The sequence below is a fragment of the Calypte anna genome, chromosome 6 (genome assembly GCF_003957555.1).
Source record: "Calypte anna isolate BGI_N300 chromosome 6, bCalAnn1_v1.p, whole genome shotgun sequence".
Taxonomy (NCBI): Eukaryota; Metazoa; Chordata; class Aves; order Apodiformes; family Trochilidae; genus Calypte; species Calypte anna.
Window position 1 is genome coordinate 27,215,590 of NC_044252.1, and position 121,896 is coordinate 27,337,485.

Genomic DNA, 121,896 nt, shown 5'->3' on the forward strand with positions numbered 1-121,896 from the left:
GCTGGATGTGGCTCTTGAGCCAGGTTTTAAAACTACATCCAGCATTTTTTAATTGATGAAGAGTCATATTTTTGAGCTTTGCAGGGAAGACATATAAACCAAAAAAGAATGATGAAGGCCAGCCTGCCATATTTAATTAATTGTGTGGATCAGCCTGTCCATGGGTCTTCTGTTTTTACAAAAATAAATCTCTAATTAGTCTCCTCTAGTCTCAGTGTTGTCTCTCTCTCTCAAAGCAGACAGCCCTTGCTATGCTGTATGCCAGAATCAGGTATAGTCCATCCCTTTCTGTCTGAGCATGACTGATCACCTTTGTGTTCTGCTTTGTAATGCTGGGGATGCTGCTGCTTCCCTAAAACTTCTCCTTAACCTGCTAGATCTCACTAGCAGGAAGCTTTTGCTTGATGTTCCTCCTTCTTTGGCTGGACCAGATGTGGTCACACATCTTGTTCAAAGCCACTCTTCAGGACATCTCCCATGACATTGCTGACCCCACTCCTTTTCACACAAGTTCTTCTCCATCTCTGTGTTCACAGCAAAGCTCTTCAGCAGCACAGCAGGGTTGGTGTCTATCACGTGGGGTTTATTTTCTTTCCCTCACAGCTCACCTGAGCTCCTTTCCTTCCTGCACTCATCTTCCTGTTAAATTAATAACACATGCAGTCAATCAAATTTTCAAAATTAGGTCCTGTTTGGAAGGCACACCTGCTTTCCAGCCCAGCAGGACACACCATAGCTCACCTGCTGGGGCTGTTGAGAGTGGCTCCTGCTGAGCAACTCTGGGGTCCTCCCTCTAAATTTGGCCACAGAAGCCCTATCAATATTTTGACTCCTTTCTTTGAAATTCCCTTTTGTTTCCCAGTTCCCATTAAGAAATGTACCATTCTGCTGACCGTGCAGGATCTCAGGAATGTGAAGGTCCAAGGTAGCTGGAAGAATTTTCCTCCCCGGCCACTTTTCTTCTCACAGTTATTCAAAATGAGTCACATGCCAGACACGTGGACCCTGTGAGCACCCCCTAAAAGCAGCAAGAATAAATAATCCTTACTTACCTGGCACCTTAAGTTACAAAGGGGCATGGTGTTCGCCCAGGGAGAAAGTCAGTCTGATGTGTTGTGGGCAGGACCCACAGCCAGACCATCTCCATTTCAATCACCAAAAGGACAAATATGGGAACTTCTCAGCTAGGAAACTATTGACTTATTTGTGTTGCATCTTGAGAAGAGTCACACATGCATTTTTTTAATAATGGAACTATGCTGTCCCATAAGCAGCTCATGGACTAACAATGTCCCACTTACTACCTTGCCACTCATACTGGAGAGACAAATCTCTCACAATGAAAAAATGTTATTTCTTCCAGTTTTGTCAGACATACAAGGAAGCCAGGGGGAAGATTTTTACTTTTCCTTCCCAAGTGGAAATGAAAGCATGTTTTCCATTTGCCTGGCTGCTTTGGACAAATATTTTATTTAAAGGTATTAAAGTTCACCACCTCCAGACAGCAGGCCACTGTTTTTACACTGAATTTTACTTCTCTGAGAAGAAGTCACACAAGGGTTAAATGACTTGTCCGAGGCTGAGACCACAACTGGGGATTGTAAGTAAGGGGCAACCAGGCTCCTTTCCTGCTCAGTCCCACTGCTGTCTGCACTGCGATGATTTCATTCACCAAAACATGGTCATGGACAAAGAACGGACTCTGAAAAAAACAGCCCCTTATCTGCTCCTGCCTGCCTCTTGTCCAAGTCATGTGTGATTAGTTTACTGACACAAACACCCCTCTGGAGCCAAGGCAGCTGCAGAAGCAGGCTGTGCTCTAGTACAGTTCATGCCTTTACAGCAGTGTCAGAGCAGTAGCTGTGGTCTAGCTGAGTCCAGGAGCTTTGCTGTTTATAGAGCTGGAAGGAAAATACAGCTCTGTTGTAAGATATCAATCTATTAGACTTGGTTGGGCTGGCAATCAAAAAAAAAAAGTTAATCCTGATTTGTAATAATAACTGCTGTGAATATGAAATAAAGATTACCTGTAAGGAAAAATGTCATTCCCATGAGATGTTTTAACTTCATTTTAGATGTTTTAACTTCTTTTTTTTTTTTTTTTTAATTTGTGGATAGGAAGCAAAGGGGGTCAAAGTACTTGGAAAAAATTGGAGTAGGTGGCAGCAGAGCCAACCAAAACCAAAATATCCAACCAAATAATCTTTTAAGCAAGTACTTCTGTGAAAAGTAAAACTGTAGGAAGCTTCATATCAAATAGGTCTCTGCTGTGTGAGTTGTTTCGTATCTTCTGGGAAAGGAGTTCTGCAGCTGCCTTTTGCCTAAGTGAGGCACTAGTAAGCTCTCTTCACTCTGCCCAACTACTATTTCCATTAACATTTCTAGGAACTTATTTTAGTGGAGATATTTTGTCCTCTGTCAACCTTGGTAAGGTTGCTAACAGGGACCATGGAAGCACGGGTCTAGCTCATGCCATGTTACAGACCTCATGTCATATAATTATAGCAGTTTTTCCAGTGCAAAGGTTTTAATTCCAGATTTAACTCTCAAGTCCATGCTTTTCCCAGTTTCAGTCTCCCCTGGAGACCTTCATTTTAGACTTCCTTACAGACATACATGTGAAAAACAAAGCAAGCATGCAAGACTCAGGGGAAAAAAAACCAACAAACCAACAAAACCCACTAAAAACCAGAGAGTAATTAAGATAGACATCAGTTTTTCTAAATGTACAGATTTGGGTTTGTATGATTAAGTCTGGGAAGGGGATCTTTGCAGTACTACAAACAATGTTCTAGTGTTAATTTAATGTAAGACAATTCCCCAGAACTAACTTAGTCCTCAGTAATGTAGTTAGGGATAGACTGTTTCTAATGCAACATCTTCTGGCCTGATAGGACAGTCAGATTATTGAGATGTTGCCATGGTATTTTTTTTTCTAGTTTTTTTATTTTACTTACTTATAAAGCTATATAAATCTTAAAGTTTATATATATACATATATATATAAAGTTATAAAGATCATAATTATTACATAAACTTTTGAAAACTTAGCCTTTTTCCTTTATCTTTTTAGTCTTTTTCCTTTATCTGGCATTTTAGCACTTACAGTGGAATACCACACACAAGCTGAAATGCTACTACTTATCAATTATTTTTGGAAGATAAATGGTTTAGATGATAGAGCCTTCAGAATCATGTTTATATATTCAAAGGACAATTCATTAAGTAGTTTGGCATAGTTAAACAAATTTTAACCTTCCTGAAGAACAGGAAATACCATATTATGCTAAGGCTGTTCAGACTTCTGTAAAGTGAAGTTTTGCTGCCAAACACCACAAGGAAACTGAAAAGCAATGATGAAAGCAAAAACTGGAGACCATGACAGTGTCTGATGATGAGTCAGAGAGTAAAGACAAGTCACCAAGGCCCAGATTTGTCCCATTTAACTATGGGCACTTAAATGAATTGTCTAATGTAGGAAACTGGGCTCCCCCATTAGTCAACATAGAGATAAAAGCTTTGTCAAAGAGAGTCGAAGCACAGCCAGAATTAACATCTCTCCTTAATACATGTAGAAGTCTTAACTCTAAAAGTTCAGTGATGCTTCTAACCTGGAGACCTGACTTCACAAAGTTGCTTCCATCCCAGGCAACCCAGACTACAGTCCCACCATCTCACTGTGCCTAAATGGCTCTTGCTGCAAAGTATGTACATTCCTTCTTGTCCTGTATACAGCAGAGAAGAGTTTATTCCTCTCCTCTTTGCAGGAACATTTTATACTTGTGTCCCCTTAGTGATGTCTCTGGAGTAAACAAACCCAGTTCTTTCAGTCTTTCCACTCCAGACACACTGTCAAAGCCTCTGGTTGTTCTCACTGCTTGCTTTTGGGATCACACCACACAGGCTTACATATTTCTAAGAGCTGGCACCCAAATCTGGACACAGGTGTTGCCAATAACCAAATGCCAGGGCATTGATTTGCTGATTATTTTCAATAGAGTGAAGGGATTATTTTAATGTCTTGGATGCAACGCCTGCTTGAGATGTCTGTGTAAGAGCGGTCACCACTCCCAGAGACCTACAACATGTCAGGATTACCAGACCTTTCCTCTGAGACAGAAACAAGGGCCCTACCCCCTTATATCTACTCCCACAAGAATGTCTTTTCATGGTACAGTAACCAGTGCCAAGAGTAATAAGAGCAGGAAATGGGCATAAAAAGAAAGAGAACAAGTTTGGTGGAATCAGTAGGCAGTAATCCCACAGACCCTGAGCACTGATGGAGATGCTGAAGCTCTGAGCTGCAGTCAGCCCCTGTGGACAGTTCCTTCTGGGTGCCATTTAGAAGTCATTAACTTTTCTGTCCCTTGATTCCCCTCCTGATTTTGCTCTAGCTAGCCTGGTGTAGGTCTGTAGGAGGGCACCTGTGTTGCCACATTCAGTTCATTTTCCTGTCTCCCTCAAATCACTGACCTCCACCATACTACAACTGCCAGCAGCAGCTGAAGTAAAACAATGAAAGCAATTCCAGCTGCTCAGCCTCTCCCCAAAAACATGTGAGAGTGAATCTGCGTTTTCCAGGAAACAGTTGCGAATGAAGGTCTGCAGAGGACTCAGGCAACAGCAATGTTCATAGTCCAGAAGCCTCCTGATAATGCCTATCCGTGGGTTTGAGATTTCATTCCATACAGAGAAACAGAAGCAATGCCCCCATGAGCTTGGTTTTGGCAGCGATGCCAATGAGTTCTGGAGACAACACAGGAATGGAACAAACAAATGCAAAACAATCTGACAAAAAAAAATAAATTAGGAAGGCCAAAGAGTTCGTAGAGAGCCTGTGGTCTGAAATATGTTTGCATAAAACAGACTCTTTGAATCATTACAAATAATTAAATGTGCTAAAAGCCCCCTTTCTCATTCCTGGATAGGCTGCAGAATAAGGGGATAAATACACCCTAAAGGATCAAGGTGTTTGCTGAGTGCAAATAGCTAAGCTAACTAACAAGCTTAGCAGTTTCACATTTCGAGGCTGCCAGTGAGCAGCCTGTGGTTACTGTCAAGAACAGCTTGAACACAGAGGTGTCTCAAGTAACAAGCTCTGCTATTTAAAACAGTAATATTATGCTGTCCATAGGAGAAGCTTTCAGATGAGGACTGGCAAAGTGGTTCACAGCTATTCAGCTTCAACAAAAGCCCAGTGAGGGCAGAGAGAGTATTTATTAGATGCAGTTATGATATTGTTACTAATAGCATTACAAAATGCGTTGGCACTTGTAAGCTTTTCCTCCTCAGATAGGAGGGAAGTTGTATGGCATCAACTTAACAGCTAACAAACTTAAAAACTTATTAATTTCCCTCTTTATCCAAAGGCATTGCTATAAGCAGCAGGTATATGAAGAATTCCTTGCAGGTCTAATTTATGTCATTGGTCATGAATTAATGGACTTGAAGCCACAGTGAGGTATTTCTATAATTATTCAATGTCCTTGCTGATTGAACGAGGAGGGGGGCAAGGGAGGTCTAAGTTAAACTGTATTCAGAATACGGCTCTACAATGAAAAATGAGCAAAAAATTCAAGAATCTCTTTGTTTCGTTAGATTCCTGAACCACACTAGAGAAGTACAGGGATTGGCAGAACCTGTGTTAAATGCCTCCAGTAAAGCTTCAGTGAAGTCAACTACAGCCCTGGTGACTTACCCACACTGACTCCATCTTTTTAAGGAAAAAAAATATAATTTATAGAATTTGTGAGATTTTTCTTAGCATAGAAATGGGTAGAATTGTTAAGAGGGGGCAAATACAGGGAACTGTTGCCAAAAGGCAATGTTCATTTCAAGAGAAAAACCTTTTGTTTAAATGGGACAATCCCCATGAAAGAGGCATCATCTTGAGGTTACTACCAGTAATGTTACATGTTGTTTTCTCCTAAAGTCATTCCAGGTTGAAAGACTCTAACAAAAAAGCTTTGTTAAGTTTTCAGAGTTGTGCTTTACTGGTGGCCTATTCCTGCAATGGGGCCTGAGTACCTTCCAAGTCTGCTCTCTAATCCCTGGGAATTTGATCCGCCACTATCAGGCTGATCAGAACCTCCCCTTTGCTATTTCATTCATTTTAAGATGTTAAAAATTAACCTACTTACTTCACCAGTCTACTCTGCACCAGTGTTGAAGGCACCACTGCAGGAAGACAGGTCTGGGTTGGCACATGGGGCTCTGGGAAGGCTTTGGTACAGCTTGCCAGGAAAGATGTAGGAATGGACTGGAGCTGCCAAGGCTGGGCTGACATGAAGAGCATGCTCTGTTGCTTGGGAGTTTGTGGAGTTCAGAACAGAGAGAGAAAATCAGCTACAAATTTTGGAGGCAGACCACTACAGTCAGCCAAGCTTACTGCCAGACCCAATGTCTGGCACACAACACAGGGTTTTAACAGGAGGAATAATTAAGCTCAAAAAAAAATATTGGGGCAAAGAAAAAGGAAGAAAAGGAAAACATTGGGACTGAAGTCAGACCGCGGAGTCGCTTCAGCTCTGCTTCTGGTTCTATCTGTGATGTAAGACCAACCAATCATTTATTGAAATTTGTAGTTACGTGGCTTTAAATTCTGGCCAAATTTTGACAAGTCAGTGCACACATTTATCCTATATACTTCTGGGAAACTGGGAAATGCTGAGCACTTCACCTTATCATACCAGGTGTCTGGTGTTAAATGCAGATTGCAAAGATACATCCCAGTGGGTGGTACCTAAACAGAGGATTGCCATTAGAAATATGCTGTTGCCTGCAGAGCCAGAATATCATGAATTTAATTTGTTATTATAAATAGATAAGCAAACTTATGAACAGTAGGTAATTTATCACTACCTCAGCAGGGTTTTATGATAGAAAACCCAAGTGCATGTCCTGGTCCACAAGTATTGAAGAACATGACAGGCAGAGGTGACAAATAGCTTAATTCAACCCAGCAATACCAAGGCCACCAAGAAATGGTCAGCAGAGGTCCTCACAGGCCAGCAAGGTCAGCAGAAGGTATTTTACTTTAATCACTGACTTAAACACAGTGAATGAGATGAGAAGCCTCTGCCTGAGCATGTGTGAGTGTTGTGTAGCTGACAGGTTGCTGAAAGAACACACAGGACTACAGCTGGATGTTAACAGACAGCAATCACTGCTTTTGAGACCTAAGGCAAGGCTTGTTCTTTCCCTTGAAAAAGAAAAAAAAAAAAATATATATATATAAAATGGCTGAAATTGTTTTAAAAGACACTAAGGCAACTTTGAGGACCAATACCCAGGAAATGTCTATCACTGAAGATTATAAACTACATGAAAAACAGGTTCAAAAAATAAAATTTGCAAGTCAGCATCCCCAAGAGCTTCAAAAGGCACTCTCAATGCCAACGAAAGGGAATAACCATTCAGCTTATTCACATGTTGTGACACGATCTCAGCTATTCAGAGCTCTTTCCCAGGGTGCTGTCCTAAGTTAGCATGAACTGCAATTGACTTCTCTTGCTTAAAAAAATCCAGAATCTATTTTCTCCCAGTGGGAGCTCCAGCCCATTTCTTTACAAAATCCAAAGCCTCGGTCCTACATCTGGAGACACCAAGCCAAAAACATTGGGCTGCCCAGGTGCCAAAGTCAGTCTCAGTTAGGCACCCACCACCACAACCAGCCAGAACTGGACCCCAGCCAAGCAGCTCCAGGCAGTGTTTTGCCATCCAGAACATAAATACAGATTTGCAAAACATCTGATAATCCTGGTTCCACCCAAACCATCTGAATTAGTCTTTTGGCACACTCCAGCCACTAACCTACATGCTGTGGTCATCCATGATGTGAAGGGGAAAGAAGCATTTATTTTTTATTTTTTTACTTCGTACAAGTCCCTAACCAGTGTGCTTCTGAACATCAAAACCCTCTCACTGTGCCTTTTTCCTGCACCTCACACCCACACCTCAGGAGGGGCTTGTAAAAGATTAGATTTTTTCTTCCAATAAAAATGTGAAATGATATTTCCAGAGCATCATGAAACTTTCATCCTACAGATGGGTGATCTTTGGGATGGAGAAATAAAGTAACTTCCCGCAGCCAGTATGTGGTGAAGCAGGAATAGAGTGAAATCTCAGAGGATTCCAATCATCACTCCTCTGCTCTGGTCTCCAACCACAATCATTCTGTATAAACACAGGCTCTGACCACCGCAGGGTTTTCTGGCTTGCTGTAAAATGTTTTGCCAGCCCTCTCAAAGGAATCACTGATGCTTAAAAAAGAGGCAGTCTTGGTCAGGGTTTTCTCACAGTGCCAGTGTCTCCTGGAGGAGTCTGGGTGTTGAGAAAGTACAGGGAGATGCAGACAGTGAGCCTTGGCAAAGTGAACCATAAAAGGCAACTTTTAGTTATAATCTGGATTAATGAGTGCATTAATACTGCTCCAGATTACTATTAGTTCAGATTGCAAATATAATGATTCTGTCAAATAGTTACAGGGATTTACTTTACAAAAATTGTGTTAATAGCAAAAGAAACACTCTGCTTCCAGGAATCTCGAACATGGCTTGTTCTTAGCAAAGTCTGATCATTTCTTTTGCCCAAGAAGAATCCATTACTGCAGGGCAAATGGTAACACAATGGTAAAGGCATTCCATGAGCCTTCAATCCAGGGTGCAGTCCACAACCACAAGTCTGGATCATGTAGATAGAAAATGTACCGAGAAAGGCAAAATAAGAATTTGTCCTGAATGAGATACTTAAAGGTCCAAGCAAAAACCTCCTCTGAGAGGTACAAAGTGAGGCTGGGGGAGGGAATGTTGGACACTATCACTACTTCAGACCCCCGCAAGTCAAACTCAGAAAGTGCTCCCTAACACAGCACACACTACTACTCGTGTACCTGTGCAACTCTGGGTCAGATGCAGAGTACAGGGCTGGGAAAATGTGGCCACTCTGTTATTGAATGCATTTGTTTGATGTTTCCTTGGCATTGTTTAACTAAAAGCAAGCACATACGGTATTCAGCACACTGACACACACAATCAAGAGATAATGTCAATGGAATTGCCTGTTGTCACAGGATAACAGCCTCCTGCTGTTGCTGAAATGCCAAATTGAAGCTGAGGCATTTATGGAAAATAAACGTCAAGTCAAAGCCAAGATGTTTATTTTAAAAACAAGAGACATGGATCTTGTGGCAGTGTTCCATCATGTCTCTATTTCTCTAATAACAAATGTCGAGTGTGAATAGATCCAAGTGACAGTTTCCTTCTGGACAACTCGGAGCGGTGAAGGCTGATCACCTCCCATGAGGTCTGGCAGAGTTGTTCTTATCTGCTCTCCTTCAGTTCAGGTTTTAGTCAATCTGTCCAGGTAACCAACACAAAATGGGTTCTCAGATGTCTGCTAAGATTACAGACACTTAAAGGAGAGACCTTCCAGGCATTTCAGTGGGCTTTGACAAATGCCTTAAGAGTACAAGCAGTTAATACTTTTAGAGAATATTATGTCAATAAGAGTGGTGCCTGAATTTGATTGCAATGAGGGCATGACTAGACCAAGGCTGGACAAGGAAGACAAGATCCTTCTGGGTCATATGCTGCAGCACACCCTTTACTCCTGGCAGGCAATGGCTCATCCTGGGTGCTGGCCCACAGGAGGTTTCTACTGTGTCCATGCCAGCCCCATAGCCACAGAGAAACTGTTCCTACAGTTTACATTTTTACAGTTTGAAGCTTCCTTAAATCCAGGTGGTTACCCAGTAACAAAGATAGTTTCTTTTGCTATGCAAGAGGAAAACTGAAGGTTGATTGATGAGTTGCTGGGATATGGTAAGAAACCTTGTTAAAGCTAAAAGTAAGAGCTGAAAAGTCCAGATCTTAGACATGATGCAATCTGATTTCAAGTTGAGAATTTGAGTTTTGTCAAACCTAACTATAAAGGTCTGAGTGCTAAGATATCCAGTGGTACTCATGGCAACCTAGTGGGTTTGACATCTTAAAAGCTCTTTCAGATATTCATACCAAATTTTCCCTTTTATCACATTACCACTCATTAAATTTCCCAGTGTTCATCTAAATTATTCCTCTCCCTCCTTGACAGTATTTTCTTCATTCAACTACATTAAGAGATTATGTCTTCCACAAGGTAAAATTGTCTCTTCACTATCTTCATCTCCTAAGACCACAATCCTTCTTGAAATGTTCATCATCTCTTTGTCAACATCCTTTCTCTCCAGCCAACCTAAGAGTGCCAAGACATGGTACACACAGCTCAGAACACCCCTGGAGATCCACTATCAGCAAGTCATCTCCCTCTCCCCAGGATACAGATCTGGCAAGAGCAGATCCACTGCCCACAGTGCTGCCTCAGCAATTGCAACACCAAAGGAAGGGGTGAGCCCCAGCACCAGCCCCAGTCTGGTCTCCTGCCCCATGCCTGGTGCTGCTGAGATTCCCCAGGGCAGGGCTCTGGATGTCAGTGCAGACCCATGCAATAGGACCCTCAGCTTGCAATCCATTTTTGCATGAATAGAGAAGCAAAAAGACAAGCTGGAACTCTGCAAAGCATCTCAAAGGATTTGGTTTAAAAATACATTTAGATAACCCACTTCAGTTCCTCAAATGCTGAAGTTTCACAGCCCATGCCAACAGGGTTCCTCAAATGCAATACGTCTTGATTTTCATTGGATTTTGTCATTTTAATTCCATTTTCATTTTCATTATCCTCTGTGCAACATAAGACAGATCTGTCCTAATAACTGCTCAGAGTTTGGGCTTTTTTTTTTTTTTTTTTTTTTTAAAACTTCCAAGAGAAAAATAATTAGCTGATCATTAAAAACTGTAATAGGAAGAGGAAGTAGAAACAATCAATTTCTGCTCTGGAAGTTCTTCTCTTGAGCTGACACCTTTAAATAATATGCAAACAGAGAGCTATGTTAAAATCATGTTAAGAAGATGTCTGAAATTTAAAAACAAAACAAGGAAAGTTTGATTTAAAGGAGATTTGCAAAAGGTAATGCTCTGAAAGGGGTTAAGCCTACAGTAATTATTTGGCTGCTCTGTGCTGCAAGGGCCAGAGGGATGTTCTGTACAGAAATCGTAAATTTGCTTTTTTTTTTTTCCTTTGGAGATGCATTGTTTCCCAAAGACATTCTGGCTCCAGCTCTGATCTGGCATTCCAGATTGATGCTTGTTGAACCAACAAAGATGCTGGGAAGCAATGCTTGATTATGTGTCTTTTGGTTTATTGCTTACTTGCTAGCAATTCCCTTTACTTATTCAATCTTTACAGTGGGATGAGGATCTCCAATTGGAGATCTGATAGGACAGCTTGATAGGCAAAGAGTTGGCATTTGATTAGGTTATATATTTTATTAACTAAATATAGATACTTTAGCAATAGTGGATATGAACAGACAACAGATGGATGACACTCCAGGAATAGCAGGAAAAACAGCTATGTGGTACCCCCAACACTGCTTCCTACTGTCAGTGCCATCTTTGGAAAAGCATTTAAAATTTCATCACATTTTAATCTGGCTGATGTTGCACTAAAATGGACTATGCACAAAATTCACCCAAGAGCCTCAGCTGTGAGGGCTCTGGTGCAGTGATGCACTGCAGGGCTCATATCTACTTCAGGTGTTTCAGCTAGATGTAGAAAATAAAAAATTATCTCTCTTCCAAAGTTCCACTGTCTTGTCTTGGTTTCAGATATTACAGATCCCAGTCCTGGAGAACTATTCCTAGCCACAGTCCTTCAGCTTTACATTCAACATAAGGTCTTCCTCTCTTCTTAAAAGTGCCATGCCCCTCACCCCTCCCACCAAAGAGGGTCACACTTTGGTCCAGCAGATGACGAGCAGCAAAGCAAAGTCCATGGGAAAACTGGGGAATGGGTTAGTCGAGCAGCAGGTCCTTGCTGGTGTGTGGCTTTTAGTCAGGGTTAAATAAACAGCATGTAAAAAAATAAATAAATAAATAAATTGCTACTAGGTGGCGACCTTGTAAATCAAGTCTAAACCTGGAAGGGATTTTTATCATCCAGCTGGAACAGTGGAGCAGCATTACCAGAATAAATATATATGGGGGGAGAAAAATAACTGTGCCTTCCAATTGCTCCCAGACTCCTGGAGAAAACGTTTGGTGCTGCTGTAAGACATGGTGATGACTGAAAAAGAGAAAAAGAGGAGATAGGAGAACTTGCTCTCATTTGCCTGACAGCTGCTTCACATTATTTTAAGAGGTTTAAAAGAGGAGTAAAACAGTTAAATGCACCCAAGAGTAGTCTTCCAGCTTTGGAGGCAAACAGAGAGCTGAGCAAGTAGATGAAAAGGCAGCCCAGCTATTTCCTAGCAGCAGGTTTCGTGGAAGTGGGTGGGAGCTGGGCAGGGATTTGCTTATAATCTGTTTTTTGGGCATTACAGCCTGGGGATGCTTCATGTACTTTATTGCTCATGACCAAATAACAGTACTAATACTTAGAGTGGTCCTTAGATTTAGTGTGGTTTCACCAGACTGGGTAAAAGCTACTGGCTGCATTTAAAACATCCAGAGATACCTGTCAGAGGAAAGCTGGGATTTCTGTGTCCCAGCCCTGAAGTGGCTTCCAGGGAAAATGGAGCAAACAGGACATGCAACAGTCAGAAGCTGTAGCCACAGAGACAGCATGGAGCTGGTGGCACCACCTCGTAATCCACAAAGTTTTACATGGTGTCCCCAACAGCGAGGCCCTGGGGGTGTCCAGGCTGGGGCAGGAGGCACTGTTGACACAGGACACCCATGGGAGGCTGTCCATTGCTTTTCCATGGAGGGTGATACAGACAATATTCTGTATTCTGGGCATTCCAAGTGTAAAGAGGGGAAGCACCTGCTCCAGCAGCTTTCACAGGTGGCAATGGATGACAGTGGAGACACGAGAGGAATCTCTGGCATAAGATATATCCCCCAACACTTAGGCCACCTTGTGCAGACCAGAAACCCAGCATTGTCCTGGGCTGCATCAAAAGAAGCATTGCCAGAAAAGTCAAGGGAGGCAATTCTCCCCCTCCATTCTGCTTGTGTGAGACCCCACCTGAAGCACTGTGTCCAGTTCTGGAGCCCTCAGCATAAGAAGGACATAGAGCTGCTGGAGGGAAACCAGAGGAGAGGCATGAAGATGATCTGAGAGACAGAGCAATTCTGCTACAAAGACAGGATGAGAAAGTTGGGGTGTTCAGCCTGGAGAAGAGGGGGCTCCAGGGAGACTTTGTAGCAGCCTTTCAGTATCCAAAGGGGCTAGAGGAAAGCTGGGGAGGTACTTTTTTGCATGGACATGTGGTGATAGGACAAAGGGGAATGTTCTTAAACTGAAAGAGGGTAGATTCCTGAAAGAGGAAGAAACTATTTCCTCTGAAACACTGGCGTGGATTGTCCAGGGAAGCTGTGGATGCCTTATCCCTAAAGGTGTTGTAGACCATGTTGGATGGGGCTTGGAGTAACCTGGTCAAGAAGGAGGTGTCCCAGCCCATGTCCAGGTATCCATCCTTGTCCATCCTTGGAGCTAGCTTATCTCTAAGATCCCTCCCAGCCTCTGACTTTCCCAGCGATTCAGCACCCACCTCCCTCGGGGTCTCAGGGCAGGTGCCCAGACCTGAGATACACTGGACCAGGATGGCAGCCAAAATTTGGACCTTTTTCCCCAAACCCCCAAAGACTGCTGAAGCTACCTCCTGACCCCCCTTTCGCTCCCCACAGGGGGGCTCCGAGGGGGACCCACTCTGCCTGCCCTACACACACACACCCCGCACACACCCGTACGGCAGGGTGGGTGGGTGGCCCTGGGGAGGGGAGAGGGGGTGTTGGGTGGGGGTGTCCGGGCTCAGGCACCGTCGGGACGGTCAACCCGGAGCCAGAGCGGGCTGAGCGGTACCGGCAGCGCGCGGGCAACGCCCCTCCTCCCGTGTCCGGCGATTGGTGGGTGTTGGGTGACGCGAGGCGGGGCGGGGCGGTCCGGGCGGGCAGCGCGGGGGCCATGAGGCAGCTCGGGGCGGTGGCGGCGGTGGTGGCGGCGGTGGCGGAGCCGCCTTCCTGCCCGCGGCGTGGTGGCCATGGGCGATGGGTGGCTGCCGCCGGACTGCGGCCCCCCAAACCGCTCCTTCCCCCTCGGGGGCGGGGGGGGAACGACGGCGGCATCCCCCGGGAGCCGGCAGCTGTCCACCGAGGTGCTGTCGCAGCAGTGGGCGGTGGGGATGAGCCTGCTGATGGCTCTGGTGGTGTTGCTGATCGTGGCCGGCAACGTGCTGGTGATCGCGGCCATCGGGCGAACGCAGCGGCTGCAGACTCTCACCAACCTCTTCATCACCTCGTTGGCCTGCGCCGACCTGGTGATGGGGTTGCTGGTGGTGCCTTTCGGGGCCACGCTGGTGGTGAAGGGCACCTGGCTCTGGGGATCCTTCCTCTGCGAGTGCTGGACCTCCTTGGATGTGCTCTGTGTGACAGCCAGCATCGAGACCTTGTGCGTCATCGCCATTGACCGCTACCTGGCCATCACCTCACCTTTCCGCTACCAGAGCCTCATGACCAAGGGCCGGGCCAAGGGCATCATCTGCACCGTCTGGGCCATCTCTGGTCTGGTCTCCTTCTTGCCCATCATGATGCATTGGTGGCGGGACGAGGACCCTCAGGCACTGGAGTGCTACCAAGACCCAGGCTGCTGTGACTTTGTCACCAACAGGGCTTACGCCATCGCCTCATCCATCATTTCTTTCTACATCCCCCTCCTCATCATGATCTTTGTGTACCTCCGGGTGTACAGAGAGGCCAAGGAGCAGATCAGGAAGATCGATAAGTGCGAGGGACGGTTCTACGGCAGCCAGGAGCAGCCGCAGCCGCCCCTGCCCCCTCACCCTCAGCACCAGCCCATACTCGGCAATGGCCGAGCCAGCAAGCGGAAGACCTCCCGTATTATGGCCATGAAGGAGCAGAAAGCCCTCAAGACTTTGGGCATCATCATGGGGGTGTTCACGCTCTGCTGGCTCCCTTTCTTCCTGGTGAACATCGTCAACGTCTTCAACAGGGACCTGGTGCCGGACTGGCTCTTCGTTTTCTTCAACTGGCTGGGTTACGCCAACTCTGCTTTCAACCCCATCATTTACTGCCGCAGCCCCGACTTTCGCAAGGCCTTCAAGAGGCTTCTCTGCTGCCCCCGGAAAGCCGACCGGCGGCTGCACGCCAGCGGCGGGGAGCTGAGCCACCTGCCCGGGGGCTTCATCAGCACCGTGGGGTCCCCCGAGCGCAGCCTGGGCGGGACCTGGTCCGACTGCAACGGGGGCACCGGGGGCGGCAGCGAGTCCAGCCTGGAGGACAGAAATAGCAAAACGTCCGATTCGGAGTCCAAGGTATAGGAAGGGATGGGGGGGGGGGGTGCGGGGGGCGGCGGAGGAGCCGGGGCAGTGGGGAGAGGCAGGCAGGGAGGCAGAGAAACAGAGGCATCCCCGGCAGCTGCCGGGCGGGAAGGCTGAAACCGAGCGAACCGGATCCCTGTCTTAGCGGAGAGAGAGCGGGTGTTTACTTAGGAATAAAAGCAGGTGAAGTCGCGTACGACATACCTCATCCCAAACTGCAGCAAACAGGAAAGCCGCTGACCGGAGAACAAAGCAAATAAACAGCCCGACCCAAAGAGAACCGGCTTGCGGGTCGGAGCAGCTCTGCCGGGGCTGGAGGAGGGAGGGGGGGGCTCGGGCCGCTGCTTTCGGAGCACTTGGCCCAGCACCCTGCCTGTCGGTGCTTGAACCCCAGCGTGGAAGTGCCCGAATTGGGCTGCAGCCGGGGGGTCCCAGCCCTCCCCCGCCTCGCCCGGGGCTGTGGGACACGCGGGGGTTCGTTCCCGCATCCCAGAGCCGGGCGGGTTTCGGGGGAGTGCGGGGTCCGTGCTGCAGGTGCTGCATGCAGGGAGTAGGGAGCGACGGGCAAGGGTGAGCTGTAAGCTGGGAGTAGCTGCGCTCCCCTGTTCCGCAGAGTAGCGATGGAGAAAAATAAAGGGGAGCACAGGTATATTTTGAAAAGGGGTAAAAACAAAACAAAACGAAACAAAATCCTGCCCCAAAACTCTTGTGCTTTGTCCCCTCTGGCTCAGCAAGCAGTGAGTTGCTGTGCTTATCTCCTTCGGCCAGACAATAGCAGTCAGGCTCTAGGAAACTTCTACCTCAAACTGTGCATATTGTACAGGGGAATAAACGGACCATGTTTATATTAAACAGCATATTTACATACCACTAATAGTATTTTATGAAAAGGGGAGGGGTGGGCGAGGAGCCTTCTGCAGCTTGTTCATTGTAATTACAGATGAACGGGGTTGGGGGGGGGAGGAATCCTGAGAGCAACAAAAATTTACTGCACATTTTTTTAAAAATGGCGACAAAGCTGGTTTTTTGCACAGTGTTAAGAGTTGTAAAGTTATTTGAAGATGTTACTTGCACACATGTACACCCATGAAAATTAATGAAATGGAAGTTTGAATAACACTGAAACCCTGAAACTGATTTCTGGTTTTGTCTGATCTGTTATAGTTTTATCGAGAGAGTGACTTTTTAATATTATTTTATGAAGGTACTGTAAATATATCCACTATAAATTAAAATATCTTAAGGGAGTTATATTATTTTTATTTTTATTTTTATTTTTATTTCCAAGTGCCCACATGAATCTGCTGTTATTTTAGCACTTGTGTGTCATTTTCATTTTCCTCTCTGTGTGTTTTATAACGTATTTATACTCTGGTGCAATTTACTACTGTGTAAGTAATTGGTTTATGTGCAATAAATACCATTGCAGCACAAGCAAGTGTGTCTCTATAGGTTTTGAAACAATACCTACCTGTAATGGGAAGAACAGCAATTGTTTTTCTCTGAAGATGGCTCAGATTACCAATACGACTAACTCTATCTAATGGTTTTTCCTGACACAGTGCTGTAAAAAATGTGTTTGAAACCCAATAAGGTTGTGTTCCTGTTGCACTGAGGTCTGCTGACTTCCCTTAAAATTAATGGCTGAAGACAAGGTGTTTCCACTCTGATAATGAATATACTCATTTTTTGAAACTAGTTGTTTCTGGAATATATTCTACTTAAAATTGTTTTTTGGTTCTTTTGGGTTTTTTGTTTTGTTTTTGTTTTTTTTTGTTATGAGTATATGTCTGGGAGTCAGGAGACCACAATATTTAAAATCACAGAGATTGTTGAATTTGAAAGCTAAAAATGGTCTTGAGTAGAAAGAAATCTCTGTATGCAGTACATGCCACCCCACCAGTCAGTCCACCCTGTGCTGGCAATGGGCCTGATCCTGCCCAAGCAAGGTAAGGGGTGTGCTGAGCATGGAGGTCATGGGAGGCCCCTGCCCAAAAGCAGCCAGAGGAGGCTCATGTCCTGTATGAGGAGATGGCAGCCAGGGAACCCATCTCCTCATCATGAGGAGATGGCAGCCAGGGAGTCCAGGCTTCAATTCCCTCTTACTGTAAAAAAGGAGTCAACCTCTGAGGGAATGGCTGAGGCATAACTGGAGCAAGATGGGACTCTGGGGCAGACTTAAACACTGCTTAAACCTCTCCTGTGTCACTGGGTGAAATAGAACCACCTAGTTTGTAGCTCATAAAACTACTGGTTATGTGCAGTGTGGTTTCAGGGTGCTGCATACAGCCATAGACTCTTTGGGGACCAGAGCATGGTAACTGCCTGTTATAGTGTAATGAGGTCCTGTGAGCAGAAGAGCTGCAGATTTGGACCCTTGGTGCAAAAGATGGTCTTGCCTTATTACTTTATTAAGGTATGCTCTATCCTTGTGCTTCTATAAAATTTTTCATTACTGCAATGAATTCACGGCAGACAGCAACAAAAAGGCAGTGCAGAATACAGGTGAAGCCAATTTTCCCTTTATAGTTAAATTAGAAGTCAGCTCCCAGGGAGAGCACTTCCCAAAGCCAGTTCTTTAGAGTGTTGGCTAATGGTTTGTTTTGGAAACTATTTTATTAGTTTTTAAAATTAAGGAATTTGTCATTTGCAATTTCTAATGGTGTATTTTCAGGAAAAAAAAACCAACCAAACAACAAAAATTATGTTTTTAATGCAAGGACAAAGTAAAAGGACCAGGAAAGTAAATAATATATTTCCATTGATGTTACTGTGGCTTGATGTGAGCTACAGATTATGGTGTGTCCCTTGATGACAGTGAAATGGGCTGGGGTGATGTCATAGCAGGTGCTAAGTGAAGCACCTGCCACCACATTTTTTCATTTTTTATTTTTCTAAATCTGTTTGGGTTTTTTTGGTTTTTTTTCTGTGATTCCAGCAAAGAAAACAGCACCAAAGGGGGGTGTGGGATGGTGATGTCTGATGCCAGCAGTGGCAGCAAGGTGTTGGCTGCACATTTGGTGTCGGGACAGGATTTGTTGCCTGCCTCCTGTGTGTTAGGGATTGCAGCAATCCAGGGCAAGACCACGTTCCTGCCTGCTGGATAGAGCAGGGCAGGATCCACAGTGCCTGGCTGGGAGCTGAAGTGGTTGTTGAGGCCCCTCCTGGGCGATGGATCCTGGGGTGGGACACTAATGGACTTGGCTCATTAAACAGTTCTCATGCTTAATTTTAGCCATCTGAATACTCTTGTCCTTAAAGTTTAAAAAGTGATAAAAGTTTTAGCTCAATGGGGTAATTTATGGCCAGAACTTGCTTGGCTTCTCCTGCCAAATAGCTGTGCTGGGTCATGCTTCCCCTGGATGACTGTAATGGCATTGCCAAGGGGAGAGGTAGAGTGAGTTTTGCCCGTTGGCCTCAGTGGGGTCAGTGGTGTGAGCAAAATGGTCAGGATTTGTCTGCTGTGGAGTTTTGGCTCATTGAGGACCTACTGGAAGAGCCTGGCACGTTGAGTCCCTTCACAGACAGCTGAGATAATCCACCTGGCAGCATGGATATCAGATGCTGTTCTGTCTTGCATGGTGTGAAAGGGTGGCACAGTCGGGACATATGGCACGCACGTGTGCGAGGATCAGGAGGCTGCTGGCGAGCAGTCTGCCATGGATCACACTCAGAACAGGATGTTCTCCTCTGAGAAGAAGGATACCCTGAGAAGTGTTACGGTGCAGCTGAAATACTCTGGAGGCAATGAGTCAAACACTCCTGATGAGTATTTTTTTTTCTGACAAAAACCAGACGTGGATTAGCAATCAGAGCTGCAAGTCAGAAAGTATAGGTGGTGGGCATGCGGCTGCACACGTACGTGGGCAGGAAATTAACAGCAAAGGGCTGTGGGTCTGCAGGAAAGGGAGGCACAGGTAAACCAGAAATCCACTCAGAGAAATTGTCCTGCATCTGCCAGGACCAAAATTATTTGGCGAGGGTGCCTGAGACCTCCACATGCAAGATGCCCGTTCTCTAAGGCGCCAGCTGCACTCTAAGCTGTGTTTGCTCAGCACTTCTGAAAAGGAGGCTGCATCTCTCCACATGCTTAAATGGGAATATCTCAGGTAGAAAGCCTGGCTTCAGTTTTCCATGTGTTCAGCAAAGCTAAGGATGTTTCAGGCAGAGGGCAGGCTATCAAGGTGTCTGTAGAAGGATCTTCCTGACAGTGAGAGCTGTACAAAAACACTCCTGCAAATTCACTGGGCTTTGAGACTGCGACCCTCAGGGTCAGCCAACCATAGCAGTAACTGATGACCATATGAAACTATTTGCAAAGAAATATGGATTATCGTTGTGATCTGAACTGTGCCCACAGCACACACAGGATTTGGCAGCATCCGCTGGGTGTTTGTGATACAGCACTCACTGGTTCTTCTGCTTTCCCTTCTGGGTATGCACACGTTTTCAAGCATAAGGACAACTTCTTTATCAACTTTTTTTTTTTCTCTATCAGCTGAGACTTTATTAATAATTTTTAAGTGGCTATTTTGCAAACCTTCCTTGTGCTGCACACTTTCCTAATTTATTGTAATTTCCTATTTGCTGGAGTGCACTTACTTCCTTTATGTAATATATCAGCTGAAGGGCTGGAAATGGTGCAGCCATGAACTGAAAGAGCAGACTTTCTTGAGGCCAAATGCGGTCAGGCATCATTGCCACTGGGAGCAGAATTTGACCTGATAATCTAATCTTATACGAGAGACTATCACCAGAAAAGTATTGTTACCAGTAGTAAATGACCTCTGCTAATGAAGCTGGAGCAATTAGTCTTATTGGAACCTGTCAAGAAAATGTTAACTGCTAAACAGTTAACATTGGATAGCTCAAATAATGAGTGTTTTGTTTGCTGATGTGTGTTAGGTGATGTGTTGGGAAATAATTATCCTTTGACTAGCAGCCAGCTCTGTACTAATCAGAAAGGAGAAGTCATGTTCTGTTTGAAGGATTATACCTAAAAATAGTCCTGTTGCCGCCAAATCAACGAGTGAAATGAGGCAAATTCAGGGAGACGTACACACCTTCTTCACATTTCACTTCTCATCCTAAAAACTCACTGCTCAGCTGGAACTTTCTGTTTGATTGGGTCAAAAGCACCGATGTGATCTGCAAGGGCAACGAGCACACTCTCCCCCCGGAGCATTACCCTATGCACCAATGACTTGCTTTCAGAGGCTGCCAAATTCCCGAAAGCTCCAGGAGGAAGTAAGGAGTCTTTCTCTTCATGTAAACAATCTGATATGGTGTAAGATCAACAATATTTGTGATAGTTGTCTCGCAGAAGGAATCAATAGGCTTTCTACAGGAGATGTTTTTATGCCTGCCCATCCGTGAGGAGCAGTCGGGGTAACAGCAGGTGATTTTATTTGTGCACTTCAGTAACTTCAGGCTGTCAAACTGTGCTTGGAAAGGTGACTGAGGTGGGGAAAGGATATAAAAAGGGATGCTGGTGAGCAAACATGGGCCTGGCATTGCAGACAGCAAAAATTGAGGCATCTTCCACTACACTATGTGTTGCCTTTTACTGGTAAAGTCTAATCGGTGTGGGGAGGGGTGCACAAAGCTGAGGCACCACAGAAACACAGGTCAAGAAGTGTGAAAGGTAAGGTGTTCCCATACAGGACCATGGTGACAAGGTGAATCATGTCCCAACCATCCCTAAAAGTTATTCTTTTTTGATAAACAGCAGTAGATGAAAGCACACCTGAGCAACTTTTCTTCTTCCCCCTCCCCTCTGAAGGGGCTCCAGCTATGCTGAGTTTCATTGGATCTTGGAGCCTTCCTCCAGCCTGGAGCTGTGGTCCTCTTTCTTGGTGCCACTCAGGAAGTGCCCCATGGCACCCACATGCCAGGAGGGTGCAGGGTGTGCCCCAGATGCCTCGGCTGAGCCGGGCGTGCTGGTGCAGGCTGCCAGCCACACCATTCCCCTGAGTCATCAGCCATCCAGCAAGCAGCAGCCACAGACTCAGGCCCGCCGTGCTGGGGATGGAAGAGTGTTGGGGTTTGTTATGTAAACTGGGGAACAGCTTCCTGCTTCACAAAAACTGGCAGTTTGGTACTCACATTTGCTTCACAAGCTGCCGTTTTGCCTTCCCTCCCTCTTAGCTTCTGGGTTTTTTATGGTGCTCTTTGCTTGCACAGCCTCAGCACCCAGCAGCACCAGTTTTTCAGCTGTGCCCCAGCAGCAGTCTGCATCCAGACATGAACAGTATCAGATGCCAGGAAGCGTCTGGGTTTGGTTGTACCCATTCCTTCCAGGATAGATGCTCAGACTTATTAATAGCAGCTGAATCAAACTGCAAAAGAAGCAGACAAATAGGAAATGAGTCCTGAACTCCAGGTCTTAAACCTACAGGAGGAAACAGAATCTTACCCAGACTTTTGCCATCGCTGTACTTAGCAGCACATCTCAGATGTAATGGTGTGAAATTGGTCTTAAGCTCATTGGCAGAATGGTTTAAAAGGGCAGATTTGAGTGTATACACCGAAGTGGCAATCAGAGCCACTAAAGAGCTCAAAAATCTCGGCAGCTGCTAGATGTATAAATATTTCAGCTACCAAGAAGTCATTTTGCTGGGCCAGGCGAGTGCTGCATCCCCTCAGAGTCTGTCAGCAGCTCTCCCACACAGTACTGCAGAACACCCTGCCAGAGTGAGGAGAAGTTGCAGGGACAACACAAGAGCTCATGACAAAAGATTTGCCATGTGGTAAAATTTGAATGGTGCTTTGTGGCCAGAATTTAAAGAGTGCTTGTTAAGAAGAAGGAATTAAGACAAGCCCCTGGCAGGATTTCCTTATGGGGAAAGGAGAACAACGTTCTAGGAGGAAGTTGCCACACACAGGTGGTAAAGAACCATTTGTTCACCAGTCCAGCAAGAGTTACAGATGCCACCAGCCTCCTGTACAAGCCACGGGGGTGGACAAGTGCTGGCCATCCCTGTGGGCAGCTCCTGGTGCCCTTCCCTTTGTTCCCATTTGGGTGTCTGACGTGCTACCTGCTCACCTGCCCAAGCATCGGAGGGACCCCAGAGGTGTCCTGTGACACAAAGGGGGATGCCAGCCTGTGTCCCCCCTCAGGGCTCTCCGACTCAGCATTGTCCTACGGAGGGAGGAGCACTTCCTCTTGGACTGGAGCAGGTAAACTGGGAGATGTCCCATAATACTCCCATTGTTTCACAGCTCGCCCGCTCACGGAGCCCGCCTTCAGCCAGGGGTGTTTTGTTTGTTTGATTTTCCCCTAAATACTCGCTTGGGAGCCGTCAAGTAGAATCTCAATTAGGTCGCTTAGGACACAAAGCACGGGGTGGGACGCGTTCCCTGGCAGGCAGCTCCCCTGCCAGGCAGCGGAGGCAGGAGGGGCGAGGGAGGGACCTGATGCTCACCTCCCTCCTCTGACTGAAGCATCACTGGGACCCTGGCAGGTTCCTGTGTCCGGACCAGGACGGCCCCCGGCTGCACCTGAAATCCCAGCTCTGACGCAGGAGCATCCGATCTGCTCAATAATCAGCTTGTGTCAAATACTCAGGCTTTTTGGAGCTTTTGTGTGATATTTGGTGCAGGGGGCTCCTCTGGCTGAAGACAAATCCTGTCAGAAAAGGTTTGTTTCAGCTGACCCACATGGGTTGCATGAACACAGGGCATGGAAATACGTGGAATGATGGGGCTGAGATCACCTGTTTTGGTACCAGCCCTGATTTGGATCAGTTGCTGCAAACCTCGTGTCCAGTGATGATGATGCAGAAGCTAAGACCCAGACCAGTACCTGTCATTTTGCCTGATCTGTGCGGGAAAAGTAGGACTCAACATGCAAACTTTCCCTCTCTTCAGGATCCACTCTGAATATTCGATCCAGAAGCATATGTGATCATATTCACATGCTTGTATAGTAGGTAATATTATATTCATTGCATGTGAAAATAACTTTCCTTTTGTACAGCTATAAATGCAACAGAAGAAAAATATTATTTAAGTCTGATTATCTGCTAGGTAATGTGTAGCTAGACCACAGTGAAGAGCATGAGACAGACTCCTCAACCTTTGGCAGAGATCAGGACCAGAAGGGCTGAAAGAGCAACTCAGGTACCGGGTGACGGCACTGAGCTGTCCCTGACTGCTAGAGGGTGACATGGCAACAAGCCATAGGCAGTGGAAAAATATTTCCCTAGGAAGAGCAGCTCTATTTACCCAGTGTCTTTGTGCAGATCCCAACACGACGGGAACCACCGAGCTGTTAGTGACTTGTTAGTAATGCCCATCGTGCATGTCTTCTGGTGGATGATGCTTAACTGCTTTTATTCTCGTGCACTCTGCTCATGTAGGAGCAAGGAATGTGGTGATAAAAAAGCTGGAATGGTTTCAGTGCTGAATAGTTTCCATTAATATATTTCTCATTATATAACACTGCCATCACCATACAAAATCTGCAAAGGTGCCTTTTAGGAAGGATGTGGAACATTTCTACGTAGCCAGAAATAAGAAAGTGGTGCTGTAAAGCAGGCTGGGCTTTGCTCAGATACACTTTCATTTGCAGTGGGTTCTTGGGCTGTTGCATGGTATGGATTTCTTTGCCTTTACCTTAGGAGGCACCTCATAAATTAAATGGCTGATGTTGTCAAATCCATGCCATTAGCACTCTGAGCAGATAATCCCTTTGGTGGCCTCATCGGAGTCTATCGCAGGGCCTGTCTCCAGATAACAGCCTGGAAAAAGAACAATGGTGCTCCAAGCTCCCAGGGGCCTCTGCTCTTCAGTTCTGTGCTTCAGAAGAGAAAAAATATCATTATCTCCATGGCTCAAGCTCTCTTTGAAATGTGGTTATTTTTTACTCATATACTCCAAGTATTTTTTAAATGATATCAGTGAGAAACTTGAAACCTTCTTTGAGAAGAGAAAGATTTCCTGCAGTCCTACTACTGAAGAAAATGGATAGATCAAGTAGTAAAGTTCAATGACTTACTTAGAATTAAATAAGAAAGAGAATAATGAATTGGATTTTGTGTGCCTGTTTTTCCTCTTCAGGGAACAGTCAGGCTAATGGATTTTCATTGCCTTCTGCTTCTGTTCATCAGTTTAGGTGAGTTCAAAACACTGCTGCCTTTTTGTACTCTCCTTTCCTTGCTCACTTCTCACTTCAAGTATTTGGAGCTTAACAAACACATTGGTTTACCATCATCAAACCATCCTGACCAATGAGGAAAACATGTGAGGTTAACCCCTGACATCCAACTATGATTTGTGGCTTGCTATATGGACATCTGTAGGTAGCTGCAAGCAGACAATTTCTTATTAGGGTGGACTCTAGTTTCCTACTATTATGTGCTCAGGCTTTAACATCCTTCAAAAGAGACATTATTTCCCCACTGAGTTCACCAAAATGTGGTTGGGTCTCCAAACCCCTCCTTTGTTTACAGGCTTTGCCAAGTCGACTGTAGGTTTTTTTATTGGGGAAGGAAGGGAGGTGGTGTAGGAGGAAGCTATTACAAAGCAATATAACATAAACAACTTTCTCTTGTAGACTCCAAATGCTGCTTGGCAAGGAAGAGGTTAAAGCTCAGGAGCAGATGGAGGGACTCATTAGGGCAAGGATATAAATAGAAAGTTGGAAAGAGGGACACAGGGGAGTCAAGGAGTTAATGAGGTGGGCTCCCTCAGCTTGTTGAAAGCCTTCTGCTGCTCTGCCCTCAGGGTTTGGGCCTGGCTCTTCCCTAAGGCATCCCAAAGTAGGGGGATATTAGGACAGAAACCAAGAATTACTGACCAAGAGTGGATTTGTCCAAGGTGAGCCCCAAAGGTGTTTGACTCACCAGGAGACTTTCTGTAGAGCTAGAAGCTGTTGCTGGTCCTGCCTGCCCCTTCCTTCCCTAAACCTTCTCTGGCTCCACCAGTACCAGCTCCGGGCCAGGGAGCTGCTCTCTGCTGATGGTTGATGGTCAGAGCAGGATTTCCCTTTTTCTACAAGCCCTGGTGCCTTAGGCTTTCAGGCCTGGGTTTGTTTTTTTGTTTTGTGCCTGAATGGGAAACGCACAATGAAAAACTCTTTAAACAACTTCAGGTAAGAGGAAACTCATCTGGAGTAAAGCACGTTATCACTTATTTCCAAGGAAATGATGCACTCTCCAAAAGCACTCCACACACAAGCGCTGCCATTTAAAATTGCAGAATCATTGCTGTCCCACTTTGGTGCTTCCTGCAGCCCTCATCCTGCTCTGACCCTGGTGCATGAGAATGCCAGGACTCTGCCAAGATCATCTGTGCCACTGTCTGGTCTTTAACCAGTAACCATTCACCAGCAGGTTACTGCAGATCCTTACACACCGTGAGATGCTCGGTGAGGCGGTAAATGTGCTGGGGAGGAGGTGCCAGGAAAAGTTATGTAAATTCTGTGCCAGTGGATATGTTCAGATATACAGGAATATTAGCAAGGGCGTTTCCTTAACATTCTTTCAAACAACCCACAGCAGCTCTGTGGATCGAGATGACAAAGTGTAACCAAGCAAAGGGTCATCTTCCCCCTCCCTCGAGCTGGGAATAAGGTTGGTACACAGGCACAGTTGAACGTCTGAGGCTCAGGGAGGGTCTGGCTGTTGGTTTGCCTGCATGGGTAGGTCTGGACAGCCTGGTGCCAGTTAAGGAAAGCCCAGGAGCCTCTGAAGCCTGGGAGGAATTCTCTTGTTCTATTTCCAGCCCTGCTTTTTAAGATAAAAAGGGCTTCAGATCAGATGCATTTCTGAAGCTTATCTGTGTGAATATTTGACTGCTTATCCAAACAGAACAAAAACCTTCAAACTTTCTGAGGTCCATCCATCAAGAGCCTTATCTCCCCATGTCACCATTTGGCTCCCAACTGCTGCCTCTTGGAGTCTCCCATCACCCAGACCTCGGCTTTGCCCACCACCTTCCCATCCTCCCTCTCCAGGCACCTTTGTGCCATTATCCATGGTCACCTCCTTGGCTCCCTGACACTTCACTGATGGCCTCTGCATCAGGCCTGGGCTTCTGTGTGGGCTACAGCCAGTCAGCAACTTGATGTGCTGCATTTGTGCTGCTGTCTGACAGCCCATCATCTCCAGAACCCACATAAGTAGCCATCTGGGCTACGGCCATCACAACAACCAGAGAAGAGCAAAATGACTCTGCGTGGTCCTGAGAAAGGAAAATACTTGTCTTTTTTTTTTACGGGATATTAATGAAGCCTAGATAAAGGAATACGCTCTTGGAATGCAGTCTTCTATATCTGGGGTTTAAAGACTGAAATATCCTAGGAGAATATTTCTGATCCCCTCTCTGGTGAAAAGGAGGTTTTGTAAGGGGTACCCTAAGTCCCAGCTATTGGGAAAGTGAGGAGGGGTGTCAGCCCTCATCACCTGTCAGCCTCTGGTCTTTGGTAGAGACATCCTCACCACTGCAGAGGGGCTTCTCAAGATCTCAGAGAGCTCCTCTTAAGGTGGTCACTACCCTTTGGTAGCTGAATGCAGCACGTGAGCCACCAAGATGCACCAAGAACATGGCAAGTGCACAGGGAGGGGTGGCATCAGCATGCTTGTTAGAGGAGCCTTTGCAGTGTCTGGTGTCAGGACCACAGAACATGTCTTGTTTTGAAGCTGAGCTGGCACAAGAAGTTGTCTGGAGTCCTCCTGTCCTGTCAAAGCCATGGCCAAAACCAACATGGTGAAGGCATTGGAAAGAGCAACCCATCCACAGCAAAAATGAGTTTAAATAGGGAGCTGGCTGGCTCAGGGCTTAAGATCAGCTCTCAAGCATAACAGAGGTTGAAATCCTGTGCACAACAGCAGAGATAAGAGGCCTCTGCTGTTTCATACCATCTAGTCTTGGGCTGGGTCTACACAAGCATCATCACTGTGGTAGCCTTTTCCTGTGGGGACCATTTTCCTATTGTCTTTTTCACAGGAGACTCTGACCAAAGGGCTGTTTTGGTCTCCTCCCTGTGGTTTTAATTTTTTGTCTCTGTTTTGGTAGTCAGGAGGGTAAAATATCTCAGATATAAAAATTAATTTAGCACAAGAGCAAGAGGATAAGTTTTGTGCTGTGGTGTCTGATAAGCTATTTATAAATACCATATCACTGTTGGGTCATCTCCAGAGTTTAAAATAAAGTTTTAATTTAAATATAATTGGCGGATACGATACGGTGTTGGCAGATACAATAAATACAATTTTGTTCCAATAAACCAGAATTTTAACAATGTTTTGCAAAAATCAAGCGAAGGATTATTGCCCTGATTTTTTTGCTTTGTCTCCATGTTCCAGTGTTTAGTTTAATGTTACATTTAGTTATAGGAAAAAAAACCCCAAGCATCTGTGACTGAAATAATCCATTCACCACGGCCTCTGCTTGAGGGATAGGAGGATGCTCTTGAGAAGAATGATGGAGAGAAGAGTAAGCTGGAACCATGGAGGTCTTGGCACAGTTGCAGTAACCCTCTGGACCAATAAGGAACTTAATGTCTTCCTTGCAGCTCCATGGGGCACCAGAAGTTACCATCACTGAGAGATACCTTGCCTTGAAGTGTCCTGGGACACTTGATGTGGTGCTGGCACAATTGGGAGCAAATGTGCTTGGTCACAGCCTGAGCTGCCAGGGCAGTGTGAAGTGATGTGGCTGCTGAGTGATGACAGCAGCACATGAGCTTTGCTTCAGGGATTTATATGTTGGTGCAATGTTCCAGGACCAGGGAAGCCTCTCCCTGGACTCCAGTGGTGCACAGGACTCCTTTCACACTCAGATTCCACCACTTAAATCATTCTCCTGGCTGTGGAGATGGTGGCCACCTCCTCCCTTCTGGAGCATCCCTCCTCTCTTCCCTCTCTCAGGCTTTGAGACCTTGGCAGGAGTACCCTTGGGCTGCTGCTACAAAGCCCATTGGCATCTTTTAAGGAATGGAGCTAACATTGATGTTCAAAGTGATCCCAAAAGAATGACAAACAGGAGGGCACAATGAGACAGCTTTCCCATCTAGCGGGTGAGCTTAAACCAAAGTCATCCATCTATGGAAGAGCTGCATTCACGTTCCCTGAGCTACCAATCCCCTGCTGCTGAGTCCTTCCAAAATTTTTCTGGGCCTTCTGTCTTTCCTGTTGTCTCATGTAAACAGCTCTGGGGAAGCTCTCTTTTTATGCAATCAAACATTTTCATTTTTGCAGTGAAATAGCTCTCACATCAGCTATCATTGCACTGAGGATGCAAATGCCACACAACAGAGCTCCCGTGTGTTGTGAGGGAAGTGGCTCAGTGTACAGCAAAAGCACAAGAGAGAATGAGCAGGAAAAACAACTTGGTTTGTAGCTACTGAAAGCTGCTGTCTATCTTCTGAGCCCTACAGCTTGCAGCCCATGCTTCTCACTCTGCCTCCCTGTTAGGCAGCCAAGGAAGAGATGATGCTATTTGGAGAGCACATCTGTGTGCTGGAGGTGTGCAAGCACTGGTGTGGGTATCCTCATGGAACTGCCCTCCATCCACAAGGAGCCTTCAGCTGCTATGCTGGAAATACCTGGAAAAGGGGCATCCAGGGAGCTGAGAGGTCTTCTTGGGGTGGCAGTTGCTATGTCTCTCATGGCAATATCTAGAGGTTGTCATCCAGTGTGGCCAGCTATGATAATCCTTTCAGTGGGAACAGGTGCTGGAGGATAATCCGGCTGTTTTTCTTGGTTATGGTTCGCTTCAGTCACTAAGACTGAGCAAACAGGATTATCATAGCAGCAATTCAGGAGCTGAAGTTACTGGTGCTGTGTGTCTGTGGCTTGTGGACATGTTTCCAAGGCAGAGGACAGCTTTGTTGGGCAGCTTGTCCCAGTGAGGGCATCAGAGGAGCCCTCAGCACCTGTGGGCTTTGCTGGTCAGCTCCCTCCTCACTCAGGTGGACACCATCCATGCCTCAGGGATGAGGTTTGGATCTCAGATGCAAAGCCCCCACTCTCTACAACTCTCCTGGGAAGATGCTTTCCCAGCCCCCCAGCTGCCAGTGGGGTGGAGACTGCCCAGATGTGCTGCAGCTGGTGGCATCACCCCAAAACCTGGGCTAGCCCAAGGTGCTGGTGGAGAGAGGAGGAGGAGGAGGCAGCAGCTCCAGCTGGGCTGCCAGGTCTGCTCTGGAGGATAGTTTTGGGGCACTGCAGAGCCCCAGGGAGTTTCCAGTGAATGAGCCCCTCCCTGTGACACTGCAGAGCAATTCTGTCCCTCTGCAAATGATGTCTCAGCTTCCAGCAGATTTCAGTGCATCCTCTGGTGGTATTTTAATTCCTTGAGTGCTGCCCTCCTCCATCCTCATCCATTCCTTCTCAGTCCTCTTCCATCTCTCTTGGGAACCTGCATGACCCCTGGTGACACTCCATGGGCATACAAATTCAGTGCCTCCCTGTTTCTGTCAGAGTGCCTCCTGTTTCAGACAGTGCCTCCTGTCTGTTTCTGACACCTTCCTCACACCCCCAGGAATTCCCTTGCCCACCAGGGAATGAGGACAACGTGTAAGGATTGTGGCACCAAGTTTTTACACAGGTTTATGGCAGCCTAGGCCCAAAGCTGTTTTAAGTACTCACTGCAAAGCAAGCACACATGTACAGAGATAAATGCCAAACTGCAGGAATAGGAACTGCAGGCGTGCAGCTCAGGACGGGTTTGCTGAAGCTCCAGCTTGTAGCTGTGCTGATAAGGCAGTTTCCAAGAAGTTGCCCAGCCCTTAAATTCTAGAAACTCTCTCTTCCTAGGTCAATAACCTTTTATGGACTGAATCCTGGTGTCATCCTGCAAGCCAACAGTTCAGGCAGGACCTTCTGCAAGTGATATGAGAGAAAGGAGAACCTGTGCTGCCTAGAAGGGGTCCAGAAACTTTCTGCTGTAGAAAACCAAAGCACACAGTTGGTAATTATGGTAGTTTGGCAAAATACAAGAAAATGTATTTCAAGTTCATTGTTCTTTGGCAGAGTTTCTTCCTTGCCTGAGAAGGGATGAAGGTGGTGGCAGCTTGGTTGGCCCCTGAGGTCTCCCACCTTCCCTGGGTGCAGTCAGTACACCCAGGAGCAGGGCCTCCAGCACCAGCTCCCCCCAGCTCCACTCCCTGCTTGTGACCGACCTTAATATAAACAGAGGCTTTTCAGGGAGATATTCCATATTATCCTGAGAAAAAATATTCCGTGTGGTCCTAGTAAGAGCACCAAGGCAGGGCTGATTAGACTCAGTTAATAAAGTAAATGCTCAGTAAACCCTCCCTCGTTTCATGAGGATTTTTTTAAGTCTCTTAGGCAGGTGCAGGAGTTGACACAACAGAGATTGCACCGTGTTAGAGTCCATCCAGCTTGTGTGTAAACACCACTAGTCCCTTTCAAAACCCTTAGGAACTGTTTCATAAACACAAAATATTTTTCTCAGTTTCCAAATTGTGTGCCACTTCTTTAGCAAGCCTGCTTGGCTGGGGGGGGAGCTGCCCGTGCAGACACAGGCTTCAGTCCTGCAACCTGCAGAACAGCCCCAGGTCCCTGCTAGAGCTGGCAGCAGAGCCAGGCAGAGGCTACCACCTGCTGGACCTTTCTCATGGAATCCCTGCTCTGAATCTTTCAACATTGCCATTTACTGATGGCACCAACTGCTTTCCTGGCAATCACAGAAGTGCTGTTTGCTGAGCATCATGGCACAACCACCTCCCATCACTAACAGAGCTACTGAGATGTGAGTAAGCCATGCCAGCAGTGAGGATGTTCCATGAGCAGCTTTGTGGGCCTGACTTTTTTGTTTCTCGTTTGGAGTCTGGTGTGTTTGGCAGAGCCTGGCTGTGCCCTCTTCCTTGCTGGCCCTACAGAACAGGGGCACCTTTCTGAGCAGAAGCCAATTGCCAGAATTTTGCTGAACTGGGGCACCTGACATCTCCCCATCGAAACTTGCTCTCACCAGAAAAAGAAAGTACTCTTCCAACAGTCCTTAAGAAAGGGGAATAAAATTCATGCAGTTTGGGTAGGCACATGTGGGATTCCAAACTTGCATGGGAGCTTGACCAGATGGGTCCTGTAGGTCACCCTGACTCCTGCAGCCTTGACATTCAGACTTGTTACCTACTTTGGATGGACAAAATTTGGTGATCTTGCAGGGCTTAACTCCCTCTGCAGCCAATGTGCCCGGGGGGGCTCAGGGTGCTGCAGCACATGCATTTCTAGGGCAGGGACTTTGTTTTTTCACCAAGCATGCTGGATGCTGTCAATGTAATTTCCTGATCGAGGCTCTTTTTCATTGACTTGCTCTTCTGAGCTACTCCTGAGCCTTGGCAGGTCATGCTAGCTCACACCTACAAAATGTCAGGCCTCAGCTGCCCAGTTTTCCAGGCTCTTGGAAGGTCGCTGGAAGGGCTCCAATGGCCTCAAATAGGAGTTGACTCATGCCCCATGAGATCTAAACAAAAATGTCTCTGCACATGAAAAAAAATATTATGGAATATGTATCATTTGTGCACAAAAGCCTCTACTTCAAACTTTATCCTACAACATACATAGTATTGTAAATGGAAAGGAAAATTGCATGAGTGCTGCTGAGCACTGAGATTGTTGGCAGGCAAACGTGTCCTGTCCCATAAACACAGCTATTGCCTGGGATCTGGCACACAAATAGGCATCTGAAGCTGGAAAACTCAGACCCTTTCTTCACCCCTTCAAAACACTCGTTTTCTTGTGGCAGTAATTAATTTCTAGGCTCAGCCCCTTGTCTTGTCAAGAATGACCCAGAGCAAATGTTGATGCTGGAGTTACCCACAGGAGGGAATGTGGTGGTGTAGAAGGTGTGTTTCTGGACCTCAGGGATACAGCAGCACCAGAGACGGCTGCCAGGGCAGAGGTAGGTGCTGAGAGCATCCCATGGGCAGGATGCAGTGCTTGGTCTTTTATGGGAGGTCTGAGCCTGCGGTCAAATCCATCCCCAGGGATGCTGGGCAGGACACAGGCATGGTGCTCAGCAATGCAGAGTGCCTGCAGTTCCCACAGCTGCCATCTGCAGCTTGATTGTGTTCCAGCAATAGATGAGTGCCATGGTCCAGGAAATCAGGAGTTAGCACATCACCTTGAGGAAAGGAGCAAAGGGTAGCTCAGCATGCACAGCAAATACAATTGATGTTGGGGGGGGGGAAATGTATTAATTCAGGTATTACCCAGCGATTTGTCACACAGCCTCCAAAGCCAGCTTCTGATGCTGTGAGGTGAAAAGTGATGGATATTTCTGCATCTCCTCTGGCTCCTCCGAAGTTCTTTGGTGCTGGGAGCAGGGGAACACCACCCCCAGGGTTGTTTGCTGCCCAGGAGAAGCCACGACGAATGAATGCTACAGAATGAATGGGCAGCAAGCCATGGGGCAAACCATAACTCAGCTTTTCCCTCTGTGCCATGCTTCCCTCCTCAGGCAGGAGCACCAGGAGCTGCAGGCACTGCAGAAGCTCATCTGTCTCCTGGACCTGAAGCACTTTCCATTTATCACTCTGTTTCCTCTCACTGCCACCACCCCGCAACACCTCTGTGGCAGAGGAGTCCCCCTGTGCTCCTTCCAGCAGCTGGGCTTTGGTTCAAACACATTCAAGCTTCAAGCAACATAGAGAACCAAGTGAAATAACCTCCCTGCACCATCTGTGCACTGTTGCAATTAAATTGCCCTCTTTTCCCCCCAAAACACACACAGTTCAGTCCAACTGGTCACCCTGCACAAGCCCATCACTGTCCTGCATGCCTACAGATGACCAGAGGTGGGTGATGGGCTCTCAGACCCTCGTGCTCTCCTGCCCCAGTGTTGTGGGTTGGCTGTGGAATGTGGCTAATTGGGCTATACTGGTTCCCTGCTTTATTCTTCCCCTAACTGATGTTAGGAGACATCCAGCTGCGATGACTAAATTCTTCTTACATTCCAGAAACCCAACAAATAAATGTTTCTTGAAAGTAAGCTAGTGTTTTGTTTTGGGAAAGGAGTGAACTATCAGCCTGGTTGCTTTTGTGCTTCACAAGGACCTGCAGGGTCCAAGCAGTAACAGGAGCATCTTGCTTGCCCACCCTCCCAACTCTCCTCTCCTCCTTTGATGGGTTTGGAATGAGCTCTGACAGTCTAACTGTGGAGAGTAATGATGTGTGAAAGCTCACTTTCATTTTTCACTCTACTTTTTTGGAAGGTGGAACATTTTACAGTTGACAGGACCATGCTGAAACCATATGAGGAAAGCAACTATTTTTAACCAGACGTCTGCTGCTGAATCATTTTAAACAAGGAAGAAATCATGGTGTCCAAAAGTGATGCTGGGGGAGATGGGGATGGGAAGGCTTTTATCATGCACTTGGTCCAACAACTGTTCATCTACTTCAAGACTACAATGATGAATATCTGAAAGTACCTGTGGGGTCATTTCAGGTGGTGACTGCAGTTTACAAAATGCTTCTGCTTTGAGAGACAGGCAGGGCTCCTGTCAGAGCAGCTTTAGAGGCTGTCTGTGCTCCATTACCCCCTTCACACTCTGCACCATGCTCAGAACCATGCCAAAGGCAAGAAGGGTCTGGAGCATCTCAGCACTGCCCTTCTCCAAGCCTCCACCATCCCCTATTAGTTGGGCACAATATGCTGAACATGTGTGGGAACACAGCCTGGGGTGAGAGGAGAAAGGTTTGGCCTCAGCCCTGCTCTGGATGTCCTTCCACCTGACAGTGTCTCATCCCTCACATTTCTCCCTCCTCTGTCCACATCTTTGCAAAGGTGGCACTTCAAATAACATGAGTTTGCTCAGGGAAAGTTCTGAGCCCTGTGGATGAACTGAGGAGTTTCCTTCCCATTTCCTTTGCCTAACATATCTTAGAGTCCCCTTCTCTCTGGAGGACTGGCAGCCCTGGATGAAGGCAGCTCCTTGCACAAGGAAAAGGAGAGGAAGGAACCGGGACTGGGTCACGGCTGCCCCACGGGCCAGGACCCAAACATCAGGAGCTTGTGAATTGATGCCCAGTATAGGGGTGGTAAACATGTGGGTTGTGTTTACTTTTGTTCTGAAGTTTGTGACTCCATTGCACGTGCAAAGGAGTAGTTGGTCTTGGAGCTGAGCTGAGAGACCATATAGAAACTCTGTATTGCTGGAGAAGACTCTGATGCCACACCAAGGGCTCTGAGGAATGCTTCTGCATTTGTCACTGCCATGACCTTTGATGCCTTTTGGTCTTCATTGTTTTCTCCTTTTGCACAGGGAAATCAAACCTCATCCCCTGACCTTGTTTGGTACTTGGGCACTGGCCTGTCATCTTAGTACCACTGAAACAATGGTGGGACACAGGTCCTCATCCCCCTTGAGACAAGCCTCTTGGCTCTGAGTTCCCAAAAGCTTTTGCTCCTGAGTTCCTCTACATTGAGAACAAAAGTCACACCCTGACCTGGGTTTGCACTCAAGCGTGGCTGGGATGAAGTGTGTGGAGATGACACCAAGGCACCATGGAAAGTCCCTGTATCTGCTCACCACACAAAAAAGCACAGTGTCTGGCTTTTGGGTAGATGGAAAAGTTCAAAAAAAAGTTCAAAAGAAAGGGCTAACTTCTCAAGAGGAATTTAGGAATATAGTCAGATCATGTAGAAAGAAAATCAGAGAGACAAAAGCACAACATGAACTGAATCTTGCTACTTCTGTGAAGGACAATAAGAAATGCTTCTACAGATATATCAGTAGCAAAAGAAGAGGCAAGGAAAACATTCATTCTGTACTGGACATGGGTGGGAATATAGTTATCAAAGATGAGGAAAAGGCTGAGGTATTTAACACCTTCTTTACCTCAGTTTTCAACAGAAAGACAGGTTATCCTGTTGACAGCAGGCTTCTGGAGCCTATAGAAGGTGATAAAAATCTAAACAGCCCCCCTGTAATATTGAAGGACACAGTCAGGGACCTCTTGAGCTGCTTGGACCCCCACAAGTCTATGGGACCGGATGGGATCCACCCAAGAGTGATGAGGGAGCTGGCAGAAGAGCTCGCCAAGCCTCTCTCTATCATCTACCAACAGTCCTGGCTCATGGGGGACATCCCAGACGATTGGAAGTTGGCGAATGTCACGCCAATCCACAAAAAGGGCCGGAAGGAGGACCCGGGAAACTACAGGCCCGTCAGCCTGACCTCAGTGCCTGGCAGGGTTATGGAGCAGATCATCCTCAGTGCAATCACACAGCACCTGCAGGATGGGCAAGGGATCAGACCCAGCCAGCACGGGTTTAGGAAGGGCAGGTCCTGTCTGACCAACCTGATCTCCTTTTATGATCAGGTGACCCGTCTGGTGGATGAGGGGAAGGCGGTGGATGTGGTTTACCTGGATTTCAGCAAAGCCTTTGACACTGTCCCCCATAGCATTCTCCTGAAAAAGCTGTCAGCCCACAGCTTGGACAGGCTGGTGAAGGGACTCGAGCACAGGCCCTATGAGGAGAGGCTGAGAGAGCTGGGGCTGTTCAGCCTGAAGAAGAGGAGGCTCAGGGGAGACCTCATTGCTGCCTACAACTACCTGAAAGGAGGCTGTAGCGAGGTGGGAACTGGACTCTTTTCACAGACGACCTTCAACAAGACAAGAGGACACAGTCTTAAGTTGTGCCAGGGGAGGTTTAGGTTAGATATTAGAAAGAATTTCTTCACGGAGAGGGTGATTAGGCTATGGAATGGACTGCCCGGTGAGGTGGTAGATTCTCCGTCCCTGGAGACATTTAAAAAAAGACTGGATGTGGCACTCAGTGCCATGGTCTAGCAACTGCTCCGGTGGGTCAAGGGTTGGACTAGATGATCTCTGAGGTCCCTTCCAACCCGGCTAATTCTATGATTCTATGATTCTATGATTCTTTCTCTACCAAACCATCAATATCATCTACAGAATGAGTGAGTGCAGATCAAGAGTAACTTTAACTGCCAACTTGGCAGCCTCAAATGAAGAGCCTATTTGCCATGGTAGGTGAGTTGCAGCTCCCTCCAGTGTCTCTGCTGCTCTTTATTTCCCTTAGCAAACATCCTAAATATGAGCTATAACACCAGGTGGACTTTCTGTCTACAGGGATCCACAAGTTAATTAAGCTAAAGGGACTGGATACTTCCCCTTTAAAAAGTTACCAAGGGTCAGTGTCTGCAGCATGTAGCTCACAATACACAATCCTTGAACTCAATGCTTTTAGGAGCAATTGCAAAGTGAGGAGAACACAGCACAACCTGCTGTGACCTCCACCAAGCTCTGCACATCCCCCAGAGCACTGCATAGCCCCAGCTCCATGTCAAGGAGTTATATCTGTCACCATAGTTGTCACTTTGTGGGTATTGCTCCTATTGTGTGATGGAAAGAAGTGAGAAGCAGGGATTGCCTTGCTCCCCGTGATGCTAAACATAGCATGAGAGCTCACACATGTGGTCTGGGGGACCTTGGGAAGAGGGGATTTGCATCTCCTGCAGGACTTGGCTCCTACACTGGATCTCCATCCTAAAACTGCCCTTCCAGACCCTCCGTGTCTCCCTTTCCCCCTGGTAATTTCTGATCTCACCTGTCCTCTAAGAGCACAGTGGCTGGGAAAAGACTGCTCCTTGCCTACCACCAGCCCACCCACCAGGCTCACTGCAGCCCCATGCAAAGCTGACACAGGCTTTTCACTCAAGGAAATGTGTGGTTCAGCTGATGCCACAGATCAGTATCCAGGCTGCTCATGCTTGCATGCTACACATGGCTTATCCTCTCCCTGAGCCTGCAGTCTTGAGTAACGGGGTCTGACATATGTGTTTTTCCAAAACACAATCTCTTCAGATCAAATTAATTCTGTGATTTCCATCTGCTTCCTCCTCTACATAAACGATGAAGACTTCCTGAAGCTAACAGCCAAGCTTGTTCGAAGCTGGGACATCAGAATGAATCTTTTGTTCTTGGGTACTTTCTGTAGCCTTTTCTGAAGCCTGCTGCTTCTCCCTTCTCACCAACAGACCTGCAGATTCCCAGGCTGCCAGCAAAAGAGCATTTTAAGGAGGGGAGGCAGAAGAGCACAGGGTGTGAAGTGACTTCTCTGTGGGTTTAAGCTCATCTAGAGGCTCACACTGAAAGGTCTTTGCCAAGAGCCTCACTACTGAGTTGCTGCTGGTGGGTGGGGTGAGGGCAGAGCCAGCCTGGGGTTCACCACAAATGCCCTCAGACAAATCCACATCTGCACCTCTCTTCCCCAGTCCAAGGGGAGGCCAGCAGTCACCCAGGCATTTCCTGAGGACCTCGTAACTGAGGGCTGTGCTTAAAAACACCAGCTGATCTCTCCTTCCCACTTTGAGGGGATGCCCACGGAATGGGATGATTGTGTTTGAGCAGGAGCAACACTGTGTCCTGTAGATCCTCTTTGGATTAAAAGGAACTCAGATTTTGATGGGAACATCTTGTACTGAGCATGCATGTCCTCCCCTGCTTATCAGGGGTTTCATCGTGTTGCTTATATTAAAGTCTAAAATACAGATGAAACTGTGAAGCATGGATAACAAATGCTGCTCATCAGTAGGTACCCCAGGAACACATCCTGTTAATAAAGGGTATTGAGTGAATAAAATGCCTTTTACTCCTGATCAAGGCATTTTTGTTCCCTGCTTTTAGCAAAATACATTGCTGGCTCTGAGCCAGGATATGGCTCAGAATTTTTGTGTGGATCTACATTTGCATTTTCTCCTGCTAGCTCTGTAACCTGCATTGCTAGTATGAAGTAGTTCTGGCACCACAAAATTTTCATAACCTCTCAAAGGCATGGACCAGAACTCCAGAGTACATACCCTGCCTCTGGCTCCCACTTGCAGAGCAACCACCAGTACTTTTCTTACAGGTAGGACCCTCCTCGATCAGAGATCAAAAAGCTGCTGGTGAAGTGTGTTGCTTTAAAAAAAAAAAAAAAAAACGCTAATCACATCCTTACCAATTTTTTTGTTTGAGGAAGGTGCAGTTTCCTGGTGCTGAGCTGCAGTTTTCTGGGTTTGCTCTGCTCACCAGGTGGGTCTGTTCTTGCGGGATTTGTAGGAGTGGTGGGTTTTGAATTAATTACTTAAAATGTTACAAACTTGAGAATGCAGCCTTCCAGCTTGCTTCAGTATCATCCTCAGGGACTGGCCTTGTTGATGCTTTCAGTCAAGTTCCCCTTCCTAACAAGGGTTTTATTTGTGTCTGCTTGCCTGTCCTTCTCTTGCTTGCCAGTTGTGAGGTCTGCATCCCTGTTACACAAGCGGGTGCTGTCAGTGTTTTCCTCCTTGATTGTTCTGCATGTAATTTAGATTCCACCAGCAGCATTTAGGTTATGTCATTGCATCATTTCATCAATGTTTTTCTTGGCTGCAAGTCTGATTTTCTTGGCATTGCAGTCAGGGCATCTTTGTGGACATGTACACTTGCTAGCTGCACACTCCGTTTCCCCTTTTGTGCACCTTGTGCTCGCCCCTGCAAATCCAAACTCCTAAGTACTTATTTTGCAATTCTTTCCTTGCTTGTTCACAAGGGCTAACGCAGTTTCTCTTCCCTTTTAATTTTTGTACGTCAGTACTTATCTCAGATTAAAGTTGTCCTTACACTACACGAAACCTTTAGAGTTTTCTTTTGGATAAGAGTGCCTAGAATATCCAGGCACAGATCAGGAACAATTTGTGCTGGTTCTGCCCAGGCAAAACCCAGTGCTCATGGTCCCCAGGTGCTGCTGCTCTCACCCTAACATGGGATGGCAGAGGGTTATGGACAGGAAAACAGAAGCAGAGGAAGAGGAGATGATGATGATGCAGCATTACCCATGTGAGAGACCCCACGTGCTTGGCACTAACCATCCTCAGACCTTTGTCAACAATGGTTCAAAGGGATTTCAAAGGAATGTGAAGGATAACTAGGTACTTCTGAGGGGTTTTCCTTACTCATCTACAGCTCTACTGCTGCATTTGGTTGTCCTTCTCTGGATGCACACCTTCCCAACAGTGGATTTAGGATTGTGTTTTGCCCTGGGCTGTTCTGCAAAGCCTATTCCTTCATTCTGGCAGTTCTGCTTTCAAGGTGTCTCTAGCTCCCTATAATGTTAGTGCAGGGCTTTTGATGGATTCATTCAACATCCATCTTATTCATCCTTAATATTATTGTAGCATAATCTTCCTTTTCTTCTAAGCACCAACACTCAAATCAGACATTTTGCCAATACGGAGGTGTCTGTTTTCCTACGATATTCCTTGCCAGTACTTTCTGTTAAATGACACGAAAGGAATTGCTCCCCAACAACAATCTTTTTCTCATTTAAATCCATCAGAAATCCTATAAAGGATCTGAGCAGAAATCCTGTAAAGGTATTGAGCTAGAATCTGCATCTCCCTTTCCACTCCCCTTGCCCATAAACTGCTGTTTCTGTTCTCTGCCCTGATGCTCCTAGCTCCCAGCTGCCATGAATGCTAGCCCAGTGCTAGCTCACAGAATCCCAGACTGGTTTGAATTGGAATGAACCTTCAAGATTGTCCAATCTCATGCCTCTGCCATGGGCAGGGACACCTCCCACCAGACCAGGTTGCTCCGAGCCCCACCTAACCTGGCCTTGAACACTTCCAGGGATGGGGCAGCCACAGCTTTTCTTTTCTGTGCCTGCCACACTTCCCCACACACACAGCAACTTCACCAGACTCTCAGCTTTCAGGAACCTAGCAGCAAACTAAACATGCAAGCAACTTAACCCTCATGACCTCCAGGCTTAATATCTGGGAAGGAACAATATGAAACATCTGAAAAGCTATTGCTCTGCAGTGCTGGGAGAGCAAGATTTGACTCAGGGGAAGGTCCCTGCCCAGCTGCCACCTCCTGCTCCTTGGTGGGAATGCTGTGTGAGTAACCATGGAGTGAGGTCTGGCAGGTGCTGGGGTCCCTGGCTCCTATGCAGGCAGCAAACTCCCAGGAGCTTAGATAAGAAAGAGGGGAAAGGAAAACTGATGGGGCTGGAAGCCGACATGCAGCCCAGCACAGGCAGACACTCCCCAAAAGGAACCTCCAAAGTAAACACGATTGTGCAAGCCATTACTGTGCCACAGCAGAGGAAGCCAGATTTTTCTGTTTCCTTTCCATATATATCTGCTCGAAACCATGTGCTATGGATGCCCCAGGGTTGAACAAGGAGAAACTAAGATCATGGTATCAGCTCTGCTCCAGACCTGGGCTTGGCGTGCACGGGGATCATTCTGCAGAGAAGAGGCCATAGCGTTCCAGAAGCAAGTTGGGGTTGAATCTGTGCCAGGATGGACTTTCTAAAAAAAAATACTACTTTTTTTAAAAATCCCATCTCTTATCCTTTCACCACCTAGCCAGTTCCCAGCCCCATCTGTGCTCCTGTATATATATTTCAAGCCCTATCTGTCTGTCTGGAGGGGCAGTGCTGGGCAGGGAGACTGTGCACAGGGCTGCTCACATTATTTTTTCACACTTGTTTCACACTCCTGAGTGGCCTGTTTTTCAAAACCACAATTAATGGTGAACAGTCCCAGCTTCTGAAAACCATCAAGGACACAAAACCAAATGGAACTGGGAAGGTTTGTTTTTTTTGCAAACGCGACGTTCTCAGGAAAAAACTCTTTGTTCAGGCCTAGCCTCAATGTGTCACAGACCAGCCCAATTCCTCAATTCAAGGACAAACTATAGGTAGGAAAGTCACACAAACAACAGGCTTGTTTCTGGGTCTGTCCTGCCTTGGTGTCAGCACAAGCTGAATTTTCTGGTTGCCTTCATGGCCTCAGGTGGCAAAGCCAGATCTGGTCACTCTCTGGGGAAGACTGGCTCCTTTTCCAGCCCTACCTTGACTGCTCTGACTTTGTCCCCACTAAAAGGTTTGTGTTAGCTGATGAGCTGGCAGGTTGGTAAGGGAACAAGAGGTCCTTTGACATCCCTGTTCTGTTGCATGTATTAGGGTCCCTGAGGGCCAGAAGACTGAAAAACCAAAAGAACTGCCTTATGTTGGAAAACATGAATTTCCTGTCTTCACTATGTGTCAGACATCATGACCCCAGATGACCTCCCCAGTGGCTGTGTCTGAGTTAGGTCTCCTTGCTGGTCAGAAGGTGCCTGCACAAAGAATGGTGTCCAGCCAGGAGCTGCTCCTCCATGCCCCAGTCCAGCACAATGGAGATGGAGATCCAGCCCAGGAGGCTCTGAGGCTGCTCTGAGTCACCCTTTGGAAGGGCCTGGCTTCCTTGCTCTCTGATCCAAAGCTGCTGTCTTGGCAATGTCTCCCCCAGCAGTCAGTGGTAAACTCACTGCTTTGGGTTGGGAGGGCTGCTTGTGTTGGGTTGGGTTTTTTCCAGTGTTTGCTCTGATACACAATTAATTAAACGTAAGTGCTTCCATTTAATGCTCTCTGGAGAAACCCTGCTGGCTTGTGTGCCTTGGCCTTCGGGGACATTTCTATTGTTTCAGCTACTGCCAAAGCCAAGGGAAGCCAAAGCACGTTCTCCTTCAGCACGATGGGAAGCAGCTCCCCTGCCACCATGTCATGGCATAGCCTGTGGTGGCCTCAACATTGTCTTCAAGGAGAGGCAGTCTGCAGTGGATTTGGCATTACAAGCTGACCATTATACATACAAGGTCTTGGCTCCACCACCAACCCAGGCAAGGTCAAATCAGCTTGAAATATTTGACTGGGTTTCCAGTGTCACCAAGTAGCCTTGGAGGATTACAAGGAAATTCGGAGGCAGGGAAATGATTTGACGTAATTTGAGTAAGAAGAAAACATAATCTGTGAACCTTGTGCTACAGGGTTACTCCCAAACCTGTCATATCACTTTTCCAAGGACTTCACTTGCCTTTGACTGAAGGCAACCTGATCCAAGCTGTGCTCTGTCAGGTCCTGGTTTAGAGGTGCACCTCCACTTCTAGCATGTAGTCAGTCCCTGCCAGCAGCCTGCCATGGTGCATTCAGTGTTGTATCATAGTTCCATGGCCAAGATAACCACAAGGGCTTCAAAATATAGTGTCCAGAGCCACAGGTACTTCTATCAATGGCTTCTCACTTCACTAGATTGGTTTACAAAGCAGAGGCTTTCTTCTGCCAGTCCTTCCCGATGGAAACCATTTGCTTGGTTCCAGCTGGATCCTTCTAGAGCCTAAAAATTTCCGACAAAAGCCAAGCAAAACAAGGGGCTGTGGATGCTGAGGGAGGGTTTACCTGGAGCCATGAAGGAGTTTTGCTGCCAGCTGTCCTGCCTTGCTTGAGGAGCTCTGTCTCCTCAGCATGGAGGAGGTGGGAGCTATGCAACCACCTCCAACATGCTGCAGGTAAGAGCATGGCACTGTGCTGCCTGGGAAAACTCGTTTACTGTGCCACAGAAGGCTGATCAGTGATGGGCAGTGTGTCAGGAGCTGCTTCAACAGCTGAGTAACTACACCCCCTGGGAGCAGGTGGAATAACCAGGGACAGTGCTGTCTCCATCCCCACTAGTGTGGAGCCCTCTCCCTAGCACAAGCTGTACCCACGAGCACAGATCAGACACAGGGCATGGGGAAGGTACTAGGAAAAGGACACCACAAACCTGGCTGCCAACAGCCTGTGTCACTCTTGACTTTAAGCCCATGGGAAACTGGCAGCAGTTTGTTCTGATTTCTCACATCAGCTTAATGGCTGAAGATACCTTCCTTGTGCTCCTCTAGAAGGGTGAAGCCCTGAAACATTTTCTGTAGTCCATCTAATCAATATTTCTCCAATAATGTCGTTACCAAGGTGAAGCCAGACAAGCTTGCAAGCAGTGCAGCATTAAAAGCTACTTATAGCATTAACCAGTTACAGCTCAAAGGTCAGTGGTTTTCAGCCTCTTTCACTTGCCAAAGTTTCCCAGGAATTTGAAAACCCACAAAACTTCTGTGGGATGACTAGCCCTAAGCTTGTCTTCTCAGCCTGTAACTTGGCCATATGCTGCTTTCACCTGCAGTGTTGATGTAAGGGACTCTTTTTTTCTGCTGCTTCCCTGTGCCAGGCACAAGAGTTAAAATTAATTTCAGATCTAATAATTTTCCCAGTATTTTTAACCAGCTGTTTTCAGAGCAGCCTCACAAACCCTTCTTCCAGGGTTGGAAAAACATTGCCCTGCATTCAAACCTTGCTTCTGTGATTCACACCATCTCCACCTTCAAAGGCAGCATCAGTTCCTGAATAACCACAGGTTGGAGGGTCCAGGGATGCATTTAAGGACCCCCCAGCCACCCACCCCCAAGTGTAGAGTTGTGGCTGTTGGGCTGTGCTCACCCACCTCCTTTTAACACCAGAATATCCCTCAGAGCTTGCAGGCTTCTTTCATCTGCTGCTTCTCCTGAATTCCACATGCATGGGATTATTTTTTAAATAGCATCTTCCTAGGGAGCCCATGGCATTCAGACCAGGATGGATCCAGCATTTTTGTTGGTGAGCAGCTTCACTGGAGGCATTAGAGCAGCCCTGCTGAGCCTGTGGTAAAGCACCCTGCAAATCCTGAAGGCCTGAGGACTTCCTGACTGCAGGGGATCCACTGGCACAGAAGCAACAAACACAACCAACAGCACATTTATACTCATTAGATGAGAACAACTTACATTTACACACGCAAAAATCTTGCGAAATCCACCACAGAGCCACTGTGGTTGAACACAAAATAGCCTAAAAACAAACGGAACAACAAAACCCCACCCAGAGCTATTAAAAACCCCTTAAAATAGAGCAGGGATTTCCACTTTCACAGTCAGCTAGACGAGTCAACTTGAACTGTTAGTTTTGGGTTATCTATTTATCACCCAGCAGCTCCAGCACAGCCTTGCTTCTGGGCTTAACACTGATGTGCTGTGAGAAGCTTTGCTCTGACACGAAGCTGTGCTGCAGCACTCTGACATACAGACCTTGGGGTAAAACAGGGGGGGGAAGTTGTCCACCAAACTGCTACTTGCAAACACCACGGAAGCCAAGGTCAGTATTTGAGGAAGGTCAGGTTCAGGCTGCTGTTGGGAAACTGCAGCACTAAGGACTCACAGATCTCCAATAAATCTTGATTTTTAGGCTCATCTGTCAGTAAGAGCTGGATCTGCTGTCAGGGGAGAAGCTGGAATGAAAGTGATGAACTGGGAAGCAATTCCAGCAGTCATGCAGCAGCCAGAAAAATTACTGGGAACCCCCATCCTAATCCTGGAAAGCTATTGGTAGTTTGCCACTAAATTTCAACAGAAAATAGGATACTTTTCTCACTTAAGGTACTCTTTGAGATACTGCAATAATCTCTACAAATCATCCCCTTCATGGTCTTTTCCCCCCCTTTTCCTGTCTCCCTACAATCTGGCTGCAAGTACAGGACCACCCATACCAATCTGATTCCCAGATTTTCAATATAAGCACAGCCACAACGATCAGCAGTGATCTGACAGCACCACTTTTAATTTTTTTTTTTTTTAAGGCAACAATATAGTGGCTAAACCCCAAATTAGACTAGGTCTTTGCAAGGGAATAGACCAGAGCTGCTGGGACTACAGGTTTCTCAAATTCCAGAGACAGGGAGCAGTGAACCTGCAGCAGTACAAACCACAGACCCAAATCAGGCTTTCACACATCTGCATGTTTATTATTTCAAAGTACAATATATACATAGTGTATAGTGATATCTTCAAAAACTTTATACAGCAACAGGTATCTACAAAATTAAATCAACAGACATTCAGACAACATACAAACACATATTGGAAGATTCAACATAGTCTCAGTTAGAACACGAAAATGGGAAGGGACATCCCCAACCACCTCGGAAAAGCTCTAAATACCACCCAGCTCTCCCTGCAGCGCAGCCCTCAGCCCTTCCTCAGCTTTCAGGTCGTTGTGGAGACAGTAAATCTGATTTCGAGTGCCACCTACTGCTGACATTCACCATCACAGCTGCTTCCAGGGGAAGGGTGAAGGCCCATCCTGACAACCCTTGTTCTCTGAACCCCCTTTTCCTAGATTCGAGTCTCTGCAGCCTCAGGGCACTCAGCTTTACACTTGATTCAGTGGAAGCCAAAGATCTGTTTATTTTTTTTTTAGTTGCAAAGTAAAATATTTCAAGACTGTAATTTCAATTGTATTAGTTGGAGATCCTGCAGGTGTTGCAGTGAAGATAACATACCTGAGGAACAAGTTGATCTTCACTGTTTTCTGGAGACTAAAATTAAAAATATTGCACAAGTCTATGTGGCAGAGAGCCAGCAATTTCTGTGGCATAAAATAGTATTCTTCAGTTCAGAGCTTTAGACAACAGTGATGGATTTTACAGAGGGTGGAAAAGCATAAGCAGCTTTCCTGTAGGGCCTCTAATGACCTCGGGATGTGCAATGTTTGTATGAAAAGAGCACCCTGAGTATTTAAGAAACAGATGTTTAAGTCTGTAGGACACAACTAGATACAAGCTTGGAACTTTCAAAAGTAGCCTGTGGCAATTACATGTCTAAAGGACACTGAATTTCAGTGACAGGTACGTAGCTAACTGCTCCAGGCTGCTTTCAAATTAGTTTATGTCTAAAATTCAGCTTATCTGAGGACAGTTCTCAATCTCAGGATCATCATAAAAAGTTTCCAAAACAAAAGCACATGAAATGCAATTGCTACACATGCCTTGCACCCACTGTGCACCAGCTGGTGCTCACCTCTGTCAACCAACCCCCAGAAACACCTTTTCACAGAAGTGTCCTTACATGCACCAGTAGTACCACGTTCCTGACAATCCACCCTGTGGAACCAACAGGCACAGGGCTTGCCAGTAAAATTTTTACAGGTAACACACTACTGCCTCTCAGGAAAAAGCAACAGATTTAAGCGAAGTTGCTGGTTGATCCCATCATGCACTCATCGCAATCTGGGCTTAATGGATAGAGAGTCATTTGCCAATGTGTCAGCTAGAATGAAATTTCCATCCCTAGGTATATTTAAAATAATGCTTGTAGAAGACTTTGTGACTTCAGTTCATGAAAACACCGTGCACAACAAATGAGGTGGTATTTTGGCTTCTTTGTGTGTCTCCATAACCAAGAAAAAAGAAAAAAAAAAAAAGTTACTAGTGCTACAGAGAGGAAGCAGCATTTCCAGCAGGGCAGGAGGACAACTAACTAGTTTTCTCAAATAACTTAAAAGGAGAAACAAGCATGCCAAAAAGAAATAAGAATTTCCACAATGTCATTGCACTTATTCCATCTGCTCCCCACCTCTCCTTCATTCACATTGTACACCTGGAGAACATACCGGATTACAATATTAACATAGTATCTAAAATACTGGAGTCATTCAGCTGAATGCCTGAAAATATCCAGAGATCTGGTACATTAAAGCATGAAAACACAAACATACAAGAGCTAAGCTATGTTTTGACATGCAAAATGTTCTAAATACTTTTTTCTAAGCAGAAGGTCTTGTTCAGTCAAGAACAACTGCCTGTTCACTTCCTGGAAGCTGGTGACAAATCTGTTTCAGCAGAGCCAGGTATTTTCCTCTTCACATCACTTAAACAGCAGTAAAGCAGAGGTAGTCCCATGGCTGGACTGGTCCAAATTCCCCTAACACTTCATATAACCATTGCTCTTAGGAATTAGAAAAATATATGTATAAAACCCCACCCCAACTAAAGGCTCACAGTTTCTACAATTCTCGGTCAGGTTCTAAATCATTTCCTTCCACTCAGACTTTGTACAGAAATCCTTAAACCTTTGACACTGCAGGGACCTGCCATCCAAGACTCCTGAAGCTCTCAGGACCACAAATCAGGTCTTGACCCCACAAGGACTTGCCTGTTTTTAAAGTAACAACAAAGTCTCACTGTCTTGATTCAACTCAATCAAACCAAATCAGACCCTTCTGTTCCATTTGGTTCATTACAAAACTCAGTGGCATCTGAAAATGGAGTCAACACCCCTAACTCACTTAGAATTTTGGATAAATTACCCTCCTGTGTGCTGACAGATTCAGGCCCCTTGTTTTGTGTATGATGCAGCAAATCAGATTACTCCTCCCCCCACCCTACCCCACCCCCCCAGTATCCTCTCTAATTAAAATAGCTAAAGCATTGCTATTTTAAATGTACATTAAATCTTTTTTCATGAGAATATGAAGTTCAAGTATTTAATAAAAAAACAAAGTCTATATTTACACTGTGAACTGTTCAATTAATTTTGGTCAAAATGCAATAAATACAGAAATCTATGCACTTACTGCTGGAATATAGATATTTCAGTACCTGTAAATTCTGGGAATCGGGGAATTAAAATGTGAATATGATGTTGTAATTAACCAGAATCTTGTCACCTTGATATTCTTCTTCCATCACTCCCTCAGCCACTGCAGGGCTAAGTAGAAGTTCTCAGTTGATGCCATTTTGGCCAACTAATTCTTCACAACAGTAAAATTAAGGAGTCACACAGACTTCTGTGCCACTTTCACAGTCCAACCAATAGATTACAATCCTATCTAGATATATTCCCCATTTCTTACTTCACTATTTTCACTAGCTCATCTATCCACAGTTAGTGAGAAAATTTAGTTAGCTTCCATTTGTCTAAGAAAACAGATTCAAACACAATGTCCACCCTGTACACACACAAGAATGTCTAGTTAAAACTCCTACCTTCTTAATGCTGTTCATTATGAAGAAGGCCAGAGAACTTTATTGACCAATTATCTAATATCAAACTTTTTTAAATCCATGTTGAAAAATCAAGGGTTTACAAGACTTGTTGAACTGACATTTGTTTCTGTTGTACATACTCAACAACTGAATCAGAAAGCTCCTTTATCCCTTAGTCTTACCACTGTTTGACTTCTTTTCAGCAAAGAAACTGACCAGTTAAATGTTAGTCTGAAGTAGAAAATATGCATTATTATGGCCACTACTTAAAAATCAGAATTCTGTGACAAAGCATTTTTCCATGTGTAGGTAAAAATGCTTAATCAACCTAAATATCTGAAATAATATGCAAAAGGGAAATAATGTCCAGAAGCCCTTGAAGCTCAGTAACACTTGGGATATGTTCAACAGCAACTAAGACATAATTGGTTTAATTTTTTTTCAAGCTCCATCATTAAGAGACTGATTAATTACACAGTGCAGAAATTTAAATCTCACTGCAACTCAAAACATAGTATGCACTACAAAGCATCTATACATCATTTCAAATAAAAGCTTTAGATAAATGTAGTGTGTGGTAAAATTCAGAAACACCTCAGGCTGGTATTGAGCAGACAGAACCATGTTGACGCCAAACCCTCACACGAGTAAGCCTTTATGGTTAAAAAAGGCTATATATGCAAAATGTCAGATCCTTGTGCTGGCAGGCAACCCAATTTCAGAAAAAATGTGAAAAACAGTGGTCTGTTGCACCTGCCTTCTCCACATCTTCATATTGGTTATTCTATGGAAGTTTTACTTATGTCTGCTTTATTCGCTGCTCCAGTTCATGCTTGTGTTTAATAAGTCGTTCTATTTCTGTTCCTAGAGTTTGAAGGTTTTCCTTTGGGAGAAAGAAAACAAAACAAAACACAACAGGGTATGTTATATATAAGGAAAATGAGTCAATCAGCACAAAACACACTAAACTGAAGTTACTGTTTAAGTCAGCAAATTAATACTTTCAAATATCCAGAACAAGCACAAATTATTAAAGAGAGTTGGAGAAAACCAAGCGTATTTCAATACAGGATGTGAAGCTCTCAACAAGTCTTTTTTTGCAGTAACTGATGCTCTACAGGCTGTCTAGAAAGTATAGCATTCAAGGGGAATGATAACTGTAGGAAGAGATCTGCAACTTCTCCAGACCACTGCAATCCAGCTAGCTGCCTGTGCAACGTTTTCCAGCCTGCCACCCTTCCCATGCAGCAGGCACACTGCCCCAGGAGCTCAGTGGGGAATGCAGGTTCTGCAACAGGGACAGGCACATAAAACCCATGCCCCTGGCTCCACATGGCTGGGGCAGAGCCCAGAGCCACCCTTCTCCACCCACAGGCAACCCAGAGCTTATTTCAGGCAGCAGCTCATTAGTACAAGATACTGCTAGGGTCTCAAAACAGAGGTTCAGTCATGTTTCAGAACTCTTTTGACTAATCCAGTGCTATCAGCAGCACCATTTCACAATGACCTGACTTCTGAAGAGCCTCCTCCTTTCACCAGTATGCATCTCTTTGAAGGCTGTACCTCAGAACCACAAGAACTAAGTGGAAGGACTGGCATAGCTACTCACTTTCAGTGTAATATTTTTCAGTAATGTATCTTCTAACACAGCCTGCAGCTTCCTGTTTATTTCTAAGGAGAGTTCCAACGTGAGCCCACTATCTGCAGGATGAGATGTATACAGAGATGCCATAATCCCACCCCGTCTACTCAAGTGTACTTTGTTGAAGTCAGAGGCCTCTGATGAGAGTGTTCCAGCTTCTTCCCGCAAAATGTAACTCTGAATAATTCTGGAGGAGAAAAAAAAATTTAAAAAATCATCATAGCACTACCAGGCAATGCAGTCAGACATTGAAGTAACTTTCAATCAGTACTGCACTACTTAAAAGGCATCAGACAACTTCTGCAATTTCTAGGTCACAGGGAAGCCTAGGATAGCACAAATACTGCTGGAGATGCTGGTATTTAACTATTTAAAGGTTTAACTAAACTATTTAACTAAAAAAGGTTTAACTATTTAGAAGCATTCTGAGAAAGTAATATTGCTACCAGAGCAAAAGTTCTTAAAAATGCCTCTCTCTATTTTTCCTTGCTGAGAGACTCTAAACAGAGAACCTGAAGCTTTTTACAGATAAGACAAAAATTACAAAGTCTCTGCTCAAGAGTCTTCACAAGCTGTGATCATGTTCTATGAAATGGTACCATATGAGCACAAACAAGGGCTGTACTTAACAGATCACTGTACTTCCCAGAGGAAGGTATAAGCCACAATTTCTTCCCCTCCCAACTGCAGTTCCAGACAGCATCCTGTAAGATGAGTTTTCCATCTAAGTGGAATATTGTCCCACATGTTAAATATAGACCACCTTTGCCTCAGATATATTGTTTGGTACACATGCCAGGCTGCCATCTGGAATTATGCAGATTCTCCTTTCAAAACAAACATTCTTTAGGTATGTGAAGAAAATGGACTCTCGTTAGCCAGTGGCAGCAGTCCACCTCACGTCAGCCACCTGGTGACCATTTTGCTACCAAAAAAACATTGCTGCTGAAATTTCCTGCTGAAAAAAATTAGTAAACAATTCAGCAATTGCTGTAATTGCAGGAGAAAGACAAGGCTGAAAAAAACCCTAAGACTAAACCTACCTTTGAGATCTACCATCGCTGCAATATTCTTATTGTTTTAAAGATTTTCATTTAGACAGTGACTTGATTTACATAAAATCCAGAATACTTGTCTGCTGTACCAGCTCAACACTGAAAAACCAAACAGAACTCAGAACATACTTTGTTTTTTTCCTGATTTCTTCCACCAGCTGTTTAATGTGATCCTCCATAAACTCCATCTTTTCATTTTTTCGTGCATGTGCCTTCTGTAGCCTTAGTATTCTTTCAACCAAGACAGCCTTGTCCACCTCTGGGAAGCTATCCACAGCCACTGAAGACCCTGTGTTCTCAGGCGACCGATCCTCGTTGCTGCTGCGTGCATTCAGGGACCCTGCCAAAACACCTCCAGTTGTAAAAGCTCTTTTTGCTTTCATACCAGGTAAAATGCCTCCAGTAGTGCAGTGCAGGCATCCATTACATTCCAGTAGCTTAGGATATTTTCTTCAGAATGTCACTTTCCCTTATAAGCTATTGAGGTTTTCTATAAACCATCCCTATACCATTGAAATGATGCTAAAACAGCCCAGGTGTTGTTCCTTCAGCACAAGCATGCTTGCTGCAGTAATGCTTATTCCTGCACCCTGCACAGTAAATTTATATTAATTTATATTAGTTTGTACAAGACTGAGCTGATATTAAATGCATGTGTTTTGGAGTCCACTAAAATTACACAACCATGAAAACTGTGTACAGAACGACAACAGCCCTGTGTACTGATCACTTAAAGCTTGAAATATTTTCTTTTCTTTCTGGTCCTTTCTCTAAGTATTTACCTCTCTTATACAGTGAGATTACAGGACACTGAAAGAACTAAGCAAACTTAAAACCCAAGGATACTGAAGCAGTAACAGACGTTGCTTTCAGTGCTAAAGATGACCACTTGACTCCCAAACAGACAGAAAGCAATAAGTTTTACAAGCATGCTGGTGCCTCTAAATGTATTCATTGATTTATCATTTACACAGTTGCAACTGTCAATAGTGTAATTAAAAGATGTTGGAAGCCACTGATCATTTTTGTGTTGCCTCTGGCAGCACTTAAGAAGGTCCTCTTTAAACTGGAATCCCCTAATATTCTCAAAATATTAAAAGGCACTAAGAATAAGCTCTCATACTAAGAATAAGCAGCTACAAACTGCATTCAGTCAAGTGCATTTTGGTGGTTAAAGGTTATTTTATCAGCTTTAATGGGAGGTTGCCCACACACTGCATATGCACAAACCCCAGAAAGAGCAAGGCTCACAGCAGCACACCATGGCAACCTTATTAGATCCACAGATTGTTTTGGAAGCCCTGCTAGATGCTGCATTACCTGATGAACTGGAACGGCTCCCCATGCTGCTGACTTCTTTGTCATAATTGCCATTTTCCATCTGATCCAATTTCCTCCGTGCTGAAAGTGTAATAAAACTATGGTTACCAACAGGAGATTAAAAACCCCCAAAAAATCACAGTGTTATACAATATACAAGAACTCTAATTCTCCCTGACTTGCACTAATTTAATGTGGCTTGACAACTGAAAGATAATGATAGCAAATAAAAATTTTAAGGGGAAAAAAAACCCAAACCAAAAAGAGCTCCCTTCCTCTCCCTGCCCCCAACCACTAAGCACATGGGTACAACATCCACCAAGATCCCTACAGTGCATCAGCTGCCAGTTGGAGGATGTAATGCCATACACAGGGTTAATTGGGAACAATAAAACTTATTTGATTTTACTTTTGATTAGGACTGCCAAGTAAAAAACTACTGATTGACAGAATAGTAACTGTTCTGGGATCTCATAGCTGTACCACCATTGGGAGCTGACTGGCATCCTTGTGCCAGAAGCACCACTCATTCAGGAGGGATCAAGAGGGAAAGTGCACAGCTGTTCATATACAGACAAAGAGAAACACAGAACGTGCCTTGCACAATGCCAATAGGATCTCTTCTTTCAAATGCATTGCAAACAGATGTGATTATATTCAACTCTATTTGTGTTCAGAGTATATGCATTATTGGGTATTTAATGATTTCTATTTGTTGACAAAATGAGTCATCAGTGTCTCCATATACATCTTTAGAAATTCAAATGATCTATTTAATATACTAAAAAAATAACAGTCACCAGCATTTCCTGATAGAGTCATCAACTAGGAAACTTCTAGCAACATATTCATACACTCCTACACAAACCAGGATCCATATATACCCACAGTGACATTTCGGTAGTCACATACATTGCAACAAAGACCACCATATCTGGAAATAAGTCTTTCACTTTATATCCAAACCTATTTCAGAAGTTATATTTAAGACTGAAAATTGACATTAAGGTCTGCTCTCTGCAAACGTGGTTTCCAAGACCTAACTTGCTCACTCTCATTGTCTTCAGGGACAGGGAGAGGTTGAAGGGCTACACTCAAACAGTGCACAGAGGCAGACAAGACCCAGTCTCTACCAGACACTGTGAAGGGGCTTACAGATGGGGCTGACTCATTGTATCTGAAAATAATTTCAACCTAGCTGAAGTTGTTTTGAGAGATCTTTCAGGTTTGCTGCATGCTTGCGTTTCTGGGTAGCCAGTTCATCTTTCAGTTCATCCACATGGGTCTTCAGTGCTGCCAGCTCTGTCTGCTCTGAAGTTAGCTGAGCCTGGAGGGTCTCAACCTCCAGCTTTCGCTGATCCTCCTCCTTCTGCAACTTGGTGGCCTGAAATTGCAGTTTTATTTTCAGCCATATAAAAACCCAAACCAACACAGCTTAACCATACCGCATGCTCAACAGCCTTAACTCTACTCTTTTCACCTGCAAATCACTCACATTTTATATTTACCACTCAGGCTAAACATGACCACTGTAAATGAATATGCAGCACAGTGTAATGCTGCAGTGAGACCTCTGAGCTACTTCCAACAGATCTACATGACACAGTAGAGAACAATGTCATAGTCACCATGAGGGTGGTAAGACCCTGGCACAGGTTGCCCAGAGAGGTGGTGGAACAACCCAGTAACACCCTCTCATTCCAGTGCAGTCTGGCTCAGGATTTGTTTCCCCTAGAATAATGTGTTCATACCCACTGATATTATTCCATCAAATTAGCAAACTTCAAATGAGAAACTGTGGTCACGTAAGTAAAGACACAAGGTGGATTTCATGTGCCATGAATTTAGCAGCATCAGACATCTAACAAGTGTAAAACCCAAGCTGTACACACCCAAGCTGTACTCACCAGATCATCTTTAGTTTGCTGAACACATTCCAGCTGAGTGCGCAGCTCTCTTTCGCTGTAAGAAAGCTTATCCAACTGGCTCTGTAAGGAATTGTTTTCAGACTGAAGCTGTGCATTCTTACTGGTTAATTTTTCAGTGAATATCAATAGCTCAGATTCTCTTTTCCGACTACCTTCAATGTCCTTCTGGAGATCAGCAATGAGAGAATTGAAACCATCTACTTCTTCCTTTAAAGCACTGATTTCTTGTTCGTCTCTGTCAAAACAATTGTATCTAATATTATTAGGGATAAGCTGAGCTTAAAGATGTGACATCTTACTAAAATAAAAGCATTCAGGTCAAGATCAAATAAGGCAGAGGAAACAAATTAACCACCCTGAGGCATCTGTTATGTCACTTGATAGTTTTAAATACCAAGAGAGCTTGCAGATTCCATTTCATGACATGTTGCAGTGCTGAAATGACAGGTTATCTATATCCACAGAAGGATTTACTGTCATTAGCTCCCCCAAGGAAGACAATCCCTCTGCATTCAACTTCATGAGCTGCAGAACCAGGTATAAACAAAAAAATCCCAAAACCAGATCCTGCAAATTCAACATCAGGGTTGTTCTCTAAGAGGACTTGCCTTAAAGAGATGGGGAAATAGCCCAGTTTTGAACTTTTCCAAGACAGCAATACAATAACTTTTGAAACATCCTTACCCAAGTGGTGCAGCTCCAATTCACAGGACCCATCTTACTCCACTATCCCCCCTGCCAGTCCTTTACAAAGAATGTTCTTGTTTCTACTGAAGCACTCCTATTAGGAGACTTTTGATCTACCACCTATAAACCATTTGAGTGAGAAATGCCATATCTTCAGTTATGATCAACATTTTAGAGGAAGTGACAGAAACGCCAAAATTAAATAGCTGTTAAAATGTTACAGATTAAGAATGTCCTCTTCTCACTTGTTCTTGCCATATTATTTCATTAGTTTTCAATCACTGAATTTTCTACATCTTTCTAAAACCTTACCTGCCAACATCAGCAGGAAAACTCTCACCCCTCTTTCTCGCAAGGAGTATTTTTATTCAAATTATAAAATAAAACTAAAATTATACAAAGCAATGGCACACATCTCATTGAACTCTCTGTCAGACAAGTGTAACCACCAGGAGGCTCAATTCACTTTAAACCAACAACCCCATATCTATGTTTTTTGAGCAGAAGTGAGACTTGGGATTAATGATTCAAATCATTCATCATAGTGAAAAATACCTGTAATTTTGTAAAACTAAGTAACTGAATTCTACTACAACTCCATTGCTACAAATTACATGCTTCCAACATGAGGTTCCTGTGGTCAATGACAACAGAAGTTACCTAGCATTACACTGCCAAAGGATAACACCTCCTACAGAGTAGGAAAGCAATCACTACTTATTCCAATAATGGAAGAGGTAAGAATTAGATTTAGCAGTCTTGTCAGAGATCACCTAGGTTGTCTACAGTACTAGTAATACTGACTTAGATTAGTAAAACTCTTAAATTAGGACAGGGATTCTTCAAATTACAATACAATTTAAAGTGCTGAGGATTTCATTTAAAAAAACATCTTTCCACATCCCAGACATCTTTTGAATCATTTCTCCAAGTGCACAGCTGTACCTCTGATGTTGATCCTGCAGACGATCTACAGCTTTGACTCTGTCCAGCAAATTCTGAATTTCAGCTTTCTGTCTATTAATGATTTCTTTATATTTGGATAACTCATCTTCTGTTCTTAAACGCTCATCTTCTAGACACTTTACCTAAATAGAAAAAAAAACCAAAACAGAAACTATTTATTCTCCCTAATTTCAGATGTGAATGATTCTGATCAAATGTTTAGACTACTGTACAAAGCTCCTGTTATTTTTTGGTGATTCCAAACAACATTCCAAATATCTGAGATGAAATACAGTCAAAATAATGGAAAAACAGAGGCAAAATAATGGAAACCACCCCTCCCCCCCCAAAAAAAATTTTAAAAATTGACCAACCTAAACTAGTATTGGTTTTTTCCAAAGTTTCAGACTTACCCATCTAATGGAGCAGGATTCAAAGACATTCTTTGCCAGTTATCAATCTTCCTCCCTTTTTCTAAGCTCCTATTGAGCTAAAACACCACTCTAATCTGTGGCCAGATCAGAAGATATGGCTACCATATACTTCTTAACAAAGATAATGTGTATGACCTCTACAAAACTAGCTTCACAGGCAGGAGAAGTTTACAAGTATCATTTTATAAAGTTACTAAATTTACAAGATGTTTACTAAAATCTCTCTCACAAGTTTTCAATCCAGTGAGGTGCATATCATGAAACAAAACCTTGTTGTACTATGGATCAGTGCATACTCTTTAAGAAAGGCAGCCCAGAGTCACAGTTACATATCCCTTCTAGACTCATGCCAGCCAGTTTCTAATCACACTGACTACTCTGAAAGGAGTAAAAATACAATTAACAGACGGAATAAAATCTCGTTCCAGTACCCAACACTATGCCTTCAGCCTCAATGCAACCCAACATAGCACACTTTACCTTTGTTCTCAGTGTTCGAAGTTCATCCATTCCTTCTTTGAATGTTCTCTTCAAGTCTTCCAGTTCTTTTATTTTTGCATGATGCACCTTTTAAAGAGTGAAAAGCTCCTTGAGAAATGTAAATAGACAGTGGCATCTTCTGGGATATCAAAAAAATTTAGGCCAATGCAGGCCACTACAACAGCTGAGAGGGCTTGAGGCAGAACAGGTACCCAAAAACATTTGTTTGACTTATTCAAAAAGAAAAGCAAAGCTTAAAAGCTTCTTTATTCTCAGCAGAACTGAGAACAAAAGTGAGATTACACACTCCAGTTTCAGGTGTACAGATCTAAACCACAACAGCCCCTGGGGAAAGTTCCAGGCACACTGGAGATGGCACATACACATATAAGCTGGGAACAGGTCCTGAGTCATGAATTAGCTCTGGGGGTTGCAAATATTCACCCAGAACAGAGGCTGTACCCTGCCTCTTCTTGCCATATAGAATAGCATAATGCCTGCCTACAAGCTAATGTGTTCTCCAATTATAGCAACACTCATGTTTATAAATGAAAGAGCAGTTACTTCCTCCTGGTTATATTATCCACTTCACATAACTTTAATTTTAAAAGTGCATCCATAGTAATAGCTAAAAACCATCCTCCAAAAAGCAGGGCTAAATGCAGACACTTGGGCTGTGGTATCAGGTAAAAAAGAAAAATGTCTGGCAAAACTTGTAAGCAGCTTAAACTAAGACTCTCAAAATTAAAAAACTCATGGCATTTTTAACTCCTAAGCTGCCAACTGTACTGTCTCCACACATCCCATATTTACCTCCAGATGATCAGACTTCTCCTGAATTTGTTTCTCTAGTTCTCCTTTAGTTACTCTGAGTTTTGCATCCAATTCATTCGATTTAATTTCTTCTGACTCCTAAAACGATTGAAGACAAGAACAGTTAAAGAGTTTTATGTTCCCCTTTCCAGTTTTATAAACATACAGACAGCTTTCCACATGGTTGAGTTCCTTTTCTGAACATGCCATGAATGATCCCCATACCACGTGCCAATCAAGACAAGGATTTTCCCTTTTATTTAACATCTTTCCCAATACAGAAATCAGTGACTGTTCATCTCAGCTTTGTAGCTTGCACAGGATAATTCTTTCCTGCTACAAATAAAGATAGAAAGGGAGGAAAAACAAGATGCTAAATGCTAATTTTTCCTCCTGAGAAAGTGTGCCTACTTGATAGGTTTTTATCATTTCTTGACAGTTTTTCCTTATCTGGTCTGCTTCTTCTTTTGCTTCAGTTAATTTTGTTGTTGCATCTTTGAGTCGTTCTTTGGTTTCCTATAAAAAAACATTAATAAAATACGGGTTAAACCTATTTATCTAACTTATTCTGGGAAAAGCATTTCTCATAATAAAGTTTCCTATTTCAGCCTTGAAAGAATTAACAACAATGAAAAGGGTCCAGCATTATTTTTCTTCTTGTTTCTATTCAGCTATAACTTCATGCAATTTTCTTTGTTCCAACATTGAAAGTGCAACAAAAGGATCTCCTGGTCATATGCCATGTGCATTTTCAGATGATAGATTTAACTCCATAAACAAGAAGAGACAGATAATTCATTAAAAAAAAAAAAGTCATATTTGGCAGAATCCCCTCCATACTCCCTCCCCTCATATCCTTTCAACATTTGCACTTTTATATCATTAAGAGCCCTGTTCTGACTTTTGCTGCAGGTATCCAAATTAAACAAAGACAGTTTAGAATTAGATTTAAGTATGATATAAAAAGTCAACAGTATGGCAATTACATTCCTCTGACTGCATTTTCATGTCATGGTATTGTGTACCACTTCACTAACCTTGTGTGCATCCATTTCTGTTTTCAATTTGTTCTGAGCCCATTTTACTTTGATAATATGAGAATTGATTTCTTCTTTCAATTTTTCTATTTCTCTGTTGAGTCGAGTGGCTTCACCATCCTAAGAAGATTGCATAGATTTTATTTTATAGATTTAAATCATCCAGTGCTTCTACAACAAGGCTCCTACTCAAGTGTCAAAGCAGTTGTGATTTTTTTCTTAGTATTGCCTGTATTTTGCAAAAAGCATTCACAGACTTGAGAGTGCTCAATAATGCTTTAGCCCACAATCCAGCAAAAAAACCTCAACAAATTACCAGCATTCTGATTTGATAAGCAAGGTAAGGCTGCATTACTCTAACTACACATTAATGTTACATATCTATTACAAGGTCAAGCACAGTCTAGAGTTCTGATCTAATGTAAGAATCTTCTGGGTAAGTTGCACAGTGCACTTTTGCTTTTTTTTTTTTTCCTTTTTTGGCAAAAAGATAAGGAAACACGGGTTCAAGGTGATAGGGTCATGTATTATAAAAGACTACAGGTAAAAACTGTCATACCAGTGGAATGGTATATGCAGGTGCAGCTAGCGTGAGCACTGACAGCAAAATGTCTCTATGTCAGTGCCAAAACAGTATGATAATATAAGCACATTGTTGGCATAACCTTCTACACCACTTATCCACAAGCCACTGCATTAAGTCAAATTTCCAAACTGTGTTTCTGAAGTGATGGGTTCGTTTTACCAAAAAAGCCTAAAGCACAACTGTAAAAGTGCCATACAATTCCTGTGAGGCTCTAGTGTAGTCCTCCAGAGCTACAAAGTTAAGCTTTGTTTAGGAAACCTGAAGTCAAGCTCCCACTTCCTATTCAGTAAGAGAGGATGATGAGGTAATGTTTTGTTTCAGAAGCATAATTTTTAGGACTTCTATTAATTTGTATTTTTCTGATCCTCCTGTTCTTGTTAACTGCGTATAGTACAAATACTTACAAGAACCCCGAGTCAAAGTTTGAACAATAATCTGTCAATTTTTGGATCCTTCATATGAAATAGAATTGTGGAGCACAATATAAAAAAAGACCTGGATAATCTAAGGAGCTAGCAGGAGTCTCCTACTGGCAGAATTTTAGAAAAGTTCTATTGGTTTATTTTTAGTACTACAAAAAAGAAAATGAAGTAAAACCACAGAAGACTAGCAAAAAAGACTGCAAGTCTTTAATGCCAGTATAACCTTAAAAAAAAAAAATCCCAAGAAGCTAGAAATACCCTCAAAATCTAGACTGCAACAAGCAGACTTTTCAAGTCTGCCAAAAAAAGCCTCTAAGGTTTCATAAACTACTTTTCAGAGAAATATTCAAAGGAGCTTCAAAATGACTGAAAACTCAGTAACTTCTTCCCCTTCCCTTGGAGGAAAGGGAAAACCAAATGAAAACATGTTTCTTTCACCAAGTACAATAACAAATAAGGTTGTTCTGATAATGCTTTTAATCATTAAGTCATTTAATCACTCAAGTCATACAGCATTGCTTTAAGCACCTTAGTTTCATAGAGTTGGTGCAATCTTCCTTTTTCCTGAGAAAGCTGCTTGATTTTATTAGTATGCTTTTCAATTTCTTTGTTTGCATCTCTCACTCTTCTCTCAAGAATCTCCTTTTCCTTTCGAAGGTCAAGTGACTCCTTCTCCCCTCGGACATATTTCATCACCATCGTTTCCTTTTCATGGCGTGCTTCCTCACATTTCTTGTTTGCCTTGAAAAATATTAAAACAGAGTGAATCAACCTTGGATTTCCTAATTAGCTTGTGCACAAGGCTACTGGGTATTTGCAGTACTGCACAGTACAGTAGCACAAAGATAATATTACATCCCCTGTAAGTACTGGAACTACGCGTACTTAACAGTAAATACCCAGCTAAGAAGCTGCAGCTTCACAGTTGGACATTTTAAATGAGTTATTAATACATTTGTAATGTAATTTCTTGTTTCAGAAGGAAAAAAGTGTATTTGGCAAGTTTTAGCAACAAAATAATTTTAATAATACTCAGCACCATTCCTCTGTCTTCCCTTATCCACACACCAACTGCACAATCTCTAGCCACTGGCTCACTTTTTCAGTGGCTTGTTTTGTCAGTTTACCCCCCAGACCTAACAAATTCTACTTCAAGTAAAAAAAAAAAAATCATATGCTGAGCTCTAGAATTAATATAATAGAGAAATACTTGGCACGACATGGTATAAATAAGAAAAAAAATAACCTCAGCTTTTAGTAATAGATGAGACAAAATGAGAGTTTAGTTCTGGCGCTGAAAAAATAATTTTGTGACAGCCTGTTTGAAAAAAGCTGCCAGCTTTTACCTCTTTTTTGAGACACGATCAGCTTATAGGCAAGGAAAATGAGATTTCCTTGCAGGCTGAATTCCATAAATACAAACACACACATTAAAAAGAGTTATCAGGAACTATAGAATGTTAACAGCTCTTTAGAAATTCACTGATGCCAGTTATTAAAAATGTACATATAACTACATACTTAATAGTTCCAATTTTGAAGTATTTTGCTCTACCTAGCAATCTAACAACCAAGGCTGCCACAAGAACCAAGTTTGTTCATGAGAAGTTCAATAATTAAAGGTTTTCCTTATTACCTGTTCCATTCGAAAGGCCATTTCTTTATGCAACTGCTGAATAGCATTTTTGGCTGCTGCATCTTGAGTTAAAAGTTTGTCTTTACTAGCTTTCACTTCTTTATTAAGCTCTTCCATTCTTGCTTCCAGCTAAAAGGCAACATTATGGTATAATTATAGGGAAAATAAGACTTTGAACATGTTTTGTACAAGCAGGAGCATTTCACAACATTAGATACTTTGCAGATATTTTCCTGTATTTTACACTTGCCAAGCTGCAACCACCCATATCAACATCTAGCTTGGCACTACAGTACAGGCATGAAAGATGACAACTCTCATCTTCAGTGAGACTGAAGATACATCAAATCAAGTACAACATGAGGCAGAGTAATTTACTACACAAAAAATCATAGACTGACAGCAAATGCTGAGATTCTACAGCAGAGCTGGCTGCTCACTCAAGTTGCTTCACCTTCCAACCTTTTGTTGTTATCCCTGTGCCATATCCTTCCCCGTGCCAACAAAGCAGTCATGCATCCATACTGAACTGGACTAGGAATTAATTCATTGAAAAATAACTGAGCAAATAAAGAGGTGTTTAATCATTGTGCTGGCACTTTTTTTAGCTGCCTAGTGAACCAACTCAGAGACCTGATCCAGCTGAAGAATAATGACCAATGTCCAACTAGAATATTTCCCAGAGTGTGTATTCACTGCACAGTCATGCAAGTTCAGGTGAAGCAGCAGCAGCACAGGAGCAAGTGGTGCCTGGGTAAGCTCTAATGCTGCCCAAAGGTTGCTCAGCTTGCACCTTCATGACCATACTTTTGTTCCAGAGGAAAACCAATTCACCACAGGTCATTTGCTTGGGTTTGGGATGGGTAGGATATTAAGAAGTATAAAATCTCAGGGCCAGCACCTTACATTTTCATGCAATTCCAAACTGCTACATAAAAGTCAAGAACAACCTAAAATGCTTCTGTTGCCACACAATAAATTGTTCACACTCTCTTCTTAACAAAGGAATCACTGGTCATATGAAGTAAAATTTTTATACACACAAGGATGATCATATAATCTGCTTGCAGCTCTGAGTGCACTCAAGGTTTCTTTGACTTGAAAGCTGCCAGAAAACACTACATCCAAAACTGCAACATTAAAACACCCACATCACAAAGGAAAAAACCAAAATGTTTCACTGCAATGTATCTTACTCTCAACTCCAGGTGCTTACACTCCAAACCATTATTTTCTGAAATCCCCTCCAAGCACTTAATACCACAGATCCTACTTATCTGACCAGAAAGCAATAGAAACTACCTCAATTTTTTTTTTTTTTTAGAATGGGATAAAGCAATTGCTGCATGACATAGCTTCATGAAATCACAGTGCTATCATGGAAATACAGACTAGATAAAAGAAGTAAGCTGCTCATGCTGATTTATTCAGGCATATGCAATTCCAATTTGTAGCTTAAAAGATTTTAAAAGTAAGATTTTCAAGCACATCATGGATTTTTCAAAGATTCTTTTAAATTAACCAAAGACAGACTAAGTTTATCCCTTCATGAATACTTTCCTGTGGAACACTGCAAGCCTGACACACTGCTTGGAGAAGATTTCTCTATGATGAAGATATTAACAGAGATACCTGACAACTAGAGTAGTATCACCATTAACTTGACAAATAGAATTTAGTATTTTAAATGCTATCTCTTCCCAGATTCTGTTAATCAGTTTCTAAAGCCAGGCCAAACAACTGTAGGAACATCAGCAGGTAATGTAGTAGACAAGCAGTGACAGCAGATGTGATACCTTCTCTTCCCACACTAGAACCAGCCTACATCTCTCTGCCTCTTTGGTCTGCCGTGAGTCTAATAATTCACTTGGGAAATGCCTGTTCACAGTAACTGCTAATGCCAAAATAATGTGCAAGACCACAGTTAATATCCTCTCCCCTTAATACACATTCTACATACTGTTAACACTTGCAACTGGAACTACACACCCATCCACTTCTATGAGAAGATGGGATGGTTAACACCAGAAGTCAAAGATGACAAACTAAGAAGAAATTTGTCTTGATACAATACTCACATAAGATCCCCTTTATGACTACATACAAGAAATATTTCATCCTATTGGGATGAAAGACTGAACTTGTCATTTTTTTCAAGGCCTTCAACATACCCTGTCTCCAGCAGAAAGCCAGGGTACACATAAGCTACCCAGCAAGGCAACCCATGAAATGGGAACTCTCTTGACTTTCTTTACAAGAGACAACCAGATAAGGAACACTTAATTGATCTTTAAACTAGAAAGTCAGTTTATCCAAAGAGACTAAACACTTTTATCCAATGAACAATATTTCCTGGAAAGGAAAAGCAGATTTATCCTCTTAAAAAGCTTAGGATATTAAGCATGGGCATTCCCCTTCCTCCTCTATGCTATCAAGGACATGGTGTTCAACAGTAGCAACAGTAACATCACATACAGGTGAGATACTACTAACCAGCACTTCTGATTTGTTAGCTGTACCTGTTTAATAATGTTTAGGTGCTGCTTTTCTGTTTCTGTTCGTTTTTTCAATTCATCTTTTAAATTATCCTTTTCTGAGCAAATGTCCAAAATCAGTTCCTGATGTTTTTTATTTTCTTTAATCAATCTGTGAAGAAAAAAAAATTAAATTAAGTACTGGGCTTTGTTGTTGCTGTTGTTTATTTCTTTTCATTTTGAGATGAAGATTTTCCTCATTGATCTGCAAATTTCATTAGGAGATACAACCAGAAACATTAATTAAATCCACAAAAGCCTTACAAACAAAGCAGAAGTATGTTGTGCATGTGAAATGTAACTCCAAACCAGGAAGCAGCATCTTCCTTGTGAGAAAAATGTTTGTTTCCAGCATTTTGGGGTTGTTATTGTCCATACTGAAGTGCAGTATTTGATACAAGTATGCTACTACAGAACCATAAAAGTTAACAATTTTAAGGTCTTCCTAAGACAAGTAACTTCCAGTCAAACATCTGAAAACACAGGTACTGTACTCATTTCATGAACTGCTCAGAGCAGCCCTAAGTTCACAGCTTGGTAAGAAATGGCACGCTTATTTTTTAAGTCCTAAGTTTGTATGTAACCACAACAGTGTCCATGCTCATACTCCTTAGAAAGTTCAAATTTTAAGCAACTGTTTGTTCTTTTGCAGCTCAGTTGCTTGAAGCCTCAGCTGAAGCTCACACCTACTTAGTTTGACCTTCTAGCCCAGCAATGTAAGATAGTTACACATAAAACTAAAAAGTTACATTGTTAGAATGGCTCAATAAACAGTCTTAAAAGTATTTAAATATTAGAAGTTCGCAGATACAGTTAGATTTATTTTAGGCCACTGTGTTTATTTTAGGCCACTAATTGCATGGATGTGTGGGAAGCATGCACTTACCTGAACAAGGTATTTAAATAACCTTTGACATACATACTTTCATCTTTAGCTCCCTCCTTTGGAAAAAAAAAAGAAATTTCTCTAAACAAAGTAGGCTTCTAAATTACAAGGAATTCAAAACCATCAGTGAAAGAGAGTTCAGAGATTCTGAACCTGTTTTTTAATCTATTAATGAATATTCCAAGATTACAAATTCTTAATTCACACAATTGCTGCTCACTGATACACCTTAGATCTGACCACGGGAGATTACTGGCCTATTACTAGAGCAACATTAAGAACTTCTGCTAATAATAAACTAATGGACAAAATCCATGTATTCCAGAAAGCCCTTTGGACCAAACATAAAATGCTCTCCAGCAGTTTAATCAACTTGAGGTGAGTTCCCAAGAGTGAAAAGGGTGCAGCTGGAAAAGCAGCTGACAAAAAATAAGTGACTGAAGGCATGTTTATTGGAAAACCTTTCCATGTACATACATAATACATACATATATTTATATAAACATTTGTCTCTAAGGAAGTAATTGGTCCAGGGCTGAAAACACTGACCTGCTTTTCAGTTTACCATAAACGAGTTAAGCCCAAGTAACTTGTTCACTTACAACCTCCAGGAATTACAACCATCTACACACCCACCACTTCAGATTCCCACTCCTCCTCCTCCATAATTACTGAATGTCAATCTATGCATTCCAAGGTTCCCCGCCACCAACTGACTAACCTCAAGTTTAAGATCTGTCAGAGGTTAACTCGTGAGGTTCAAGAGAACACTTTCTCTACTCTACTTTTTGCTTATCTCTTCTCCCTCTGTCTAGTTCTCCTATATCATGGTATCAGTGTGCCTTACATGAAGAGTAGGATGCTCCTTTTCAGCTCTGCAAGCAGGAATAAATTTGAAGTTAGAGGCTACATTTGTTAGCAATAATATTTCCAAAGTGTTAACAGAATAGGAAACACCAAGTGAGATATCAATAGATCAAACAATGAAGTGCTTTTTCATTAATATAATATTCTTCATGTAGTGTACTGCCTGGTAGAACTGTTAAATCCAGTTAATTACAGTAAAATTTATAAACCATGCATTTCAAATGCAGGAAGATAAATAGTTTATCCACGTATTGCTTCCAACTCAACTAATCAGCAACTTCTGACGGGAGACTAAATACTACATGAAAAAAAAAGAAGCATTTTCAAACTCATAAATTAAATGCACATAGTGGGAATTAGTAATTACAGGGGTTGATTTCTCCAAAGACATACATGGACTGAATGAATCCTGGACTATCTTTATATCACCATTACTTTTACAGTATTTAAGTAATTCTTGACATTGGCAGGCTATTCAACTGAACAGTTGGCTGTTCAGTTCCTGCCAAATTCCACAAGAATTCAGAGATCTAGTCACACATTTTTATTTATAAATACAAGCCATAAGTAAAAATAATTCCTCACTTAAAGAACATAATTTAAAAAGCTCATTAATTGCCCTTACAAGAACTCACAAGAGGCTACTTGTTTCTTGCCAAAATGTTGCATACACTCAACATGCAACCAAAATCATTCAGTACACAACTCCATTTGTGATGAGCACACCCAAATACTCACTTTTTAATAGTTTGTTCTTGCTCCAGGTACTTATCTTGCACACATTTTTCAAACATGGCCAAGGCTTGTTCACCCTTCCTCACACCGTTTGGGAATTGTCTCTCCTTTGGAAAATCTGCAGTTAAGAGTTCAGACTCTATTTCCTTTAGCAAATCCTCTTGTGAGGAAGTCTGATGTATGGTGGAAATAAGCTTCTTGGTGCAGTCTGTGTCGTAGGGGCTCTCCGAATAGATTTTATCACTAGAGTTTTTCACAAAGTCAGACTCCTCCCTGAGCTCCTGTAATATTTCCATTAATGACTGTTCTGCCTGCTTACTTTTTGGATCTTGTTGTTCAAATTCCTCAATAGATATTCGTTCTGGTTTTGTGGAGTCTTCTACCTTTCTTTCAGAGCAGGGACTGGAACAGCTGTTTGCCTCCCCACTCTGCTGCTCTTGTCCTTTTGCCAGGGCCCCATTGCTGCTTACACCACTACCTGTTGATTCCTGATCCAAGGGCAACAACCTCGATTCCCTTTCCAAAACACCAGCATCATCTCCAGTGTAACTGATGCTTGAGCAGTCCTTCATTCCAGATGTTTTATCAGTCTTCTCATTATCTGGGGACCTGGAAGAGGCATCATCTGACAGACTGACTGGGTCCTGTGTGCTTTGCATTTCTGATAAATGTTCCTCCATCTTTCTTTGGAAATCTAGAAGAATTCACATTACACAACATATTATATTCAAAATTAAAATTAAAAGACCTTGAGAGAGGGAAAAGAAAGACTACTGGAAAGTAACATTCAAAGGACAAAAATATTTACATACTTATGTGTTTTGCACATTTATTTTTTCCAGTATTAACTTTTAAGCAAATGCTCCAGCACAAGTTTTTCTAAAAGTAGGTTAGAAATCAAGGACATCAATGGCAAGACAATAAAAGAGCACAGAGCTCTAGAATTAATAATTCTAGGATTTAAAGTCACAAAAAGTCCAAGTCGTCACCTCTGAAAAACACCCAGATATAAAACAATAAAAATTGACCCTTAGAGTTTTTCATTTCTCTTTACAGGCAAAGCAGTAATATGCTTTGATCTACACATTTTTACAGCACAGGGTGACTCCCTTATCCGGTCAGAATATCTGAGTTGTTTACTGTCACGTCCTCATTCACCCCCCATACAGCAGAATATATCTATATTCAGCAACCTAAAGGCAGGAAGGGGCTGGGGGAGGACGGTGGGGATATAGATTTTCTTTTCCCATCTGCTTTCAAGCAGCCAAAATTCCATGCTGGAAGAGCACAGATGGCCTGAGGCAGATTTGCTCTCTGAAAAAGTCACTTGCAGAGCCAACATTTGAGGAGTTTGAAAGCTCTGTAGAAAGCATTCTTCTAGAAGGACATCAGATTGAGGTCCAGATAGAACACTTACAGAAGAGCCCATGTATAATAATGCTGTTATCTTCTTTTTCAGGAATCCCAGATGGCCAGTGTCTGGAAAGACTGCTGGCATTTTTAACAAGCACAAGATGCCTTTGTCATCTCTTTTCCATTAGGAAGAATTCATTGCAGCAGTCATAACTTTCAGCTGCAGCCCTTTCCCGTGACACTGGATAAATTTGACTTTTTAATAATACAGCAAATGTTTTTGTTTCTAAATTCAATTTTACTATTCCAACAATTATAACAAAGGAAGCAGCAACCTTGCCATCTTGCAACACCAAGCTTGTTTTCATCCTTGCTTTTGTATTTGTTTAGCTTTCTATTAACAGTGTCACACAGCCAGAGTCGTTCAGCTACATCCTCTGAAAGGAAACCCGCTGCACTGCCAAGTCCTGCCTTCCTAACCAGCACTTAGTACTGAGGCTGACATTGCTGGAACAGAGATACAAGAATCCCATTAGGTCTGTGACTAATTGCTACCACTATCACCTTTTACTACAAGGTATAAAAATACAGAAAAAAAAAAAAAAAAAAAAAAAAAGCAACCTTAGCCCAGCTGTTCCTACCAGGAAATACCATCAAAGGAAAAACCTGCCACTAGAATCTGAAACCAACAGTTGGGCTCCAAGGGTCAGGTAATCAGCAAGGGGAAAGCACAAGGAAAAGTGAGCATAAGGCTGAGAGTACACAAGGGAATGTGTGATGTCTGGACAAGACTCACAAGGCATCAAGTGACAATTACACATTTTTAAGTAACAAGGAAACCACTCTTCCTTTATGGTTTCAGAGTGAAAATCCTCAATGTTTCAGCCTCTAAACCAGTACAAACCAATAGGAACCAGAAAGCAAGTGGTAAGGAAAGATAGAAATGAGAACTGAGGTGGTGAGTGTGAGAGTTTATAAACAATGTGAAACTTTTACTCCCCATTTTAGGATTTATGCTTAGGTCAACATTGAAGTAAACAAATCCATTCACTTGGTTTGTGCAGCCAAAACAATTGCTCTTTTGGTACCTATCTGCTTTTTGGTAACTTCTCCTTGTAATGAAAGCTCACAAAGCTGTTATTCTAAACTAAAACTAACAAAAGGAACAATTCCCACTGATGATCTCAATCTGCAAGAGAAGAGAAATAATGGCAAGAAAAAGCATTCAGTTTCAGTAGCAGAACACACTAGTTCCTACTTAATTAAAAAAACGTTAAAATAATGTTTTGAGGCTGCTGCACTTAACACAGTCAACAATTGTAAGATAATTTGCAAATTATGCAGTTAAGAGAAATTCACTTCTAGTACCTGTTCCCTCTTGTCACAGGTAGCTTTTAATCCACCCACCCACTACAGCTCTCTGAGCCTATATTACTATAAAGCTCAGATACAACTTTCTTCTTTAGTGGTTACCCTCACCTAAATTCTTGCTGACAGTTTCTCTGGAATGATCAAAGGAAGACTTTTTTGCTCATTTTTAGCCTTTTCTACAGTATGTTCTAAAGAATTATAAAACCAAGAAATGTTTAATGTAAAACTGTCTGTAAGCTGCTGATCACTGCCCAGCTGCTGCAGCTCACCACTCCCACAAGAAAGAGGTAAAATCAGGTATGCAAACTTTCATATTGATACCCAGTATCTCCAGTCCATTCCTCAAGCTGGATGGTATTTCTCTTCATATGAAAGCAACAGATAAAAAACATAGCCCTGTTAAGACAGCACAATGGGAAGGATATTAAGTTTTCATGTTACTGTGTGACTTATTTCTGTAAGTAACACTGTGAATTAGAATTGGAAAGATTAATCTATGTGGAAACAGAAATACAATTATTTCCTTAACTCAATTAGTTGCAGAGCACTAAAATGCCACCACCACCATATCCATGAAATCTTACACTTAGTATCAATCATACAAAACCTATGCTTTATTTATCAAATGCACAGGGAATTTGAATAGCGACTCATGATTCAGTGTTCCCTGCAGACCCACTCTGATTTTCAGTGGCACTCAGAATATAATTTACCACATTAAGAATATTCACAGCCTTTCTGATTCCAATACATTGGATTTTATCTCTATCTGCCCAAGCCCATCTGAATCTGCTCACAACCTGAACAGACTTCTGTTACTGCTGCTGGATAGTGTTATTTTTCATAGTCTAACTTTTAAAACACAAATAAAACTTAAAAATCCATCATAGGATTACATTTTATCTTGACATCAGAAATACTTAGACAAAGAAACCATGTGGAGCAACTGTCAAGGCAAGTTCATATTCAAGTGTCTCTTGATAACCCAAAGTTTGTTGTGCCTACCTAACCAAATGTAGCAGATCCTTCATAAGGCCAGCCACAGAAAACTAAAGGCTCCTGCTTTTTAAGCAAAACTGTTGGTGTGAAAGTAGGTTAAAACGTTCAACACTGCCATCCTAGCAGTAGCTAGCTGAAATGAAACATGCCAGAATTTGACTGCTTCTCATCAAACATAGAAACACAGAAAGTCTCAGACAGGTATCTGACAACATCACCATGTCTTTACAGGTTTTAGAGCCATCTTCTATTTCCCTACCCATCCTTATAAGTGACTGTCCCAAAGTCAGGGAAGTTATAAAGTTATGGTACCACTCCTACAAAATACTGCACTATGAAAATGAAATAGCTCAGTGTCTTTTATGATGTCTTCAGAAAGCATCAAAAGCAATCCTAAAAGGCAAATCAAGCAGATCAACTGCTTTCTGTAACAATACCTTGGTTAATGCCTCTAACAAGTAAATCATGGTTGCTTGGCATACAGTACCTGGGGTGACAGCAAAGTGCCAGGTGTGCACTGCCTGACCTCTCACAGTGTTGCTAAGCTTCACCTTCAACCATTTGCTCTGCTCCTCTGAGTTGATCATCATCTGCATGGTATGACAAAAGCTTCTCCCTCCTCAGTCTCCCCCAAGTCCTATTTTTCTCACCCTCACAGTGTATGTCCCTATGCCACAGGAGAATGTTATCACTCCCAAATCAACTTAAAATGCCCAGGGTAAGAACTTCTCAAAGTACCATTCTGAGATTTGCCCAGCCCAAGCTTGCATCCCTGCATATCTTGAATAACAAACCACCTTGTGAAACTCACATACCTAGTGTGGCATATGCAAACCTTTCTGTCACCAGCTTATCACACTTCCCTGTAGCTGTGACAGGACTCCTCACACAACTGGTTTGACCACTCCTCCTCCTCTGTTTTACAGCTCACAATTATTTTGACACTCTTAAGACACCTTCCCAAGTTCCTTCTATTCTAAAGCTAAGGAGACAACTGTTTCCCCACACTACAGTGATACAAAGCAAGTGGAAATAAATCACTGCAAACCTGGTGATGATGCAGGTAGCAGGGAGTGAGGAACACAAGCCCAGCTCAGCCAAGCCCAGTTTACTCAAGCAAACTATAAACACCTCTCCATCTACAAACAACAGAATATAGACAAATTGTACCTTTCAAAAGGAAGATTCTGTTTTGTTTTGCTTTTAAAAAAAGCAAACAAACCACAGACACCCTTTCTCATCATAGTGTTCTTTAAAGAAGCAACAAGCAAGCATACTTATCATCATTATCATCATCTTGTGGTATTCACAACATTTAAGTTTAAATCTGCATCACTGCACGTTGTGTCCATTTGAAATAACACATTAGTGCTTGGAGAAGCAGCAAAACTGGACACACAATATTAAATGCCACAGGACACAATATTAAATGCTAATACTGCCTAGGGTTGCAACCATTTCTCATAGTGCTGTAACTGAGATGTGTTTAGCTGCTCATCTGCTGACAGCACAACCCTCTGCAGCCAGAAGCAGGGAGTGGAAAGCACTCCAACTTTTCAAGGCAGAAGCATCCCATGAGCAAAGGAAAGCAAAGATTGAAGAAATAGTATATTTTTCATTCACAACTCTAGAAGACAGATTAGAAGTAAAAAATATTTCAAGCATACCTACACAGAACCACCACACTAATTTCTCTATTCAACTTCACCAGAAAAACACTGAAAATTTAAGAACTCTGAATTTTTCTGTATTAGCAGACAGCTAAGACTTATAATTTTTACATAAAAGTGTAAACCCTTTCTCCCTCCCTCTCTTCACTTTCTCCTTTTTCTGCCCACTACTTCCTTTAAAGTGAAAGGAAATATTGCATTAAATATGGCAGATAGAGAGTGGAGGAAAAAAGGGGTATAAAAATTGTTGCTTTCCATTCATGCTTCAGCAGTAAATTCTCGTTTCAGTGGTCATTCACTGGCATGGAAAAATAAACGTTTCTCTAACAGCAAATCCACCCCTTTCTTTTGCTGGAAAGTACACTTGATTTTTACAGAAGCTGTTGACACCCTCATCCTTTGGCTGCTCTTCAAGTTACCCACCATACCAGCTGAAAATCTTCCCCCCTACTCCAGTACTAATTCCCAGCCACTACAAGGTAATTTCCAGTGAAAGCAATTCCCTGTATGTTTCCTACAGTCTGCACAGATCTAATTATAAATACAACCTTTTCCAGCTCCAGACTGCTGTTCTGTTAGCACAGGCAGGCACTGAGAGTCTGGTACATTTTAATTCAATGTTATGACATTTGAAATGGCTTGTCTTTTCAATCTTATGAAGGACAAACTTGATTCTTTTAAATCCCTCACTACAAAGGACTTTCCTAAACAGATGTGCTATTAATGCTAGCATTTAATTTCATAAAATAGATAGCTTGACCCAAACTATTAATACAGTCACAGAGGAAAAGACTTTGCTTCAGCCACTTTCAAAATACATCTGACATCTAAAGAAACGTATTTAATGACAACTATAGGAAGGATTTTCTGAGGTGTGGTTGCCTAGAGGAATTCAGTAACAAAGAAAAAAAAAAAAAGAAAGTGTGTGCCTTGTCACCTAGTAACTATCACAACGGGGCCCTCTTAAAATAAACAAATTAAAGAATTAGAGAAGTGTGTGCTGGGTTGGGCGAACAGACTGACAGTAAAGGTCCTGAGGAAAAAAAAAAAATCACTGCTCTAAGAGAAAAAAAATATATTTATATTTATAAAGCTTATGCATACTGTAGAGAAATGGACAAAATGGGAAGAAGGAACTAATGTTTCACAGGTATGTGAATATTAAAATCTCAAAAAGACCCAAAGCTGCAATATAGAGACCATGCAATTTGAAGAGTATATGGGGGACAAGGAAAGGAGTGATGAAGTGTTCCATGGGCAGGTGATCTTAAGAGTCAGATCTTAAGAGTCCTAAGTGCCATGACCAGGCCAGGTAAGCAGCTTGGTGACAGGAAAATCTGGTGAAACCAACACCCAAGGTCTCTAAAGTCCCTATCATTTAATAACCAGCTGTCCATTACAGGTACTAGGTTACTGTTCTCTGTGCCAGATTCTAACTTATTTTACAAACATCTCTCCTCCTCTGCATCTCCAACTCAGCCCAAAACCACTAATTGTATCTCTGGGTTTACACAGTGTTGGGTTGGGGTTTTTTTGCTAGCAGATCCCAAAATTGTGACAGCAAGTGAGGAAAGAACAGCTTCATTTTGAAACTGGAGGTGCCAGATAAAGACACTTAGGAATCATTCCAGTTTTATCAAAGCTGAATTTAGGAAAGTGGATGTACAGCTTGTCTGCATATTTAGAAAATTATGGGGTTTATCTCTGTATAACTCAGGTGCTAGATGAGCAGAAAACTCTATACCCTGGTTAAAGCAGCTACAAATGCAATGTTTTCATGATGACTGCTCACCTGCAAGTTTCAAGACAAAAAAACAAACACCAAAGCACCTGAAATTAAAGCTGGTCTATACAGATACCAGAAACTGTTTTCCCTGTTTTCAGTACTCTAGGCTTTCTAATAAGTTTTTCTCCAAACATCAAGTGGTCTGTTCATTGTTATATTTAAGGGTAGAAATACGTTCAACTTAATCATGCAACCTTTCAAAGCTGATCCAATAAAAACATAATAACTAAAAAAACCCAGGACACATACACACTAATAGGTAATCCTAGAACTGGGGAGGTCTGGAAGACAGACTTTTTAAAAATGACAAGCATTAGCCTGATGGCATGACAGCTGCCAAGAAAACCATTGATTTTTACTTTTTTTTCTGAATCACCCAATAGTAAATGCAGTCATATAAATTTCCATGAGGAAATGGCACACACTTCACAGTTATTTTAAAGATTCACACGTATACCTCAAGTCACACTGTAATATATTTTCCTATTCCTCCAGCCCCCAACTATCCATGTAAGGTCTCAGCAACACAACCAGGCACACACCTACAGGCACACACTGCTCTCCTGGACTCAACTACAACTGAAACTTCCATTACAGGTCTTCACACCACTCATGCCTTGACCTGAAAAGCACTGAGATCCAGAAGCTGCACTTCCTTAGCAAATGTGCAACTTGGAGAGGAGCTGGAACTTCATCTCTTTTTGCTGGGCTGGAATTTAACATTTGCTTTGCTTGGAAACTGAGGACTGTCTTTTAATTAAGTAATAATGAGCAGTGCCTTTTTTCCCTGACATGATTTATATAAATTCACATAGAAAAAGATCAGCAATGCCCTAAATCTATCCTGAGATAGTAGATTTACACTCATCCCTTGGAAATTGAGTCAATAGTAATTGTAATTTTAAAAAGCAGTAATATGACATTACAGTGTACGTGCAAGTGCATAATCAATACTTATTCCACCATTTAAACAACTCTGCCTCCTATTCAGTCATGTTAAGCACATGTGATATTAAATTCCAACCCACAGACTGATTTTTACAAGTGGTCCATTACACTCCAGCACAGTAACAACTCGGAAGCAACTCTCTATGTAAGCAGCTGCTAAAGCTCATGAAACAAAGACAAAGAGGTAACTTTAACAAAATCACATTTATCACACATCATTCACATTATTATTTTTCAATACTGTCTTGTCTCTTTCCCTAATCATAGCAGTATACACTAAAGGCTCTGGTGAAGAGATTTTTTTAATATTGCTTCTGTTTCAACACATTCATCTATGAAAGGGAATGACAAATGACTGAAGCATCATTTCAACAGCCCAGTTACAGACCCACCCCACTCTTACAGGTTCCCAAGCAACAAAAGGCAAGAGTCCAAGTGATTTAGCCAGTCTTCAATTGCAAATTCAAGTGTTAACATAAGATGAAATACAGTTCAGTGTTGCACTGGAGATGGACTTTGTTTCAAAGAGTCTATAAATGAGAATGATAATGATTTTTAGAATTTTCTTGAAAAGTCCCACACATATGAAGCAATCAATAAGCAAAGAAAGACTTAAAGAAGTTATTACCCAAAAAAGCTTCACAAATCCCATAGCATTTATTAGGAAGACCATAATTTATTTGCCTGAATGGTCTGTTCCACACAGGCCTACTCCTCTCCTGTAAACATCATACTACAAAATATTGTATTAGAAACATAATCTTAGAAGTATTTCAATGTAATAATGCATATTTTCTATTCTCTTTAAAAATTATCCTAAGTGTATCCTAAGTTTAAAGTTCATCCTAAACATCATCCAAGTAACTTTAGAATCAATGGAGCTACCATTTTGTTTCAATTCAGGTTTCATTCCCAGCCTATTACACTGGGTAAGACACGAAGCTGTCAATAGCTTACATGCTATCAAATGTACAATGACACTCCAACAAGACTGCTAAAGAAATAATTGATTTTGGAGTATGACAACAATGTTTTCATCTTATAGTTGTGTTATTGATTGTAAAACCCAAGATGCATCTCTTTAAGCACTTTCACATCTTTGCTAGACAATAATCATTATTTGAGCAAACTAAAATGCTCTTCCAAGTCAGTGCAAATCTATCATTGCACCAAAATTCTTGTTAACAGTTTTCTATAATACCACAAATAAAATGGAAGAAAAATCTTACAGTTTGTGTTAGCAGTTTGCTGTAGTGCAATCCTAATAATACTTTCACTTAAACTAGTAAGAACAGACTGGATACAACTTTCTACTTCATTTGTTGCAGATGTGTTTTTTTTTCCTAAAGCCAAATATCCTCAATTAGTCTATTGCTCACCACAGTGACTCACAAAACAAACTTTCCTGTTGTTTCCAATTAATACCCAACTTATCTGTGTTTTGTATAACATCTTTGGTAAGATCTCCACCACAAATGGCTTTCCCAGACTAAGCACTGTGTCACCAGGTAACACTGCAAAAGAGGGAAACTCAAATCATAGAGGTAATTCTGTTTTCAACTGAAGTTTATAAAGAAGTGAGGATTCATCTAAAGAAGTCCTGTTCTACATGAAAAGATACAAAAAGTAGTTCTTACTGTTCACCAGCTGTGTAGAGGGACAAATCAAAGTTTTAAACTAAACTGAAAGGGTCTGAGGTAGAAAGGTCCATTAAGCCAGGTATTTCACATATTTTAATGTAAGGACTATTTGAAATGCATTTAGTTTCATCTCCACATCAGAGCAGAAAGCCACCCAACTTTGGAACTGATGAAAAACAGTAAAAGATTAACTGGGTGGAAAAGCATCACAATACTTAAGAAAAGTCAGAAGAAGGACAGTTTAAGAGATGAAGTTCATTATTACTGTCTGTATTCCATACAAAGCAGATAAAGGGGGGCCATGAGGTCTCAAACACTGTTGGCTCTCCCATATTTACAGGTCATATATAGAGGAAACAAAAGAAACACTCCTGAGTCCCACCAATGCTAGCTCTCCCAATATTAATACACTTTTGACCAAGACAGAATACAAGGTAATGCTCTTATTCAGTTAAAAGATTACTGGAATATCACCCAGTACTACCAAGGAGCAAGATGCAACACAATGTGGTCTCACCTACACAGAAAAAACTACAGGATTTAAGGGCAGACAGGACTACTGTGACCCACAGTGCAGGTACTAAAGCTGGCAATGTACTGGGCCACAGAGCCTGCAGCCCAGACATGACCACAGCTTCCTGACTCAGCTCACACAAAGGCTTGCTTTGATGAACATGCTTGAACAGAGGGGAGTGGAACAGTGTGTATACACAGTGGGCAATCTTAGGATTTCCTTGCTTTTATCAGTTTAATACTTAATTATCTTTCTCTTTTTCAATCTCACTTCATATGAACACAGACTGCACAGCCCCATGGTGGTGCCAAGGTGCAAAGCTCAGCACCTGAATCATTTCTTTTAACATTGTCAAGCACTATAAAAGACAAGTTTTACTCCAAGTTTATCTTTGCTTTCCTCTGCTTGTCACAAGTTGGATAGTTAACACTGTATGAAATCCACCAAGACATCACTAGTTTTTCAATTGATCTCATCTAAGTGGTTAATATTAAGGTCATATTAACTGCATGTATGGAGCCAAGTAACAACACAACTCCAAAATAAAGTTCATCATTTAACATTTAACAAGTGGGATGGGGTTTGTTCCCATCACAAGACAAGTCATGGGGTACATCTTGAGAGTGGTATTTTTTTTTCATGCCAGTCCCAAGGTTGAAAGCTCATGTATCAGGGGAAAACATTATACTAGCAACAGCATTCTTTTCTTGTGGACTTCAAGTGAGAGTTAGATACTTCAAGGGTTACACAGACTTGTAATCTTGTGTTAGTACAGTGCCTTCAGCACAGAACAATTCTTACTCTTTTAAGTGAAGACAGTCTGTTCTGCAGCAACCCATGCAGTGGCAGCAACAGTGCTACTGTAACCTTTCAGGATTTTAGCATCACGCCTTTAGCTCTGCTTATGACAAGGCGAGTACCAGCTGGTTAGTCATAGTTACTCTGTTTGTGTTCATGTTCTGACACTGAGAACATCACCTGTGCAAAGAAGAATCCTCTAAGGGAGAGAAAAGAAACCAAGGTTATGCTGGAGTTCACAACCTGAACAAAGCATATATTCTATAATTTCCACCTTTACCTGAGTCATAACTCTGGTTCACACTACGGAAGTTGGAGCACTGGCAGACCTTCTTACAGGGCTGTAGTGTCATGGTATTGCCAAGATATGTTTCTTAGCACATTTGGCACTGAAGATGCCAGCATTTTCAAATCCTGCTTCCAGAATATGTAACAGGTATGTAAAATTCCAACCTGGCATTACTGTCTGCATGAGCACTGCACACTGAACACCATTCATGAGGATGGTGAGGCTCTACTGTTCCCAAACCTGATTTACCTTCAGAGTTTCTCCAGTATTCCAGGAAACAAACAAGCAAAACACTTCAGTCCTTTAAGGATCTGAATGAGTCTGTAAGCTCTACAGAAGACTGACTTCTAGCAATTTATACGTGAGACAGTATTACATACAATATTATCACATTTAAAAATAAGCACTATTCCACATACTTCTTGAAATGAGGGTTGTGATTTTCTTCTCTGTTCTGACACTGATTTGCTTCTGATGAGGTTTATTTTTCACCCTCAATTTGAGGCAGGCTTGGTCTATGACTTGATGATAAAAATTATCCATAAGGCTTTTCAAATATTGTCTTTGGCAACAGGAAAATAAATTCAGAACAAGCCAACCCAGAACAAAGTAAGGGATATTGCCTACTGGAGCTTACTCGTTAACAGAAGTTGCAGACAAATTTAACATATTTCTGCTACCTAGTAACACTAGTAAATCCAGCAGAGCACTTGCTTTTTCCACAGCTCTTTAAAAAGCCAGATTCAAGAAACTAAACACTCGGTAGGGATAAGCAACACAGCTGCTAATTAGGATGAAACAATCCACTCCATTTGGTTCCTCAGTCCTTTTCTCAACACTTTGAAATAGGGCACCTCATAATGCCAACAAGTAATGTCAACAACCCTAAATCAAGTCTTATAAAGCAACAGAAAATACTATTTTTAAAGAAAAGTCCAGAATGGATGATTAAAGAATTTCAGGAGGGGAAAAAAAGAGGATTCAAGGGCAATACAGAACAAGTTTACTTTTTTTTTTTTTTTTATGGATGACATTTCAAACTGAAAGGCTCTTTAACCATCTTCAGACTTTCACCTTTGCATACTTTAAAGCCCACCCATTTTCTCCTAAAGTCAATGGACAACATAAGCATTCAAAGCAGCCAGAGACTACACTTCCTTGTCAGTTTCCTTATACAACAAACCATACCTGGACACTGGTCACAGGCTATTCTTCCCGCAACATCTGAACTTAAAAAAAAAAAACCACAAAATTAAAAGAAGAGAAAACAAACCAACAATGAAGCTAGACTACTATGTTTCTAATCTTACACCCAGATTCCAATTCCTCAAGAGATCTGGTCTGCACAGAGTCCCACTGTAAGTATACACGTATCAGACTCACCTGTGCAGACTATTTTCCAGGACAAGAGCCAAAATCTGCAAACCTACATAGCAATCACCTTGCTGAAGTTGCAGCAAAGCTTCCTGCTTTCAAACCTCCAAGGGCGAGCAGCTTTTGCAAATGCCATCTGCAAAACAGCAAGGACGCCTGCTCCACCGCAACACTGCTGCTGGCTCTAAAAAAATAACCTTCAAAGTGGCGTTAGCAGTTGCTGGGTTTCGTTACCTAATTATTTAACTAGAGAGCAAAAATCAAATCAAATCAACACACAGCCAACGAAACGGGACTACCTAATTAATAACGTGGAGAAGAAAGCTGTCAAGAACAAAGAGACTTGGAGAAGGCACAGGATGCCTGTTCGGGAGGTCCTGACTCAGGGACCTCACCCCCTCCCCGGGACCTCACCCTCTCCCCGGGATCTCACCCCCCGTCACCTCACGGCACTTCGCCCCTTTCCTCCCCACGGAGGGAGCCCGAGCCTCACCCCCAGACCCGGCGCGAAGCTGCCAGCCCCGTGCTCCCTCCTGCACCCGCTCCTCCCCTCGCTGCAGCCACCGCGCCGTCAGGGCACCCGGGTCAAGCCCCGCTCCGCCCTCGCGGCTACGCTCATCGGGAGTTTATCGCCCCCTGACTCTGCCAACACCGCGGGAAGCTGCCGGAGAGGCTGACTAGAACTGCCGCCCCCTCACCGAGCTCGCCGGGGAACGCCGAGCCGGCCCGCCCCGCTCCGGCCCCCTCGGCCGCCAATACTCCCGCGCCGCCCCCTCACAGAACCCGGCAGCGCCTGCGGGGCTGAGGGGCTCCGGCAGCGGACACGCACCCACCCACCTTCCCGCCCGCCCTTCCCCGCAGTCCGTCCCGGCGCGGCCCCTCACCCGCTCGCTACGAGGTTGGCAGGGAAGGCGGCGGCGGCAGCTCCCCCATGGCTGCGGTGCTCCCCGCCGGCCGCGACCGCCCCGCCGAGCTGACACATCAACAAAGATGGCGGCGGCGGCGGGCGGTGCTCCGGGCCGGCAGCCGGGGGAGTGGCGGGGCAGAGGACTGCCCGCTGCGGGAGGGGCCCAGCAGAGCAGGGACGGGTTCAGCGTCTCCCGCAGGAGCGGGGAAGGGGGGGTTGAAGTGTAGCAGAGCTGATCCCGAGTGCCGGCAGGCGCACGGCAGTGCTGCGGTTCCGAGCGGGCCGTGAGGCGAATGGGCACTCAGGTCCGCTCCCTGGGCAAACAGTTTTTCTCCGGCCCTTTCTGCACCCCCGCCATGTTCGCGGTGAGGGCCGGCAGAACCGATACCTCCATCCTTGGGGGTACCCTGGGGTGCCCGAGCACCCTGTGGAAAGGGGCCTCAAGGAAAGCTGGGGAGGGGCTTTTTACGAGGGCATGAAGCGATAGGACACGGGGGAAGGGCTTTAAACTCAGAGGGTAGATTTAGACTAAATATTGGGAGGAAATCCTTCACCAAGGGGTGGTGAGACACCTGCAGAGGTTGCTCAGAGAGACTGTGGATGCCTCATGCCCAGAAGTGTTCAAGGAAGGGCTGGATGAGTCTTGGAGCAACCCAGTTCAGTGGAAGGTGCCCCTGCCCATGGCAAGGGGGTGGCAGGAGGTGATCTTTAAGGTCCCTTCTCAACCCAAACCTTCCTGTGGTGCTCACTGCCTTCTCTCCCTCCTGCTGCCACTACAGTCCCGCAATCACTGCTGAAAGTGGCTGAAGGGAACACGATGAGATATTAGATGGAGGTGCTGACAGCTCCAGGAGCTGAAGCTGATGAATTTCACACATTAAGTAATTTAGAGCTTGCATATAAATATTAATGCAATCAGTAGTTGGGTCTTTTTTTTTTTTTTTTTTTTTTTTTTTTTCTCTCTTATTTAAGCCCACGTCACACCCATTCTGGGCAAGGGATCTGGTGGCAGGCATCTTGTGGTGCTACGCAATACTACAGACCTGAGAAGCTGCCAAGCAAGAAGACATCTTCAACACTTTTTTGGAGAGATGGTCACAAAGATACCTCCTGTTTTCACAAGATCAGGGCACAAGTAATGACTAATAGACTCTCTTCTTTCCTAATTAAAGAGCATCTCATTTACCAGAACCAACACCTACATATGTCAAAAGCCTCTGCACCCACATGCCATGTAAGAACAAATTTCAGAGTCCAGCTTCAGCTGGTGTCTGCTGGTGCTTCATTCCTTAGTCTGAGAGGATTAAAAACCATGAGAATATTTGCTGGACATTAAAAATCTAGAATACACTTCAGTGTTGGGAGCATCAATTTCTCCATGGAACACAAAGTTTTTTTGGAATCTACATAAATGTCTTCTTATTTTCTACAATAAAAAAAAAAATATATATATATATATTGGAAAAAAAATGCCTTAGCAGACAAGCTGTTAAGTACAGCAGATCATCTGTAAGTAATGACACCTTTCTTTCACAAAGTGTACAAACAAAGCAAATTGAAAAGCAATTAAAATCACTGAATAATTTGGGCTGGGACCCAGAGTTTATCTACTCGTGGCAGGGATAACTTTGATGTTAGATCAGATTGCTCCTTATTTTGGCTTATTTACTTTTACAAACATATAAAAGTATACACATATCTGTATGTATTATGTGTATAAAACCCTGAGATAATTTCTTCAGTTCATACCTTGGATTACTTTGAAAACAGAATAGAATGTGCTGCATTACAAACTTACAAACATTATCTGGGAGCATTATTTCAGACCATGGTGGTTTTCTCCTTGTTCTTTCCAAGTAATTGGGATGTCAAAAAATCACAAATGCCAATTTTTGGGTTCCTAGAATATGCTCCCTTGAAATCTTTCAACAGATCCTTTAAAGAGATCCACTGGGTTCTACCACAGGTTGTGAAGAGAACGTGTGGCCTCAGTTTTAACATCCAAATAATTCTTTGAAAGCAAAAATCTAGCCATTGCTGTGCTCATAACATGCTGTGCATTTCATATTGCTAAAAATACATTTAAAAAATCAGGTGTGGAAGAGAGATAAGAAAAAAATGTTCACTTTCAGAAAGCAGTGCCATGCTACATTCACTTGCTAATTACCATGCAGCCCAAGTCTAAGCTTTGCTTTCAGAAATGCTGCTTTGCCACTCCTACTCCTGTTCCACATCTGAGTGGCAAAGTTCACCAAGCCTAGCTGCTCTGTAACACAGTCACTTCAGTGCCCAAATGCTTCTTATTTGGTCTTCTTTTCCATTTATTTAAAGGTAACTGCAGAGACACTAGAATACTCTGACCCTAGCCCTATAATTTATGCTTCTGCTGTGCTGTACACTTTGTCTGCAATCCCCCTGATGTTAACCATGCATGGTTTGGTGCATCCCACCAGGCTGGGCAGAATTTCATCTGACTTCTACCTTCTATTTTGGACATTTATTTTCAGCAGGATTGAAATCAGGTTAAGAAAATTGAGTCTGATTAGCAGATTTCTTCCTTGAAGGCAGGCAAAAAGGATTTTTTTTATACTCAGCTGGACTCCCCATGGCTCTAGTCCTTGCACTGGTGCTCAGACAGTTCTGACTCATAGTAGCTGTGCTTAGGCCAAATTTTCATTTAAACAGTATTTTATCCCCAGGACACAGCCACAGATACTTAGAGAATTATAATAATAGAACACAGAGAGAGCCCCCTTCCCCAAACTGCATTCAGATTAAATAAGAATGATTGAATCCCTTTAACTCTTTGTTAGCCAGCCACACAACTCATTTGGCTTGTACAAATGCTGAGGAAAACAATTTCTGAGTGAGAGAGCTTGCCATCTGAAATACAGTCATAAGCAACACCCTCCTCTTCTGCTGCAGATACAAGCTCTGCATTGCAGAGGCAGAAGCAGAATTTGGCCCACGTTTTCAAGAGGTTGTAGTTCTGGCTTTTGGCTCATACTTTGTTGTCTAAGAAAAAGAAAAAGGAAGTATTCCTGCAATTGCTCAGTCCATGTTTGGACTGCTCCAGGTGATGTTTGTTGATTACATACAGCATTTTTATAGCTTTGCCCACTGGAGGGGCTTCTAATCCTCTGCGTTCTCCTTCAACTAAAAAAGTGACATCAATGCCACTTAAAGGAGAACAAGGTGGCTGAAACAGCAGATGTGCTGTGATCCTCTTCCTCCTCTGGCACTGCTGGTGCTGGAGATTCATGGCTGGCATTTCCAGGAGAAGCTGGGAGCAGCATCCAGGTTGCCTGTTCCCCATCCTCTGCATCCATCAGCAAGCTGGTCTGTTGTAATGTAATCACAGAGGACTGATTTGATTCCAGCATTAGAACCACAGCAAGATGGTTGTTTTCTTCATTAGGAATCGTTTTCTTCATTAGGAATCACTTTCACTGTCTATTCTATTCTAAGCAGGCATGGTTTTCCAGGGCTCTTCAGGGAGCATCATCCACAAAACTCATGTCTTGGGTAGGGACAGCAGAGCTGCTGAAGCTGCAGTCCCAGTGCTAAGGCCCTGCCAGCACTGCCACATCTAATCTGTGCATGGTATAGTTAAATCCTACGTGTGACTGTGATTCTACAAGTGCTCTGAGTAAGTTATACCTGGAAAAACTTATTTTCATTGTATGCCTTTTGACTGTCCTTTGTTCTGCATGTAGCACAGTGGTGTCCCAGTTAGCTCCTAGGCTAACAATTCTACAAATTAGAGCTAATGACACGCTGGTACAGTTATTACAGAACCTCCATGTAGGCAAGCCCAAAGCTCTTGCTCAAATTGCAGACACACTGCATGAACCTCCTGCAGCTCCTCTGATGTTGCTCCTGTCAGCCTCCATGCTAGCAGCACTCTCCCCACTTACCTCTGACATTCCTTCCCATTTATAATTTTCCATGGCTGCAGCCAGCCCTGTTATTTTTCCTTTTTAGAATTAATTTTACTGCTGTCATTTCCTGCCATTCCTTGTTGCAGTGTCCTGAGGCATGGAAAGTCCCAAATGACTGATATTTAAAAAACAAAACCAATGAAAACAACAGTTGCTCTGGCTCTTCTTGCTATTCTTTGCAACTTCAAACTGCAAGAAAACTTTGTGCCAGTTCAAGATCCTAATAAAATTGTTTCCAGTGGAATATTTGATTTTCCTTTTCACTGCACCCTGTCAATACACTTCCAGTGCACAGGATAGTGTTAATTAGTATAATTTCAAAAGACTTCATACTGGCAGCATTGATTTGATCCAGCAGACCTTGGGCTCAACAGCTAAATGTACAAGACGTGGATATTTTAATTTTTTTGAGTGGTTTGAATGACAGCAGCATTTCTTAGTGCCTCACTAGCAGCAGAATTTCTTAGGCAAGAGGATTACTGGGACTCTTGAAGACAGAGGAACAAGGTGCCTGGAGGTAAAGGAGGCATAATAATTGCTTTGTCTCCCTGCAACCTCCCCTCTGCAACCGTGCCCACTCTGATATGCAATGCTGGGCAATTTGGCAGATGGATTTCCTGAAATCCTTCTTAATCCTACCTAATTTTGCCTCCTGCTTTCAGATCAGCCTCCAACGCAGTCGGATTCTACTCAGATTGCACCTGAGGGCTCATTGGAGTCAGGATGAGTCTTTCCTGTGACTTCAGTAAGTAATATCTAAACCATCTAGAGAAAACTCAGCAAAGCTTTGATGTGTGGGAACAATAGTTTGGCAGACAGGATCCTAGGCAAAAACACAGAAGATTTAAACTGAAATGCCATCACAGCCAGACTCCAAATGACTTTAAGGAAAAATAGCTGTGCTTCATTTTTTTTCTCTGTCAACAGAGATAATTATTCTCTGCTCCAAAGAACTTGTAATAATAAAATCCATCACTGATTTTATGCACTTTAATAATAAGTACAACAGCATAGGTATAAATAGAGCAGATTTATTTATTTTTGGTGAAAGTTTAATTACACCACACTAGGAACATGAGAGCATGTCTAAGTAGTAACAGGATGAAGTATGTTTTCCAGTGTAGATAGAGACACAAGGATAGGAAATGGAAGTTAACAGAACAAAAGTGGAAAACACCTTGCATAGAAAAGAGGAGAAAGGAGAAATTAAAGCAGGGAATAGATTGGAAATAGGAGAAGAAGTGATGTATTTTCTAAGCAGCCTGGGGAAAAATTCAAGTATTTTAAAATACAAATGCATTGATTTAATGTATGAAATTTCAGCAATCTTGCATAGATCTTCTAGCCAACTTCTGAATTTGTGAGAAACAAGGCTGTCTAACTGGTATCCTGAGAGATTTTTCATTTTATTGGAGAAATTACAGAAAGCAGCTCCACTCCTTTCCTGGTGCTGAACTGTGATAACTTAACCTAAGATGCAGATATGCCTGCTCCCATGCAGCACTGACCTGCCGAGTCAGGAGAGGCCCAGGGTAGCTCCCTGTGTACACTCAGACTTGTGAGGATAACCTGTATTTTTTCTGACATTAAGAGGAGTGTTACTTATTGCTTTCTGTGGCTTGTATTGTGTAACACTTAATTATTCTTCTATTTTTGTGTCACTAAGAGTAGTACAGCACATGGATCCCCAAGGAACACATGTGACTATTAGCACAGCCATGGATGTCTCACTGTCCCCCATGACATTTTGCTGAAAGCAGAATGAAGAAATCAGAGGTGCTTTTGAATAATAAAATAAAAGCAGTCTCTTGCAACATGATGGGTGTAATACATTGTGTGACAAATATATAATGTAGCAAGAGAGTATTTTCATATTTAGAATAATTATGTTGCATGCTAATATTGGGAAAGCAGGTCCCAAAATTCATTTTGACAGAGCCCAGGACAGTGGTTTCCTCTCAGGCAAGGACTCTGCCCTTTCAGAAGCTGGTTGCTGTCTCAGAGCTTCTGGCCTTGGCCCACGGTTGCACCCCCAGGTATCAGGGACCAGTGGGTACAGTCTGTGCTCCAGTGGATGGGTTTAGCTCAGCTTTTTGAAGGAATTTAGAAAGGAGGCTTTATTCTGGTGACAAGACTTCTGATAGTTCATCCTGATTCACTTTTGCTGGGTGTACTTGTGACTGTCCTAGTAAAACTGACTGGCTGACAGTGAGGGACCTCTCTATCAAGACGTTATACAATAAAAAAAAAACAACAAAACAACCAACCAACCAACCAAAAAAAAAAAAACAAAAACAATTAGAAGCAAATTTATTTTGAAATAACAGAAGATTTTATTATTCCTGGTTCATCTGAATTTCACACAAGTTCTGGGGAAGGAAGAGAGCTCCTATTGCATGTTTAACAATCTCCAATTTTGCTATTGTAATGTGAGATGTTATGGAAAATATTCTAGCAAGACCTTCATTGCAAGTGAAAAATTAATTTGGAGGTTGTAACAATCATCTTGGTCATCATGCATAGCCTGCAGTATGTTGATCCAAATGGAACAGAGGTTTTTTCTAATGATACATGTAAGTTTATTTTTCTAATGTTTTCAGGATGTTGCAGACAGAGCTGGTATGCGTTAGGCAGGTTACACTAAATATTCAGACTTTTTAAAAAAATGGGTGCCTGCAATTAAAGCAGTAGCTGTATTTCATTGGGTGGTGTTAAGATTACAAAGAAGGAGGTAGAATTCAATTCCTCTTATTTATGAGAGCATCACAAGCAGGAAACACAGCTGAGTTGCTCTGTAAAACAGGTGTGAAAGGAAGAGATGAATGTGTCAAACTTCAGTGCTTGTTTTTCGTTGTCTGTTCAGTAAATCTCTGTGATAACATTTAATGCAAAAGACCTAAGACTTCTTATTGAAAGTCAGCAAAAGCACTTTTTTCATGCTTCCTGAAATGAAAAAAAAATGCTCTCTTCATTTGTACTACATGGAGCTACAGCTGGACAACTCCAGTTTAAATACAGCTTACAGCTCTTTTAAATAGGGTAAGAAACTTCTGTGGGTTCCCTTAAGACAAAAGAGCATGTCAAGTAAATAACACTTTTAGATCTCTACATTCTAGAGATCAAAAAAGCTATGGAAGTACAGGTGCTTTTATTTTGGAAGATGCCTACAATGCTTTATTAGATTGCATTTGAAGCTTTGTTAGGCATCTATAGCTGTGTGCCACCTCAGTTCTCAGTAAAATTGAGTAAAACCTCAGTAAAATTTTACTGCAGTAAAATTCCTTTATTTTCATAAAGATGAACACATGCAAATGGAGACAGGGGTAGTAAGTGAGGAAAATCATTTCTGTGAAGGTGAACAACACTGGTTTTGTTCCCTGCTAATTACAGTTAATTACTGCTAGGTTCAGCACAAAAAACCACAATGGGTGAAATGCATTTACTGAAATGAGCACTGGTCCTCTATTAATTCAATGACTCTACAAACTTCAGCATTCTCTGGATTACCTTGTTTATTTTTCTGCTTTAATAGAGGCATGCAAATGTGGGGTCATTCTGTTCCTTCTATCTTGTGCCTTTTTAACGCTTAAAAAATCACAGTATCATCTTCTAGGTCCATTAAGGATTTTACCAGCTTTTGTTATATTTCATACATGCTCACTAAACAAGCATCCCAAAGAGAGGGCAACCACTGGATATTGTTGTATCTAGCTGGAGAACTCTAAGCATGTTTATATTTTTAACTTAGCAGGACTCAGTGGATAGAGACAAGCAGAGCAACCATGCCTTCTGAGGAGTCTGAATTCGAATTTCCAGTTGAGCTGAGAGGGTGCCTTTGATCCTTTGATCCTGGAACCAGATGGATATAGAGGTGTTCCTGTTATCATTATTTGGAAGGTTATTTTCTTTACTTTTTTTTTTTTTTTTTCATCTGCAGAGCAAGACCTATATCATGCTAAAAGGATATTATTATTTTCATTGATAGTCAGCACACAAACTGAAGGAAGTGATGGTTGATCCTCTCAGCTTGCTAAAATTCCTTGTTTTCACATCACAATGTATAAATAGATGGTTCACCTGTCTTATATAGATTCAGGGTTGTGCTGGGAATATCTCACATGTGGACACTCTCACTGGTAATCAGTCTGTTGGATTATTTATTACAAAAAATTTGAGGACATGAATGAACAGTTTTCCCTGTGAAAATTAATTTCCCTCCTCTATGTCTCTTCTCTTTTCTCTTTTAAGAACACAAAGAACAAAAGAATTTTCGAGTAAAGTAACTCTTAAACAGTAGATGTCATGGTATGTGTGCTGTACAGTCCTGGAGGAGTCTGATGTCAGATTTGAAGCAGCAGTGGTAAGTTTATTTGGCTTTTTAACTTCTGTAAGTTTCTTTGCTTCCTGATTTTCCATTTACTTTATTTCTAATGCATTACTGTTTCAAGTGATCTTATAGCATTGAAGGTTACTTCTGAGTTTTTGTATCTAAGAGTACAAGTCCAATGATGAAGCCTACAATACCAGGTTTTCAGGTGAGGCAATCATTCATTCTTGTATTTCCTTGACCAGTGTAAACAACAACTTTCATTTTTGCTTTCAAAAAAGGAAAACCACCAACTTTAAAGTGTTTACATATCTCTGTTACAAAGGATTGGTAGCCTAGCTGCATCTTGAGGGCGAATAAAATGAGAGTCCAGGAGAGAAAATAATAGGTTGTGCCCTGCAAAATGTATGGAGCTTCAAGAGGAAAGAAATTTAAATTGAAATTCATTTGCATTTCAGTCCCAGGGGCATGCAACTCATGGCAGAGCAAGAGTGCACCTGCACCTGTTCAGACCCACTTCTGCTTTGTGGGTGCCTGGTTGTTCTTTTTGCTGTTGTTTTATGTGAGCAGGGGGTGATAACACTGTGACAAGGGATCATTCAGCCTTGTTAACCTCACAAGTTCCCTCGGCTTAGTAAGCTGTTAGTTTAAGTTCAAAGTATTTTTTTACAGTGGGAGAACTTAATGTATTGTCTTGGTCTTTCAGAAGAGGGGATATTCTGATGATACATTGGCTCAATATTTAAAAAAAACCCAAACAAATGTGAATTGTTACAGGATAATAATAGCAATAATTACAATAATAATAATAGCAATAATTATTTGTTGCTAAATACCAATAAAAATAGCAAATAAAAATAGCAGTAATAATATAATTCTTATTATTATGTTTATGAGTCTTCATGATAATTGAGGAAAAAGGAGTGGGTTTTCTCTTGTGAATGTGGTTATGTTATGAGAGGGAATATATGTTGGAAAACAAAGGTCAGGAGCTAGAAATACAGTGTGTCTACATCCTTAAGACAGTATTGTAGTAAAAATCTTCTCTGTAATTTGAGCAAAATTCTGAAAGCAACATTTACATCTTTAGGTATACAGCAGTCAGAAATTATTTCCTCGTTCTGAGGCCTTGCTTCTTGTCAAGTGGCCTTTTGTATATACTAGAGTATTTAAAAATTCCTGGAAAACTGTATCAATTCTTATTTTTGGATAAGCTGTGTTTATAAGGTGGTAATTCACATGTGATTCTTCTTGTCCCAGTATTTTCAGGTGATGGCCATTGGTAGAGATGTCTTGTTCTAAAAGCTTCTCAGTCTGGTACTAATCACTGATTCCTACTTAAAGCTGCTTTTTCAGACAATTGCATGCTCACTTGCAGGTAACAAACTCAAACCCAGGAAATTTTCATATATTCACAATCAGATATAGCATTGCATTTAAGATTTAACTGATATCATAAAGGAATTCTGTATAGAACAAATGTGACTTTTTTTTTTCCCAGGCATAATGAAGGCTGAGCTGTCTCCATTATTACTTTACAAATTGAAAAAAATATGATTGAATAAATATATCACAATTACTGGGAAAGGGATTAATGGTAATGTGAATTCTGTGACAGTGGAGAAGCTGTAAAAATGGTTGTCCTGCATGTAGCTGACAAACTGGTAATGGAAGGTTTAGTTAAATCCTGCAGTGCTGAAAACACACTCTAATCTCTCCCTACCCTAATATCTTAAATTTACCTGGTAGGGAAGGGCTGAAAGTACAGTAACAGTGATCCTCTCAATGTTACAGGATTACAGGTGCTTAACAGCCCTGTTGTGGTAAGACTATCATGTGAAACAGAAATGTTCTCTCCCAAGCATGAGCATCCTGTTGAGCCAGTGTATTTAAGCCAGCTTTCTTCCTTGGCTTTTATTTTAGGAGCTGCTTTTTGGGGGTGGGTGTGTGATGGGGTGGAATCTGGCTCAATTACATATCCTTTCACTCCAAGCCAAGCCTTTGCAGAAGAGAGAGTGAATAAACACTGAGCAGGGTCCACCACTTAGAAAATGTAGCTATTTATAACTCAAAAATACATGAAGTTAACACTTTTCAAAGAGTAAGAATTTGTAGGTCTTTTCAGCTCCTACAGTTGCCCATCTTCAGTGGTGGAAAAAAAACCCCAACCAACCAACCAAAACCAACAAACAATCAAAAAAACAAAAAACAAAAAACCAAAACAAAAAACAAACAAAAAAACCAAAAAAACCAAAACCCCAAAAACAAAACCAAAACCCAAAAAACCACAACCAAACATAAAAAAAACCCCTCCACAACCAAAGAAACAAAAAACAACCAAAGAAATTGAAACCTTCTTAAACTGACCTCCCTAAATAATTCCTCCAGGTATAGTAGCAGAGAATTTGGTATCATTACTTACAGGGGGAGAACAGCTTCCTGTTGAAAAACAAGCATTAGAGAAAACATTCTCAACACATTTTTACTCCTCAGTGAAGCAACTTTATGACTGTTGGCAATGCAGAGTAATCTGCAGCCTGTGGTTTTCCTTTATTTATGTTCTGTGTTGCTGCCAGGCCCCTTCCAGCTGGGTTCCAGGAGCAGTGAGTGCTCCAGGGGTGCTGACATTTTCAGCTGGGCTTTGTCTATTGGACAAGTGTGATCCCAAAATGGAACCTAGAGCAACGTAGATGTTGTTGGATTCAGGTTTGTTTGGGCTTTTTTACCAGAATCCTGGTTGTAAATGGGAAAATGTGATATGTGAGGAGAGGCTGTCATAGCTGATGATATAAAGCCAAGTGTGAAGGATGCTGCTCATAAACCTGAGTGCAGTGTGTCTTACACAATATAATTTTTCAGTGAAAAGGTAAAATGCTAGTTAAATAGCTTTTCCCTTTTCTCCCCCCCCTCCCCTCCCCTTCCCTCCATTTCCCCTTCTTTCTTTCCTCTTTTCCTTTTTTTCTTTCCTTTTTCTCCCTTTTTTCCTCCCTTCCTTTTGTTCCACCTTTTTCCCCCCTCTTTTTTCTCTTCTATTTTTCTTTTTTTTCTGTTCCTTTTTTTCCTTTTTTCCTTTTTTTCTTTCCTTTTTCTCCCTTTTTTCTTTTTTTTCCTTCTGTCCTTTTTTTTTTTTTCCTTTTCTTCTTTCCTTTTTTGCCCTTTTATTTTTTCTTTTTTTTTTCCTTTTTTCCTTTTAATTTTTTTCCTTTTTCCTTTTCTTTTTTCCTTTTTCTTTTTTTTTTTTTCCTTTTTCCCTTTTCTTCTTTCCTTTTTTGCCCTTTTATTTTTCCTTTTTTTTTTTTTTTTTCCTTTTTTTCCCCTTTTCTTCTTTCCTTTTTTGCCCTTTTTTTTTGGGACCCTGTAGGAAAGCAGAGACGCTGAGAGACGAACGCTGCGGCTCCGTGCCCGGGGGGCGGGCAGCCCCCGCCCGGCTCCTCCTCCGGCTGCCCCCACCGCCTCGTCCCCTCCCAGGCAGGCAGCCGCGGCGAGGAGCACGGAGCAGCCCGGGCAGGCACCGGGACGGGGTCCGGTGGTACCGGGCGGGAGGAGCAGGCGATGGGGTGAGTCTTCCCTGGGCGGCTCTCGGGGGTCTCAGTGAAACCTTCCCGGCCCCTCCGCGGGGTACGAGGAGTGCTGGGGGGCAGCGGGGAGGAGCGGCGTTCGTCTCGGAGCCCGTGTGGCAGTCAGGATGGAGGGAGGTGACACTCCGGAGTCTCCCTTGCTCGGCTGAGGTCCCGTCCCAGGTGGGGAGGAGATCTGGTGGCAGCCAGGTGCCCGGTGCCACTGAGGGGCAGTGAAGGGGCTTGGGACAGACTCGGCTGGAACAAGGGGTGACTTTGCTCACTGTAATGAGTAACGAGTGCCACGATGGATGGCTAAAGTAACAAAACCCCCACAAACCCCACCACCCAGAAAATCAGCCCTAGCCGATGCAGTAATGCTTTAATTACCTTGTTTCAAGCAGGTTTGGGGTGTGGCTGGGAAAAGTGCTGAACTTGCCAGGACAGGATTTCGGGCGGGCTGTACCTCATGTTCATAATGAAAGCCTTTCTTCAGGAGACACAAAGGCAACTTCATCGAGTCTTTATCAAGCGAGGACTGGAGGACACGGAATAGTTTCTGTAATGAGCCCATGGACTTGCACTTCACTGAAGGATATTACAGTAGCTCCTGTGTTTGAGTACACTCAGCAGTGGCTTTTCCTGACGTGGTGTAATGGTTAGAGGAGGCTGGCTGGTTCCCAGGTGTGCTACAAATTCATGCACCTTTTTACCTTTTTTTCCATGTCTATTAAAGAGGGATGAAGATGCTTTCCCCAGTGGCCTGGAATGGAAAGGAAACAGGGAGATGACATCTTCCAAGTTATCAGGGAAAATGTGAACAAACATTAAAATGTGACCTGCAAATTGTGAACGTGATTTCATGGGGGCTTCTGCTAAGCCTGGTCCATGCAGGGACTGTAGTGCCACCAAGTGAAATAACAGAGGGGTTTTTGTTTCGTAAGATGAAGTGACAAACCTAAGGTCTTCAGTCTCTCTGGGAAGCTTTTGGACAAAAGCATCAGTGTGATGTGGTGGTATAGCCAAGAAGAGAGATTTTGTCTTCTTATACACAAGAAAGCTGCCCGCTGCAAGGGTGTAGGGAGTGACATCCTCTTCCCCTTCATTCTTTGAGACCCGTTCACACCTGCTAAAACCATGGTTTAGGTAGATCAGTAGCTGGTTCCACCAGATGTGGCTGGTTCTGGACTGATGCAAGTCAATGCAGGTCAGGGCCTGAGCCAGGCACCCAGCTGTAGCCTTCCCAGATTTGCCCAGCTGAGGGGTGGGGGAGCAATAGGGGACAATACAGGAACCCCTAACCTTGAATTAGTAGTTCCCAGCAGGGTAATATGGCCATGTTATCTGCATTTTTTCATAACCTCAATATAATCATATTGTTTATGTGTTTATTTTCTTACTCTGCTGTTAGTTTATCCTGAAACACCAAGTTCCTACAGGTCACCATACCCCTTTTCCCAGCCACTCCACAAAACCTTTCCTCCCAGCATCCTCACTGCCTGCCTGCTGCTTCAAACAAGTGCTGAGGGGGGTCCTGCATGTGGCATCCAGCAAAGGAAAAAAAAGATGAGATAATCATGGAGCTGCTCCTGCAGCTTTAGCCACAAGCAAAGTCAGTAGCATGAGCACTTCTGGCAGAACTAGCTACATGGTAAGTTTAGCACCAGCTCTTGGGTTAGAAAAGTGTCTTTTATTCTGTAACTTTTGGGTCATGCAGGACCTGATCTGCAGTGTGTTGGTTTTGACAATACCCCATGTGAGCAATGATGCAGGATCAAGGGCTCTTCATGTACAGGAGCCCTTCTTGCACAAGAGAAAGAGCCTGTCAAAACTATTCCTCACTGCAGCATGAGGGGTGTTGAATAAGCAGCCATGTTTGCAGAACATCTTACGAAAATTGAATTTTCAGTCAGAGGGGGAAAAAAAAGAAGTTAAACATTTCCCTGCAATCTTTTTCCCTGTCTTCAGTTCCAGACCCTGCCATTAGCATCCTCCAACCAAGGCAGTGCCCATGGTTGGACACAGGGAACACCTGGGGGTGGCTCACTGCCTCCAAACTGGGGCAAGTTGGGAAAAAGTAAAAGTTAGTACCCACCTTGAATACTGTTTTGGTGTCCCCACTGTAAGAAAGACATAAATGAGTCCAGAGGAGGGACACAAAGATGATCCAGAGGCTGGAGCACCTCTGCCATGAGGAGAGGGTGAGGGAGCTGGGACTGTTCAACCTGAAGAAGAGAAGACTCCTGGGGGATGTTATAGCTGCCTTCCAGTACCTGAAGGGAACCTATAGGAAGGCTGGAGAGAGACTTTGCACAAGAGTGTCCAGCTATAGGACAAGGGGAAATTATTTTAAACTGATGGAGAATAGGTTTAGACTGTATTTTAGGGAGAAGTTCTTGAGTCTGAGGCTGGTGAGACTCTGGAACAGATTTCCCAGAGAAGATGTGAATGCTCCCTCCCTGAAGTTGTTCAAGGCCAGGTTGGATGAGGCTTTGAGCAATCTTGTCTAGATGAGAGGCATCCCTGCCCATGGCAGGGAGATGGGAGTAGATGATCTCTAAGGTCCCTTCCAACCTAAACCATTCTATGATTATGGAAAACAGGCCAAGGGAGACTGAGAGAGGGGTGGCAAAATTGGCCTCCTCTCTTCCCTCTTTACACTGAAACATCAGGCAAGCCCCTAGCAGTGAGCATCCCTCAGCAAGCTGGTGCCACATCCTCCCCAGCAAACTGAGAGTGCTGATGGGAGCCACAGAGAGAACTGCAGTGACAGGAGGTCACTTGGCTTGTTAAGAATATGCTTTAATGAATATGCAACATAATTTTTCCTGCTTTCTCTCCTACTCTCTAGTAAAAGGAAGATAGTTTGAAAAATGAGCTAGAGATGCCTTTCTTTTTTCAGGCTTTTGAAATGGGAAGAGGTGGTAACTAGTTCAAGCTGCTAACCAGTACTTTTAAGTATCTTCTTGTCCCAGTAAAAGAGTAACATTTGCCTCAACGTAGTACACATACTATTAATTTTTGGGTATCTGTGGAAATGGTGTGCATATGTTTGTATGATACACATAGATAATATCTTGTGGTAGTGTTTTGTGCAAGGCAGGTTTAGCAAGGTACATGCAAGCCCATTTCCCTTTCTTACAGAGACACCAGCCCATGGTATATTTTGGAACCTTGCTGAGTCAGGAACTTGACCTGTTGTAGGTGCAGCTGTGCTGTTGGACCTGGTTCCACATCCAGGTCACCAGGTGTTGATTTCTGTGCTTTCAGATCACAGTTTGGTTCTGTGTCATTAGACCAAGCAAGCTCAGATATTTCGTAGGTGGTGAAAGATGAAGAAGATCTTGTCAAGAAGAACTTTTCTTCTACCTCTCTCTCCTCTTGTCTTACTCCTCCCAAGAAGGTACCCATGGTTACACTGTTTCCAGGTTTTGTTGGTTTTTTTTCTGCAAAAGTTCTCATCATACTAATGCGACCAAGTCAGAATCTGTGTAAGGAGTTTTGAGAAATGCAGACTGGTGAAATTCCCATTCTTTGTGGCCAGGGAGATAGAATGAAAAGGTCCTTCAGTCACCACCCCCTCCCCCAGCAAACCTGCTGTCTAAAGTTGCTGCAGCTGATCCTGGTCTGATGAGCAGTGGGTGATGATGAAGCTTTTAGTTCCCACTGCAGGGAGTCCATATGGGCTGAAAGGCAAAGAATTAATCCTGAAAATTAGCAGATTTAAACCAAAGATAAGATCAAGTTGTAGAAACATCTTGACCTGTCAATGTTTTATATGAAAACAACCTGAAATCCTTCCACAGTTGTCACATCTGGTTGCAAGCAGAGGCTTGTCCTCCTTTGGGTGTTGTGTGCTCTGGAATTAGCTCCTACAAAGAGTGTCCTCTGGGCATGGCAAAAGGATGACAAGACATAGTGCTGTAATCCCTAATGACACTTCTTTAATACCCTCTTCATTCTGGACTGGTGCAGGTAATCAGATCTTTGTCTGATGTGAGGGTTATGATGAGCAGGCAGCTGCATGGGCTTGAGAGGTCCTTTCTCTGACCAGGTGTGTCTGGAATGGCTGGTTGAGGTTCTCCTGGCAGAGGGAAGGGTGAGAGATTGTTGCTCTATTAAAAGATGGAGGGATATCTGTTCCTTTGGGTGTCTCACCTACTCTTCTGAAATGCCTGCCCAGAAGAAGAGTTTCTGTTGGTTAAAGTTTGTCTAATGTCTTGGAATTCAAACTCCTATATGCTCCTGGGATTACCCATGAGTAGGGTCTTCCTACCTATGGAAACACAGGAGTGCTGACAAGCAATTTGAAAGACTAGGGAAACTAAGGAAATGAGATGCCAACACTGAACATTAAATCCAATGACAAAATAAAACAGAAGAACCACTGCTTGCTCCTTCCTCTGGCTAAATATGTTTCTTCCTGCAGGAGCTAATACACAGAAGCCTGTCTGAGAGTGACAGCAGTGGAAGGTTAGACTGGGACAGGTGGCATAGGGACCCCATGGAACACCCTGGGAAGCCATTTCCTAACCCCTGTTGCTCTGATGCCTGAGGTTTGCCAGAGGTTTACCAAATTCCCTTTCAAAGAATTGGCACCTGGATGATGGGAATGGGCCTGTTTTGTCTCTAATAAGCATCAGTTCTTCCTGGCTGCTTATCTAATTTGCTGCAGAGACAACTATTTCCTGAGAAAAAGCCCTCTCTATTTTCTTGGAAAGATAAATGGTTAATAGAGCTGATTATTCAGAAATGCACTTACTTGTCTTTAGCCACAAAAAAGAAAAGCTGCTTTTGCAATGAGAGAATGAGAGGCTCAGCAGGAACCTGGTCAGATTTGCTGTGGTGAGTGCACCCAGAACTTTTAATCTGTAGAAAAAATAAACACGTGTTTTAAACAGAAAGCCAAGGCCTCTGCTAGACATGCTTGGTCTAAGTCTGGGCATGCTTAGAAGTGCCACTGAAGTCCACCTATGATGTGATGGCAGCCTTGCTGATTTCAAAGGAAAAATGAGCAGAAAGTTGAATTTGCTGGACAGTTACACATAAAAAACATCTCCCCAGTCCTCAGAAAATGTAAGGCATGAAAGAGCTTTTGGCTGAGTGTTGTTGAAGCCCCGTGATGAGGATGGGCAGCAGCTCTGGCCAAGGCAGATCTCATGGGACATGTGCCAGATCCCCCTCTGCTGTGCCCCAGGAGCTCAGCCAGAGACCCAAGTGATGAGGGAGCTGGGGGGATGTGCCCTGTGCTCAGGGATACCTGGAAAGAGCCATGTTTGGCTCTCCTGGAGGGCAGTGAGGACCCCCTGGGACTCAGGTTTGAGAGGGATGTGGAGTAAAGAGGAAGGAGGTGAAAGGAGGGAGAAGAGTAGAGGTCTGGTGGCCATGGAGGAAAGGAGCAGAGGGGAGGCTGGGCAGTTCTTCCCTCCCCTGCCAACCCTGCTTGCTTCAGCTTTAACAGGAATGGAGGTGAGGCTCTTTTCTATCATTCCTCATTTTCATGTTTTTGTTTCCTATCCTTCTTGCCAGGAGTTGCTTTTGTCCCTCAGACCAAATGATTCTGAACTCATCACATGAGGAAACCAACAAGGAGATAATCAGCTGCAGGTAAAGGAATTGGCTTTAGGAAGTGCATTAATATTGCTCTTTTTTTTTTTTTTTTTCGTTCAGGTTGGTCACCATGAGCCTTTTGTCATGTGAGTTCATCTTCATTTTCCTTTTTCCCCAAGGTATGTATAAAGTTGTCACCTTGCACTGGTGTTTGTCTCAATGATTCTCTGTCTCTGTATGGAGTTCTTCATTCCCAGGAATGAGAACCAAACTGGGGCCTCTCCAGGGGGTTTATAGATAAACCTCCAAAACAGTTTCACACAGAAGGGGAGAAAATAGTACCTGGAGGAACAGCTTTTCTGAGAATCCAACCACATGTGACTGATTTATATGTGAAGCATCTAACTGATATGGGGAAAGTTCATAGGTTCATAGTTCATAGTCCCCAGTGCATGTTTGCTATGTGCTATGACTGTAATCTTTGGAGTCTAAGCCTGGCCTAAGATCTTGTTCTTGCTCTGCATCCCTGCATGTGGTGAGCAGAGGGACTGTCATCTTCTAGAGTCCCATGTTCTAGAGTCAGGTCCTTGGCATTTTTCATGCTTTCTGTTTCCCATCTATAAAGAATTTCCTTCCATAGATATGTGAATGTCCTATGTCACCGGATTATTTTTTTGTGTGAAATCTACACAGTTGCTTTTTTCTTTCTATAGATTAAAGCCTCTGTGCTTTGGGTTGTTTTTTTGGTTTTTGTTTTCTTTTTAAAGGCAGTTTCTAGTGTTGATGGATGATTATCTATTTGATCTTACAGTTTTGCTGGTGTTGGGTATGCAGGAAATCCACGCTGATCGGGAGATGATCAGCAAGGCCTCAGCTGCTGGCCAGTGTAAGTTGGTTGTGAAGCAACTCATTTACTTTCTGAATTACTTCTTTCTTAGTTTTCCCCTTTGATTTATATTTTGTTTAGTTATTGAACCCCATTTGGTCTGTAGAATCCTAAGGATCCTCTGGCAAGCACGAGGGTTGTATCCACTTCTGCCCTACCCCAGCTTTTCCCTTCACTGGATCTTCTGGGGTGCCAACCTTACCCTATTTTTCCCAAATTGGATGGTGGTTTCTGTCTGTTCCTTCAGAGCCTGTTTCAGGCAATACCCATTTAAGGAGCCATGCTTAATTACAGACTTGATGTGCAATTAGACCTCTCATGTGGCTGATTTGTTCAGGCTGTAAACCTATCCCCAGCCCCAGTGCAGTCTGTGGGGATGACTGGGTTCTGGCTGGCCAGACCACATCCCCCTACAGCTCCCCTGTTGTATGTGCAATCCATTATTTATAAATTGTATGCATTCTCCTGCTAGCTGCTGTTTTCTACTGTCTGTCTGTCAGGTGAGAAATTACAATTTTTTCCTGTGCCAGGCATGCCTTACAGCCCTGACCCATAGCACTGTGTCTTCAGCTCAGACTGCCCATCCTGATGTGCTGCACTTGGATGTTTCTTCCTGGTGCACATCCTTAGACACTTTGTGGGCTTCAGGCATCCTGCTTACCTATCTCCCTAAGAGAGCTGCATTGCTGCAGCTGTGCAGCTGCAATCTGGAGATCTGAAATTCACTCCAGAGCAACCTGAAGACTATTTCTCCACGATGAGATCCTGGAATGAGGTCACAGGAGTTTGCTCTGTGCATGCTGAGGCAGGCAGCCCTGGTCAATGGCTACAGGCAAGCAGCTGGGTAGTTGCAACTCCACATTTAAGTGAGGGCAAGGCTGACAAGCCAGGACAGTGCTGGCAGGGATGGTCTGCTCCAGTTCATCTCCAGCACACTGCTGCAGGCAGGACTGATCACCCTATTAGGAAACCCAGTGACCCAGAAGAGAATGCTTCACAACTTTCAGTCCCTCATAATCTAGTGTCAGAAATCTCCAATTATAAATACAGAGTTTTGCAAGCAGGGGTGATTTAGAAAAAAGGTAGTGGTAATAAAATGAAGATGATGATATAAAGGGGATAGAAAATGGGCATAGGTCAAAAGGACTCTTAAAAGGTTGGTGTACTTGCCTGTACTGAGGTTCAGGATTCTGTTTTCCTTGAAGTTGGTCAAATTCTGCAGAGGTTACTTTAAAATATCTGTGTAAATGCTTTGAAAATGTCTCTTCAGAGTCAGCAGACTACCTTTTTAAAATTTTATTACTTTTGTCAGTGACCTTATGGGTTTCCACTGCCACATAATCACCCCAGGATCTTGTACTTGGTTCACGCAGGAAGGGATGTTACAAGGACACATCTCTGAAACCAGGATAAAAGGCAGAGGGACTCTGTATGCACTCCAAATGACTCCCAGATCCATGTCCATGCCTTGGGCTGGGAGAAGATGCAGATCCCACTGGGTCCAGCTGCCTTTTCCCACTGCTTACCTCTGAGTGTCTCCTCCCCAGGGGAGCAGCTCCCTCTGCAGTGAGTGTGGCTGCTGCCATTGGGGTGGTTGTTCTCATGCTTTCACTCAACTATTAAAGCCAGGAGTTCACCTGGGATCTGAACTCCAAGGTGAAAGTATTGCAGGCTGAGGCTGAACAGACACTGAGTGCTGCAAACCAGAGCAGGAGCAAATATGGGCTTTGGGTTGTGAACACCAGGCTGCCCCAGTGTCAGGATTTAACACTGGCCTGGCAATTAAACCGAGTAACAGATGCTCTTTATTAATCCCCCTCCCTGATAAAGAAAGGAGAGAGAATAAGGCAGAGAGACTTATGGGTTGGAAACTAAACTACACAGCTTTAATGGAACAGTAATGATAAATAGGAAAAATTACTAAATATATACAAATATACAGGAAAATTGATACCATGTTCCTCCCCCCTTCCCCTCCAATAACTTGCACCACTGAGGCTGTAGGGCAGCCCTGGGAAAGTCCAGGCTGGAATCCTGGAGTCAGCAGCAGTTGGGAGCCGGAGGCAGGAACACACAGATTCAAGCTGACAGGGATCAGGAGCACAGGCAGAGGAATGGACAGAATCCTCCCAGGATGCTGAAGCAAACAGGGACAGGCGAAGAAGGGGAAGCAGGAAGGGGTTTGATCCTCGTGATCCCTCAAATTTATGCTGAGTAATGAGGTGTATCGGATGGAATACTCTGGTCAATTCTGGCATCTATCTTGTCCGTTCCTCCCCAAAGGAGGGCTGCAGGTGGGACCTCTTTACTCCTTCTGGAAGGTAAAATGTTCCTCAGAGCTGAGATGTGCCCTTGGCTCTGCATACCAGTCTCTAGCAGTAACTATAAACATGGAGCGTTATCAGTCCTAGGAGCGCACACTGTCTGAGAAACTTGCTGTTAATTTCAGCAAGTGCAACTACTTTCAAGGGACTTAGCTGAAAGCAAAAATACAAGATAAAATCACCTTTATCCTGGCCCAAACCAGGGCACCAACTCCATTTGCTTGGATGCCTGCTGCTGGCTGGCTGCTTCCACAGAGTGAGACCAATAAAGTGTAGTTTCACAGTGCATCTCTTTTTCTCCTAGTGATGCAGTGCTCTGCTCCATTAGATGTCCTTTTCCTCTTGGATGGCTCCTACAGCATTGGCAAAGGAAGTTTTGAAAGGTCTAAGCACTTTGCAGGCAAGCTCTGTGATGCCTTGGACATCCATCCAGACAGGGTGAGTGTCAGGAATGTCTCATTTCAGTTTCAAGCAGCTTGGCAGCAGTGGGAACGTGCTGAGTGAAACTGCAAAATTCAACTTTGCAGCTACCACAAGGGTAGAGTATTTCTTCAGAAAGAAGCAATGGGGCTGGAGGAAAATTTGTGATTCTTTGTAGATTTAAGCAGTGCCATTTGGACTTGAGAAAGACACAATCTAAAGGTTATGGTTTAGGTTTTTTTCTTACTGATGATTGTTTTGGTTTGGATACTCATAGATTAAAATGGTTGGAACTTTTTGCTGGTTTTCTGTGTAAAGTTGCAGAATTAGTTTCTGGGAAGTCAATCACCTTTCTATATGGATGTAAATGATAGAATCTGCTTGCTCTGCTTCTCCTGGAAGTTCTTTATTTCAAAATAAGCCAAAAGGGCCAAAAGGAAGGAGTTCAATGAAAGACACTAGCTCTATACTGAGGCATATGGGTATTCCCAGGATGTCATTGTCCTCCCCACCTGCTAGTGGCTCAGTGCAGTTTATACTGGTGCTCACCAGAGAGAAGACCACAGGACTGGAGAGCTAGTACTGACAGGTGGAATCCAAGCAGTTGGTGATTACTGATACCCAGTATAAAACACACTAAAATAAACAGCTGTGGCTATGCCAAGTTCTTTCATGGTCATTCCCATTCCAGACCTTGGCTCAAATCCCAGTCAACTTTTGGATGCTGTGTGTCTGGAAGGGTGGTGGGAGCTGCACTTGTTAAGAGTCCAGGCTCCCTCAGGTCTTACCTGTTCCTTGAGGCACCTCTGGGTCTGAATAACACATCCCAGGGTTTGTCAGGGGCCATTGCAAGCCAGACACAGCTGTGGTTCCAGCTGTGCATCCAGTCCCACATCACACTGTCCCTAGCCAAGAGGTCTTTGAGCAGGTGGGGTTGGTTGCTGTGCTTCATACCCTGCCAGAGCTTATCCAAATAAATGCCAGGTCTTTGGAATGCTGAGGTTTCTGTGTTGCAGGAAGAGGAATCTGAGGCAGGACAAAAAGTGGGTCTAGGTCTGCTGTGGCTTTGAGGACCCCTGGTCCATGTCTGGTTCTCCAGGGAGGTCTAGGAGCAGGGGTAGGTCTGGTGTTTGTTCCTGTTCCTGTGGTAGGGATGCTTAGACCTGTACCTAAAAACCTTCTCCAAACCAACTACCACCACCACTCCAGGTCCTAAAGTTGAAAGGTGCTGCTCTGACCCTGTTGCAGGGCCCTTTGGAAGCTGAAATTACCATTCGCCTCTGCCATTTTCTCATCTGAGACCTTTTTTACCCTTCAGATCTCAGTTTACAGCCACACAGCACAGGAGTGGGTAAAGGTAAGGAGTCAAAGTGCCCCTGTGAGCCCTTGGGAGAAGCCAGGGGGCTCAGGTTAAATGGGCATTTCCTTTTCATGGCTCCTACTAAATTGACTGGAAATAAAGATTTGCATCTAGGAACTATCTGCAGCATAGGCTTAGGCAAAAGAAACTGGACATTTAATTTTTGCAGATTTGATGGGTTGGTTTTTTTATATGTTGGCCTCCCTTTGGTCTTGCACATAATCCTCACATAGACTGGACTGAAAATAGTCTGAAGCTGTCATGTTCCATAAAGCTTCTTGTAAGGCTTCAGTGAAATATTCTAGAAGTATTGCCTGATAGAGGCTATGTAGTCTGTTTGTATTTTCAGGCATTTTGAACTGTAGAAAATGGTTTTAGAGGAGTTAGTGGAAAAATAATTGCTTTGTGTAGCCTACTGTGCTCAGTGCCAGAGGGAGCTGCTTTTAGTAATGGAGCAATTGCCTGCACAGTGTGTAAATGCCTTGGTATATAAGATGTTACTCATAAACTTACTGTCCTTGAGGCTAATAGTTTCTCTGAATGGATAAATATAGAACTTGATCTGCCTGTAACTGCAGCAGAGGCTCCTGGTTTTTGCTGATGAGCTTTTTTACCTTGTTTGTAGTTTGTATAGGCAATGCTGTGGCTTATGTTCTTTCTTTGAAGTTCATTTAGATTGCCACTGGCTCAACATCCAAAACTGTGTCTTGGTACAGTAAATTGCTCCTGAATTAGGAAATTGATTAAAAATGTAAAACTCTCACAGGCACCTTTCATAACCCTTAACCTTTCCTTTTAGGTCCGTGTTGGAATGATACAGTTTAGCTCAACTCCCCACCTTGAGTTCCCACTGGATTCATATCTGACCAAACAAGAAGTGAAAGAGAAAATCAGGAGTATTGTGTTCAGGTCAGCTTATTTTACAGTGCCTCTGTTTTTCTGGGCTATGGATGACCTCTGGACTGGGAGTTTTTTGAGGTGCAGACATCTCTACCTCTGCTCTGAATACACAAACATGATGCCCCCAGGGAAAGGAGGGTGGATGAGCACTGTCTGTGGTCCATAATCTACAGGCTACTAAAAACATGCAGCCTGTCAATGAAAGGTAACAGAGGAGAAGGTTTGCAGTGTCTCACTATAACAGTAGGGGAGAGTTTTCCATGAGTCTTCTGGCAGGTTTTTCTGACTCTTTGTGCCAGGTGGCAGGTTACATCCTTCCAGGGAAAAGCATATGTGGTGTCCTCACATGGCTGAGCAGAGGCAGGACAGTGCACATCTTTGTTTTTTGGTTGGTTACATTTTCCTTTGTCCTGCAAGGCTGCAACAAGTTGCTGGTCCCTAGATATCTGGGCATATGTATCTGCTGCATTCAAGAGGATCAGGTTTTCAGACAAACCTTTTTTCTTCCTCCAAGTGAAGACTTGGATGTCTTTCCACAACTTCATGAAATGGAGCCCAAAGAAGCACTGTCCTTAGAGCCTCTCAAAATCCAAACTTTTAATCTCTGAGAAATACATTTGGAACTGACAGCCACCCCAAAATAACACTTGTTTTGATGATAGGTGAGGTCTCAGGGTGGCTGTGGGTGTCTACTCTTTCTTTAGCTGACCCGCATTAAGGCTAAAGGTTAGCTCAGCATTTTTCATGGATGTCTGCTGCTGTCAGCATGATGTCCATATTGCAAGCAAATGTGATCACTTTTGATTTTTTCAGGCAAGGTCAGTTGCCTGGGTTTTGAGGTATTGCTTTTGACAAGTTTTTCAAGTCAAGAGCACCTCTTGTGTAATGTTACAGGAAAAGCTGACCAGAGAATAAGACACACTCCTCCTCTTTGGCTGTTGCTTAAAAGTCTGTGAGAGCAGAGAAAGTGAAACAGTGTTTGGTGTCTGGCACTGGAGTTCCTTGATGACAACACATGGATGCTGACAGATCAAACAGAAATAATGACCTTGTGCTTGGCTGGTTCATCTAGTTTAAATGAAAATCTGACATTTCAAAGTAGATAAAATAGTTACAGATGAATTCCAGTTGGCTTCTGAAAAAAAAAAAGGGTGTTTAACATCTCAGTCAAGAGGCTCTTGGATGTGCTTCTGATGAGCCTTTGGCCAGTGAGATGTTTTCCAGCTTCAGCTCTGGGCATGGGGCAGTGAGCACTTGGAAGGCAGCAGCACCAGACCAAAGCAAAGCTTTTGTAATCTATTTGGAGACTGTCAGTCTCTCTGTAAATCTCTTCCAAATAGCTTATGAGTTCGATGGCCAATTTCAATCCAATTTAGTGGTTATATCCAAAGTTTCTTACCAGTTTCTTTTAATACTTCATGGCTGGCAACAGCAGAGAAACCTTTGTAGTGCTACTCCTGAGGAAAAGCAGCAGGTAAAGTCCACATCTCCCCTGACTTAAGAAATCCTTATTGGATTAAGAAACATACATCATCTATGTCAAAAACCAGGAAACCTCCAAAGTGAAGTCAATAAGAAATGGAATTTCATGGGCTTTGGTGCAAAGACTCATTAACTTTTTCTAATCCTCAGGGCTCACATGTGCGCAGGTTAATGAGTTCATCAAAATTTACTCATCAGCCTGACTATGCACAGTATATTTTCTTTACACAAAACTTTTCACTGAAGTGTCTGACAGCTGCTGAGATGACCACCTCCAGTCTCCTCTCTGTTAGGTTACCCATGGCATTTATTAAATAAAGCCTCAGTCTTTGGCTCACAACAACCATTCCCACTGCCAGCCTGACATTTTGATGACATTTCATGGAACATAGAACATGGAGCCCAGTCTTGAATAAGCATCTCCAACAGTCATTTAAAGTTAAGTCTAGAAAGCAGAGGAGGACAGTCCCTGCCCCATGGAGGTCACTAGCAAGAAATAACAACTAAAGCAGAGGTGCAGCCCATAAAATCAACCTCACCTTTTCCTTTCCTTCCTGGGCCTCTGTATAAGCATAGTGCTCCCCTTTTTTATTCCTTCCAGTATTTTTTTTAATTCCTATTCAGTATTATTTATTTTCATCACCCCAGTTCACATCCAGTGTACCAAAGAGACCCTAGTGCTCTGCAGACACTGGCCATAGCTCTGGGGGGCTGGATGCTCTTCTCTTGGTTGCCAGAGGAATCTCCCTTTCCCTCCCTGGACTCTGAGCTGATGTGCAGCACAGCTCTCCCACAGCCAGCTCCAGTACCTGTGGGCTCAGCAGGGCATGCAGGCTCTCAGGTGAAGGAGGTAAAATCTCATTCTTTAATAATCCCACAAGAAACGAGAGTCAGGATTTCTAAAGTGTCTTTGACTGAAGCTGTTGTCTGAAAAAGCTGTAGCTTATTTTCTGCTAAAATTACATTCAGATTTGCTTTTCCATGGGAGTTATTGCACAGTTTGGTGTCTGCCATTCCCTAACTTTTAGCAGAGCCCATTTTACCTCCTGATTTATGTCACTACTGGAATGTGCCCCCTTTGGCATGTGAGTCCTTGAGTGGGTTTAGTACTTTGCTTCTGGGAGGACAGCTGAGTACTGAACTGATCACTTTCTACAGCAGAAATGTTTCCTTCTCCAGGGCATAATTCAAGGGCTGTCAAAATATTAAGGTAGGTCTCCAAAATGAGAAGTGAGGAATACAGTTTGACAGCTTGTGTGACCATCAGTGGCTGGTGCACCTTCCCTATAATACCAGCACAAACCCAGCAGATGAGGATATTTCTTTTATCTGACTTTAGCATGGGTTTAGACAACTGGAGCATCAAGTGATTTTCCTCACAAAAGGTACTGATGAAGCCCTGAAAAATGCATGACCTGTGTTTAGTCCTTCTGAGTTTCCAGGGATACATTAAAAAACTTTCAGCATTTGTATTTTCAGGAGCTTTACTATAGGCTGGTCAAATGACTCCTTGTAGAAAATCAAACTAACCTGCATAGCAGCCAGGGAGAAATAGGCAAGAACACTCTGCACACTGCTGGGCTCCAGGCTCTCAGTTCCAAACACAGCTCCCTGCCTTAGCTCATGATCCAAGAAGAGCAGAAGGTCCTATGCATGTAAAGGGACGGATACGAATTTATAACAAATTTATATATCAAGAGAAAGAAAAACACTTCAAGATGCTGGTCTTCATTCTTTTAGCCCACTGTGTTTCTGACTGGAATACAAAAGGTTGTAGTAAAACAGCTTTTCCACACAACTTAAAAAAAAAATAACTAATTTTCAGATGGTAGAACAGAAGCAGTTGAGACAGTGTTGAAGACAGAAATAAAACTCAAATATCTGGGATCTCTGGTTCCTGCTCTAATTACAGGAACACTCTATGTGTTAAAAATTTTCTAGAGACTACTCTGGGTTGGAGAGGAGGGAGATAAGGGTGGTTAGATGGAAACTGTGGGTAAGATGACAAAATGGGAAGATTAGACATCTCTGGGTGTGTTCTGTGGCATCAGGCAGATATATTCTGGGTTTCCCACTACGAAAGGTGGAAACTTGCAAATCAAGTCATAAATTCAATATCAGGAAAATAACTTTGATTTCTGTTATTTTTAATTTTATCTCCCTTGTTTCCAGAGGTGGGAGGACAGAGACAGCTCGGGCTCTGAAATACATCCTCCGGAAAGGATTCCCTGGTGGCAGAAACTCCAGTGTCCCTGAAGTCCTGATCATCATTTCAGATGGGAAGTCCCAGGGCAGCACCATGATGCCTGCAATGCAGGTGAAGGAGAGACACATCATGGTTTTTGCAGTGGGAATCAAGTTTCCAAGGTAGGAAACTTTTCACAGAGTAGAAAATAGAGGCCCAGCTAGCCAAATAACAAGTCCTAGTGAGAGGGGGAAGGTCTTGTGCTAGATATGAGTTTTGAAAAGAGAAAAACCCTACGTGAAGGGAAGTTGTAGAAAGGCTGGTGTTGATCTCTTCTCTCAAATAACTAGTGATAGGATGTGTAGAAATGGGATTAAGTTGTTCCAGGGCAGGTTTGGGTTAGATATTAGGAAAAATTCCTTTACTGGAAGAATGGTGAGGCAGTGGAATGGGCTGATGAGGGAGGTGGTGGAGTCACCATCCCTGGAGATGTTCAAGAATTGTTTAGATGTGGCACTTTAGAATATGGTTTAGTAGTTGTGGTAGTTGGATTATGGATGGGCTTGATGATCTTGAAGATCTCTTCCTACCCTGATGATTCTATGATTGTTTGAAGAGAGGATTTTTGGGGTAACACAGGCACAGAGGAAACACTGAGTTGGTGGCTGGTGTAGAAGGAGGACCAAAGCTGGTGAAGTAAGTTCACTGAGTAGAAGCTATGCTACTACCTGAATCTAAACATACCAGGATGCTGAAAACTAATTTAAAGAGTTTTGCATCAGCTCTCTCCTTGCTGTGCAGGGCTTGTTTTGATACTGAATTATTTGGGAATGTGACACGAGGGGTTGATCCCCCTTTTCTTGCTTGGCAGGTGGGAGGAGCTGCATGTGCTGGCGAGTGAGCCCACCGAGCAGCATGTGCTCTTTGCTGGAGATGCTGAGGATGCTGCCAATGGCCTGTACAGCACCCTCACTGCCTCTGTCTGCAGCACCACTGCCCCAGGTAACCTGTGTCCTGTGTCCTTCATGCCTTTGAGCATTTTCCTTCATGTCCTTTGAGCTTGGACCATGTCACTGTGTGAGGAAGATGAGGCAGTGTCAGGAATTAACAGATGTTGCACTGCATGGCAGCCACCTTCTGGTGGCCAGACTGGGTGTTGTGCTTGACAACCACCTCTCCAAATACCTGCAAGCTACAGGATTCTAAATCTGCCCATGTCTCTGTTCACCTCTGAGGAGAGTAATGGTCCTTGCTCCTGTCACAGGAGACAGAGGGATAAACATTGCATTAAATCTTCTAAGGGACTTGGCTGAGTGCTAAGGGAAGGCTGCAAGAGGCTCACAAGAGATAGAAAAGATAGATTTAGAGTGAGCCAGAAGTAGAAGAATATCAAATACATGAATGATGAAGGCACCAGAAGGGCTGAAACATTCTCATTGAACCCTGAATTCAGTAGTGCAAGTTTTATAGCAAAGCAAAGGAGGCTGAATAGTGAGCACCCCACTCACTCAGTGGAGTAGGCTGGTGAGCTTGTCTACAGAAAGTTTTTCTTCTGGGGTATCACAGAGGTTCTTTGAAGCACTGCCTGGTCTGCTGTTAGCAGGTAGATGAGGAAGAGTAACCCATTTCAAAATACTTCTCCACCCACATAGACTTCCTCTTTTCAGGCAATTGATCCTAGTTTGGTTTTGTTCTGTGCTACAGGCTGCAAAGTTGAATCCCACCCTTGTGAACTCAGAACCCTGGAGACTGTGAAAGAGCTGGCTGGAAACCATGTGTGCTGGAAAGGCTCAAAGCAGCCAAATGTTGTGCATGCCTCTCTGTGCCCTTTCTACAGGTGAGCTGGGCACCCTCATCTCTGAAAGTGAGTTGGGGCTGAGAGAATATGAGAGATGGTAATGAAGCTTTTATCTGCCCTTGATGCTTTACTGGGGTGAAGATCCCTCAGAAGACTGATGCAAAGATGGTCTCTAAACCTAGGAAGAGGCTTTCCTTCCCCTGACCATTGACTGATCTGAGAAGCCAAGGAAGGGTAAGAGGAGGAGCTGAGACAAAGAAACAGAAGATGAAGACGATTAGCCCAGAAGTGCCATGACTGTTATAAATGGAATTGGGATTAGTTTCCTACCTGTTGAACTGAGCTGCTCTGAAGTTACCTCTCTGTACTTGACTCTGCTGCTAAAGGTTTCTAGGTTTGGCTCCCTGTGTTGCCCTTAGTTCTGTTTTTGTCAACTCAGGCTTTCTTACTTTCAGAGAAGCTCCTTTTCCTTTGCTTGGCTTCCCTGGGGGCCTTGGGAAGGACTTTCCTATGAAGAGGCTCCTGTCACTGGCAGAAAATATCCCCCAGTGCCAAAAAAGTGGGTGCACACAAAGAGCTGCATTGTCAGGTTGATGGCAGTGAGCTGCATGAGGGAAACATCCTCCAGCCCAGAGAGAGGGGACTGGAGCTGCAAACCAATAAAGCATGTCAGATCCTTCAAATAATATTGTCACAGCAGTCAGTACAGTGGGAGAAATGCCTTAAAAATGAGCTGTGAAGGGAAAGGCAGCTTTGTGCTCTCTTTGCTGATGAAAAGAGCTGAGTGAAAGTGGTGGTGCATAGAAATTGGTAGGGATGGATTGGTTTGCTTTTGAAGAGGTGCTTTATGTGGGTGTTTTAATATCAGGCTGTCAGATTAATGTTTGAAAATCACCCCAGATGTGGGCTATACATCAATGGCCTGCTAAATTGATATACTGGGGAATGGTTGTAGGGACTGTTTCAGACATGTCCTGATGGTTGTGAGCATTTCCAGATACTTGCACCTCAGAACCAACAAAAATGGGAAAATGGAGCAGCTCATAGCCTGCTTACAACATCCCAAAAAGCAATGGCTTTGTCCACATTTGCCATGAGTTTGAGCAGCCCTAATGTAGAGCATTAAAAGATTAGTGGCATGATAAAGCTACAGATATTGGAGGAATAGAAAACTGACTAACAGGGATGAAAGTTTAAAGCAGAAATCATCTCATTGTCAGTAATCAGTGTTTGCTGCCTTCTTACACATGGCAAATACATGCTTGTTTTTCATATCACCTTAGGACAGGAAAATTATGGAGGAAGTTGAAAAATCCCTCTGGGATACACAGTTGTGGACTGAGGATTTCTTCCCAGTCTTAACCTTGCTTGTCCACTAGTTGTTACAGCTGGAGAAGTTAGAGACCAGAATTAATATTGACTAAGAAATTCTTACTGCTGTAGAATTTTTATTTAATTTGAATTTAGAGCAAAAAGTTTAAAACCTCTTCTCTAGTAAGTAAAAAATTTAATCATTTGGGATTTTAAACATAAAATATTAAAGTAGAATTCAAAAACAAAACAGCATCTTTGATGAAAGGATGTGGATTTTTTTTGCCTCCCCACTCAGAATGGACATTTTCTTTTGAAATACTTGCTTTGAAAACTTGCCTTTTCAAGGGAAAATGTGTTCCATTTAAAACACAGTAAGGTCAACCAAACTCAAAGAAACTTTTTAGTCTTTAAATTTATGATAGGTTTATTCTTCCTGTTTCAGATGGAAGAGAGTCGTGTTAAAACACCCATCCAGATGCTTCCGAACTGTTTGTCCAGGTAGGATTTAGCCTTTAAAATTTTGTTTACAAAGCAGAAAAGGTAAGGAATAAAAATATGGAAATATGGGGGGTGACTCTCACTTCTAGAAATTTTTTTTTTGTTCTGAGTGAGAGATGGTTATCCTTAGCAAGAAGTTGGTGTCTCCTTTTTTTTTTTTTTTTTTTTTTTTTTTTTTGTCTCATGGGTATCTATGAGCAGAGTTCTTTAGGATTAAAATACCTCCTAGTAATTTCTCCTTCCCTCTGAGGAGCCAGTTAATTCTCACCTATTGGTGTGCCTGGGACAGAGTCTGCCCTGCTTCCAGAGCCTGTGGAGGGTCACAGCTCTCCACCTAGGGGAGCACGCAGTGAGATGGCTCCACTCAGTCACTTGGTACCATGAACATCATCAGTTTAACAGGGAACCTGACACTTGCTGATTGCCAGCCTGTTGTTGTGACTGTCAGAATAGCTGTGGTCCTTGAGTTCTGCCCTTAACCTCATCCTTTGCTGGCTCAGATGACAATGGCTTTATTTTCTTGGTCAGTAACAACATTGTCCAGGCAGCAGGACAGACTCTCATCCCTTCATTGCTGGAGTAAATCTGGAAGGGCTGCGTGAGCTTTAGGAATTCTGTATTTAATCCAAAGCAAGTGAAAAGTGAGGTCACAGTCTGGTTTGCTCTCTTCACCACTGCCTGTCAGAGAGCCATCCCAAAATTAAATTGCCATGGAGATGAGTGAGGGTGCACATGGCCCTGCATTAACTCAAACTGCAGCAAGACAGGCAGAGGTTTGTCCTCATGCTTAGGCTGGCACAGGACAGGAAGGGGAAGTTTGTGCTGACTCCCTGTCTTTCCTTTCCCTGGTTCTCTTTAGACCCTTGTGACTCCCAGCCATGCCAGAACGGGGGCACGTGTGTCCCAGAAGGGCTGGAAAAATACCACTGCCTCTGCCCTGTGGGATATGGAGGAGACATCCACTGTGGTAGGTGTGAGCCTGTGCTCTCTCTCTTTCCTTCTTGGATGTGTCCTGCCTTTGTGGGGTGGGTTGCATGGCCATGGGGACAGCTGGGGCTGGCCTGCAGCCTTTGGGCTGAGTTTTCTTTGGAACTGGTTATGACTGTGTCAGGCCCAGTGCTTTGGGCTGGCTGCTCAGAAACCTTGTGGACAGGGAGAGCACCAACACTGACAGTCTAACCCTGGTATGGCTGCCTTTGTTTCCAAATGCAGGTTGCCACCTGAGCAGAAGAACAGAGAAACTGGGAGAGATGGTTACGAATGTTGGTCCCCTCCCTGCACACATGGGTCCAGGAAGGACTCTTGGTTTTGAGAGTTCAATATAAGAAACCCAAGAAGATCCTGATCTTCACAAAATGCTTAGTACTTCTGCCAGAATCAAAAATCCCACTCTAAGGGTGTTGTTTCAGGGTGTTACAGATGTACACCTCTAATGTCTCAGAGTGTTACAGATGAGGGTCTGGTGCTTGGACTCTCTCCTTTCTACCCATTACACTGAAACTAGGAGTGTTTTCCCCAGAGTATTAAGGCACTGGAGTTGTCATTTCTGATTTGAAGTTTGCCCTGTAAAGGTCCAGGAATCCCCCTCAGACTCCCATAGATATTTCCTGTGTCTAAAGGCCTAGGTGGGATCCAATTGAAATAAAGTGCATTCCAGTTGTGCTCCAGCTCAAGCCATATCTGGCAAACCATAAGGGTTACAGGACACAGCATCCCTTCTCCACAACACAGAGCTTCCAACAGGCCCCCAGGTGAGTTGCCCTGCTTGCTTTTCTCTTTGTGCCCTGCACATGACAAACTGCTATCTGCCTTTGCAGCACCAAAGCTGAGCCTGGAGTGCAGTGTGGATCTCCTTTTCCTGATGGACAGCTCGGCAGGGGTGACACTGGAAGGGTTCCTGCGTTACAAAGCATTCCTCAAAAGGTTCCTCCAAGCAGTGATGGGCCAGGACTCACCCAGCAGTGTGGGGGTGGCCCAGTATGATGATGATGTCAGGATACCCATTGAAGTGGGCCAGCACAAGGATGCATTCAGTCTCATGAAAAGCATCGATGCTTTGAATTTCGGTGGAGGAGGAACCCTGACGGGCAGAGCCCTGCAGTACATTGCACAGCATGGTTTTAGGAGCACCCCAGCCTTGGAGGATGTGCAGGAGGATCTGCCACGTGTGGTTGTCTTGCTCACTGACTCCAAGTCTCAGGATCCCGTGGCAGAGGGTGCCAAATATGCAAGGGACCAAGATCTCTTCTTGATCGGTGTGGGCAGCAGCTTCTTGAGAGCAGAGCTGACTGAGGTTACTGGCAACCCAAAGCAGACAATTGTCTACTCAGACCCCCAGGACCTGTTCAATAGGATCCCAGAGCTACAGAGAAGAATCTGCAGTGTGGACAAGCCTGAAGGTAAGGCTGGGACATGGGCATTGAGGGATGAGTTTGTCGAACCATACAAAGGTCCTTCTGAACTTCAGTGGGGAGAAGGGAAGGACAGAAGGATGAATCCTCCTTTTGTTTGAGTTAGTCACAGATCTGGGAGAAACTTCCCAATACTGCTTTTTATGATGGGTCTCTATCTATTGGTGGGAAAAGGTCATAGATCAGCCTCCACAGCCAGTCATCAGTAGTGATGAATTTTGCTCACTATCTCCCCTCCTGGTTTCTGTGGTTTGTTTGGTTTTTTTGTCAGAAAGGAATATGTTTATAACCTGAAATATACCATGTGTGCACTTTTTTTATCCAGGCTGCCAGGCCCAGTCTCTTGATTTGGCATTTGCAGTGGATGCCTCAGGTGGAGTTGGCGTGGACAATTTTCTGCAGCTGAGGGACTTTGTCAGGAGCAGCTTTTTGCACTTCAGCATCAACCGGGATGTCACCCAAATTGCCCTCGTGGTCTATGGCAGCAAAGCTCACACTGTGTTTGCTTTGGACACCCACACAAGCAATTCAGCTCTCCTCCAAGCCATTGACCAAGTGCCTTTCTTTGGGGACTCAGCCTCTGCTGGAAGTGCCTTGCTGCATATTTATGGTGATGTGATGACAGTGCAGAAGGGAGCAAGACCTGGTGTCAACAAGGCAGTGGTGGTGCTCACAAATGGAGGGGGCATGGAGGATGCAGCTGGCCCAGCTCAGCAGCTGAGGGACAATGGCATCTTGGTGTTTGTGGTTGTGGTTGGGGAGGCACAGAGGGACATGCTGCTGAGGGTTGCTGGGTCTCCCAACTACCTGGTCCATATCTCCTCCTTTGAAGACCTGCAGCATTACCAAGACCTTATCATTGAAAGGATCTGTGAAGGTCAGAACATCCTTTCCTTGCTCTTCTTACTGTGGCCATGAGCTGGTGGTAAACTTTTTAAAGCAAATGTAGCAGGGACTTTCTTCTGCAGCTGCTATCATAGGTTTTCTGATTCTTTAGAAAGTGAGGTTGATGTTGTCTTTTGCTTTTTACAGATGGAAAAACTATGGCATAAATATGTGGTGATTGTCCAAAGCATTCCTATAGGAATATGAAACAATTCTAAGATTCAGTACAGTGGGTGAGATAGGGCTTAGTGTGACTGACTCTTTCTTTCTGGCCCTGCCAGTTCTAGGTTCTGCCTGAAAGAAAAATAAGTTTGCTCATTTTCTGATGCTGCTTTAAACCTGTAGGCATTGCTGTGGGTTCCTGTAGTCCCTGCATGGTACTTGCCCCTTGAGGGGACATGTTCCTGCAGCCTACAGTGTTGGTCCTTGAGTGAAATCTCTGCTGTCTTGTTCAACAGGTTTGTGCCCAAGTAGTCATGAAGTGGTGAGCCTGAAACCTCATCACTCCCTTTTCCTCCTTAGTGTCTTGGTACTCATGTTGTCATGTAGCTTCTCATGATTTTGTGTTGTACAGGGCTTAATCCTAAATTTTAGGAATCTATCCATTTTGAAGCCTGCAAACTATGAAATTGAAGCCTCCTGACAACTTGTGAATAATTTGATTTGCAGGATCAAATCCTTAACTTGAAAGTGTACAAGAAGGCAGAATTTTTAAATATTCATGTTGAAAAAAACCCACCACCACCAACAAAAAAAAGCCAAAAAAACCCAGTTCACCTCCAAAATTTCAAGTCTTGAGGGCCAGTCCCCAGCTGGGAAAATTTGAATCTGATGCTCATTTGGAAACACTTGTGTGCTGAGCATGGGTGCCCATTTTTGATAGAAATCAGCTTCTCAAAGGGACAGCAGCCCTGATTTGCAGGCATTTGTGTTGGCAAAAATGCTCCTAGTTAAAATGCCATGCCTTGTTTCTCACTCAAAATAGTCCAGGTTTAACATCTACCTATTTGCTTTTGTTATGTTTTAACTCTTTTGTAAGATCAAAAGCAGCAGCCTGTTGACCTTTAGCACGATCAAAGATCCTTTTCATCTCTGGGCATCCCTGTTTCTCTTTCAGGGTAAGAAAGAACCTCTCTAGGATAAGAAGCCAGTCTCCTGGCAGGCTCTGGAGATGGTTTGTACCTGGAGCTTTTCAATGTGCTCTTATTGCAGTGGTATTTTTAGCTCTGTTATTATAAAAACAATTTACTGTACCATGAAATTAACTACAGCACCAGGGATGAAGGGGAAAGAGATGGCAAGGTTCAGTGATTTGGGGTAATAGCACATCACTTCCTGAGACTGAATTGCTGCTTTCATTTTGTGGGCAGGTAATCACTGTTTGTACTAGATAGGCTGGAACCAAGGGCGATATAAAGATAAGCCCTTCATTCAGTCTTCTGCTCCAAGTTCAAGGCACAATAACAGAATCATTGTCTGTGAAAGGGCTTTGAGAAGTTTATGACTCATGGTAAAAATATGTGAAAACCAGACTCTGCCTCTGGACACCTGAAATACTGTATTGAGGCTCAGCTGAAAGGAGACCGTAAGAAAATTACCGAGGCTCTAGCAGAAAAGATCCCAAACATTAAAATATATATATGAATCTGATTAAGGGAAATACAGACATCAAAAGGTATAATCCCTGAAGTGCAAGAAGCTTGTTTAAGCCTTCTGTGTTAGCAGGAGGCTTGAGTTCAGAGAAATGGTGTCTGGTTGGAATAGCATGATGCCCCCCAAGAGGGACCTAGAGGTTGTGCTCTAGGTAAGCGGTGGACACATGGCATGTGGATGAGCAGAGCACCATGGAAAAGGTGTCTTTCTATGCTTTTTTCTACTGTGGACCAAAAGGCAAGGCTATAGGTACAGACTCTACACCATGTAGCTGTTCAGCAGAGGAATTTGATACCCTTACCAAGGCTGCAGTGGAGCTGCCAGCAGACTGGAAGCAAATTCCTCTGGGATGCTGCTACTTAGCCTATGGTATTCACAGCAAGGCAGCACGAAACACTGCCAGCCCTGCTGACAGCTGGTGTATGTGTAACACACTCTGGTGTGTTAAGTGGGTTGGGAAATCTGTCACATATCTCACAAGAATAGGACTAGTAACAACTTGGGCCATGGTTGCAGGCTTTTCTCTCAAACCTCCTAGAAGAAAGCTCCTAAGTTTTTCTTGTGTTGTTTCCCATTCGTGCCATCCCTGCTTCTCAGCTCACTTCTTGTCTTTGCTCCTCTCTGATGTAAACTTGGGTCCTCCACAGGGCAAAATGGGGTCTAAACTCCAGTGGTGTGTGGAGTTGTAAACTGCTTGGAGCAGTGTCTGGATCTGGAGGCTTTTGAGGTGTTCACGTTCATTCCAGATCTCTGAAGATGCTCCATTTTGCTTTCCTTTAACATTCAGCCTAATGCAACATCACTCTTCAATGCCATTCTCCTTTTTTTCTCTAGGTAAAATGCAGAGGAGCTTGTCTTTTGTGTCAAGACAGGGTTGTCAGCTTGCACCCTCTGCCATGCTAATATGGTTTTCCCATCTCATTACCCCTAGATTACATTTTTTGATGCCTGGGATATATAGCTGCTGTTATTGCAGTACTCCTGATGGGTGGGGGTCCTGGCTATTAACACTTTAGATGTGTCTGAGCTTCCTGTTCTGCTTTGTGTTGGTTACAGAAGCAAAAAGTCCTGTGAACCTGTGCAAACCCAACCCCTGCATGAACCAGGGCGTGTGCATCCTTGGGCCTGGGAGCTACCGGTGTGAGTGCCATGGCTGGGAAGGACCCCACTGTGAGACCAGTAAGGATTTACAGATGGCAACTGCAGGTGTCACCCATCCTGCCCAGCCCCTCTGAACAGATCCCACATCTCCAGCTCTCCCTTGAGCAGAGATGTGGCTGTTGCATTTGAAAAGCTGTTTGGTGGCCAGGTCTGGCTGCTGACATCACCTTTGTCACATGGCAAATGGAGAGGTTTGGGCTGCTGAGGGGAACAAGAGCTTCTCTCCAGAAACTGTGCCATGCTTAACACATTAACAAAGCAAGCTGTGAAGGGGCTCCAAGAAGGGCTGATAATTTTGGTAATGTTCTTCTCTGTTATGTTCTGCTTTTCCTTCTGCCATGTTAGAAGAAACAAATACTCTTTGACTACCAGGGTGGAAAAGCTCTGGTTGCCTTTTAGTGGTAGGGAGCAGTCTCTGTTGGAGTGTGTTCTTCTATGGCTTTCAGTGCATTTCAGTCTGCAAAAGACTCCCCATTGCCTTCCCCCTCATGAGCAGGGCAGCAGTGGCCAGGAGGTGGTGAGCCTCCTTTGGATCCCTGGAGGAAGTGCTGTGCCCATAGTGAGAAGTTCTCAATTAATTAGAGCCCCCTCCTAGAACTCTTTACCTGAGCTCACGAGTTCTGACTCCCACCCCATCACCTCTCAGGTCTGTCAGCTCAGACCAAGTGGGTGCTTGTTGGTTGTAAATGGACTGAGTGTGAACTTAAAGCCCCATTCCATATCTGTGTTTCTCTTCTGCAACAGGAGTTGTCCGGGGTGATTCTCCAAGATCCCTGGTCCTTCCTCCACACTCCCACATGCAGCAGAGTTCAAGGGGTTTGCAGCACTTCTCCAGAGTTCCCTGGCACACCAAGAGGCAGGTGAAGCAGAGACACTGACCCAGATGTACCCAATGCTCCAGTTCTCTGACCATGAAGTTCCTGCATTGCACAAACTCTGCATCCCGATGCTCTCTGTCTTTTTTTTTCATTGAAGTAAATATTGAGATTTAAGTATTTATTACTGGCATTTTGCATTTCCTCACCCAGATCCTGATGCTGTGGGTTTGGTGGGTTTTTTCCTTTTTTTTTTGTGGGTTTTTTCTTTTTTTTTTGTGGGGGGTGGGGGTAGGGGAGGGGAGTTGGTTTAATTGAGGGATCTATGAGTTGCTCTAAAAATGTGTAGAAGTCTGAGCAATTCTGGAGCTCCTGCTGGAAGGGAGGTAACAGATTACTCACTGGCAGCCTGGTGGTGGAGTGAATGGTTTGTTTCATGCAGGAGGACAAATGAAGAGGAAGGAGAAGTGATTACAAGCTTCTATTATTTTGTAAGTTGTCCATGCCACTTTATTCTCTGAATTTATTTGGTGTGATCTAATGTGGTTCAGCTTCATGGGCGTTTTATAGCTGCATATTTTTGATAAAGAGAGGTCTGAAAAGGATTGGTTTCACAAGAGCATTCAATGGTTTATGTAACTCCTAGGCAGAGCTGTGACAGTGAGTGTGTGTTGCTGGTTTTGCTAGGTTTATTGGCTATTTTTCTTCTAGATTTGACCCAAGTCAAATCCACTTGCCTGTGCTGCAAACACACCAGGTAAGGGCAATTCACCCATCATTTCCAGGCAAATGTCTGGGCTCTTGCAGTCTCTGGATGGAGCCATGGTTTGTACCATCCTGTTGGTCTCTGTCTGCTTGCAGATTTAACTCCATTCTTCCCCTCCCAGACTCACTCTCCCCTGCCAGCCACAGTCTGACCTGGGGAGGACAGGGACAGGACCAGGACAACCTCCTGAGCAGCTTGCATGGAAGCTGGGAGCAGAGCATGGCAGGCAGTAACCAGATTGGAGGAGGAAGAGGCCTGGACTTCTTCTCCCACACCTCTACCACCCTTGCCTTTCTCCTTCTCTTGTCCAGCTCTTTGCTGGCTGCCTTGCCAGTGTTTCTTTGCTGTGTTTTTCTCATACTGCTTCTTCTTTGCCCATTCCAGGTCAAATCTCACCTCTTCTTTTTGGTGCTGTTTCCATAGCTCTGAGCTCTGCTATGTTGCTTTGCTCTTTTGGAGCTAACTGGAGAGAGAACTGGGTACTTGTCCCAGCCTGAACCCAGGCACAGGAGCTGAATGCCCTTTCTGCCTCCCCATGTTGTTTGAATCTGATCTCATCACAGCACTGGACTCTGCACAACAAGCTGAACCTCTGGTGGGCTCTGCTGGCTCCTGTGTCTCAAAAAACATCCTGGCTACATGCCTGCCTGCATCCTTCAGAGCTTTAGCTTTACTGGATGGCTAGATCAGTTTGCCCACGAAGCTGTAAAATTTATGTAATTGCTCCCCAAGGGCCAGTGGTTCACACTGGGATGGGGTTCTCAGCTGCTTTTCCCATGGTGTCCATCACCTTGGGAGAGCAGGAGCAGCTCTCAGGCAGAGGCAGTAGCTGATTGCCAGCACTTGTGAAAATAGCATCTATTGTTCAGAGAGGAAGAAAAACCCCTTCACCCAGCTGTCCTGGCCCTGTGTTTGAATAGTAACATTAGATGTACAAAGAGAGACACAAATTACTCTGCAGGTTGGTTGTCAAAAGAAGAATGGTCTGAAGCACTCCCGGGGATGAAAGCTGGCACTGAGACAGAAGCAACAGTGTTCTACCTTGTGAGAGAAACCAGGCTAGGAGAAAGGAGAAGTTCCTCTTTCTTTTCACTGCTGCTATAGTAGATTGTCTGTGTCCTTTACTGTCTAAAGCAGTGCAGAATAGAGCTTTAGTTGAAGGGCTGACATTTGGGGTAGAAAGAGAAACTCATCTGTTACTATTACTTAGGCATGACTGTAGCTAAGCATTGCCTCTGCCGTAAAACTGTCAGTCCTCTCTTGTTGTGGGGAGAATGGACTACATCAGACTCACAGCTGACATCCCAGAGATGTGGTTTGCATTCTATGGTGCCCATGCAGATAGCTGGAGTCGAGGCAGACTGCTCTGAAAACTCTCCTCAGCCTTCCTGCATGTGTGAATGGGCAGAGCATCAGCTCTTGCCCTCGCCCCTCTTAGCACGTTGGGTTTTCTAGCTCCCTGGTGGTTTCTCTGCTATAGCTTGTCTACGAGCATCATTAGTTCACTCCTCACAGGCATCTATCCTGTGCAGGACTGGACTTGCCTCTCAAACAAGCATATTTACTTTGTCTAGAATGCAGCTGTGCAGCTGAGATGTGTTTTCCTCTTCCTTGTACTTCTGTTGCCTGCAGGATAGCTTGTACAGTGCTGCTGAGCACTTCACCTTGTGGCAAATGACATTTGAATGTAATCTGTGTTTGTTATGTTATTTTATTTCATTACACAGATAGTAAGTACATTTTTAGAGTGCATGGGCTTTACTGGGACAAAGGATGTTTGCCTGGGTCCTTATCTGGGGGTAACCCTGTGTTTGTACCATCCTGCTGGTTTTAACCACAGATAGACAAACCTCCCAGAACTACAGACTGAAATCTCATGCTAGAGACAACATTTTAATGCTGGATGGGATACATCTAGCCCTGGGATGGGATACATCTAGTTTTTCCAAGTAGAAATTAAGAACCCATGGAGGAGTTTCAAAAAGGTTGGTTCCAAAACCCAGCCCCTACACTCTGGGTGCATCTGGCTGAGGCCTGAGTGCCAAAAATGCTCCAGGGACCCTTGTGTGTTGGGTATCTACATGTGCTGCAACCTTCCTCCTAAATGCAGATGGTTCCGAAGCCTTGGCTGCTCAGGTGTGCTCTGGCAGCACTCACCAGACCTCCTTTTGTACAGGACAAAGTTCTTTGCAAGGTAAGGAGGTGCTGGGGCACTGGGAGAAGATGGGAAAAGACAAGCTGATAACAAGATCAGGATATATGGGATGTCCTGGTAGAGATGTGCTGATCCCCATGGGCAAGCAGGATATTGCTGAGCAGTTTTTGCAGCCATTTGCTTTCTGGTTTATTTTTCTTTTTAAAAATTTGAGTCTAAGATCCCAGTTAATTTCTAATCCTGCAAATTTTCCTTTAAAAAGAGCAAGTAAGTGACTTGGGTCTCTGCCATGTTCCCTTATTAAACTCACTCTCAGAGACTTGCTTTGATTCAATCAGAATTACTTAATGAAAAACCTACCTGACGGGAGCTCCTTCCCTTGAGACTGGGTTGATGCTTGAGCCTGGCACAGCCACCAAGGAGGTGGGGGCCCTGTGAAGCATTAATCCTGTCTGGCACCAGGAGAGTGCAGAGGGCTCTGTTTGTGCCAGGTTATTGTTAGAGGTCTGGGCTGTTACTGCCTGAGCTGTGAATTACTCTTGCTCTGCAGGATTTGCTGGATGAGCCTTGGCTGGTCATGGGCTATGTCCTGGCACCAAGGGAGAGCCTGTTTCACTTTTAAGAAACTGGAATTTAAGTAAATGACATGAATTTCACACCTGCTTTCCCTCAGCAAGCAAAATCCTGCCTGTTTGTGAGGGGTAAAGGTGTTTGTGTCTGTCCTGTAAAAGCTGCAGCAGGGGAGCTGAGCTTTGGACCCTGGCACTGACACCCAGGGCCAGCCTGTGAGAGGTACCACAGTGCTGGCACCAGGTCTGCTGATGCTCTCATTAAAGCCAGCTGGCTTCTTCAGCTAACTTTCAGGCTTCAGCCTGAAAAACTTATTCTCTTCAGTACAGGCAAATTAATTTGAGTCATACCCCCAGACAACTCATATTAACATTCAGGCCAACTTTTCCACTAATAAGAGACAGCTTATTTTTAATCAAAGTGCCCAAGATCTCTCTTGATGTGCTGGGCAGGCTGGCAGGATGTCCCAGTAGCTATTGGAGGATTGCCCTGTTTATCCAAAGCAAGACCTGGAGGTATTTAGGTGAGGAACTTGCTTTGAAAAATGTGTTTTAGCAGTGTATTACCTTCCAGAAGAAGATGGGCTTCTGCTTGTGACACACCACAGGCTTCATGGTGGCCTGGCTACAGGTGTTGTGCACAGATGAGAATTACAATAGCAAGAACTACTGCAGCAATGAAATAAGCATCAAGTTGGGTGCTTTCCTGCAGTAGGAGCTCTGCCTCCCTGCACTGGGAGCCTTCATGCAGTACTTTGCTGGATGGGACTCTACTGGGTCAGGCACCAGTGCTTTGTGGGGCTTGGATGAGCCAGCCCTTCAGCCTCTTGGCTGCTGTTTTTCCTTCCAGGATGCTCCACAGGGATCAGAAGGCAGAGGTGTGCTGGGGACAGCCACAGCTGACCCCGAGGTGTTCTGAAGCAGCCTTAGGTGATGGGCAGACTACTGGAGAAGGACAAAGACAACTGCTATGGGTCCCTTCGTCTCACAAAAAAACAGCCATCCCATATGGAGTGGTTCTTCTGGGATTCCTGGGCTCGGAAGCTGACAGGACACTTCATGGCCTTGTTGGCAGGTTTCCTAAGAGAGGAAAGGGAGCTGGGACCTTCCCAAGGTTTTTGTGGGAGTGGGGCTAATGGTGGTAGAGCCACCAAAAGGATGTAATTAACTGTTCTGTAATTACCAGCCTCAACCACTTTCTTTACTAACCTTTTACCTTTTTTTCCAGTGAAATCCCATCCCTGTTTCCTTTTCAGTGACTGCAGCAGGCACCAAATCTTGCACACAGTT

At 43.5% G+C, this 121,896-nt stretch overlaps 3 protein-coding genes across 4 annotated transcripts; 2 read left to right on the forward strand and 1 right to left on the reverse strand.

Moving 5' to 3' along the window:
* Nucleotides 1–14,080: 14,080 nt before the first annotated feature.
* Nucleotides 14,081–24,610, forward strand: ADRB1 (adrenoceptor beta 1). The gene is made up of 2 exons (XM_030453685.1): nucleotides 14,081–15,370; nucleotides 24,437–24,610. Exons 1-2 carry the CDS (start codon nucleotides 14,081–14,083, stop codon nucleotides 24,608–24,610), a joined length of 1,464 nt encoding a protein of 487 aa, XP_030309545.1.
* Nucleotides 24,611–47,370: 22,760 nt separating this feature from the next.
* Nucleotides 47,371–79,756, reverse strand: CCDC186 (coiled-coil domain containing 186). The gene is made up of 16 exons (XM_030453327.1): nucleotides 79,627–79,756; nucleotides 66,004–66,694; nucleotides 63,498–63,624; nucleotides 60,979–61,107; nucleotides 59,871–60,083; nucleotides 58,335–58,454; nucleotides 57,709–57,813; nucleotides 57,298–57,396; nucleotides 56,485–56,571; nucleotides 55,571–55,713; nucleotides 53,918–54,173; nucleotides 53,205–53,394; nucleotides 52,011–52,091; nucleotides 50,820–51,030; nucleotides 49,603–49,822; nucleotides 47,371–48,876 (listed from the first exon to the last, which is right to left on the reverse strand). The coding sequence occupies exons 2-16, from the start codon at nucleotides 66,678–66,680 to the stop codon at nucleotides 48,793–48,795; spliced, it is 2,742 nt and encodes a 913-aa protein (XP_030309187.1). The 5' UTR covers nucleotides 66,681–66,694; nucleotides 79,627–79,756; the 3' UTR covers nucleotides 47,371–48,792.
* Nucleotides 79,757–91,378: 11,622 nt separating this feature from the next.
* On the forward strand, nucleotides 91,379–117,244 carry VWA2 (von Willebrand factor A domain containing 2). Of its 2 annotated transcripts, none has more exons than XM_008490165.2 (14): nucleotides 91,379–91,474; nucleotides 97,145–97,203; nucleotides 97,836–97,910; nucleotides 100,539–100,672; nucleotides 102,814–102,923; nucleotides 106,569–106,763; nucleotides 107,453–107,583; nucleotides 108,286–108,418; nucleotides 110,136–110,191; nucleotides 111,051–111,158; nucleotides 112,009–112,590; nucleotides 112,928–113,479; nucleotides 116,197–116,319; nucleotides 117,046–117,244. In XM_008490165.2, the coding sequence occupies exons 1-14, from the start codon at nucleotides 91,470–91,472 to the stop codon at nucleotides 117,177–117,179; spliced, it is 2,397 nt and encodes a 798-aa protein (XP_008488387.2). In that variant the 5' UTR covers nucleotides 91,379–91,469; the 3' UTR covers nucleotides 117,180–117,244. The 2 variants fall into 2 exon arrangements, with proteins under 2 accessions (XP_008488387.2, XP_030309227.1); XM_030453367.1 differs by having other exon boundaries at nucleotides 97,145–97,170.
* The last annotated feature ends 4,652 nt before the right edge of the window (nucleotides 117,245–121,896 follow it).

Excerpts from the sequence above, each read along its gene's own strand:
- ADRB1 (XM_030453685.1), top strand. The coding sequence starts at position 14,081 with ATGGGCGATGGGTGGCTGCCGCCGGACTGCGGCCCCCCAAACCGCTCC. Across the intron at positions 15,371-24,436 it reads CGTCCGATTCGGAGTCCAAG|GGAACAGTCAGGCTAATGGA; the intron begins GTATAGGAAGGG and ends TTTCCTCTTCAG.
- CCDC186 (XM_030453327.1), bottom strand. The coding sequence starts at position 66,680 with ATGGAGGAACATTTATCAGAAATGCAAAGCACACAGGACCCAGTCAGT. Across the intron at positions 53,395-53,917 it reads AGCAAACTAAAGATGATCTG|GCCACCAAGTTGCAGAAGGA; the intron begins GTGAGTACAGCT and ends CTGCAATTTCAG. Across the intron at positions 48,877-49,602 it reads TGAAAAATATTACACTGAAA|GAAAACCTTCAAACTCTAGG; the intron begins GTGAGTAGCTAT and ends TTTCTCCCAAAG.
- VWA2 (XM_008490165.2), top strand. Across the intron at positions 97,204-97,835 it reads CATTTTCCTTTTTCCCCAAG|TTTTGCTGGTGTTGGGTATG; the intron begins GTATGTATAAAG and ends TTGATCTTACAG. Across the intron at positions 106,764-107,452 it reads GTGGGAATCAAGTTTCCAAG|GTGGGAGGAGCTGCATGTGC; the intron begins GTAGGAAACTTT and ends CTTGCTTGGCAG.